Genomic DNA, 138,017 nt, shown 5'->3' on the forward strand with positions numbered 1-138,017 from the left:
TGCTCGGTAGGTGTCAGGCGTCATGAAATCTTATTGTAGCAGCGCGTGTCGCACGGAAATCGAATCTGTGCCGGAGCGCACCGCGGCTTCTATCGGCTGCACCATTAGGAGCGACGCAAAAGGTCCACACGAGATAAAGTGACTTACTTGTAACTATGGCAACGGCTATCAGTACTGTTGTGTCCACGCACGTATTCAATTGTTTATTCATTTGTTTCTATGACGTAACTATAACGGTAACAATTATAAAAATTGCATCCAAGGGACAAACCTTCTGTATTTTACACACTATTGTACATAATATGCAACAATGCGCGGCATTTTTCATATCAAGAGGTACAGCTCACGGATATGACTGAAATATTGTACGTGGTGACTGTCTTTTGTCTCGGTTGTAAGCTCAGAAACCGACGTAACTAATTTAACTTATCAGCAACATCCTCTAGTGTGGATTATCCTGAAAAACTAACTACTAACAGTAGGTATTTAATTGCTAGAAGCAATTCTACGACAAACCATATTCTCGTAAAACCTAAAAAAATATTTCCACTGTTATACAAAGTAGACATTGAATAACTACTAACTAACTTAAAAACAAAAAAAAACAGTTCACATAAACGCGAAACGTTCTTTGTAAAATAATTAGTACACCTTTACGTGGAAATGTGTGACACAGTGTACTGTGAAGCTGAAGTAGCCTCAGCATAGGCACGGGTGATATCGGTCAAGTGCCTCGCACCGCGTGACGCGCAATTGCGACAATTTGGACACCAGCGATGGCAAGCCAAAACCAATACCAGATCGTATGGTGAGAGTGCATCACGCAACAGTATTACGTCCTTATATGTACCATTGAGTATATAGGGGTAGTATATAAAAGAAATAATTAGGAAATATGTAGAGTTAGTACTGGAGTATATAGAGAAGTACATAAGGGAGTAACACAGCTCAGATGGCTACGATGGCTATAAGCTAATGGAGCTCGTGGCTAAGTGACAGTCCGACGCATAATTATAAGGCTATGTGTGACATGGCAATGATGCCAGCTCGCAACGGGCTACATAGTTTTTATTATTGTTTACAGTTTGGCCAAAAATCTGTTAACTAGTATTCTTCTAAGACATAAGTGATTGTAAAGAAACTGAAAGTAGAGCGAGCCAATTAAAAGTTTTTTAGACAAGTCGACGTGTTTCAGTCTATAGAATTAGTGTTAGACTTGTTAAGTCTGCTCCCGCGAGGATTTTTAAGATTTTATCTTTTGCGAGAAGTTTATCAAATTATTTAACTAGATTCTTTTGTCTTAATAGTTAAAACAAATTCATTGTTGCTGAAATAAAATGTAATTGTCTTTGTAAGTTTTCATGTTAATTTATTTTATAACGAAAAAAACATTCTGAGACTTTATGTTAGGTACAAAGTGCTAACATTAAGATGATAATAAAGTTTAGCAGAATAATATAAGTTTTATCTGTAGGTATTACATAGTGTAGACTTGCCATACGCATTGGAGTTCATTTCCGATAATAGTGAGCATTTAAGCGCGCTCGTCAGTCGCCCGGATGATGTAAATGAACGTTGATTTCCACATTTAAATGAGAACTCTTTTCTGTACGCGCGCCGAGCGCGGAGAGTTGTATGAGAGGCCGATGACCTCGGGGAAATACAAACTTTTTATAATTTTCTTCCCGAAAATATACGATTTGATATCTGTAACGCAGCGCCTAAAACAAACTCCCATCTAAATAAAATACAAAGTTAGATACAATCAATATTCGGTTACCGATACGGAACCTCTTCCTCGGCAATATTTCTCTCCCCCGCTCGTCCGCTACGCCACTCGGTCGCTCGGCCGCTCGACCGCGCGACTTGTCCCGAGGCGGCCGAGGTTTTTCCACGAGTTGTTCCACAAATTAATTAATGCAGAGTTCGCTTCAGTAAAAAGCAATCGTTACCGCTCCATGGTAATCAAATATTAATTATTAACTCGTAACCTTGCGCCGTGAAAATGTAAGTGAAGTTCCATTGAGCATGTTGCGTAATATGATTATAATATGCGAGACAAAGCGATGCCTATACAAATATCACATTTGTGTTTCAATCACTGTTTGATTACTACGCTCGGTAATTGCGTCAACTTTTAATTGAGATATGCAAATGACAGAGTTACTCGTTTTATTGACAAACTAGCTAGCATACAATTTAAAGCATAGTTATTTAAAGTTTAAATCACGTACGGAAAGTCGAACAGTGTTTGTGCATAAAAACTATGCGTTTTCTAGCTACACATGCCTCGTAGTTGACGTCGGTACCTACGCCAGTCACCCTAATGCCTACATTACTGAATTAATATTGCATGTACATTGTAATATCTGACGGAATGCATCATCATTTCCCAAGGTGATGGGGCGAGCCGATATATGAGGGAGCTTCTATAGAAATTGTAAAATTGTTGTCAAAACCTGTCAGTCAGTGTGTATGTCGGTATGACGGAGGCAACTCCCTCTGATTGCAACCTTTTAAGTCGTCAATATTCATCGAGGGTGATCGCACGACCGCATTCACAGCGCGCAGGCAGTCGGAACAAATCTTATAAAATTTGTGTACAAATCGGCTTACCGGCTCTGTTAACTAGGCCCGATGGCTCGCCTTTGAGTCTTTTGTGCACAAATAAGCGGTCAGGGGCCTCCGCTGGTCGCAGTAAATGGATTTGTTCTAAGCCTCCCCAGCCGCGCCCTAATAGATTACACATTTGTCAAAACAGAATCCATTGAATTGATTTTAGTTGACGGGCGGCTTACAGTTATTCGTTATAGGTATATAACAGCAGGTTCGGTTGAATGAAGTCTCAATCAATTTCAATAATGAAGTGCGGCGGAGTTGGAGCGCAGCGTGCATATTGCAGCGAGCGCGTCGCCAGACGACTGACCGGGAACTTGCCAAAGTAAGCTGACCCAGCTAGATTGCAGTAAAACTTTCCTGGATTTTGGGAATTATACATAAACTGAGTGCCTTTTAGTATGCTCGCTCCTGCGATAATTTAGTTATGGCATCTTGTATATGATGTCCTCCTAGCCGATTATCGGCTACGGCGGCTGTTCTCATGTAAGGAGATTAGCCAACTGCGCAGGACATATTATAGTGCACAAGCATTTGCGCAGACACAGGTGCACTCCCTATTCCTTCACTCTCATAGCCCGATGGGACGGGAATCCGACACGACCGGAAAAAGATCAGGCGCAGGACCGACATTTACGTGCTCTCCGATGCACGGGTGAATTAATCACCAACTTCCAGGCTTCGGGCTGCTTTGTGAAAGTCTTCTAAAACCCACAAAGCGATTTCGGCCCGACTCGGGAATCGAACCCGAGACTTCGTGCTCAGCAGCCACACTTGCGACAACTAGACCAACGAGGCAGTTGTATGTAATAAAAATAAATGTAAATCTTGTATTTAAACAAGTATTGAGTTTCAGTTGTTACTAGATTTTTGTTTCGGTCTGTGTGACTTACTCTTAGTGAGTGTACCGATTCAGGTTCTGTAAGTAGGTAGAGGAAGTATTACGATCCCCTCGCGAGGCGCTCGGCGCTGACCGCGGGCAGCACGTGCGAGCGATGGCGCCGCTATACAATATGTATGACACGCAACAAGTGCATCGGAATATTATCGCCATTTGTTCTACAGATTCTCTGCTTCAGCCAGCACGTGTATCTAAGTGGCGATGCATCTTGAAATATCAAAATAGACCTCAGAACGTTAATGCAGTACTGATACAGTAATGGTCATAATTTGTTCGTTATACAATATCTTAGTTACGACTATTACCATTTTGATCAAAGGATTAAAACATCTAAGCACTGTGTTCTAGCTTTACTTGTCTTGAACACCTTGAATATTCGGGCTTAAGATGTGACAGGCAGAGGCACTCAGTCACGCTGGTCACAGCTGTTGACATGTGACGTCACTCGTGCCGCCATTGTCTCGCTGATTGTCTGCGAGTGCCGCTGCTGCCTACTTCACACAACTGTCTTTTGTGATGTAAACGTACACGACTTGTGATAAAAGCCAAAGCACAGTGTTCGGTGCAATGACACCGAACACCTTGCTCAGCATTACGCGACTTACGCAGTTACTTCATTAGTATTAAAATTGTAACAGAGTGTCAGTGCGCATCGGGTAACCGCGATATTCGGGTGCATTCATTGCAACATTTCTAACATTCCATTTAACATAGTTTTACTAACATTTTAACATTTAAGAAGTTATTGTGGATCAGTACAATAAACTTTATTTTAGTGAAACATTCTATCATTCAACAAACTCTGCAACCCCCACCGCATTACACCGCACATAGTTTTTTGGTCCTTCGAGCCGGATATGAACCAGCGACCTATGGCTATTATATGAAAGATTACATTATTTTAAATCTTACTTGCGTAGTTCTCTTTAAGTAAAGCTAGCAGAGATGCAATATAAGTAGGTAACATCAGCGGGTGCTATACCGCCACGCAAGGGCACAGTAAACTGTGTCGTGTAACAGCGTGCCATCACACGTAATGTGACCCGAACAGTTTTTATTGTGACGTCACAATGTCCCAGTGATCAGTGCGACGCGGTGCAACAAAGCCGCTCGTTAGCCGGTTCTATTCCGTCACCGCCGACCGACGGAAACGGAAAAATGTATTTGAGTGCAATCTCCGGGACGCGCTTTGTTCTGATATTGGGCGAGGGGTGCGGGGTGCGGGATGCGAGGTGACGGCGCGAGGGGCAGGGTACAGGGGCAGGGAACATGACTTGAACTAAAGGCTGTCGAGGTCCAATAGTTTTGCAGCAAACTATTATTTGCATCGGACTCGCATTTTGGGAAATAATAAAAAACTTCTAATTCTCATTAGTTATTCAATAACGAATAGATAACATTAAATAGGTCAACATCCGTTCCTATAACAGTATAAAAATAAATCAATACAATAAAGTAGGTAAGAGGTACCATAGTGAAAAAAAATAATTAAATTAATATCTGAACTTCCTGGACCAAATAAGAATTAAAACTGAAAGTAATGTAAAGTTGTTCTCGCGGCTTTTCTTACAATATCCCGATCTAACTTGACCAACTGCACCTTCTATTATAACTAGTTGAAAATGATATTTAAAAATCTCTCTCTGAGCAAGTTTCCGTGAGTAAAAAGTTCAAGCTGGGTAAGGCCCCGCCTAGCCGAGAGAGGAACGAGATCACAGCGAGCGACTCAAATGTGAGAGCCAGCCATAGGTGAGGTCGCACAGCTAGCGTGGCGGAGCACGCGCACTGTGGGCACGGCCGGCGCCGTGCCAGCGTCCGGTTCACACTTTTCAGCACTATTTTATACTTCTCACTTCCTTCAGAATTTTTTAAGTGAAATCATAAAAGCTTGACTTTCTGACTATTAAATGTAACGAGGCAAGTTCCGGCGGCCGCTGCTGAAGTTGTGCGCCACTTTGTACAGATGTAATGTACGGCGGGCGAGTGAATATTGAGAGCTCCGCTTTCATAGCAAACGTCCTGCTGTGCTGGGGCCATCTTTACTTTAACAGCCACTTGCCACAGTTACCCGAGTGTGCAATTTGTGTAACTTTCTGCAAGCTTTTTTCTTCTACTATCAGACGGTACGAGCTCTAACGATGTTCAAAATAAAAATGTTCTCTTTGACAGTCTGATGTAATTCCCTCAATTCGACGTGAAACTTTAAACGGAATATTTAATGGTCACATTTCATTATAAATCCGATACACGAATCAAATATTCATACTCGTCGCTCGACAATCAGACTGAACACTTCATACCCGACAGAATTCCCGCAGAATGTGAAATCATAATGAGCGTAGGGATGGGCGTAACAATTTTAAAAGTATTAAAGCCCGCAGTCGTCCCCGCGGAATTGCACTCGCGCGCTTTGTCCGCGTTCGCGGCGCCGCGCATTGTGCGCTAATGTAATGGACTTACTGAATAAAAACGGAAAGTACGCCCATTCCTATTATGTGCCGCAACTCGTACACAAATGACAGCTGTTTGTTGTCGTAACCCACATCTTTTGTTCCGCTCTCATCTCGACAGCCGCCGCTATAGCCTAGATATTACATTTTTTACTCGACAGGTTTTTGTGGCATATTGTTGCCTGTTTAATGAAAATCTATTTTCTTCCTAGTAATGAATACTGATATTATCGGCTTGCTGCTACATGATTCATCACCCATTAACATGGATGAGTACTTTATTTTATTTTTGCTTAGTTATCAAAAATTGAACTTTATCATCAATCTATCACCCTTTTCGTATAAATTGTTTTCTAAATAAATATGTTTTTTCAAACGTTATTACGTAATGAGACATCTTTCAACTTGTATCGTCAGGTATCTTCATTTTCACTATTAAGTAAACATTGCTTGTTCCCAAGTTTCTGTAAAATGAACATCATAATTTGATATAATATGAATTACACCTTCTGCACATATTCACGTTGTGAGGTATTGTTGCACACGTGCCCCGGGACCGCCCCGGAACATCCCGCGGGCGTTAATCGATGCGAGATGCTTCCCGGGATTATTAATAAGAGATATATTATGCTAATGGAACTGCGCCATATTGTTTGTTATAAGTTTTTGTTCGCTACTTCCATCTTCCACATATTTAACGCGAGCTCATCAAATATGCAGATGCGTCGGAGTAGACCTGTTTGTGCTCTGCTGGCGGGGCGCCGTGTCTGCTGCACTAACCTACTTACAGCTTATGAAGTAATACTTCACGTGTATATGTACACATAATTACATCATTTCATTAATAATATATCAATTTGTAAGAGTCTCTACGGTCTTATAGGTATATATTGTCTATTGATACTGATGAGTCATGTAAATAAAACAACTGGTTACGGCGAACACTTGTAAATGACTAAAGAATAATTATTTATTATATTTCATCATACATAATATATATTTGACATACTTAAAGTTTATTGCCTACCTATGCTCCACAAATTCGTCCGGAGAGGACTATTTTGCACTTGGGTATGTAATTCTCATTTCTCCCGACTTTTATTATCATTCGTGATGTTTGTTTTTTAACCCCCGACGCAAAAACGACGGGATGTTATAAGTTTGACGTGTCTGTGTGTGTGTGTGTGTGTGTGTATGTGGCACCGTAGCTCCCAAACGGATGATCCGATTGTAATGCGGTTTTTTTTTGTTTAAAAGGTATGTCAGTCGGGAGTGTTCTTAGCTATGTTTGGTGGAAATCGGTTCAGGTCTTCAAGGTCATCAGCTCGTTTGTTAGGTGTGATAAGAATGTTACACGCTCAGTTTACTTGCGAGCATATGTGGGATCTGAAATTTGAAACACGAATGTCTTCTGGAACCACTGAGCTGGTCTGCTGTTAGGGCACGAAGATAGGAGACGTAACCCTGAACTGCCTTTTAGTAAACCCATCGAGTTTGGGCTCGTTGAATTTGTCTTGACGAGTTCTCTTCATGTTTCTGATTGACGAGAACCTGATGCTGGAAATGGGATGTGGCGGATGAAACCCTGGAATGCCGGAATGAAACGGATAAACCGATTTATATTTTTGCTGAAAATCTAGAATGACCAAAGGTTAATCTTTATTGTTTCTCAATCTGTGCAATTCTCCCAGAGCCAGTTTGTCATGAGGATTATTAAACAGCTTCCTTTGGCCGAGATCGCATATAGCGACCCCATCTTAAAATAAAAGAAATTAAATGAAAGAAGGAAAAATTAAGGAGCTCCTTCAAAAAGCATGAAATAAAATTAAATTATAAATTAAAAAAAACCCCCGACCCAAAAAAAGTACACAATTATTATGACAAAAGGTTAAAAACGCTAAACCCTATAAAAAGCAAAAAATAACTTTTAACACTACGTAAGTACCAACTAAAGCATGTCAGACTAAACTAAAATCGACTGAAAGTCTTCCTTTCAATCAAATAATCATAAAGACTTACCTACTACCATGTTAAAACATAGTTTGGAATAAAAATAAGCAAAGCGCCAAAATGATTGTCTCGGAGTAAGGCAACTCCGAGGAAGCTCACAAAAGGCTTTCACCATCCCGGGACTCGCATCCCGCGACACACTTCCTTTGCGAATATTCCCGCGACTTTCACAAAAGCCTACTTAGTTGCAGAACTACTAGTGATGGAGTTTTAAGTTCTCGCGCACACTTTGCGTTATAATGAGTTATTAGCATAAGCTCCTTCGACGCCGGCATTCTTTGCTGTTTGTGCTGAATCAATTTAAAACGGTTTCACACTAAAAGATCTGGATTTGAAATGTAAATGTTGATAGATGTGCTGTATACCCAGATGTTATATTTAAACGGTGGAGCTGTTCCTGCAGCCGAGTGACAAACTTCGCGTTCCCGAACACAGTGGAGAGGAAAAATGCAAGTTGAGTAATGATGACAGTTTTTGAAACTCAATTTGGCCGGTTTCCATGGACATTCATTTCATTTAAACAGAAAATATAAAATTATGATACCTAAACAGTCTTTAATTTGTGTAAAAGGATGAATTTGCATACCCTTCACAGACCATTGTAATGTTTTATTTTGTTTACCCTTTCGACACCTATTGGAGTTCACTTTAGAACCTTCAGGTAACAGAAACGAGGAGCAACAGGAAAAAATGCAAATAAGCAGCTCCCGTGCACAAAGAGAACAAATGAACAACGTCCCGTAGGAGAGGACATTATTTGGGCACTCGTAAAAATCGCTATTATTAGCGAATTACGTGAACAAAGAGTTGCGCGGTAATTACGCGCGTGCGGCATCAAACGCTCGTTTGTGCGGCACGCGGTCGCGCTTCACCTCACCGGCGGAGTATGAATATGAATGTGAGCAAATTGTCTGTCTCGGTGTAATTGTGGAAGAATGCGCGGAGGGAGGCGGCTGTTGTTGTTAAACACCAAACGATTACCGCCCGTTCACACGCGCGCGCATTACTTATGTACAAACGTTATCGTCTCACTAATGGTGCCTATGAACAATGTTATGTACATTGGCATATAAATGCTACTATTTACCAATTAAAAACATCTTTGACAAATGGATGTTACTGGAATTGAGCAAACCATCTAAGCAATTTTATTTTTTATCACTAACGCATTTAACATATTTTACATAGGTAAGTATTCTAGCAGAGAGCTGAGCTGAGCTTTATTCAGTGCGTGTAAGGCCACTGTATACAGCGGCAGGCCGGTGGGACTTGCCGGGAGCTCGCCTGGTCTCCGGCGACGCGGCGGGAACCGAACACACGCACACGATGGACTCGGTGATGACAACTTACACTCAACCACGGGGTACTTTAGTGCTACTCACTATGTGTTCAAAATTGAACCGTAACAAAATATTATCCAGATATAAAGAATATCTAAACCACAACTTACCTATTTTGAACCAGAAAACTGCTATCATTGTGATTGACTAATTAAGGATGAAGACTAATTTATTTAGCAGACCCGATAGTTTTCGAGAAAATCTGTAAGAATCCATGTAAGTGATCCCATGCAAACAGAGGAACATTGTATAAAATAAAAGAAGCGCCAACACAGCGCGTTTGTTCACAATGTTAACGTTGTTCCGAACTCAAATATGAAGAACAAATAACGTAATACGGTTTTGTAAGAGCCCGCACGCCGAACAGATATGTTTGCTCAACCAGCTGGGGTGCTAGCCCACCGCGGTGTAACGACACGCTACCAAGCCAAAAGTAACACTTGCGAAGAACCTTTAAATAAATTACTTATGAAATCGTGAAATGATATCTGCCAGTATTTAGGCTCGCTGGTTGAATGATTGTTTATGCGAAATGCTGTGAGTGGTCACAATGCAGCACTTGCAATGATTGTTTATGGAACCACAAATACAATAAATAAATTCGCTGAATGAAATAATTTGAAATCGATTATTAGACTCCACTAGCATCACAATCACGTACAGTTCCCTATGTGCATATATTCAGATTTGTCAGGAAGATTTGGTGATTATTGTTCAGATAACAGGAGTCTTGTATGATGGCCTAGTACCCCGTGATAACATGCCCGTGTCGTGCATTACAGCTGATTGGACAGCAGCCCTCGGGTCACGTGTCCGTGCGCGGACTCGCTCGCGTAACATTGACTTTTACAACTTCCTAGTATTGTGTCCGCTCTCTGTCTCCTTCACTCTTGCAGCAGGCGGGTATAGGCGTCTCTGTCGTATCAGTGATATTGGCGTCGTCATCGGAACGGCTCGCGGTTCGTTGCGGTCTGTTTGCGAGATGTGCTGAGCTGAGCGCAAACACTTAGTTTACTTTAGGACATTGTTTTGGGCCGAAATTCATACTAAATAGCTGCATGCACAATGTAACACAATCTTTATGTTATACCTCATTTAGAAAAATTAACTGCACGAGGTTAATAAGTATGTATTTTTAACCTTAATTCAAGAGATTTCATGTCCCAGAATATGTATAAGAACTACATTATCTACAAAAATACTTCGCTAGCCTTTATGTATCCATTTATGATAAACAACTTGTTGGAAAATTAATGATAATTCGCGAACATCAAACTTTTGTGTCGTCCTTACAACAAACTGTACAAAGTATTAGAAATACTTTGAGCTACGTCGTCGTTGTTCCGAGATTTAGCTCTCAAGATAAGAATAGACTATTTTTTTTAATTAGGTCAGCTATCTATTATAACGTTCCTAAGATTATTGTAAACTTGATTATTATATATTTTGTGCGTGTTAGAAATAAAAATCTACTTTCGAAACATAAAACGTGGTTCTATTTTTTTATCGGTCGTAGCTTATAGGTATAAATAATTTGTTATGATAGTATCGGTAATTATAAATCGTTTTAAATAAAGTGCTCAGTGACATGCTTTTAACCATATAATTGCGTTTAAACGGGTAATCAAACGAAAATAATTACGATAATTTTAATGAGCTCACTTATTGAATTATAATATTTACTGCGGTAATATTGTAATAACCAAATATTCAATTATATACTATGTGTTCATATTCCATAACAAAGAATCATAATATTAACATTAATTTAAGAGAAAACTTCTGTCACAAGCGATTCCGTAGCGCCGTAGCAGCGTAGCAGAAGAGGCGTAGCGCGTAGCAACGTAGCGCGTGATTTATTAATATAAAATAATTTGACTTAGATTAATAGCACCGTCGCGGAACGCAGCGCGGGACGCACTCGCGGTAATCACAAACAGACGCTAAATATCTCACATGTACTAAATATGCAACAATACATACAAACAACTCATATTTTATTTCATTTTACCTAAGTGCTCGTATTTACTAAGGACGATACGGACGCCTTTTCACTAGTTAATAATGACGAATAATAAATCATTAAATGTGCAATGCTTTGAAAATTAAATCACCCAAATATACAAAAATATTGCACTGGGGGAGAGAATGCACGCGATTATGCATCCGGCCACGTCCGCCGGTGACCGGTGACGTCATTATTATAATGACATGCATTGGTAAATAACAAATACAAAATGTTGTAGGCAATTTGATTAGTTCTCAATAAGACACAATGAGGCTATTAATAATAATTCAGTGTCAAAACGAGCGTCTCTACCCGGAATTCTTAAAATTGTTGTCAGAAATACAATATTGGTGGGTTCAATCAGAGAAAATGAAACAATCGTTCCTCACCTCCCCCCCCCACCCCCGCCCCGCCTCATACCCCGGTGATATCGCGCCTAAAGAAGCGAATTTTCCGTTTTATTTAGTAGTAACAAACGGCGCGCATAAACAGAAGCGATGTCTGTTTGACTCATCTCACCGAAATCATTCGGATGCAATTACGTTAAACAGAACAAAGACATTCTCAAGCGAGCCTTCCATAGATCCCGTTACAAGTGTCGGAACAAATACCGCCTTTATGTACCTCCCAGTGGCGATATCACGCCCTTTGTTTACATTATAATGTCGTTCAGATTTTTATAAACATACTTATATTTATCAGGCAGTGATTACGTTGGTAGCATTTTACCGTCATTTTACTGTGGATCTATTTCTCGCGGTTCCTTCCCGAGTGCTAGCGTGAGTGACAACAGCAGTGAGTTGTGTTTGAGAGTGCGTCAGATTACAGGTTCAGTATGAATCACCTGTCCCGCACGTGCCGCGGACGTGTCGCGCCGCCGCCGCACGTGACGCCTCTAACGAAGCAAGCTGTATGTATATCTACAGCAGTCTGTACAACTTCTTCTATGTTGTTGTTACAACTACATGAAAGAAGAAACTCTTATCATAATTACTATGCGTCTGTTACAAAGTTTCCAAACTGTAGTAATCGGTAACTAGTCAAGATAAAGTCTTTCTTATTTTTTGGAAGATTGCCAGTAAGCAAAAATATTACCTTCATTTCTTTGAAAGTGATGTGTCAGGGAAGGAATAAAAATTGTTGTAAATCATAATTGTTTCTGTTAGGTTACGGAACGTTGAGTTTGGTAGAGAATTGAAAACGAGCCTTCTGTGAGTATGTCTGTGGTGTCGTTAGTGACTTGCAGCGTGTGATGGAGTGGGGTACTTAGTGCGTGCGAACAATGGCGTCATCGCTCAGATAATTATCGCACAAAAAAGCGACAGCGCGCGTCGATGAGCCGTGACTCAGCTGTTCCGAGCGACGCGACGCACAGACACGGACCAACACGATGTACGATATCATAGTAAACAAAACCATAAAATAACCTGATACTTTTGTTATTATTTCGGATTTAGTTACTATTTATTTTTAATCAAAAATGTCACCCCTTAGTAGTACAGGATTAAAGCTAGACAATCTCTAATGCAATACAATTGCATTCCCCTTGTTTAGTTATAGATATTGTATGAGATGTTCCGCAGCTGATAGTGAGATACTGTGACATGTTTGTATTTCATTCAAGCGATTTATTTGCAAATCTATTGTGTAAAAACAAGTGTTCTTTATTATGAGATGAAATGCACTGTATTTGCAAATACAAATGATGAAATAATGAACAGTTTTTGTTAGTTGGCCAGTGTTAGCAATGTTGTGTAGTGTCAGCATGAGACAATGCTAGTGCGATATCGTCTCCCGCGCCGCGCACCCGAGCGGCACTAATGCGGCTAATGACGCGCCAGTGTGGGACACGCCTACAGTGGCTCCTTGTCTTCATTACACCTAATATAATATTAAATTAGTGTCATTGGGAATTATTCAGTCAAAAGCAAAGTAGTTGATGGATGACGGATGTTGTCTCTTAAGATACAAAAACTACAAAAGAGTGGAAAACTTTTAAAATACATACTTATTACTACGAACAGTTTTAAATACATACTTATTAAAAAAAATATGGTTCATATTCGAATATTTATTTTTATCATGACCGACTATAATAGATTGTTATTCTTCAAAAAGAAATGTAATAAATAATATGTGTTGCACATGTTCTGCTTCTATGATGACGCGACAGCCGAGGGTGAGAGGGATTGTTTCGGCGCGATCGCATTACCGCTAACGACGACGCGACAACCTAACGACTGTCGCTACATACTACATACTTTTAAAAGCGAAACGAGAATACTGAACATTCGATAACTTTTTGCAGACATTACAGGTTTCACGATATCAGCAATGTACAGTAACACACGGTTTCCAAGGAGTGCTGCGTGCTCATAATTCCACCCAAATGTTTCCAGATAACATTTAATAACGCAAATAAAAAAGTATTTCAGCAATATTGTATCGGAATCAAATAAAACCCGGCGTCAGATCGTCGCGGAGAGGCGCCGCGATAATTTCGATTTATATGAAAATGTCCCCGCGGACGAGTATTGAGCTCTCACCTCCCTGCAGGTAATAATGATGCTTCTATTGAGGTTAATTATTTGAACGGCGAGAGTAATGGTTGATCGGAGCTTTACTACGACAAAAAAGCCAATTAGCAGTTCATGAACAATAACATTATTGATGGCGGCACTTTCAAACGACAATAAATGTAAAATGAACTTCTAATAAAGCGTCACTTGCGATGGAAGTAATTAAACAATTTCGGAGCCAAATCGTTCCCTGAACTGCGCTCTCGTTGGACATTTTGTGAAGTAAACGATTCGAAACGGTCATTTAAGCGACCAATAACAATTTTTGATTCAGTCATAGACCCTACAATAATACAAATAGTCAGTGATTATTTTAACTTTTAAATGGCTTATAGTGTACGATTTCTAGGATGTTACAATTTTAAATGTTATTGAACCCGATTCTACGACGTGACGGTCGCGGGAGAACCCTCGCGGTATTAATTACTTTAATGCAGTAATGCATTACTCTATGTTAACGTGTCAGCTGCAACTGCTACTGACTATTATGCTGACTATAATGTCAACTGATGTTTTACTCACGAAAAACCTTTGAAACTTTCTGAATTGCACCCTTTTCTGCTGTGGGTGCTAATTTCACATTTAAAATTATTAGAATGAAAAATTTTAAAATTTTATTCCCCTCATCGCTGCCACTGTGGTGAGGCTGTCACGACATCACGGCCTGTCGTGCAGCCGTAGTGCGGGCCGTATTACGCGGCATGCAAACATCAATGACATTATACGTCGAGCTCTTGTTGCCGTCGGGGTACCAGCTGTATTAGAACCAAACGGCTTGGCACGCGACGACGGTAAGAGACCAGACGGCATGTCGTTATTCCCTTGGAAGATGGGTAGGCCTTTAGTATGGGACGCAACCTGTGTCGATACTCTTGCGCCATCACACCTTCCAAGTTCTGCGTGCTGTGCTGCTGCTGCCGCTGCGGCTGCGGAGAACCTCAAGCGGCGGAAATATAGTGGCCTTGTCGGAAACTATATTTTCGAACCGTTTGGGGTTGAAACCCTCGGGTCGTGGGGTCCGAATGCCCACATTCTATTTAAAGATCTCTCTAGGCGGCTGGTTGACGCTTCTCGTGACCAGAAGGCTGGCTATTACCTCGGACAAAGAATCAGCATGGCGATACAACGAGGTAATGCTGCCAGCCTCTTGAGCACGCTCCCAGTTGACAGCGATGGGGACGAATTTTTTGACGCTTTTTAGTTGTTTGTTTTATTAGGATAGTTTTTGATTTTTATTGTAAATATGTCTTGTAAATATCTATGAAAAATAAATACATGATAAAATAAGTGTATTTATTTAAAAATATATCACGTATGAAACTTCTCTTAGACATTTATTTTTTTTTTTTTATCTTTTTCTATAGCACACTTGTAACAATCGGTGCTCACTGAGTCGTATCCTATAACAATGCGACATTAAAACAGGGTTATCGGCACCACCATTGATTTTCTGTCTCAACGAATCCGAGGGGAAACGCGTCGGGGGACATAGTTCTGCCTACTACGTAATGAGTTAAGTTACACCACTCTAAGGACGCACTCGACGACTGCGATTGTAAACCTTATTGTACATCAATAGAATTGAATGCGCATGTAAATGCAATATTGGCGAGTCAAGTTGAGAATGTCCCGGCGACAGTGAACGCTTGAAAGCGCTTTAAAGCAGAGTTCGGCGTGACCGACCGGCGGCGGGCGCAGCGCTGCACCGCAAGCGACTGATGAATCTGTGACGTCACGACTTACGACAACCTTACCGTAATAACTTGGCGGCGACGTGCTTGCCATTCCCGAGCACCGAGCACCGAGCCCCGAGCCCCGAGCCCCGGCACCGGTACACTATCGCATACTTCCACCTGTTATAAGTTGTGTGTCTCATCTAAGTGATCCACAGCTAGTTACCAACTTCCGCTGTGATTAAGTCCGTGTCAAATTAACGTAATCTTACTTAGTGTCGGTAGTTAGACAATCACCTCTTGAGCAGCCTTTGTGCTACCTGATACTTAGCGAGCACTTTGTGTCACACACGACAATGTTTTGGATTTGGCGTAAAGACGAGGTTACACTGTTATTCAAGTTCAAAGACGTAGACTTTAACTTTATATTATTAAAAATAAAAAAAGGATGGTAAGATTTTTATGTTTTGCAAGAAAATAGAGAACATTACAAAGCATAATTTATAGTACCTAGTGAAATAAAAAATACATATTTACTCTAAAAAAATTTGTTCGTTAAGGACCGTAGGTAGGGTATTTAATCAAAGTACTTGTTTTAGAAAAAATAAAGTTGTTTAAATTAAATTAAATTTAAACAGAGGCGCTGATAGGCAGGTCCTCACAGCTGAACAGGTAAACAGGCGTGTTAGTGTAAAGTGTTGCGCGGTATCCGCGTGTTTGCGCGTGTTGTTTGCCGCGGACATGCGGGCGCCGCGCGCTCAAACTTTACCAGGCATTAGGCAAGCCTCATCGCGTTATTGTGCAGCCCGCTGGAATCATTCGCAACGCTTTGTGAAACTGTTACAACACTAACATAAAGGTCTAAAGCTAGCACGTCACTGATTACCAATCAATCTTCACCATGAGTTGTAAATGGTATGTATTCAATTCTTACTGGCTATTGCCTTTCTAATATATTCTTAAGTTGCAGATATATGTTGCAATGCCAACGTAAAGTGCCTTATTTTCAAAACGAATAACGTCGAACGAAGATGACGGTCGAGTGTAGGTACTAGATTTTTTGCCGCAGTTTGCAACTTGCGTACTTTTTATGCAAGACTTATTTTAACTTACTTTACAAAGTCCAAAAGATTTTTACTTTACGAAGAAAATATTCAGTACGAGAACATATAACTCAGTGATATGTAACCGCGACAATCACCATAGTCTTAAATGAATTATCAACATGATAAAGCTAGTAATTGAATGTTCAATAGCACGGAGACGCATGATTACGTGACGTCTAAGCGATATGTTACACACAAACAGTTTTCCTTTGTCCGCCATTAATCAAATAACCGTGACGAGTGTGCGGTGGCCGTGTGTACCGTAATCTGTACCGTGTCTATACTGTCCCTGTCTATATATACCTACTGTACTGGTATAGTTACTGTACTTGTGTAGGTACGCGTCTACTTAGATTTAGACGCTGTCAAGATGAGAGCTTTGATCTAGGCTTACAGGACGAGTAGGCAGTTTCAGAAGTATCAGTTCTCTCGCTAAAGTCTGCCTTTACACCAGTGGAAGGATGTCTTGAAAAACATTCAATATACAGGTGCTCAATACAAATCATTTTAGACTAGACCTTCCATTTAAACAGTTATTATTATTTTGATAACGTTTTATAGTAAATATTTTATAAACATTATCATGTAGGCACTAAATGTTTGGAAAAAGGAGTCACCGGGGAAATGTGCTGCGGCCAGATTTCTACGTAATGATAATCGATGATCGCAGTTTGTAAATAATTAGCGGAACATGTAATAGGCGGTAGATCACGGTCTACGGAGCACGATAACAAGCTAAATAATTTGAATATGCATTCAACAAAAACAACGAAAACGCACCGACTAGCGTGGCAGACTAATATTTTAATGTTAACGTTTAGATTGGTATCAATTTATGATCCAAAAATTATTCGGATACATACCAACAGCGATATATTCATCAGCATTGTACGTTTCATAGCACTTTATTATCTGAAATGCTGTAAAATTGTTGATCTTCTGCAACACGTTACAGTGAAGGCGGGCAGTGAAGAAGACGCGCAGTCGAGACGTCGCAAAGGCGCGGTAAGGAAAATATTAAGCTGAGTGGACGCTCTCGTGAGCCCGCAGCCAGTGTGCGCTCGGCTTTACAACATTCACGAATTACTGCGCGGGACTTTAGCGACGGAATTGCATTGTAACACTGGTTACTCTGCTTTTATTCAAACACAGTTACGACACACCTGTCTACTTGAGCTACTAATTCAGAAGAAAAACCCTAGCTACCTACATTATTGCAAACCAAGCGATAAGATTACATTTCCTTCAAATCCAATTTTCTTGTCTTTACATAGTCAGCGAACGACTAGGCAGTAAAAACGAAACTGACTAAATTACGAGCCAGTTTGAACAATTTCATTTGCGATATAGCTCGTACATTGTAATACCCATTCCCGAAGCTGACGTCACAACAAGTGTCCCGGGAACGACGCTGATATCTCGATATTTCTCAAACAATTGAAGCATACGTTTGCGGTCCCGGGAACAAACACAATCTGCTTAACCTGAAACGATTGGAACTTTTGTTACCGAAGTATTACTGGGAATAAGGTACGCATGCAGATACATTTCAATGTGAGTATACTTAATATAATACGCCTAACGGAACGCGCATTTTTGATCAAGTAATATTACAGGTGTACAATGGGTCTTCTACCTAGGTGATTTTTTGCGTTTATTGTTCACCACGAGCGATAAACACGAGACATAGCGGACAAGCATGGTATATCTTATTATACATACTATGTGAGACAAGTAGAGATAAGGTTAGGTTGACCGTTTAAATAGGACTGGAGTCATTACTTTGTACCGAACTTATTTCTTACCGATCTGGAATTCAAAGGACTTGTGTGTGGACTTTAGGTTGCTTAATATTTTTTTTACTAAAAGTAGACGCAGAATGTTACAATTGAATATTATGTAGGCACATAGTAGTTCTATAATTTGAATCTCATCGTAAAATTTAAACTATCGTTCTCGCGAAAGAGAACGTAATTTAAATTAAAAATCTACAGACTCATTCGTCACATTTGGTGTTATTTTTTTATTGAACAAAAATACCATTGAACCATAAAATGATGTGTCATAACATAACAGTAATAATTTGATATATTAGTGGAATGCACTATAACTCGCCAGTGAACTCGTTGAGTGCGGCGCCCGCGCCGACGCGTCATCTCATAACGTTAACTTTAGTACGTCGAATATCAACTGAGAGAATATAATTTATTATAGTCTGTTAGCGATTTATAGTCGGCATAGGTGTGAGTACTCGCTGGTACATAATACTTACCTGTCTGTTGAGATTCCGATTGATTCGTGTTATTGCCTTAGTCTAGTGTTGAGGCTTTCGTCAAGCTCCACTCCATACAACTTAATGAATACTCCGCGATAACTCCATTCATACGAATATGACTGTTTGTCTTGGAAGTTTTAAACACCTGGGAAGAGCGACAATGTCAGCTCATACGGAGCTCGTAAAAAACAACTTTTAAGTACATTTTGGCTTATGTGACTTCTCTTTTAATTTGTACCTTACAAGGATTTGACTTTATGAGCTGTTGGTATTGAATTTTTAATTGACAAACATAAGAATTTTACGGGTAGTAGTAGAATTTAATTTCTCATAGTGTTTCCCTTTTAGTTGAGACGTAATTATGGCATTAAAGAACGAGTGCATTAGTGTAATACCAACATTCTATTGTTAATCCAGTTGCTTCCTGAGACCTTGACTAAGGTTGAGCAGTTAGTGGAATATCCAGCGGCTATCGCAACGACTGTATGTTCCGATAACTATCTCTGCAGCCCTTCAGCTGACAGCGATACGTGTAAGTAATTCCCAGTACAGGCACTTTAAGTACTATATTTCATTGTTTCGGTCTAGGTTACTGACAAGGAAACTAAGAGAAGTTATTATTTAAGCGTGAGTGTTAACGTTTTAGGTATACGTATTTTAGACTTAGTTTCCATATCTGCAGTGATATGACGACGCATAATCCGTCAGTTCATCACTGCGATAGGTAACCGATAGTGCTTGATATTCACGTCGCTCGTAAACTTACAGTACATACATAGCGCTGTGTGTGTGTGTGTGTATATGTATGTGTGTCACCTGTATATCTAGCTGTTGCAACACTGCTCAATGTGGGAACTTAATAAAGTGTGTTTGTGTGTGAGTTATGTGATGTTACTGCACTTGGTTTATTGGCTAGTTGCATAGCTATACCTGTGCAAGTCTCCGAAACCCTTTAGACTGTAATGTGTTGGTGGTTCAGGTGGTTGAAAATCAAACAGGTCTTACTCGTTCGGCGTCATTTATTAGAATCCCCCAAAAACGTATTAATACAAAACCAATAATAAATCAATATTGCGTAGCACTTAATTATAGGTTGCAAGCGATGCAAAATTCGTACACGTGAGTTTTAACTTATTACTAAAGGAAATACATAATATCAGATTACATTATGTTACAACTCCCCCGAAAAAGGTCTGCTACCCTTCCCCTTTTACAGAAAAAAAAACAAAATATATAGGTCTATGTATGAACTATTATAAACTTTGACATTTATAAATAAACATTTTTTTTTTTTTAAAAAGATCCAAAACTACTTAAAATTATTTAAGGATACAATAAAACTTAATATTAACTAAAATATCTCTTAGTGTTATTCTTATGTATAAGATATTCTTTATTATCTTTTAAAATCTTAACATTAGGTGAAACTTCCTCGATAACTTCATAGGGACCGTTGTAGATGTTTTGAAGTTTATTTCCAGTTTGGTTTTTTATAAGAATTAGGTCTCCTTTTTTGTAAGTTACGGAGTAAGTTTTCTTGTCATACAACAGCTTTCTTTTTAATTTATTTTGTAACAAATTCTGCTTGGCATCATATTGTGCTCGCTGTAGACGATATTTCATTTCTTTTGGGTAATCATTGTAATTATACAAAGGTTCAACTGAGATTCCAAAATCTGAGGGCAGTTTACAACATTTGCCAAACACTAACTCAAATGGCGTGTATTTTGTCTCTGAATGCACTGTAGTATTGTAAGAAAATGACCAAAAAGGTAACCAATCACTCCAATCAACAGTATTTCTATCACACTGAATTCGAAGATATGAGCCTAAATGCTTATGACTATTTTCTAACGATCCTATCGTTTCATGGTGGTAAGGGGTGGAATTTAAACGTTTAATTTTTAATATCTTACACACATTTTCCATAATATTGGATAAAAACTCTGTACCTTTATCTGTTATGATTTCTTTAGGCACTCCATATCTCAAGATGAAATTAGAAACAAATACTCTGGCTACTGATTCGGAATCCTTACTCTGCATAGCATAAGCCTCTACGAATTTAGATAAGTCACACTGCAATGTTAAAATGTATTTATTATTGTTTATATCAGTCGGTAATGGACCCATGATATCTAACGCTACACGTTCAAATGCTGAATTTGCAGTATCAGTTACAACCATTGGCTCTCTTACGAGGCGATTAGAATGTTTATTATATTGACATTGTTGACACTTTTTAACGTAGTCAACAACGTCATTCGTCATACCTGGCCAGAAGTAATATTTTTTTAAATTACCTATCATTCTGTTTATCCCTGCGTGTCCGCTAGTGGGTAACAAATGAAAGTCATTTAATATTATTCTCTTATCCTCGTGATCACAAATTCTAATTACGTCTGTTGTTATTAAAATTTTGGGTACCCGTATTTGCAATTTTTTCATATGACTTGCAAGTATTTTTATATTTGTGGCATTTTCTTTATTTTTTATTATTAAGATTTCATTTATATATTCTCTTTCGCACAACGATCCTAAATCTCTCGCTAACTCCGTCGGGGTAGATAACGATCGAGTATTTAGGTATATAGTACAACGTGAAGGTACATACGTGCAGTATTCTATTCCGGAATAATGAGAAAACAAATTCTTAAAATCTCTTTCATTTATAAAAACTAATTCTATCACATCTCTTGGTTTTTTAAGAATTTCTACAGTGTCAGGTTGATCAGGCCTGCTGCTGCTAGAAGATTCTTTTGTCAAATTATTGTTATTAGCAGTAATCTGAGACGTTAGCTTTTTTGTTTGTGCTCTCGTCAATACAGAAACAACTTGTTCTCCAATAGATTTTAAATCATCGCAGGTTATTGTTTTCGGTAGTCGACTTAATGCGTCTGCAGCTGCATTATTTCGACCCGGAATATGCACAATTTCAAAGTCGTATTCTTCAAGATATAGCCTAAACTTAGTTAGTCTACTGGAAGGATCCTTTAAACTAAATAAATATACTAGTGGCTTATGATCGGTAAATATTTTAAACCTTCTGCCATACAGATATGGTCTAAAATGCCTTACTGCCCACACGATAGCTAGGAGTTCTAGATCTATTATCGGGTATCTACTTTCTGCGGGCGATAAGTTACGACTCGCATAAGCAACTACGTGACCATTACTATTTGACAAAACCGCGCCTAATCCAGTCTTACAAGCATCTGTTCGTAACTGAAAAATATTCGATTCTGAAAAATCTGGATACTGCAATATAGGCGGCGACATTAAAGCAGATTTTAATTTGTGAAAAGATTGGTCACATTCGCATGTCCATTTAAACTCTGCATTATTTTTACATAATTTATTTAATGGATGCGCAATATTGGAAAAGTTAGGTATAAAACGTCTATAATAATTAGCAAATGCTAAGTATCGCTTGACATCATCCGAGTTCACTGGCACAGGGTATTTACGCAACGCCTCGATTTTGCTGTCGTCAGGAAGAATGCCATGTGATGTTATTTTATGACCTAAATATACTATTTCAGTGCGCAAAAACTCACATTTCATTGGATTTAATTTTAAATTGACCTTTCGCAATCTTTCCAAGACTGTAATTAAGTTTTTGTTATGATTTTCCATCGATTTTCCTATTACAACACAATCGTCTAAATAAATAAATGCTTTTTTATAATTAATTCCTGACATAGCAATAGTCATTAGTCTTGAGAACACACTGGGAGATGTTTTCAAACCCATAGGCGAACGCTTCATCTGATACATCTTATCAGTAGTGAAGGCCGTGTATTTACGGGATTCTGGATCTAGCTCTAACTGGTACATTTTATCTACACTAAATGCTGTATACTTTCTCGAATTTTCTTCTAATGATAATTGGTAATAGCTTTGTGAAAGATCTAGTTTTGAAAAATAAATGCTACCTGCGAGAGAATCTAAAATATCTGTTATATTTGGTAACGGAAATTTATCATCTTTAATTTTATTATTTAACTGTCGGTAATCAATGACTAATCTCCACTTTTTTTCGTTAGATCTATCAGACTTTTTAGGTACTAATAAGACTGGGCTCGACCATTCTGATGTTGTTTCTTCTATGATATCGTTCGCTAGCATTTCCTCAATTTGTTTTTGTACTTCCTGTTTCAGGGAGTGGGGAATCCTATAAGGCTTAATATAACTAGGTGTAACATTGTCTTTTAAGGATATAGTGTGTGTCATGATGTTTGTAGTTGATAGCTTATCACCGGGAAGATGAAAAACGTCGGCATATTTTGCACAAATGTGTTCGATACTACGTTTTTCCTCTGTGTTCATGTTCGATAGATTCAATAACTCAAATAATGTTTTAACGCGATTTACACTATTTGTATTTTCCGTAAAATTACAGACAGCAAAGCAATTTATGTCGTAAATAGTAAGATCTTGAAAATCACATTCTACTTCGTTATCCGTTGTATTTAATATTCTTAAGGGAATGCGACCATTATTTGGCTTCGCAATAAGGCCGGCTACGAATACTCCTTGCTGGACTTCTTTTGATAAAACTACACAATCGCTACTCGATGACGTTGGTATGAACCTTATTACCTCGCACCGAGGCGGTATCAAATGTCTATATCTAGCATTATAATGTATTTCAATAGGAATATTTCTATTGTTTTTATAAAGTTGTAATATACTATCTCTATAGTTAATAACTGCTCCATAACGCTTTAAAAAATTATCTCCTAAAATTCCGTTTGCGGTGCAAGACATATTCTTAAATACATAAAATTTTTCACTAAATATTTCATTATCAAAAACTAAATTCAAATAGATATAGCCTTCCGATTCTAACCTACCACTTACACCTCTAATAGTTATTTTATCATGACGCAATTGTTGCATTAACCGAGGATAATTACTAAGCCATTCGTACTTTAGTACACAAAGACTGGCTCCGCTATCAACTAAGAGGTTAATTACTTCATTATCAACTAAAAATCTTACTGTACTACTATTGTTAAAATTAAAAATGAAATTATTTGAATTAACGAAAAAAATCATTTGATGCGCTGTTGGAAGTCACGACTTGGCTCGGAATATTAGTGATACCACTAGTCGATGGTTCCTGGATACTATGCTGAACTGGAACAGAGGGCCTACTGTACTTATTGCCAAACTCTCTATTACTTCGACCTCTCTGAAAAGTTCTACCGCGACCGCGAGTATATTGTCCGCGATGAGGCGATAGGTTACCTGATGCCGGTGGCTTCGTATTACCGTGATTGTAATTAGACAAATGATAGTAATTATTATTGCGAGATCGGCCATTATATTGTCCACGAAAACTGTTATTAAAATTCCTATTACCACGATTTGCGTAATTATGACGCCTGATGTTCATAATTTCGAATGATGAAGACAAGGATTGTTCGTCCATGGCAGTCCTAATAGCTTCCGGTAAAGATTGAAAGTTTCTTGCTGCTATAACAGTACTCAATCTGGGGTCACTCAAACCGTCAGCAAAACGTTTTAAGGCAATTTTTTCATTTGTTTTTTTAAAAACATCGTAGGAATTGGGACTATCTTTTGTTTGGGCGATCGTTAAATCAACAAACAATTTTTCTAATTCATTGCCAAATGACTCGATAGAACGATTTCCTTGTTTACACTGATGTAATTTCCATTGCAATGCTACTTGGGATTTATCTTGAATAAGATACTTGCGCATGTCAGCTAACAGGTTATCAACGGTATCGTAAGTTGGTTTCATACGTAATTTTGCACTTTGAGAAAGTCTGGTTTTAAGAACAAAATCAATTAACTCTTGAGTGGATGACTCCAAGATCATCTTGCCATACAAGTCAATACAGTCAATGAGAGACTTAGTAACAGATTCCTGTCCAGTCATTATTGGCAATAAGGAAATAGCAGTTTTTAAGTCAAATTCCCTTTTTGTAGACATTTTTACTGGCTCAGATAAACTCACTCGCTCTTTAGGATCAGATAAACTAATTATTTTATTGTATAAAATATGTATGTCACTTATTATTTTATGTACAGCAGTGATATCGCTTGTACTAATTTCCTCGCGTTCAATTTCTACGTGCAACAGAGGCAAAATACTTTCTAATGAAGAATACAAGTTTTTTGCTTCTTCTATCTTTTTCTGCCCAAGATTTTGCTGCCTTTTTTCAGGTCCTAACTTAACTAAGTACTCTCAAAGATAATTTAACGTATTATGAAGTTCATGTAACTCTACAATCAAGCTTGTCATAATATTTAACTAAATTTAATAACCCTAATTATGCAACATAAGTAAAAATAACTGAAAATTACATACGTATCCGATTAAACAAATCTTGTCGTTGAGGTGCGCGTAGACCGATGCTGGCACGTGGCTGATGACGAGCGGCCTGGCGCTGACGTGGAGTTGTGCGCGCGGCGTCGCTGCTGATGACTCAGGCTGCAGTTGCTTGTGTTGTGGGGATGGGCCGGGCTATACCCTGGACACCTCCAAACCTTCTTTCTTCTTCTTCTTAGACGGCGCTGGTGGTCAGGTCAGCACGAGAGATAGTGGCCAAGTTGTGTCTGTTCAGTTCTCGTTGCATGGTGCGCACATGGTGTTTGTTACATTTCTTGAGAACATAGTATGTTATAGCAATTGCCAATATAACGACGGCTATGGTAATCAAGAATTCTATAGCCTCCAAACGTTCGGTATGGTATTGCGTAGTTGTTGCCGAAGCTGCTCCGTTAGCATTCTGTGCGATCACAACTTGTTCTTTTGACGCAGATTTTCCCATGGTATATCTCCAAAATATTTTCTTATGAGGTCTAAAAATCTTCTGTCTTGAAATCTTCTTTCTTCAGTCTTGCAATCTTCTTTCTTCAGTCTTGCAATCTTCTTTCTTGTAATCGGGTTTAATAGTCTTCGTTCTTCAATCTTGATGTGTATGTTCTACAAGCGGTTCCAATAGCAGGGTCGCCATGTAATGTGTTGGTGGTTCAGGTGGTTGAAAATCAAACAGGTCTTACTCGTTCGGCGTCATTTATTAGAATCCCCCAAAAACGTATTAATACAAAACCAATAATAAATCAATATTGCGTAGCACTTAATTATAGGTTGCAAGCGATGCAAAATTCGTACACGTGAGTTTTAACTTATTACTAAAGGAAATACATAATATCAGATTACATTATGTTACAAGACTGTTGGAATGCCGATCCACATCAGTGCGTTTAATAAACAATGTAAGATACATACCTATAGGAAACATATACATAGGAACCTATCAACCAACATAACTATCTCTGGTATTATTTACCTAAACTATGGAAACGGAAGTACTTCAAGCACCCGCACAGTATAAAGTAACCTGCCTATAGCAATTCTCCATAATTTGGCTATCTGGCTCTGAATTTCGTTTTTCGAATTCGACCACTAAGAACCTTGTCGCACAATCTCGTTAGTTTTATAATATTAGTGCAGGAGATAGGCGTGACGTCACGTTAACATTACAACACACCGCGAGTGAACATCTACATGCTGTTGTTTGTGACCGACGCTCAATTACGTGTGACACGTCTACACGCAGCACTGGCACACTATCATAATGCTCCTCCACAGCCACGCCACGGCAACATTAGTCGCAGTATATCAGTCTTCGGTAGAAGCAGAATAAGACATAATATTTTTAATTCAATTTTCAGATAAATGCTCCCTAACCTTATGCAAAAGTTGACGAAAAAAATGTGTTATTTGCAAAAATAAATAACAAAAAATGTGTAACTTGAACCCACCCACCTCTAACAGTGGAGTTTAGCGCTAAACAGCGATATAAATAAGTAATAGAATAGAGGGTAGTTGTCCGCGAGCGAGGGTCACTAATACAATATTCATGTCGTATACTTCATTATCCAATTACTGTTGTTATCGCGTCGCGGCGCGGCCCGCCTTCAGCGCCGGTAATGTACGCTACACATGTGACACTCACGCAAACACACAACAAGGTAGAAGTATCACTGTATGTATTTCACGTCCACATTTTAACTACAAATAATACTTACAATTAGCTACATAACACTTAGTGAATTATTCAATGTGAAAAAGTTTCTGAGAATAGCTTTTTCAAATAAACCAATTTCATTGATTCTTCTTACAAGACACGAATAGCCTTCTCACTTGTATCTGTATAGTGCGCTGTGGTTGGTGCTTCCTCTTATTATTGTCGTGGTCATTAAGACGTTGCAGATGGAGGCAGAATAACTAACACCCAACTAAACTGTTTGCCTGTTCGTGTAACATTTTTAATGGTTAACTTGATTAGCAAAAGCAGCTTCCGGGCATTGTATTGTAACGAATACGACACGACTACCAGAAAAAAACAAGAATGCCTACGTAGTTTATTCAGTAGGTACTCCACCAGTAGTTGAAATGTATATTTTAGTTTCTGCTAACTATCTCCATTTTTCTTAAAAAGATCCTATCCTTTAAATTGCATTGTTGGTACGATAATAAATAATAATTTCTATTTCGTCTTTGCATAACTTTTACTTGCCTGCATAAAGTATATAGTGTTTTTGATCACTTTTCGTTTTTCAATAAAGTTAAAACCCTTTCCACTTCAATGATACGAATTAGACAAAATAAGAGCATTTAGTTACTCAATAAATTAACAGTAAGTAAACAAAGTTAGTACAAAAACACAGTTCCAGTCTAGAGAGCGATTAAAAGTAGTCCTAAATCGCAAATCCCAAGTTCCAGAAAACACAATTGGAACAAAGTTTAGTAATAGTCGTGAAGTGAGGCTCATCGCGTCTGCGTCATACAGGAGGAGTTCACTCTGCTGCTGTACTGCAGCTCAGCACTTGTCACTGCTCATGTTATAGCTTCATTGTAGGCGATACTTCGCATCATTAACATTGAAAACCTGTAAATTCAGTATCGCACGCGGTCATGTATCACTATGTACGCGATGTACATGAGCGCGCACGTGGACTGATTATGTTGTTCAAATGGAATAAACTATAACATTCTATGAGTGACCTAATTTCAGTGTTCATAATTAATGCTGGTGAATGTGGCGCAAACCTGGCAATTTGCTAGATTAATTCCTAACGTATTCGTCACGGCTAGTGGAGTAAACAGGCGAATTAGCGATGCCGTGTGTGGCGTGACGTAACGCTGACGTGGACGTAATCCCCGACATTCATAATTCATCGCCGCCTTCAACCTGTGCCAAAACCGCTCGCCGTTTATGACCAGCAATGAACATTTTATTAATGTGTTGGCACGCCACATAACTAAGTAGTTGTGAATTGTGCCGAGTTATTTATGTGCCCGCTCCGGAACGTTTTTTGTTTCCATTTCTGCTCAAGTTGTTGAGAAATTGTGTTCTGCTTTATGAAGTATAAATGAATGACAAAGAGAATACATTTTCTTATGGAAATATCAAGTTTTTGCAGCGGAGAGAGCTCGAGTCGCTCCTTTAATTGTTATGTGTATTTAAAGTAAGCTGGAGTAGGACAAAGGATTGCAGCTCCTTGAGGTAGTGTTGACCTACATAATTATTCAACAGCCGAACATTCATTTAAAGAAAAATAAAATATTATATCCTTTCTTTCTTCATCAAGCATACATCAAAGTTGACATCGAGGTAATTGTTAAATTATAAAAAGTCATACCAGCTAAAGATGGGTTCACTTCTACTTGAAGTAGCGTCAGCTACGAATATAAATGACGTAAGAGATGTTAACAAGCCGCTGTGCACACAAGTCACAGTTTTTCAGTCGCTTTACTCAGTCCAGATAGGTAGCGGACAGCTCTCAGCTAATTGGACGTTTCAAAGCGCTTTTGATCATCAAACTAACTTATTTAGGTAAACAGCTGAGTTTTTGCCGTTATTCCGCGTCGCGTTTAGTTGTCGCAGTCGCAAATTGAAAATAAATATATCCGCGTCTCCGCTTTGACGGATTAAATAAATTTGGTGTTGAGAGGCTCAGGTGACGTCACTGCGGGCCCGGGATAGCTACGTGTTCCACGCCTCTGTCTCTCTACACCGACAAGTTTCTGTATGCACAGACCTGTATGGATTATAGTTATGGTATACTGAAATTTATGTAAGGTTATGTGTGAGTTGCTATTTATGTGACCAGAGGAGAAACCAGGAGATTGCCAGATAAAGGAAGATTCATCACAGCGGAATCAAAGCTTGAAATAAAATTCTAGAAACTGTGTTTGACCACAAGGCTCCAAATCTCCCAAGCTCGTTGTACAAAAACGTGAGTAGTTGTCGCTACATAACAACAGTTTGCGAACAAATCGCGGCGCTGCTCTGCGACTCGCAATAAAACTGTGTTTTTGTTCCGCTCTCGAGGAAAAGATTCGTCCACGTCACTTTTATGAGTTTCTTACTTACAAGCTCGAGTGTGGCCGATATAAGAACTGCTATGAACTGGCGCACTACTCGATAACTTACACTCTACTACATCTTCACGTTTTTATTATTGCTTTGTGTAACAAAGCTTTAACTTATTGGGAAAGAGCAAGTGCCAGTCAGGAAGAAGTAATATTCATCAATTATGTATCACTATTGCAACACGCGGTTAGTTACCAGACATTTTACATTATACTTATTTACTTAATAAAAACTGAAAAGACTTTATTAATTTTGGTGCCAGTTTATCAGGGGCCATTACGACAAACATCAAGTCGATATTGTCTCCGCGTGATCTGCATCTAAAGGCGTGGTGGCCTAGTGGGTAAAGAACCAACCTCTCGAGTATGAGGGCGTGAGTTCGATTCCAGGTCAGGCAAGTACCAATGCAACTTTTCTAAGTTTGTATGTACTTTCTAAGTATATCTTAGACACCAATGGCTGATATAAAGGTGAAGGAAAACATCTTGAGGAAACCTGGACTATAAAGTCTGTAATCACCAACCCGCATTGAGCAAGCGTGGTGATTAATGCTCAATCCTTCTCCGTGTGAGAGGAGGCCTATGCCCAGCAGTGGGACGATAAAAAGGCTGTAACAGTGATCTGCAGCGAGCGCAGAGAGCGCAGCGGGCGCGAGCCGCGAGCCGCGAGCGACTGCACTCGATATTATTCCTTCATCTCAGATCGACGGAAATAAACGTTCAAAGCGCAGCCGAATGTCTCGACGCAACAAAATGTTACGCTCAAATAAACTTGTGCATATTCCAGCGCCGCACCGACTCTGTTACACGCAGAAGGCTCACACACTGAGCAAATTATTTCTCAATCAGTATAATGTTTAAAATATACCTACCTATGTGGCGGATAAGTGTGGTTTTAGCAATAGTAGTAATACCGGTAAATTTTTATCTCAATTTTAACCTTTTATTATTTTACTGTAAAATTAGTAAACTTTCTCATTTTTTTTCTTCATGCTGCAGAAATTTCAGACCGAAAATAGTGGAAGAGGAAGACCAAAGAAATGATGGATGGATTGCGTGAAAGTAGATATGGTAAGAAATATGCTACTTGTGATATGACGGCAGATTGCTGCGGGTTATTCGAAAGAGTTATCGCGGCCCTGGTACATAGAAGGCCTATGACGGAACACGAAGGTTTTTAGTCAGTAAGAGTCCGACACTCCCTCACCGCTGCTAACACACAGCGGGACGGGTCATTTGATGATTTTTGACGTCGTTAAAAAAAAAGATGTCGGCAGATAGAAGAGTATGGAAGGAGAAAACATGCTGCGCCAACCTCAAATAGGATTGGGATAAGGACAGGAGGATGATGATGATGATGATTTCTCAAAGTAAGTAGGCTAAACAATTAACAAGCGTTGTTCTGGCAATATATTATTTATAAACAATCTCACTTCTCGGTTCCCTCGTTCAAACCTGAATTGACTGCATTGCAAATAAATCTTCGCAGGTATACGAGTACAGCTACCTATGATTGTAGAGGTAGGTATATGTATTTTGTGTAGAGTGTCGTTAACAAGATTTTATCTCGACTGGAAGTTCTGCAGCAGTTTCTATGTAATGTAACAAAGACTTGGATGTTGCGAAAACAGTTGTCGGCGAGTCATTATGTGTGAGTGTGTCGGAAGTCGGGCGGAGCCGCGCGGCGCACATTACTCACCGCGGCTGGCAAAAACATCGCGTCGACTTGGCAGGGCTGCCGACGTGCTGCGCCGATCTTGCCGAGTGCTCCATGTCTCTGCAAATGCACGAATTACGTTTTTTTTTACGTTAAACACTACCGTCTGATGTAATATATACCTAGTAGAATTTATTTCGAATTGTTTCCCTTTCAGTTATGCATAAAAAATCCAACAACCAAGTTGACTTAGCGTTAAAAAGTCAGCAAAGACACAAGTCAGACATACACACGTGACATATAGGTGAACAAATACGGCCCCATTCGCGTGCAGTCATCGTGTGAATATGAAACACCAAGCAAAAAAGCTTGCAAATAAAACGTCGCCTCGGTTGTCGCCTCAGCGCAGTGGCGAGCTAACCGCCGCCGCCCGGCGCCGCCCGCCAGCCCTGGCGTGTTTATCGAGAGACTCGGGGACATTTCAATACATCGCATTAGACGCCGGGTGACGCTCGACGCCTTGTTTTTATGTTCTACTGCAAGTGCGACTCGGTCACACTGCGAGCGACATTTAAGTCAAGAGTTTTTTTTGTACACAGATTTTCTTTGAACAGCTTAAGGAAATCTTTAGATATTTAGTCACTATAATACATCAACGATAACGTTTTGTGGACTTTTTACTGACATTTACAACGATGATTTGACAACGAATCGTGGTAGGTACTTGTAATGGGATGAATTATATTTTTATCCAAACTCAGTAATTTCAAAAAAATTTTAGTACAATAAATGAGAAGTGAAGTGGGCGCCTCTGTCAGTGGGAGCTAGCCGAGGCAGGCACCGACGCGGAACAGACAGCGGGCAACTTGCACAATAAAACTGTTCCGCATCGAACCGCACAACGTACGCCACGCACCGCGCGATGCGCCTCTCACTGCGAGGAGACTCATGTCTGGGCATCACTCACATGAGCATGATGATTGTCCTTATTAGTCATGTTTCAAGCGGCAACAGTACACTACGCCGTGATTGCTTTCAGGTGTATTTTTATGTATCGACGCAGGTGACAAGGAACAACTCGCCAATCTCATTGTATGAATGTAAGGATAATACCTTATGTATTATTTGAAAATGTACGTCTTGGGGCTCTCTGCTGCAATGTGTTTTTTTACTTAACGCATATACAAGAGTAGTTTAAGCACACAACTATAAAATCATCCTCTAAAAGCTAGCTTCCAACGCAACGCAAGCGGGTTAGCAGTTCAAATTGAAATCTCTCAGATAAGGGCGTAATATAATGATTTCCTTTGAAATATTCGCGTTGGGAGCGCACAATGGTTCCGATACGATTGAAGAGCTTTTTTTGGCGGCGCCTCCGAGAATTGAAAAATGACAATGAACCGACAGCCGGCACTCGGCACAGCTGCGGCGCGGCGCGGCACAGTATGGGCACGGTGCGGCACGGTGCGGTCAGATATCAGGCACTTGCACGCACAGAAGGTCAGTGATTGACTCGCAGTACTGCCGACCACAAAGCGACGAGTCGATGCCGACTGATGAAACATTCTCGACACACTATTGCGCCACAAAAAAGACAAGACGCCTGATAGCCGCACTCGTAGGAATTTTTAGCCAACGAGTGACGTATGGCGTAGCGTAGTTACAGCTACAGATGTACTACAGCCGATATAATATATATAAATACTTAAAAAATCAAACTAATTTACATTTGTTTGAAATACTGTTATCGGTATTGTAACGTTGTCAGTGGACGCTATTAGCGAGTGCAGTGGGGCGGCGCAATAAGTCGACTCGCCTCAATCAACTAAAAGGAGACTGCGGATAGACTTCACCACTACTTGAATAACTCATTTATTACTTGCGCTAGCCGGTTGGAACACTTCTAGTTTTGCGAATATAAAGACGTTTTAAGTAAATTGTTTTGTGAAAAGTCAAGTCACAATTGAATTATTTAAAAACATGAACAAAAACTACAACACTTTGTAACGTTGTACGTTAATGTCAACGTTTTAAAATACTTGCCTTTTGTTTTTAATCAAAATATTAATATAAGGTGGGTAGAAAAATAAATAAATTAATGTAATGTCTACCTACGGTTGCGTTTAGAAACGCGTACAATTATTTGTTTCGTTAATTAAGTATTATTTATTTCTTTTACTAAACTGATTAACGTATTTTCAAATTCATATTTATTATAACAACTTGGGTCTAGAAATAAAAAATTGTAACTTAGTTAAAACTTAAAAAACAAACAGTACGTAGTCATTATCTGTATCGGTGCAACGGCAAGTTGAGCCAAATTCGACTTCACGTCATTGTGATATGGTTTCGATTCTTTTACCTGGACTGCTGTACCAATGCAAATCGGATTCGTTCGCTACTCATTCACGGGCGTGTTCCGCGAGTTTCGTTAGCTGCATTAGCGAACCGACCATTTTTAAAATATCATCACGGAAGACACACGTTCACGCGCTCCTTACAAGTACTCACTTTTGCCAGTCCTTAGTGCGTGACGTTAATCGTGGTCTTAACGGTTTTATTTTATAATTTTGAAAACATATTTTTTATCTTCATATAACATAACTTCGTTTAACTTATTCTCTATATTGTAGAATCAGTGCATCTCCCCGTATTGGGTAAGTGTTGAACAATTCGTGTAATTGCTACCACCCACCTATTGGGTGACCGTTGGCAAATGACTTGCAGATTTCATCTTTTCTTGCTTTGCACATTGTAGCATCATTTGTAGCCTTTTTTCATCATCATAAGCAGTCAGGGTTATTCTTTTCATTTGCTTATCCCTGCATCTTATTTTTTTTTATATGTTTTATACATTTTATATAAAATTACATTTCAGCTGTTTTCTGTAAACTCCGATTCTGACTGTGAATTTGCACACATTCGCCTTAAGCGCACTGAGCTTCTGCTTCCTGCTTCCGCGGCAAACACAGTCAGAGGAGGACAATCAGAAATGGACATTTATTTGAATGGACGTGAATTCCAGGGTCCAAAGTTCGGGTTCAAAGTTCGGCTTAAATTCCGGGCCACGGCTGATCCGTTGGCCGAACGTCGACAGGCACCGAGAGGCACCGTGCACCGATTACCCTCTACCATACTGCATCACCATCTGCGGGTCGTCCACCCTGAAGCGCCTCCTCGGCTGAGCGTCATCACCGGACATCTCTCCACGTGAAGCCAGGACAGTGCTAGCGCGCTTTACCTCCATATAACGAAATTAATTTTTGCTGACGGGCATTCGAATCGCGACCTTGAAATAAATTTTTATGTTCACTATGTGGGGTTTAATTTGAAATCTAAACCGTCCACACGCTAAACGTGACAACTTACTAGATTCACTTACTTTCGTCAAGCGTGGTTAGTTTAACAAACATAATAATGTGACGAAACGAATTTCAATTTTAGCCGAATATGATGGAACAACGGCAGATACATAATATGTCATTGACAACAGATAGATTCACAGAGTAGTACAGTGAAATAAATAAGTAGTTTATTTAGTATAACTCTCTTCGACGCTTCGTGTGCATTAGTTTTAAATTATTTTTATAAAATACATAACTTATTATCTTGTATCGATGTGAAACGTGATCGAGTAATAATGTACTCCTGTCATAATATCACAATTCACATCACTCGGTGAATACGACTTATTACCAATAAAATGAATTGACGAATGTACCCAAGCACATATTATTGAAGGTAATGAAAATCGAAGGTATCTTCGGCGGCGCGTGACTTCTTACAAAATATCAGCGAGTTGGCTCCGCGGCTATATCCTACCTCATGAATATTGTGTCGACTGTAGTCAGGGAAACTTCTACCTATAACAAGTGATTACTCTACATAATACAGTCACACAAAAAATCATAATATCATCCTTTTCTGGATACCATTTCTTTACAACAATAATAATTTGCTGCGCCCTAACAGGGTAATGTAAACCTAGAATAATGATGCATTTCTGTAAAATACATTTGCAATAAATAAATAAATTAAAAAGTAATAGTTAGGTACCTATATATAAACTATGCTTTGATCAGGAAATTATAAAACTCAGACACGCTTTGAATTGACAAAACATTCTTTATAAATATTTCAATTTCACTTTGATAAAAAGCATTTTCCTGCAAACGGATTTCAAGTTTTGTAAGAATAGTTAAGACCCTCGCCTGAAATAGATGTAATCTGTAAAATGTAGTCGACTTGGACACCAAAAAAATGGACAACAAAAACCGAAATTATAATGTAATAACGTCTTGTTTTTCAGAATGAACCTGTCACATGTAGCTGTCACAACTGCTGTAAAGCTTCCTTTTATTTCCACATCCGAGATGACGTCATACAGTAACAGAAACAATTCTCGTATGCACCCTGTCAGTGTCGTGATCAATCTGACGCGGAATTCATTTCACGCGCCGCTCTGCCACCGTGCCGTGCCGCACCGCCCGCCGCGTCGTCCCGCGGGCTCAGCGCGTGAGACTGGCACGTCACAAGACACCTATTGAGCTATGGCGTGGCGAACGCGCTCGGACATTTATATCAATTTGAGCACGTCGCCTTCAATACCCACAGGGTTAGAGCAGGTATACAGCGAGAGCTATTGCCTTTCCACGAATAAGGGTTACTCAATGATAACAAAAATCCTATACCTACATATATGTATACACTGAAAAGACGTACAGTTTCTAGAAAGGCAATATGTCATTATACGATGTGAAGTAAAATACATTTATATCGGGTGTGTCGTTCATAATCACATCAAATGAAATGCGTTAATATACTGGTTAAAATATGTCGATTAACACAAAGAAAAAAGAAAAATACGTAATAATAAAAAATGCATTTTTCAAACAAAGTAAATAGAATAAAAATGTGCGAAAATTAGAACACCATGTAAATGTCAGTCACTACAAACAACTGAAATCCTCCCTTGAAAACTGACAGCTGTCAATTGATCAAAACATTCGATACTCCTAACTTTATCTCTGCTTTACACATGATGTTGTAAATTATAAAAACGAAAAATGACTCCTGTGGTTAAACCACTGCATGGATTAGGTTATTTTTTTTACAATTCGCCATAGAATATCATAAAGTATATGCGATAGGATTTAATGTGATTGTGAAAGACACACCCTGTATACGAGTACTGTAGGTTAACATTAACAACATGGTTATAAGAAGCATATGGTGAGCGCGACCCCCGTCGCTCTCGTACGTGTGACAGGACTATGCATGCGTGACGTACCGCCGGCAGTTTTCCTCGTCCATTCGTCACGGCCGCGTTATCAGTTAGTTGTTACGCGAACATTTTCATTTAAATTACAAGCAGACCACAAACACGGCGCGTGTTGCATTTAACTGACAGATGCACATCGTTATTCATACCGCGCTAAACATTCCGCGTAATGACTGACGCTCTATTAAATAACTACGGGACGTTGTGAGCTTATACTAATTCACGCAATAATAACAGAATTGACTCAAATAGAGCTCTTATTTTCCAAAAACATACTTCTTATGGAACGGTTTACTTTATGAAAACAGATAAGATCCTTTTGTGTAACAAAAACCCTATGTAGCAGCATTACTACTATGTAATAAGATGTCTTATATACTGATTCAACAAACTACTGTCATAGAACTCCATTTGCTTTTCATTAGAACACAATAAAGGGCGCGTTGAGGAGTGACAGGACGCGGCGCTCGTGTGCACTACTTCAATAAGCCTGACAAAGGGACGGCTCACACGAAATGACTTCCGAATTCTGCCCGCTCCATAAAGAGACAGAAAATTGCTACATGTCGAGTGAAGGGGTGCTTGTCAAGAAATATGTCCTGGAGGCACGAGGAATTGATTCAATTTCCCCGTAATGGCGGCGGAGGTAGTTAGGAGCACTTCACGACGCGCCCCCGGGTGGTAAGCAGCGAATTTGTGGCCATCCACGTCCAACGCATTTGAATAAACACTTTGTAAGTGGACGTTACACACTCGATTGAACATCGGCGACGCGATACGAGGGAACTTGCAGCACATTTATTTTATACCAGTTATTTAAGACTCCCATTGCGCTTTGATATGTACGAAGGAAGCCAAATACCATTCCCCCATTGAGGAAGATGTAATAACGAGTAATGTATCGTTTGTGGGCGCTAGCCGAACAGATGCGTGACCACATTAACTGAGAGCATTACGGTCGGCCACCGCGGCCGCTTTCAATCAGCCAATAAATCCGACGCGAGCAGAGTGCGTCGGCTGATAGCCGTCACACAGTGACCCACTGTTACTTGTGCCACACACCGCGACCAAGCCGATTGGAAATTGAAAACATTCCAGCACTTTATTAAAGTTCATGAGTTCCAGGAATATGACTAAAAAAAAGAGGAAAATTGTGCATGATCAAACAGTTAACATTAACAACATTTAATTTTAGTGAGTTGAATAGCGTAATTTGTGGATTTGCCGAACTGACGGAGCGTTTAGTTTGAGTAGCGAGTCACCAATAATTTAGTCACGAGGTGATGTCTGACAGTAATGTACAATGTCTACTGTAGTAACAAGACGCAACCGCGCGATGCGTGCGACACGATGACGTCTAGCGTGACACGTGACGTCACACTGTGTCATATGACCCAGTTCAACATTCGCATTACTAAGTACATACGCCAACAATTACATTGGAACAGAAGTACAGCTATGTAAATACTAAGCCTTATGATTGCGAGAATGTTTTTCCATTAAAATCCCTTGACACTAAAACTCAACTAAGTAAATATTTGTGCTGATTGGTGAAACAGTCAATTGAACTTTTATTTTTCGTCGTTAGTACATAAGTATATGTAGAATGTATAACAGAATGAATGTGTCCTCGGCGTAGGTTGCGTAGTGCGTGCATATTACAGCAGTAGGCCGGCGTTTGTTCGGCAAACATTCATTTGGAGGGATTACGGCGTCCACTCGCCCCTAATGTTAAGATCTCTCATAAACCCTCTCCAGCGGTGCACGTCTATAAATATGTACATATTTATATTAATTAACTGATTCACAGATATTTGCTGGGCTCTGTGTTAATAGGATCGGTCAAACAGGCTTAGCTGGTTCATTGTTGAAAGTTGAAAGCTTCAAGAAGAATGTAGCACTATATTGTCTTTTTAACACGCTTTTATAAGCTTGGGCTGTATGTACATATGTAACGGAATCTTTGAGCTTGATTTTCACCGGTTTCTAAACGTCTGATCAATTTGAAACTTTACATACGTCTCAAGAACCGGTGACAATGCATGACTAGCTAAAAAACGGCATCGCAAATTCAATATGGCGGCCTCCACAAGATGGTGGACTGGCTGTTTGGAATCCACCCCCATGATATGGGTATCAAATGAAAGGGTTTGCTGCCAGGAATACGAAAAAATTAGTCACGTGACTTAATTCCAATATGGCAGACGTCCAAGATGGCGGACGGGCTATTCAAAATGCACCCCCATGATATGGGTATCAAATGAAACGGTTTGCTGTCTAGAATACGAAAATAATAGTCACGTAACCAAAATCCAACATGGCGGTCATGCAAGATGACGGATTAACTATTCAAAATGAACCCCCATCATATAGGTATCGCATTAAAGGGTTTGCTGCCAGGAATACGAAAAAAATAGTCAGGTGACTGAAATCCAATATGGCGGACGTCCAAGATGGCGGACGGGCTATTAAAAACAAGCTATTATAAATAATCCAAACTAAAAAGTAGAAAATAAATAATAGTTTAAAAAAACTTAAAAACACGCTGTTTATAGAAAACCGAACTAAATAATAGAAAATAAATTTCAATGAATATAAATTAATAATAGTGTGAATAAAAAAAAATATTTTATGTAAAAAAAAGCGTGGGGTTTTTAAGATATTATCGAAAATGATAATCACTCTACTCATATCTGTCAATAAAATATTTATAACTATTGACACCATGCACCCCCCGCTTTTTTTTACATAAAATATTTTTTTTTATTCACACTATTATTAATTTATATTCATTGAAATTTATTTTCTATTTTTTAGTTCGGTTTTCTATAAAAAGCGTGTTTTTTAGTTTTTTTAATTATAGTTATACTGTTACAAAGTAGGTAATCAGGTTTTGTGGTTCTGGTCATAAAATAATCCAGTAACTGTGACAAATACCTTTTTTTTTTTTTGGTATGGCATCTCGCAGTTCAGCCTAGGAGGCCGTGTACTGCTTAACCGGACTTTTGTGACAAATACCTAAGGGTCACCCCAATAAAAACTGAGATGATGTGATGCGTGTCGCGGCGTGTGGCGTGTTTGCGCGACGCAAACTCGGCGCGGCAACACGCGACATCGTGCGACGTGACGCGCCGCGCGCCGCACTGCATCACAATGAGCCTCCCTACTAAACTGTTTATATACTAGCTACTGATTTTTACATAAGTTTTGCTTATTTCAACTGTTCCTACATTCTTAGATCTTCAAATATACATGTACTCCACAAAACTTACTTAATAGGTACTGCAATTTTGGAGTACACACTCAACCTAACGCAGCTTTATGACTGCTCCACATTTATAGTAGCAATTACAAAATGTTGGCCATACATCGCAGTGTCACATTGACAAGTACGGCTCGTGTTCAACATCAGATTTATAGTATTTTCGCTAAGAACTCATCCGAAGTTCGCGAGACGCTCGTGCCTTCAAAAACAGCAGCAGTAGAATTCCAAAATAAAGACATAAAGTACCTACATGGAGGACATCACACACTGCAGTACATCTTGTCGTAACTAAGTTGTTCTACTTGGTGATTCCGCACGCATCCGCGAGGCGGCGCGGCCCGACAATCAGACTCGCGCGCCTTTTATTTCTTGTATTCATTACTTGCGCCGCTCCGAGCCGAAGCTCTCCGACTACATGGCCGCATTCAATACAAAAGAAATGTTTCAGTTGGCTGCAGCGGCATTGTGCTAACATTCAATGAGATTGTTCAGAGCACACTGTTTATTATGTATCGATAGCACTCGCGCAGTGGTCGCCACTCACACAAGTTCCGCCTCGGAGCCGCTCCACTCGCCACTTACAGCATTATGTTTACATTTTATTTCATACAATCTCACTGACGATAAAATTACTAAAGATTTCCTGGAAACACATGTTGAAAGAGAATTCATTATAACTTTAACTGAATCAGTAATTGTAACAGCTATAAAGAGAACAGTAATTCTCGGCAAGTAAATATTCACGGAAGTTTCAGCTCCTACAGGCCCCCACTAGAGGAACGGATAACTCGGACAATCCAGCCAAGGTTGCAAGCAGTGGATGTGGGTTGCTGAAAACTGAACAACTACAAATTCTTCACGTTTGCTTGATAACCTTACAATTACACAAACTGACATAGAATAGTATTAACCATCACGACTGAGTGGAGGGTGTTCAATCCCAGGAGCTTGTAGTCAGTTAAACAAACATGTTCATTGATTCATTGACAAATTATAACTACTTAATGCATTCGATGTATCCTCGGGAGCTAACTCAGTGGGTCGCGGCGAGCGCTCGTTATTAATGAGCCACAAGTCGAGGCTTTTTATTACCCGTACCTACTTCTTAATACCGCACCGCACCGCACCGCGCCGCACCGCACCGCACCGCACCGCACCGTGCCGCACCGCACCGCACCGCGGGATTTATGTAGAGTGAGTAGTTGTGCGTTTGTTTATTTTGAGCGGCGGCGGTACGCGACCGGCGAGGGTTAAGTGATTCAGATACCGCAGTTATTTGTGCTGCCCGACGATTTCTCTGTTGAGAGTTTTACACATTTTTTGTGAAACTACTTCCTTTCTGTGCATACAAAGCGAGTAGGTACTTAATTGTTTCTTGTTTTGTGTTGGCTCCTTAAAACTAACAGTTTTAACTTCAACTACGAAGGCGTTTATTACAAATTCGTATTTTAGAGCTCAACAAAGATTGCATAGACTTGATGTCAGCCATTATTCATTGATAATATTTCCAAATGTTCGGCTGTATCAATATCATACTGGTGCAAATTATAGCGCTACTGACCGGAAAACGAGCGCTGTGTCTGAAGTCAACTAAGTACCTACACATTAACACGTTTCAACTATCAAAAAACCTGATCTTTGTTACTTGTTTACTTACATTCATCTTATAATGATTTATGAGCCCAAATCAACTATCAGCCGACTAAAAGTTGGTAGAGTAAGCGCACACTGCGCTTACTCTTACGTTCATCATACACGTAACATTACCGTTTGCCGTACCGTTTACTTTCACCTTATTTTATAGTAGGTATCTAAATACATATATCTTCAGTACATAACACGCGAGGCAGCGCACACAAGCCATCAACTATAATTTCCTTCATCTAAAACGCGACATGGTGAATTACCCAATATATTTTCGCTCCATAATATTTTCCTTGACGCTGATCGGAAAATGAAAAGAAAATGTTTAGCCGCTCTTCGGCTCGTTCCGTCCCGCGCTCAGATTCAATTAAAGCGATCGGGTTAACTCCATCGTGCACATGTGTGCGCGTGTGTGTGTGTGCGCGTGTGTGTGTGTGTGTGTGTGTGTGTGTGTGTGTGTGTGTGTGTGTAACAAGTGCACAACACGGACTGTGTTTATTTGATTGTAATTGGTATGATGAGGGAGCGCAGTGGACGCGATAACATTATGTTCGAACATACAAACGTAACGCATTCATAAGCATCGTTTATGACATAATGTTATGTCATAATGTAGTGTCAGATGCTATTTGTTCTAATAGAAAGGACATTAGTAGTAAACTGCTTCGTTGGTCTAGTTGCCGATAGCGCGACTGCTGCAATATTTAGTTTATTAACCACATCATCTAATAGTTAGATTCAAACGTGAATAAGACATGGAAATCAAAAATAGTTAGAGAAACCCGAGTATGTGTGCGGTGTGTGTAATGTATTTGTGTATCTCGCCTCGGGTTGACTGTGAAGCCGCGCTGTGCTTGTGTCACACTTGTCATGCGATATGTCGTCACACTCAGCGAGCGATGTTCATTTGTTTGCTGCGTGGAGCGGGGCGGGGCGGTGAGGGGGGGGGGGGGGGCGTAGTTGTTAGACATGTCGTGGTCTTGAAGACCAGCTTCGTAAATGATTTCAACGTCAACTGCGTTGTTGGTTGAGCTATCGCACGCGCGCGGCTGCAGAGTGAAGGAATAGTGAGTGCACCTGTGTCTGCGTAAATGCTTGTGCACTAAAATATGTTTAGTGCAGTTGGCTACTCTCCTAACATGAGAACAGCCGCCGTAGCCGATCGGCTAGGAGGACATCATCATCAAATTATTTCAGCAATCGTCTGTATGATTTTAAACATATCAACTTGTTATCTGCGTCAAGACAATCACACATTAAGACGAGGCTGCTAATCTATCTGAAAGCCACAGAACCGAGCCACAAGATCTGTCAAGTCCGCGAACATTAATAAACGTCTACTTTTAATATAAACGTAAACCTGTGAGTAATGTTTAGAATTATTTGCAATAATTTTCATGAGAGAAGCAATAAGAAATCGTTTAAGCCCGGGGCGGCTGTTTGTGCAATAAATCGCGCGAGTTGCGTGCGCCGCGCTAATGTGCGTCTTGTGATAGCCGCACTGTAGCTGTGTGGGTAACTGCTGCTAAGGGCGTATTAACTCGCTAGCATCCTATAACAGTTCACTTGTAACCAGTCAGTGGCAATGCGAAGATTTGGGAGAAAACATTTTTCGTAACCCGAAGCTACATAAAAGTGCCGTTTAAATCCCAATCAACGTCGTACCCTCATTTCGGCACAAGTAGTTCTCTCTCATAATACCCTTAAATAGAAAACGCGACATCTAAAGGCGCCCCGTAGCGAACACTCCAGTTAATTTGTGTCACCCACTAATCATGACGTAAGCGACGCTACGTAATCCAGCGCTACGCAATCTACGACACTACGAGCTACGAGCTACGACGCCTACGAGCGCTACGTCGCTGACCTTCTCGAGGCCTTTTTGCTGATACTGAGACTAAATTGAGTTGGTCGATTGGAAAATTGGATACCTTCGTTTTTACGCAGGTATTTTCAGTACGAGGGTTGTGTGATACATAGTAGGTAGAGATTAGAAAAGATTCGTTTGCAAGAAAAAAATCGTAGCAATATGGAATAAACAGAAGTGCCTGTAGCAACAGTTTGAAGTGAAGTGTCTATTTAACATGAAGTTAGAAATAGGCTTATAAATTAGCATCTATTACAGTAAATGCGCGCAGACTGGACATTAGATTAGTTCCTCCGTTAAGTGCGTCAAAGGGTCTTGTGAATATATTGCAGCGGTGGCTACTTAAGTACGTTTCATCATTCTCAACAATCCATCTGCCGAACCGTTTTTCACACTTCCAGTACAACCTGCTGCAGGTGAGAACTAGTATTTTACATGGAGCGACTATCTGACCTTGTCAAAAGATGTTCAAGGCCTACATTTTTTAAACTCCTGTAAGTATTACATGTGTAATGCGATAAGGTAGACGCAGTAAGAAGTCAGGTGTCGGTCACTGTCCGGTGAGTCATTGTGTCACGCGTACACACTATGTGTTCCTAGTTTTCTTCTCGCGTATGAGATGACAAAGTTTTTGTCGAAGAAGTAGAATTTATTTATTTGTTTGATATCGCTCTCACGATGTTCCGCGCGGAACGTAGTATGGTGACGCGTGACGAGACATTGTCGCCTGATTGCCCGTGCACTGTGACGTCACACACACACACACTCACACCCACACTTCCGCCTCGCTTCAAGGGGAACATGTTAAGAATGCAATTTTGCTACAAACGAGGACATCTGAAGGTTGTGTTAGGAACGTTTCCTTGTGGCCGGACCTGAGGATTACGATTTGATTATATTGCGAAGGGTTTCAGCATGAATGACCCTCCTCTGCTTGCGGTCACTTGGTTTTAATTAATACTTTTATTTGTAATATATATTATACTTGTGGATTCTGGAGACGTGAAATGTGTATACCACGGAGGATATGTCCTTTCGTTTCAACTATTAATTTATTTTAAGGACCTTCTCGGCAAATAACATAACTATTGATAAAATTCTTGGAGACTAGGTGTTATACTGATATGTATCACTACATAGTATAAAATAATGTCGCTTTCTCTGTCCATAAGTATGCGTAAATATTTAGAACTACGCAACAGATTTTGATGCGGTTTTTTCTAACAGATAGAGTGATTGAAGAGGAAGGCTTACATGCATTGCATGCAAGCACGAGTGGCACCGTGCGGTGCCATGCGACATCGTGTATGACCGTGCAGTACCGTGCAGTACCGAGCGGCACCGTGCAGCACCGGCGCCGTGCGGGCTGCGACACACTAATAAACCTCTCTGGGCCGCATGCAGTAGTTAAAAATTTTCTGTTGCCGAGCAATGAACATCAAACATTTTTATGCAAAAGGTTTATACAGTCCGATTGATATGTTTAGATAGTGAACAAGTATATCGCTATCGTTACCTGATAGCCACGCTTAAGTTTCATGTTGCACATGTAAGAAAGTCTAGTTCCCTGAATGTGCGAGCCCGCACCGCTGACGTCACAGAGTGAACCTTCTGTCATCGCTAGACACGTCCCGTCGTGTCGCGCGCCGCGATTTAGCAACACACCAAACTTTTTTAATGAACTCTTTTGGCAAAGTTTGATATGAATAGGGCATGCCGCAATACGTACCGCGGGACGGATTGAGACCTGGATTTTCATAATCCTTGCAAATTCATCAAGTTGCGCGCCCTTGTGCGTGGGATTTATTCACGATCGGCAGTTTCAATTTGTATGATCCGCTGTTACACGAGATGCTAAAACTTTCTTTGTTATAACTTCGTAGCGTGTGTTCGGTTCGTCTTACATTCTTAACAAATTGTTCTTTAAACTTACCTGTGACGTTGGCATACGCAAGGAACTGATTGCAGCACAAAGAAAATGTATTAAATTAATTTGTGACATGCTTGTCACAAATTAATTGATTCCAGGTCAGGCAAATACCAATGCAACTTTTCTAAGTTTGTATGTACTTTCTAAGTATATCTTGGACACCAATGGCTGATAAAAAGGTGAAGGAAAATATCTTGAGGAAACCTGGACTATAGTCTGAAATCACCAACCCGCATTCTCCATGTGAGAGGAGGCCTGTGCCCAGCAGTGGGACGATAAAAAGGCTGTAACAATGCTTGTGTTTCTTGGGAAGTACATTGAAAAATTCTCAGTCTATGGGTAGTTAAAAATAACTTAAAATTGAAGTCAGGATTTAGTCTGTTTGTCGTGAAGGTAACGCGATTAGACGACGCTTTATTTGATTACGAGGAGCGTCAAAGAAACGTAGCCGCGGGCCCTCACCGGCGCCCTCAGTCACCGGCCGGTGTTGATGTTCCTCTGTCCTCGGGTACTGCTAACTAGGTCAGCTGTTACTTTGTCCAGCAGGATGGAGGCTACATTATGCAGTTTTACAATATGAGTGCTTTGCAGATCGTAAGGAATGTGGAAACTGATACAGCAATAGGAGTGCGTGGCACATATTATTTTACTTATGCGAAACAATGAGCTAACTGATGCTAACACGATTGTGAACCAACAGAGAACGTGCAAACAGGTAGAGAGGAGCACGTCATCTGCATTGTGCAACAATTAGACGAACAAACAGATCGTGTGAGACAAATGTCTTGTCGCTCAGAGTGCAGCGAGCGAGTCGCAGTGACCCTCGCGTGCAGTCCCGGGGGCCGCTACACGAGCCCGCCCGCCGGGCGCCCGCGGGGGTGAGGCGCGCCCCGCGGAGGGGGGGCGTCCTCAGGACACAGAGAATTATTTAGAAGCGTCTCACGAGTGTCTTACGGGCCGGAGTCGGCCGGAGACGCCGCCGGATTCCGTGCGTTATTGAAACCGAATTGAATCATGAATAATATTTATGCGATCGTATCTAGGCTGTAACGAGGTCTTAGTACACGACGCGCTCTAATACATCTTACATTTATATTGTACGTTTGGTCGCCAAGCTTACAGCCAATTTATGATTTATTTTGTTAAAACTATGTTATTTGTATATAGGTTTTTCGGTCACTTGTAGTAATTGCAAACATAGTCTTAGCGAATCGATAACACCCAACTTTCCCCACACTCACGTCCTCGTTAATTGCTGCAGTTGTCAATTTGGTCAGTTAGTACAAAAACAACGCTATTTTCCCTTGAAAATGGACAACTGTCAACTGCCAAAACATTCGGTACTTATTAGGGCTCCCTGGGCAGAGAAGATGCTGAAATGTTTTGGTATGTTTATCTACACACTACACTCATATCGCCACACTGCGTACTGAGGGCCACTTTTATATACTTTCACTATTCTTTCATACAAATGAATATTTCAATATTTATTCAACAAAGCTAAATAACATTGATGTTATTTAAGGGAATTAGAGTACTACCCCAGATTACTATAATAGTTACTTACGAGTATTTCAGAAATCAGTATCAGCGATATTAGAGTGACGATATGAAGCTAATCATTGTGTGACGTATAAAGAATCACGAGATATATTATTATGTGTCCCGAATAGTCCCGATAGCTAACAGACAATTCGATATTACATTTTGCTATATAACAGATAATATAACTAATAATATCTGGGAAAGAAAAGGAAACGTAATCTCAGTTGATAATAGATGATTGAAAGATCGCAGGAAAAGATTGCGTATTACGTAGTGAGCAGCGAAACAATAAATAATTTCCTTCAGATTGGAATATTATATTGGAATGGGCCTGTTTCACTCAAGATGCTGCTCAATACTTCTCGACTGCAGAACTTCAATAGTAATTATTGCTTACAATACAAGTCTAGTAGATCCACATGCTGCCAACACTTGTGCGAGCCTATTACCATTGACTGAGCTCACATCGGCACTTCAGTCGAACAGACTAGGCACTATAACCTACAGCCCTATATTGTGTGCTAAGCTACACAGTACTACTACACTTAAATGAACAGTTATTTGATGACATAGTCAAGGTACTTACAGTTCTCGCCAAACCCAGTGTCGGCTCAGAACACTAGAGAACTACTAGGCATCAGCGGCAGCGGTCATGGGCTTTGCGTGCGCGTGGAAGCCGCCATTGAGCTCGGTGAGTACTGTGCCTCTAGCGGCCTGTCAGATATACTTTAACTCTAATAGTGGGAATATGACGAGCTTTGAGAGCTGTTACTTGTAGTAATAAATTACTTATTTATTATAGTTTGTAAACAGCATATTGTGTACTTAATACATGTACTGCATATGGAAGCTGTGGCGACGTTTGATTCTATTTGTGTTTTCCGTTAGCAGGCAATTGTTCGAATACATTCGTGTATCACTAACACAACGTACGACACGCGCGTGTCCGCTGTGTCGCATGTGTCAGCGCTGTGTCGCGAGTCTGTACATCACGTGACTGACACCTTCACTTGTATGTCGGCTAAGGCTTAATCATTTTGATCCATTTGACCTTTACGCCGTGTACCTGAGCCACTTATGTTGTTGCAATAGTTGAGTATCTTGCTGAAACCTATTTGTATTGTTGATAATTTTACAAGATTATTATTTATATTAAAATGAACTTCGGAATACTTAGTAAAAAGTACTAGAAGTATAGTGTTAAATGAGTGATCTGGTACATCGGCCACATCGGTGGTCAGTGAGTATCGAGAGACGAGCTCGGCGCCGACTGATCACCTGCATAATGTAGCGCTAACAACAAACAGACCTCATCTATTATTTACTTCATATTAAGCGAGATTACGACCGCCCCCCCCCCCCTCACCCCGCACCCCGCGCCCCGCTCCCCGCGCCCGCCGGGAACAGTCAAACTGTTCCGCTGAATGTAAATGTAAATCGGGCTCATTTCCTGTACTTTGCGAACAGGCGTCACTTTCAATTGTTGATTTTTGACCCATTTCTGTTGGGTTGTGTCTCGTATTGTTGTTGTTATTATATCATCTTTGGACAAATATTATAGGTTATCAGGTAGATATTGATGGTTTTAACAAAAGTATGCGAGTAGACTTTTGGCGTAGGTAAAGTCGTAGTGGTTCAAAGTCGTTTATTATTTGTAAAATAGATAGGTAAATAGATTTAGATCTAAAGTGCTATGTATGTTTGGGTAAAGGACCATCTAAGTGTCCACGTTAGAGCAAGGTAGTTGCTGAGGTTTACATTGTGAGCTAGAAGTGACAAAACTGATAGTCAGTGAGCTGCTTCATCAATTATGAACCGTTAACCATTTCCAGCCGTCGGGTAAGTAGTTGCGAAGTTCCCGCGCGGCGCAAACTCTCCGTGAAATTAGTCCATTACCTGTATCTGTAGAATTATTCAATTAGCAAGAGTTTATCCGCGAGAGAAACATCAAACACTGCCTAAATGTAAAACGCTTGTGCTCGGGAAACTTTTCTTAGTGGTTATTTAATTTCGCAACAAGAGCGGTATTGTGAAGCTGGGGAAGCTTATGATTTATGCAAAAAACTGGGCAAAGTAGTTGTAAAAGTGGTCTAGCGACCATCGCTTGAGGTTTTAGTGTGGATATTACTTGTCTATACTAAACTGTAAGAGACGTGCTTGTGTATCTGTAGTTTAGTAGTACTATAATCAAATATAAATGTTCTCAACACCAAAGCAATAATGCTTAAACGATAATATAATAATTAGATGTTTAGAAATAGACGTGGCACCTACATTACGATAATTACTGGCAGTGGCGAAGCGTCCTTATAAGCCGATTCCCATCGGCTTCCCTTTCGAATTTCAAGAAAGAAGCATAGGTATAAGTTATAATATAGGTATAGGTATAATTAATATAATCATTTAAACCACACAATTTAAATATGTAGGTATAACAAAACGCCTACCACCGTAAAAAAATTGTCTATAAATTACTTGAAACATTTTGCTCCTACTAAACAAGCCGCGGCTTCCTCCTTCATACAAAACTACGCTTGCGTGACGTCATCCACGCCGCGCCGCGCGATGTTCGCGGCATAAGGGCGAGCGGTAAGCCGGCTCACGGAGCGGGTTCCAGCCAATCAAAACTCGCGAGTGAACGAGAAAGAACGGGTCAAGAGTAGAGTAGCTATATCTGTCTACGCGCGAGTGACAGCGCTTAGAGCTCTCAAATATGTAAACAAACAAATCAGACAAATTCACTCTCATTGTTCTTATTTTGTTTTAGATAATACCATTAACAATTTTATTTGTTCTTTGTATTACTTCATTGAATTTATTAGTGTGTGTATCATTTAGAAATAACATAGTTCGTGTGTGTACAATATTTTATGTTAGTTTAAGTGTTTTAGTTACATTATGTCAACATAGATGGCGTTGTGCATTTTTATGCAAATCCTGAATCGCGGTGTTAAGATTCTCCGCGATTTAATCACCCTACTTAGGAATTTATATTTTTTTGTGTTCACCAAGTATATAGTTTTGATTAAGTTGTTGGCGGTATCATTACTCTCTACTAATCCCCGCGATCGCACTGTGACCTAGTACTCAGTACAAGTACAGTGTGTGTAGTGAAATTAGAGAGACCTACGTTGAAATGAGTAATTTTGAAACGTAGACAGTTTGCATCGGGTTTCTATTTAGTGTACCTACTTTTAAAACTTAACTAGGATAGCATATATCGCATTAGACGTTTTCCGACAGATTATTTACTTTAGGAAGGAACTTATATTATGTAAAGATAATAAAGTTTTATAGATATTAATAATCTGCCGAATTCCTCGAGAAAACGTGTTCAAACTATCAGTCTCTCAGTCAGTGCTAAAAGGTGGACTGAGAAATTACCTCCATTACCTCTCCCCCCTATCCCTGAGTACTCCCCCCCCCAGTTTTTTTTGCTGCGGCTTCCCTATTTCATTAAACCACCCTTCGCCACTGATTACTGGTACGTGTGATTCTGTCCCGCGACGTCGTCTTCTGAATAGTTAATACTACTGGTACCCGTTCCACACGCCTGACACAGTGGTCCTCATAAAGACTAACAATCCTATCAAAAATTCATGTCTGGTGGCTTATTGTAATAATTACACATTTTTAGATGACACAACACCTTGACACTGCTGAACGTAGGCTTCCCCCAACTAACGCCTTCCATCCCGAACATGTGCAGCCCGCATCCACTTCCCAGTTAAAATATAAAATGCCATTTATTTCTCTGCGGTAATGAGCGATGCTCTAGTTAAATGTAGGAATAAGATCATCCTCAATGTCCGCATGGACAAGAGCGTCTTTGACATCTCACGCTTCCGAGCAAAACGCAGGATCTCCACGGTTCCTGTTGCGGAGATTCAATATGCTGATGATGTCTGCCTTATGGCCAGCAGTGTCCAGGATCTTCAAGAATATCTTGACTATTTGGACGAATCGTGTCACAAATTTGGCTAGGTAATCAGCGCATCAAAGACTCAGATTCTTAAACAGCCTGCAAGGAAAACATCTGCAGACGACACGCCTGTTTACCTAAGCGGGAAACCTTTGGAGGAAGTGGGATCCTTTCGATACCTTGGCAGTCTCGTACGCAGCGACAACCGCCTCGAGTCTGAGATATCTGCAAGGATCGCTAAGGCTTCGTCGATCGTCTATGTCAGGAGTAGAGAGTTTCCTGATGAAGGGACAATTGCGCTGGTGCGGTCACCTTGTACGTATGGAGTCCTCCAGATTGCCTAAGACCGTTTTTTACTCTGAGCTCAGTAGTGGCAAACGCCAATCTGGAGGGCAATATATGCGATACAGGGACGTACTAAAGCGCCACCTAAGATCAGTTGGCTTATCGCCAACTTCATGGGTACAACTAGCGACCCAAAGACCTGAGTGGCGCAGAACTTTTCATAAGAGCGTACAGGATTTTGAACAGCGGCGTCTTGAAGCCCTAGACGCTAAACGCCAGCTCTAAAAATCCCGCCCTAAGCCCTCCTATAACTACACCTACAATGCGCAAGGGCAACTCTACTGCGCTATTTGTGACCGCGTGTTCAAGGCAAAGTTTGGTTTCGCTAGTCATGTACGAGCCCATGAACGAAACCAAACTGCCGATATATGCCAGGGTGTCGCCGTCGACGGAAACGTCTAGGAGGACATCATCATCAAAATATAAATTCAGTTTAATCAAGCCAGATTACAAATGTACATAATCTATGTACAGATTTCTAAGCATATCTTGCTTGATATTATTACTAGGATTTATCCCAGAGCATTAATTGTCACTTACAGTTAAAACAATGCTGATTGAGAGCGACACTTGTGGCATCACGGCGTGTTCAGACAATCAGTGTGCGATCAGACGCGACTGTCAACTATCGCCGTAACGATTATTAAACCTCCACCTTCATTGTTATTAAGTTAATTTCGCGAAAGTCAAACAGCGGGGGCCCGGGGCTGCGGGGGATGCGGACGTGGGCGGGGAGGGAGGGGGGTAGGTTGTTAAATATTAACAACAGGTTAGTTACATTAGAGGCGCGAACAATGCGCAGCCACCACGTGGAACCCTATTAAAACGTGTGCCTAATAAACCAGTGATCAGCGCTTTTCAGTCGGCAGGTGAAACATTATCAGCGGCGAGGTAATGAAACAAATACATTGCAAGACGTGACCGAGGTCGGCGGCTACCTGCATCGACGATGCATCAGTCAATATTGACTGCGACACGTGCCGATAACAAGATGCCCTCACTAATTAGGCACATTTAACTGTTCACGTACAGGTATACGAAGTAAACCCTATATACGTACTTAGCTGGTACCAATGATGTACCTACCTTATTACTCTTGTTTGTGAAACCTTTTTAACTTCAGGTCACGAAAACAGCAAACAACAAACAGTACTCGAGTGCATAACATAATCGGTAATAATATTATGTGTAATGTGTATGTTCTGTTCATAGAGTGAGGTAGTTAGAGCTACAAGGTGTGTTTCCTCGGCGCGGTAATTGCAATAACACGTGCTTGTCGTCTGTCTGAACACACAGCCGGACATCGGCCGCGCCACTTCACATCCACACGCTGTGACGTCACTCGGTCGTGTCGTGCTGCAGGCGCGCCTGGTTTACTTTTTCCTAAATTCCGGAGTGCAGCACTCGGCCACTCGCCCATTTAAGTACAAAATTTAGTTTTTCAGTCGGCGACCAAACTTTTGTTGCATGTCTATTCGGCCGTGGAATGTGCTCGTAGTTCGAGATTAAACTTTGTAACAGTCAGCGAGTTGCGTGAACTGAGTGGAGTTGATCTTTTGTTTCGGTAACGTTGTTACAGCAAACACAATAGCTGCACGGCGTGTGACGCAAACCTCTCGTGTAGCAGCACCGTGGCGGTAGCTCCGGCGAGGAGTGAGACGCTCCATCACTAGGGCTTACGACAGCAGCTACCTGCGAGTACCTGCGCACTAATAACATCAGCGGCCGGCGGCTGGTGATTACGCCAAGTCCCGGCATTATGAGCTTAACGCACTGCTGCTGGACGTCTGCCCGCACTAGCAAGATAACACACTAAGCCCCTGAATTATCTATACGTTTATACCATAGCTATACCAAACTATACTTTAAAGTGACCTTAAATGTCTACACTAAAACTATTAAAGTTAAACAAACTATGAAAATTGTGAATGAAGTCTCACAGGCACAGTCGTGTTCATAGACTGCCAGTACTAAATACGAGGGCGCTAGGAGTACATAGGTAGGTAGATGTCGCCGTAGGCCGCACTAAGCCGAGGCTGTCCTCCGCCGGGATGTAGCGGCGCTTGAATTGCTGCCAAAATTCTAATATCGAGGGATCACGTTGTCATATTGTTGTCATACAGTAAACGTTTCGTAATAACTCCTGTTTACTGTAAGCGTACGCGACCCACTAGCGACAAATATCACGGCAATCATAAAACGTTCCTTCTTTCTGTGTGTTTGCACATAACGTGACTCATTATTATTAAGATACAGCTATGTGCCTGCTTCTCTTGTTCTATGTCCAGCTCGGCGGGCAATTATACTTGGCATGAACCTCTAAGCTAAGTTATTCAGCAGTTTTGTTCAGACGTGTTCATCATTTGTCGCTGACTGCACCGTGTCCTCCTGCGGATCTATATTTTTACAACAGAATATATCTAAACTAATACGGAGGAGTACTTCGATGCCTAAAACTCAGATATTTTTTGATTCGTTTTATTATTTATATGCTAGTTTGTCGATCTTTAGTTGTCGATAATAATTATAAGTTTGTAAATATATTTAAGATAGTTTTAATTTGTATTGCGAATATTTCAACGTATAAATAAAAATATATCTAGACTGTGTTTGTAATACCATAGTTATCAAGAAATATAGGTATGTAGGAATAAGCGAGACGTGCTTATCCCTAATTTTTACGGGAATCGAACCCGCGCCTAGCGTACGGTGAAGCTACAAGCTGTGCGATCTAGCAGCGAAGCGGCAGCAAGAAATGAAATCGATGAAGGCGAAATGAATAATATGACCTCGCTCCGAACAAAGGATCTCCTGAGGTGGCGTGACTTTGAGGTGCGGTCACACTGTCATCAAGCGGAGCGATTCCGCTCGTGTTTTGAGGTGGGGTCCGAGCGTTCTGGACCGCCACAGGTACATTGTTGAAAACGTGACGTACATTTGCTAGTGGAATCATCGCAACTCAAAAGAGTACTAGTTAAGTTATAGTTCATTGGAACACCAACAGGAAAACCATTAAATACGTTTTATGCAGCCGACAATTTTGCTTCAAAAGCGGTTGAACTTCTATTGAAAGTTTTTTAATCAATATCACTTTATAGTTGTACAAGTGTACTGAGAGTTTATTTAGTAAAGTTGTAAAGTAGTAAAGTTGTAGGATGATGATGTAGAGTTCGTTCCTCACACAGCGGCGAGCAGCCCGCAGTGACGAGGCTCACTCACGCGGCGTCAGCGTGGGAGTCGCCACGCGCTGACACAAGAGTCTCCGCAGATTAAGTAAATGCCTAAGAGGCGATATTTATCAATTAGGTCATAGTAATCCATCAGACATGGCAGTGACGGTGCCGGGTCGGCGGCAGGTGCAGCCGGCGACGCACTCGCCTCGCTGTGCATCACTCAGTGATGTCAGCGTGTGTATGATACCCCCCCCGCACCCGCCCCGCCCCGCCTCGCCTGCCCGCACCCCCGCGCTGCCACCAACAGATTTATCGCATCGCAATGCAGATGCCCGACAATTGATTCCAATTGATACGTAGTGCGTTGTTCCACCACACAGTAGCCACCCACAGAAAACCCACTTTCGAGTAATTAAAGAAATCTGAAAAGTGATGTCGGTTCATTAAAGCATATAAACACATAAAAACTGATGTAAGCTGTTTGTTTAATTTGATCACGGTGCCATGTAAGATTTGCCACTAAAAATATATAGCAATACTTAAACTACATACCCTTCACTCTACCTACAGTTACCCTTCTGCGCGTGCCTGTTGTGTGGCGCTGTGCGCGTCTACATTTTTCGGTCGTCTGTAATCGCCGCATGAAAAACGCAATGGGAACGTCCGTTTTATTAACGGATTGGATGCATACTTTAACGTTTCAATAATGAAAACCATGTCAATATTTATGTTGCGAATAAAAGAAATATATGTCCTCAGCGCAATTTAAGCAATTTCTGTTTATTCCAGCGAATGGCTGAAAATTACCATAATACAAGTGTTAACGAGTCTCGTAAACATGTCGGTTGCTATGGAAACTGTTCAGCAGTATAAATGTCAACATACATTACATTACGCAGGAACATCAGAGTAGCAGGACATGTTATGTCGTGGCTCTGTCAGTTTCAGTATTTCCTTCGATTACATTAATACTTATTTATACAAGTAATAAATAAGTATGTCCGTTTAGTATTCCCACAGTTAAAATATATTCTGTTGTAAACAGTTGCGAAGCTGTCAACTCCCTAACGTTCGTAACAATGTCAATGTGTTTTTGTCCCGGTGCTATCAGAACTGAACGAAGCCCAAGGTAAGTCTTCCCTTAGTAAGACTATTGATCAGACTTACACTGGCTTCTGATTACCCGTAACGACTGCCAAAAATATTTAAAGACAGCCGGTACCTACAGTTTAACGTGCTCTTCGAAACACTGTCATTGGTATCCAAGATATACTCAAAAATTACATACATACTTGGAAATATTGCATTGGTACTTGCCTGCCCTGGAATCGATCCCACATACTCATTCTTGAGAGGTTCGTTATTTATTCAATAGACCATCACGATAGGTTGTATTATAATAATAAGATGTGTGGCGAGATGTTCACATTGACAGGTTATTACCGAAGTGTTGGAACGACGGCCGTCGCATCTGTCGCGCGACATCTGCTTGCGATGCCTTCTGTCTGCGCCGCGCTCACTTGCTATGTGCACACCCTAAATGTAGCATTATTCGTTTATTGCTAACTACAATAGTAGATCGCAGCGTAGTGACCATTATTTACAACATTAATTACAATGATTGGCTTCGTGGAAGTCTTCAATCTCGTTTAATGGAAAGCGATTAGCATCACATATTATGTGAGCGGAACATTTGTCCAGCTAATATGTCTAAATTGAAATTTGGTGCGAGTACAATTACACTGGCTAATTACTTTTGCGGCGCGACAGCACTGGGGCGGCCGGGGCGGGGGCGGGGAGAGGGGCCGGGAGGGGAAGCTGATCGGTGTTTAATTGAACAAGAATGTCAGCAACACATAAGGACAAAATCAGTCAATGTCTATTTTATTGGCTCACTCTGAAACTGACCTAGAAAAGTAACATATGATTCGATGATGATGTCGGCGAGTCTAGTTACAATGTGACAGAGTGACGACATGACAATACCATTTTAACGTTTACTTATTGCTACGCGAAGGTCGTTCGGTCATTCGTAGCACTCGTAGCACTCGTAGCACTCGTAGTCGAGGCTACAAGCGGATTCATTATTTAATTTTGTCCGAGTGCAGTGAGAGCTCGTGCACGGCCGCAACTTATCGGTCAGTGGATGCACTTTGTGAGGCGGCGCAGTATCACATCGATCACTGTATACTTATACTCACTTACTGTGACAAGGTCACACCGCTTCGACGTAAGGTACGAACTTTCAGCGATTCCTGCCTTTACAGCGCTCATAATATTGTAATTCCAACGGAGCCGGCTGACGTTACATGTTCCTGGCGGAGACGCAATTAAGAGGTTAACTAACTGACACCTCGGCGCTGACCAGTGCTGTTACTATTTACTAAAGTATACAAAGTAAGCATTTATTTCAGAAGCAGGTTTAAGTCTTCAGCATCACTAAGAGATGTCCATGAATTTCACAATATCCACAAATTCAAATATGTTGAGTATCTCCAGAGCACGTGGTCTTGCAGATGAAAAACTGTGTTTACATCAAACGTGCACTTATAATATGTTTTATCACAAGAAATCACGCAATTTATAAAAAAAAACTTGAGAGATGTCAAGGGACACCTACAACTTCATTCCAAAAATCGTAAATTAGTAGGTGAAATGTATAACTTTATAAGCATTACTAAATATATAATGTTTATCACTCTTGAGCTCAAAATACACAAAAGCATTTTAATTACTAATTAAATGTAAAATCAGATTATTTTTTTCTCAAGTAAGCAAATGATAACAAAATCAATCGAGCAACATCGCACAACAATTAAAAACTCTGCGAAAGTGTTCACTTTTTGAAGATAAAAGCGTCCGAATTCCTACTGACAGTAATCGCGGACCCGCAGGGGGGCGCGGGGCGCGGGGCGGGGGGGGGGGGAGGTGCGGAAGTTTGTGCTTCAGATCAAAGGCTTTTGTCTGTGGATTAACAAGTCGGTGTACAAATTATTTGGGTCGCGGGTCGCGTCGCCCTCGTCGCGTCGTCGTGTCGTCGCCATGTCCATGTCGGCGACACACTACAACAATAACACCTTTGTGTCGAGATTATGATGATGCTGTTAAGCGGCTTATTGCATGTATTTGCTGGAGGCTTCACAGTAGGCCTGCAGTCTGCGCTCGGTGCAGCCAACGCGCCACTCATCGACGACTCCAATAATAACACCGAAGTGATCCCTCGCTTTGAATACTTCGCTCCAGACGCGACAATAATTTGTCTGATGTTACTCCATTAGCGGCGCTCATTAATTTAACTAATTGATCGAACATCTGTACTGAACTTTTATATTCTGTGAATCACTGTAGGTAATCATTCATGCTACCTTCTTACTACCTTAATTTAAAATACACATAACAAACAATTTATTTTCGAAACATAATTTTTATTGTTGGCTTTAAAAGGGTAAAAGAACCAATTACTCATGTATACGCTGATGAAAATTTGGGTAAACTGTAAGTTCGTATATGTAGATATAGAGGTAGGACGGACGTGAGCTGCAATCACGGCGGGTCGGCGCCGGCTGCGCTTCACCAAACACTTATGGGCTCCACCTGGAGATTGGCTTTATATAAACGTGTGGCGAGCGCCGAGAGCGCAGAGATCGACGAGAACGATGAGAGCAAGCGAGCGGCCGAGTGTGTCGAGTGTCAGCACAAACACTGGCGGTTCGCGACACCTCGCTGCCACTGGACAGTCTCTATGATTGGATGCCGTCGTTTATAGTTCTATAATACATAAAGAATTCTGTATTATCCACAGTCTACAATAGTATAAGACATTCATATAGCACTATACCCAGACAACTCAGGAACTGTGCAGGAATAAAAATCATATGTTGGAAGTCGTTTTCCTGCGTGCGTATAGCCGGTACCAGACGATGATCGGTGATTACACAGGCAGTACGAAGGAATACAACAAAGAGTGAATAATGTTAGTATAAGTTATAGCAACGTAAGCAGCGCGGCGCGGGAGCCACAACTTTGTCAATTATTCAGGTTAAATATTAACCCGCAGTTAATCTATTCATTGGTCTTTACATTTATTTGTTGTCTGATCCCGCTGCTCACTCTGTCCCTCCGAACGATTTACATTTGATGGAGTTCTGCGGAGTATAACCTTTCTCTCCGTTGAGCGGCACGACTTCTACTTACTTCAAATTGTTTAGAACGCCCCAAATCTACTTAAAATTGGGGAATTGGGATTTTCTTATTTTAAGATTTAATATATAACTAAGGCAGACGGCATTGTTCCACCAGTGAGCGTGCGGCGCCGACAACCAATAGTTTTCCTAGGAAAATAAACTTACGCATCTTGTTATTTTGTGGTGACATGTATAATAGTAAGCCGACCCCATCATAGTTTGGGAAAAAGGCTCGGAGGAAGAACATGTATAAAAGTAGCAGACACTGACATGACTGCGTCGTTGGTGTTGCCTATTTTAAACTATCACAAAGCAGCCCGGAGCCTGGAAGTTGGTGATGGATTCACCCGTGCATCGGAGAGCACGTAAATGTCAGTCCGGCGCTTGAACTCTTTCCGGTCGTGTCGGGTTGCCGTCCCATCGGGCTATGAGAGTAAAGGAATACTGAGTGCACCTGTGTCTGCGCAAATGCTCGTGCACTATAACATGTCTTGCGCAGTTGTCTAATGTAGGGACAACCCTAAATCTAATCGCCTTACATGAGAACAGCCGCCGTAGCCGATAATCGGCTAGGAGGACATCATCATCATCATCATCAGTAGCGGACATCAATCATATCGACCAATTATTCAGATTATCACCAATAAATATAAATTAAATGTATTATAGTCATTGTTATGATCATAACATTGATTATGACAATGACTTTTGTTAATTTTATCTTCAAAAACATTACAGAGTGGTAATATCTGCTTTATTTTTATTGCACATAATTCAATAGGTGGTTTTTACAACTACCTCATAAATCTCAGTAAAATTAAAGTCATTTAACTACTTGTTGTAGGTACTGACTCGAAGCCGGTACATAAGGAACAGTTCTTGTAATAAGATTATGGCTCACAAAAGATATAACACTATCAAATCACCACTATTACAAAAGATTTCACAATAATAATGACTGTCAGGCGTAGGTAACTACAAGTACGCAATGTTATCTAACTGCTGAGAGCGAGGACAAGCGCCGACAAGTGCTCACCAGACCTGGAGCCAGCCCTTAAATAGCTCGTGCTCATTCAAGAACAAGAGAATATATGTGGTAGAACACAAGGGACTATAGCCACGTCCAATAATCACTTAACAAAATACCAAATCTTCAATGTCGATGTATCAGTGGCGGTGCCGTGCGGTCGTTATGTCGCTGCACATAGACAATTGCGACAATTAGAAAACATTTGATTGAAACTCTGCTTAGTAAACGACTTGCTAGAATCAGAGCGGAGTCAGATCTGATTCGACAAATTTTCACCCGGATGATCACCTGATAATGAATAAGTACCTACGGAGAGAAACAAGACGATATGTTAGACAATAAACTCATAATATTGCTTTCCTCTGAACGAATTTGTGTTCCTATCTATTTAATATTTGTAACTTGCTCATGAAGCGATCTGTTAATCTCAAGTGATTATTAATCCGCATTGTATATGCGTAGTGAGTACACAGGCTGCTGTTAGTTTGATGAATATTAATTGGATGCTGACAGGCGAGCTCAGCGGCCTGTATCCGTGTATCGGTGTAATTGCGAGTCGTTAACTAGATGGAGTCGCACATTTATAAGAAGGCCCCGGTCCGCGTCTGTCTCCGGCCGGAGCCCGGGGGGGGGGGGGGGTCTCGCGGCGCTCGTTGCCTAAATTGTCACCAGTTGAAACTTGCGACCACACACGCACACGTGCGCACGCGAATACTCTAACAAATGTAGTGGCGGGAAGCGTCCGAATAGTTTGCGATATGGATAATAAGCGCTTGGTGTTACTACAGCTCTGTTTGAAGTGTGCCAGCGTATATTTAATTAACAGTTTCGCCGGATCTGTTGTATTATTAGTTTTGTCGCGGCTCGTCTCACCTCACGTGAAAAACAATAGGTCGCGTTTTTATTTGAACTCGATTGTTATCCCCGACGTGTGCTGGGGCTGCCCCGCGGCCACACAATCTCTCGCTTTGTAGCGCGATAAGCTGCGGGGCGCGGGGGGGGGGCACGGGGGAGCTGGAGAGGGATGATTACACCCGATAGGGATACCCTTCTGCTCGAAGGGATTGCCGCCGACTGAACGAGCCAAAGAATGCTTCAAAAGAAACGGCCGCTTTGATAACATTAAAAATAGTTGTGTTTTCGACATCAACATGTAGGTTATTATTCCTTTGTGCAACTGAGACAGAGTACCCGCAGCGCGTTGTTTTCATTAGTTCCAAAACAATATCAATCCGATATGTTTATGTTACGGCGCAGCTACACGTAACACAGTATTGCCATTTTAGTACATACTATCAGGTACTCAACAAGTATGTTTTCTCGTTGATTTAACTAAAAGCAAGCACTATTTATTACGGGTAAAAATAAAGTATATAGCTGGTAGGTAAGGCGATCTAAATAGTCAGATGTGTGGTAGGCGGGGCCACGTCCCGCGGTCGTGGCTGACTTGCTAGCTGTGTGACTGTCCGACACGATCGCTTACGTTTTTACCGCACTGTTTGTATTCAATCACGTATTGTTTTGATTAGATCACCCCTCCCCTCCCCCGCCGCTCAGGCATGCCCCGCCCCCCCTCGGGCCGTGGCGTTTGAATAACAAAATTGTTTCGTTGCTCGGTGTAATTTCAATTTTCGTATTCATGGAGGAAAGTTGTCGCGTCACTCGCAAGCTGCATAAATATTCAGTGCCCCCCCCCCCCCGCGGCGGCTCACACGCGACAGGTTCGAGACCGGGACGGATTTTTGTTTAGAGATTTAGGTGTGGATTAGGACAGCAGAGGGGTCGCGCGTGCTTAAAAAAGCCCTTCAAATTGATATCTCAATTCATTCAAATTTATATTTGACTAGTTAGTGGATGGATGATTACATTTGTTCGACACGATTGTTCTTGCACTACCTATCACGCTATACATACGCTATCCCAACACACAAACTCCAGCGCGAGTGCACGCACACATGCACAGTGGAGTGACGTCATGAGAGCGTCATTGTTCGTTATAACATTGGAAAGGAACGTAATAAAAACACTCGTATTTCACAAAGTAAAGTCATAATTCCGACTTTCATTCCGACATGGCCATTCAGCGGAGTGGCTACGCTCGTAGCAGCGCTACGCCGCCCGTAGCGCGTGCCGCGTAGCGGTGTCCGCCGCTGCCGGAAGCGGAAGTCGTTAGCCGCCGCCCGCCGTGCGCCCTCTGCAGCGGCCGAATGTTTAATATATGCTGCCGACTGTACTGCCCACTGCCGCCGACTGTACTCGTTACTACATACAAACCAGGCAATGTCAGTAAGTGCATCGAATCGTTTGTTGTTCACGCGTAAAAAAATATCAACAATCTACAAGAAATCGAATTTAAAAGAGGCTATTGAGCAAAACAGACTTGAAATAAACTCAGATATGACTAGTGATGAGACTTACCCACCTAGTTTACGTAGGTAACCCGCCTAGTTTGTAAATTTTGTTTGAATTTTGAGTCGTGTAGCGACTGGGCAAGTTATAGATTTTGTGGTTATAGCCCAATTCCGTCACGACACAAATAGCGATATGTTTGTACCTCGTTTAATCGCAGGTAAGGCTTCAACTGATAGGGTTGCGAGCTACGAGGGCGCTACGTCGCGCTACGGAGCACTACGAAGTGCTACGGAGCTACGCGTAGCGAATGTTAAAAGGAGTTTAAGCGGTGCAGCAGAGGGCGCGTGTAATTAATGCGGCTAAATGAGCCCCCCCCCCCCCTCCCCGCCCCGCTCGCCCCACCCGCCGGACCCACGTTGATGAATATTTAGATTTATTGACACCCCACACATACAGATTGGACGAGGAATTAATTCAGGACGAATGTGCTCTTTGAATAAATTACCTGTTTTTATCTTAACGTGGAACACGCGAGGCGCGTGCGTCTACCCAATTATGTTGCGTCGGAGGAAAGCCTATCCAATTACGCTTGATTGTTTTTTTTTTTCGTCGCTGCTGATCAAATTTATGAAGGATCGGTTCTTGGCAATTTTGTTTTCCACTAAATAAAATCAGTTGTTCCGCTTAATTATTATCATTGGAACAAAAACACGCTCCATGCTACATGATGTGTATAGTAACAATTCTCCCTAATACATTAAATCTTATTACAGTAATGTGACGTCACAGTGGTGTGACGTCACAGTGATGTGACGTCACATTACCCAACTCCTGCACTGTGACAGTCGCACGGCGAGTCACTCCAGCTACTCTCGTCATCACTCGCTCCTCTCTCCTATTAAAAAGTTAAAGTATGAGTAATTAGACAAACACTAATGCATACTGATAGTGAAATACTTTTCGTAAAGAAGTAGCACTCGTAGTGGACACTTCTTAACAGAACGTAGATTGGTATATAAATATACACAAATTCAAGTTTTTAATGTGTTTCGAGTAAGTTAATGTCTTTGTGAGATAAAGAAATTAGGTGGCAGCTCATGTACGCTGCCACCAGCCTAAACAGTACTCTGCGCTCGCACCGCTCACAGCGCTCACAATGCTCGCACCGCTCACTTCGCTAATTTATTGTGTGCGCTTCGTGGTACACACGCCGCTTTAAATTCATTTACGGAACGGAACATCGCGACGTTATCATTTCACAAATAATGTATACGTAATGTAACGTGTGAGCGCGGCTTCCGTGTGCAACTGCATGCAGGCGCTTCGAACCGAACAGATTTCATATCACTTGTGCAGCGCTGTGAGCGGGCGTCAGCGCTCGCTGGAAGTGCACGCAGCGTCACCGCACGCACTCAGGAGGGTGTTTGTACGTTTCAAATAAACTTTTCATTCTAACCATTCACGTGCTGAGCCGGTGTCCTCAGTATTTCACGAAGTATTTCAGAAGGTTCAGATTATCAAAGATCCCGACTACAGTCGATAGTCGGCTTCAGACTGCTGCAGCTTGCTTGTACTGTCTGACAGTTCCAGATAACCAGTCTATGTGTACTGCGTTGTTGAGGTCACATACGCTCACCAAGTGAATTATTATATTCTATATAAATAAAATATATTCTAATCTATTATATTACCTATAATGTATCTAGATGTAAAATACTAGTAGGTACTAAGTTTCCAATTAGCCTAGATGGTGAACCCAAGGAAAAAGCTACATTCTTCAAGGGTGCGACGATTATGTCATGTTATGTAGATAAGGCCAAGTATTGAACTTGCCTTTGAAATATTAAAGAAAATAGTTTAACATATATTATTGAGGACACGGCACCCTGTTGTCATAGTATATGAACATTTGATATTGAACTCGATACTCATCGCCTCGAACTGAATTGTGTAGTCATCAATCTTGGACACTCAATAAATTGCTACTTATCGGATTAATCGTAATTACTGTAATGATATCCATAGATCGCGAGGTAATTGTCGTTGTTCCACTCGTCGATAATTTTAACAGCTGTAGGGCGGTGTATATTGAAATACGATTACCGATAGCGTGTGATAAGGCGATTTGTATCAGCGGCGACATGTGCTGCCGACTACTGCACACCTGGTCGTACCGGCCGCGAGTGGAGACCTCGCTGAGTCTCACTCTTGAATGACGGCCTCAGCAGTCAAAAACATTAAACGGTTCTCTACTCTATTTACTTACAAAATTCTAAAACGCGACGTTACGAAAGCAAGAAACCAGACTAGATCCATAAAGTCTAGGATGATGAGAAGTCTTTGGCGTGGGACGTAACACGCCGACTCCCTAGCGCCCAGTACTGTGCGCTGGGTCGGTGCATCTGTGTTATCATTCAATTGAAAAGTCTAGAAACATGAACATGAGTTTCTCCTAGCAAGGGACCGCGATAACGTCATTTGTATGAGAGTCACTTGATGCCCGTTCTCGGTTGTGGGACGGATAACTCGTACAGGTAGCATGATGCATCTCCATCCACACGACATCACATGCGTCGTGTATTGAGTCATAACTAGGTAGTATTTATATATCCCAAGTTAAAGACGACTTGTTATCATCGGTAGGTCGGTCACCTGCGCGTGAGTCAGTGCGCCGTGATGCACGGAGGATGACGTCATGCTGTTAGAACATCTCGATACGCGATGTATCTCAAACTGCTCATTGTCAACAGGGTGACGGATTATGTTTTATGTAAAATTTATCGCATACGATAAGTTTTGGAAAATCCTAAAACATAACTGATCTGCATTCAAAATTCGACCAAGTGCGAAAATATCACCTGCACGGTTCGATATTTTCAAATTGTATAAATCGACATTATTCTCTTCGTTTCTAATTACTATTCATCATGACTGTCCTTGTAATAGTTTTCTGAGCAGTTTCTTTAGTTTCTGATCGATTAAGATCTGTCTTATCGCTTTACGAAGTATTTGCGCACCCTGCGTGACCTTTACTTTAACCCACCATCTGACAAATTATGTCATATGTAGATAAGTATATAAGTGTTACGCAAGCGGCTAAATAACTAACAGGATTTGAAAGATTAGAGGCAGATAATGTTGTAAGTGTATTGTTAAGATAGTTGTCGATATCGGTCTCAGTGACGCACATCTATATGGACTTGGACTCCGGACTGAAGTACCTAAAATATGCCAAGCACTATGAAACCGTGATAATCACCTAGTATTACTCGAAAATGCCTAAAGAATAATATGTGTACCGAACAATGTACTTTACTGATATAGGTTTTTTAGAATTTGGGTCTAATTAATTCTTATGGGTTACACCTTTTAATTATAACGAGAACTAAACCATAGGCAGCCGTCAAATCAGCGATTTGACATTTGGCAACGATCTTAGATTTAAATGGCTACATTTTGGTAGTAACAAAAGGTGGTTGTTGTGGACATATCCTCCTCAGAGTCCCGGCAGGCGGCGCTAGCGTCGCGACAGGTGCGCGCGCCAGGTGTCGCCACTTCTGCCGTATCTTATCTTTGCGCAACGCACTCAAGATTAAGGTTTATTGTGGACGCATTAAACACGATTGTCACATGATTGATTACTGGATTACATTCTTACTCATCTTGTTATATTTACATAAAGCACATGTATGGGCACACATAAACTTATAGTCTCATATGAAAATGATGTCTCTCAAACCATCACTAGCTCAAAACTTACTATCACCATTTGCAACCTCCAATTACTTAGTTGCGGTGCCTAATGAGTTTCCCACGTCATTACTTAAAAGTAATAAAACAAACTTTATTATTCAGTTTTTATTCAGAAATTCCAAGTTTATTAACATTAGTTTTTAGTAATATAAATTCATTGCTAGCGTAATATCTAAACAACCTGCTTACAATTCCAGTCTTCGGGCCAACAACGCCCGCCCGCGCGCTGGCCCCGCGTCGCCACGCGGCGTCTCGGCTCTGCTCGGCTCCGCTCGGCTCCGGTCGGCTCCGGCCCGACGCGGGGCCAGCGCGCCGCCATACAGACGAACCGCGCTTTCGCCAATAACGTATCTAGTAGACATTAGTCTAGTTTAGATGTACTATACAATACAAGGATCACCTCTGGTTGCTCTGCTTATTGCTTAGTGAGACAAGCGCTCGCGCTGCGCCATACACGCTCAGATAAACTCCGAATATCAAAATATTACATCGTCGTAACAAAGTAGAGACAAGATAGTCGTTGTAGAGATTAAATTTATATATCAATAATTACTTTAGTAATAATATTTAATATATAATTTACATCGTTCTAAACAAGTCGACGAGAAGTACTATTACAGTATATACAAAGTAGTCGGCGGACAAGCGCCCGCGCCACGCCTGGCCGCACTGCCTCCTAGCCTACGTGTTCCATATGCAATCAATTTTTTTTATTAATAATAGTAATTTTATTTCACCTGTCTTGTAATTCGTTCAGTTTCCCACTAAAGGTAACTAACATTATAAGTATCTAACGCTGTGTTGCTCAGACACGTAACATTTGGCACTCTGCAATTTGCGCAAGACTGCGACATCGCAGCCGGGCTTATGAGTCAGTCATTTAAATATAAGGAAACATATTAAAACAACAATAGTCCCGAATACTAAAATTCTTAAACTGAGAGCAGAGCACAAACAAACCGACGCATCGGGGACAGACCATGGACGGATCACATTTAACTTGTCACACGTAAAATAATGTCACTTGCTCGGAATTATTACAGCAACAATACAAAACTACACTTGTTTAACAATAGTTTTAACGAAACACAGCAATTAAGAAAGCCAGGGCTCTCGCGATACGTGGACATCCTCGCAGACGACTCTTTAAGGTGCAGTGTCCGGATGGGTTCGGATCGCAGTCGGCTGGCAGCCCTACGGCAGGTTGGAGTAGAGGCGCGGCGGGTGCGCGGGGGGGGTGCGGTAGGCGGACGCGAGCCGCGGGTCCAGGTTGCCGTACTCCTTGCCCGAGCGCGGCCGCAGCGTGCTCGTCGTCTGCCGCATCACCCTGCGAGCCAAACGTTCTCACATCAGACTACTGCACTACAGTTTTGGGCTTATTGTTCATTTACAGCTCGGACTACTTACCTCATGGTGACAGGTGTGTCTGTGGACGAATGCGAAGAACATATTGATAACGTCTCGATGTAGTCTGACATGTCCGACGTTCCGCTCGAAGTGCTGTGCGTGTCCATAACACCTGCGACAACGATCCAGAGTCAATAATATGGCAAAATAATATGGCTTTGATAAGCAGAGTAGCATCTCTGCCACCAAGCTACAGACAGCTAGTTACTGAATACGAAAGAATGTACCTCTGAGAGGTTTGGCGGTCAGCACAGGGACCTCCGCCTCTGCGGATGAGGACTTGGGCGGCACGCGCTCCTGGTGCGCGCAGTCGCACAGCGGGTCGGTGGAGCGCGAGCGGCGCGGCGGCGCGGCGCCGGCGCCGGCCGCGGCACGCCGCGCGCTGCGGTAGTGCCGCCGCGCCGCCGCAGTCGTCAGCGGCAGCTCGAACAGCTCGCCGCGCCGCAGCGAGCAGCTCGACACGCCGGAGTCATTAGAGCTCGACGAGTCTCTGTTGCCACCGGCTTTGCCAGGTACGGAAGAGGAGCGCTTGGCTGGCGGTAGCCTACTCCGTGCGCCCTTCGATGCTTCAGAACTATCCGCGTCGGAATGTTTATTATCCACTGCGCAATTACATGGCGTAGAAGTCCGCTCACCATCGAGTGCAATATTACGCAGCGTTTCTATAGAAGATGTCGAACCGTGACTATCAACACTGCCGTCGAATTCTTTTACATCTTCGAGGAATCGTGACGAGTCGGCTGAACTAGACCGTTTCCTGTATTCAATTCTATCGGGGCGGTCAGGTGCGGCGCGCGGTGCGCACTTGGACTCGCTACCACTCGTGTCCGTCCGTCGGCTTTCCTCGGGGCCACACAGCGTCGGGTTGCTTGCTGATTTCTCTTCGAGTAACCTGTTGATAGGACTTCTGGATGGATGTTTTAGAGTGTTGAATGCGAAACCACTTATTGGAGACATTGGCGTGTAACCAGCTGGTAACGGTTTGCTTTGCTCTAATTTGTTGCTAACATTCGGCGCCATCATTAAATAGTCATCATTTGTGTTAACAGCTAGCGCCTCCATCGAACAATCTGTGTTCCGCTGTTTTTGTGGATGCCCACATTTGGTACAAATGCCTTTGCACTCTAAGTGTTCAAACGATGTGGGCTTTAAATTAGCACTAATCGCGTCGAGTTCTGATTGCGTGACACCAACTTTCCGCAATAAATCTTTAGCATTCTCGTAATGCTCTAGCGACAGAGCGAAGCTAAGGTTCTCGTAGTTGGCGAGCGGGCCGTCGTCGATGTCGACGGAGCGGCTGCGGCTCAGCGCGCCGTGCGGAGCGTCGGCGTCATGCTCGCCGGGCCTTTGTTTTCTTCTGGTCTTCCGAGACAGGTCAATAGTGGCGTACAGGGCGCTCCGGTCGCTACTAATGGGCATTACATTTTCTTTATTTGGAACTAGATTGTCACTTGAAACAGTATTTTTCCTACAATAGGGAAGCTTAATCCAGTTATTTGCCCAGTCAGTGACGCGCTGACAAGGACAGTTCGCAGGCTGGAAGTTGTCCTCGGAGTCAATGATTGTCGGCTCTCTCCGTCTTTTACCAAATTTTAGTAAACATCCACAGGGTTTTTTTAGAATAACAGCATTCGACGTTGAACTCTTAGTAACCTTAAATAATTCGCTATCGAGACACTCTTTGAGTCTTTTAGGTGTATCGTAATACTCTCCATCAACCTTAAAAAATAAATAAAAATTAATGTATTAATATGCAAAGTTAATGAAAACTAAAGTGAAACAAAACTCCCTTTAGATAACCCTAAAAATAATGGACATTCTATATTTTCTTTTCTCTCCCAAACAAATAAGAACGAAGATACAAGACAACTGAATTTTGTGTTACGTCACTTTTGAGTACAAGCCTTACTTAAACGTGACGTGACGAACCCACACTTTCAAATGTTGCGTTATATCTTTCTAATGTTTTGTTAAAATTACAATCCCTACTAATATTATAAATGCGAAAGTTACTCTGTCTGTCTGTCTGTTAAGCTTTCACGTCTAAACCACTGAACTGATTTTAATAAAATTTGATACATTGATGACAGAGATAGAGTTGTCCTTGAGAAAGAACATATGTTAGCTTTTATCCCGGACTTTTGAAGAGTTCTTTTGGAAACGCGATATAAACCAACTTGACGCGGGCGGAAGCTACTATTATAATATGCCTAACCAGGATGCGGTGACAGTTATAAACTATACAAAATAACATTGAATTACATATACCTAATTAAACTTTTCTATAGCTATGTAATAGAAGGACATACCTCTTGGTAGGAAAGTTTGGGCACATCGTAGTTTTCATAGGGCCCAACTCTGCTGGGTTTGTCATCGGGAACACTGTGTGAGCAGCGACACGGCGGCACTGGCTTGCGGCTCAGGTTGAGCTCTAGGCGGGTGGGCTTGGGGGGTCTCTCCGGCGGCCGGTCCCCTCGGCCGGGGCAGCGGCATACGTCCTCAGTCTTATCAGTTGCACTAGGTACAATATCACAATGTTGAGTGAGCTCTTTGGATTCGGTGGGGAGGGTTTCGTGTACAGGTTCCATGGTCCACGCAGGGTTGAAGTGTTTCGCGCCAGGGGTAAGCGCGGCAGTGGAAGATCGCGACAGAGCCCCAAGTTTTGAGATACAGCTCATGCACCTCTCGAGCGTGACGTTGCTGACGCCGCCCCACGCGGCCGTCTCTTCCACGGTCTCGTTGACGGACGCCGTGTCACCGTGGCCCATGTCCTGGAAGTGCATCCTCTCAGCAGACGGCCAGTACGGGGAGATGGCGCCTGCCTCCTCACCGCTCTCCTCGTAGCTGTGCAGCTCGCCAGGAGGCAGCGACTGGTCGATCGTGTTCAATTCGGAGAGCCGCGTGTCCGGTCGGTATGCTTTGTGGGAATTTGGACTATCCGTACCTAAACAATTTGAAATAAAAGGTCTTTCATTGAATGTAAATGTTATCAAACAAGTATTCAGAGAAAGTTTGTATTTAATTTAACTCTCATACCCTCGTTCTTCTTGAAAGTGTTGGGTCTCCTCCGTGGTGAGAGTCGTCCTTGTGAAGCAAGGTCGAAATCTCGCGCAATGTCTTTCGCCTGGTCGGTGATGAGTACGTGCAGGCCCTCGCCTTTGCCACAGTGAGAGCCTCCCTCGAAGCAAAATCGACCTTCTACTACGCCATAACGCCTGCCATGTGTACATACGAAATATTACTGTACCGACGAAAATTGAAAACTAAAACAGAACATAACATAATAACTTGCTTGGTTGCCACTTTTTTGATCGATTATGCTGTAAAATAAGTACCTGAGATGTGGCAGCTCCCATATTCCAAGAAGCCGGGGTGGCACTCCGGCGGTGAGCGCAAAGCGGCGGTCGTGCAGGTGCAGGCGCGCCGGGCCCGCCGGCAGCCGCTTGTTGCCCGTGGCGCCGCCCGCGCCCGTCGCGCTCCCCGCGCCTCCCACCAGCACCAGGTAGTGGCGCGGCTCGCCCAGGTGGGCGCTCACCTTCACCTGCGCCAGAACATGCCGCGTCAGGCCTCGGGGGCAGTGGGTGGAGCGTGGGGCGAGTGGGAGTGCAGGCGAGGGCGTACCTGCCACTGGATGAGGCGCTCGCGCGTCTCGAAGGCGAGGATGGCGACCAGGTCGCGGCACACGAGCGCCAGCGTGTTGGAGTGCTTGTCGAGCGTGAAGGCCGCCTCGCTGCCCAGGTAATGCTGCAGCGACAGTGACGCCTTGCTGGCGGCGCCCGCGCACCGCGCCTTCGAGTCGCGGTACAGCTGCAGGTGCACGCAGTCTGCACACAACGCATGCGAGTTCACCTTTAATGTGTATGACTAAGGCCCAAGTTCACTGACAACATAAACGTCCGTTTTCTAAAAACGTTCAGTTCACGATGAATAAAATTGTCACGTACACGTTACAAAGTGAACAGTATTTTTAATAAAAAAATAATTAAATTCAATGTATTTATTTTTGAGCATAGGTATACAGAAAGGTCTTAAAAAAACGAAGGGTTATGTTGTCGGTGGACTCGGGCCTGAGTCATACACATTAAATAGTAGTAGGTAGTTTTTGTATGTGGCTTAGTATGTATAACATACAACTTAAATACTTTACAACACTGTCTGGCATTTTAGAACACATATGTAAGTACATGTATAGAGCGATTGTCAAAGCCGTATATAGATGTTACAAACAGGTGAACACACGTTTATTTATTAACATAGTTGGGAGACAGCAGGCAAAAGATGAATTTAAGACTAGCTTCTGGCCCGCAACTTCGTGCGCGGATCCTATTCCTAATGCCAGCTATAACGGAGTCGAAGAAATCGTTTTGTTGGGTAGTTTGTTCCACCACTTCTTCCCAGCAAAAACACATATTATGAAGTGGTGAAGTGCGGGCGTCCTGGGGGCTGTCTTCTGTAAACTTGACTTTCGAAAAGTCCTGATTTTCAACCTACTTTTAATAAATGTCTTTTTATCCTTTATCTTTATCAAAAAGCTGAAAAATCTGGATTTTAAGCGAGCGGAGACGGGAACACAACGACGTTTCGAGACTTTTCAGTTTTCCAGATCTTTCATTTTTAAAATCAACAGGAAATGCTCATCAATTTAAACAATAAACTGAGAACTCAAGTGCAATTGATGACATATTCTTGAGTTGAGAGGTTCTCTAGAGTTCTGGATGTAAAACCCTTGGAACGCAAGCTTGCTTCACGATATGCAGAGATTTTCTGATAGCTAATTGCAGACTGATGTTCTGGAACACCATCAAGTTTCTCCTAACGCTCTTCAGTAGATTTTTTGGATCTCATGATCCTCAATATTTTAGCTCCTTTGGAAAATTGGGAAGATTTGACCTGTTCCTAAGCATGGCTAGAGTTTATTATGAGGAAGATACCTGATCAATTGCGATCTAAGTGACTGCTTCCCTGTCTTAACTGAAATCTAATTAATCAATATTTTTTATTATGCGTAGATGATTTTGTTTGTGAATTTTCTGTCAACATAGTTCAACTTTTTTTAAGTAAACACAGCCTAGAATATGATATTTCAAGTCAAATGTCACTAAGGGGCTCTAATATTGTTTAAATTCCCGAACGTATTGCACTTTAAGCCGGCAGAAAGCGCACGGATCGTAACATTTCAACTTATCGATTGCGGGCAATAAAGGGGCGCTCGCGACCGATCTACTTACATTCTTCGTATTTTATGGAGTCGAAAATAAGCATGGAATCCTTTGTAGTCGGCGCGGAGCAGCGTGTGCCCCTGACTCCCTACGCCTGCCAGCGTGACGGCAGCCACACAGTACTGTGAAACCGGCCGCCCTGGTAGTGAACTCGCACACGAACCGATCTCATGCAAGTATGTATCAAGACTTTTTAAACACTACTAATAGGAGGTAATAACCTTATGTAGCATTTTAGTTCTTTAAAATATTGATAGGAACTTAGTCTTGTCAGTTTATTTACATTGTGGGCACACGCTTTCATCAATGTTCAATCAGATTTATGGGCTATAAGACGCCGGAAGTGCACACGAGGCGCGAGACTAACTGCGCAGTCGTAAAGCGAGACGCGCCACACGCATCGCGACACAGCGTGACACACATCGCGACACGCTCTCACTAGCATAACGTGTATGTGTAGTATCTACTGCAAGCATTAAACCACTCATATCCTTTCATCAGTTCATTCAATAACTCAGGGTGCCCTCTTATATTTTCGTATACTTTTCAGAAATTAAGTGAAAGTAGTCACTTGTTGTAGTAGTTAGTAGTAGCTGAATTAAAGGTTTGGTCCTCCCAAGGCAGTGACATTTCGTCAGTTCCGTGAGAACGGTTCTCGAGTCTAGTCAATTTCATTGGTTGGAAGTCTAATTAAATTAGCACTTTTTCACGTCAAATAATATCTGACAGCACCCACAAAAAGTCCCCCTTTCACCACCTCCTAGTGTTATGACCGGGAAGAGGAACCGTGAAGAGTGAGGGGCTCACCTGCGACCGGCGACAGCTTGCGCATGACGCACCACCGCGACTTCCACTGCGGACAACATACGAGTGCTATAGTACTTGTGACAGTGAGCCCGCCGCGTGCCACTGCGCCCCACAAGCTTACCTTCTTCCCATCACGGAACTTGACAGTTCCCTCGATGATAGTGTTGTCGTCCGCCATGTCACGCTGCAGTCGCGCCGTAGTCGCGCCACTGTCGCGCCACAGTAGCGCCGCGCCACGCTCAGTGCCGCGCGCTCATCGCTGCGGCGGCTCACATCGCCGACACCTGAGCGGCACAAGCCAACGCGAGAGGGTTTACTGACCACAGTTTTGAACATTGTTATGTTAATTGCAATACAACTTAGTTTTCCTCTAATATATAAATTTATGTATTTCGATAGTCTTGCTAGGATTATTGTCGCTATAAGTTGGCGCCAAAATGTGTAGTTCACAATACATTAGCTAGCTTGCCAAAACTCACGGTAACAGTAATCACACACTGCAGACAGTCAGCAGACAGTTGACCCAATGATTGGCGTTTTTTTTTTAAAGAAAATCATGATTTCAATGACCCGTTTTCAGTCGGTCGGATACCGGCTCAATATCTAGTCTTTGTAATAGATAAGGATAGATAGTAATGTGTATACTATGATTCATCTTCATACTGACTTATGAGCCCAAACCAACTATCAGCCTACTTAAAGATTGTGTTAACCGAGGTTTTTACACCTCTTTCCGGCTTTTCAGTTATACCTTAACTGAGATCTCAAGATTTTGAGAGCAAAAATACAAAAATATAAAAAACCCCGATAACTTGCTTACATTAAAGTATTTTATTAAATACGTGGTATCTGTTTGGTCGCGGTATAATCCGCGTCCCCAGAGAACTATTTCTGGTGAGTATGAAACATATCGGTAACCTTCTACTTAAAAACATTTCAATAGGTTCAGGCATTTTATTAGCAAAAACAAATAGTTTAAAAAGCGTTTATGCAATCTTTACTCTTTTTAGACAAAATGTCCAAATTATTTTGTAATTTTTAGTGCGTGCTTAAAGCGTGTTTTTTTATATATTTTTTAACTATTATTTTATACGTTTTAGACTTATTCAAACTTAATGTAGGCCGCCATTTCGGATTTATTCATTCAATACCCATATCATGGGGGTGCATTTCAAATAGCCTGTCCACCATCTTGGACGTCCGCCATATTGGATTTAAGACACGTGAATATTTTTATCGTATTCCTGAGAGCAAACCCTTTCATTTGATGCCCATATCATGGGGGTGGATACCAAACAGCAAGTACGTCAAGTTAATCATGCATTGTCATCAGAACTCAGAACGTGTGCAAAATTTCATTCTAATCGAAGACCGGGAAGTGGTCAAATTATTCCAAAATTTTCTTACATAGTTACATACAGGTCCACCTAATAAAAGCGTGTTAAAAAGCTTAACATTAACGCTTTCAACATGCATTAACATGAGCAGCACGACTACTGAGCCGATGTGCGGAGTGCGCCCGAGTGCACCGCGCGCACTGACGCCGACTGTGAGTATCACAGGTGCACGGCGTTATCGACGCCTCGCTGTTGTTGCATAAACATACACTCAGCACTTACTAATCACAAAACGTAATGTTATGATACCAAACTTATCTACGGTCAGATACCAATGTGCCAATACAATAATGATTTTATCGATCTTATCTTAGCATTGCCCCTAAACATCAAATCATAGTTATTGATGTGTCGATATCAGCTCAGTAGATAATTTATTGCAAGTTACGTGATTAATGTGTAGATACCCACGTCCCGGAGGAACTACTTCCAGTACAAAATATAACTCAAGGATACTGCAGCACCACAAAGAAACAAAAACCCTTAACCTTAAGGCTCCGAAACCACTCAACCAATTTGACATTATCCCAGTACGGGCAGTAGTTCCCACGGGACGTGGGTGAAACCACGGGCAAACGGCTAGTATAGCACGTACAGATAACACTGCAGTAACTGTAAATGCAGGAAAACACTCGTTAAATCGTCTTATATTAAGTTATCCTCAACAAAGAAAATTAAGATGCAACATTACCTCTGTAGGGTCATGGTAAGTATCTATGTGTATAATGTTATGCGCGTCAGCGAGTGTGCCGTAATAAACAGTGCCTATCTTAAATTGACCGTCGTTTGATTTACAAGTCCCAGGAAGGATCAGGTATATTCAGGAAGTATGGAAGCGAGATGCAAAGCAAAAGCATCTCGCCTTTTGCCCAGCAGTGGGACATTATAGCCTAGTAAGAATATTATGAAAGTGTCATGGTGGCACACGAGATCAAGTGAAAGAACCCGCGACCACCAACAGCTCCGAACGAAACGGTTCATTACAATAACGGACATCACATTAAAAGACAAAATTAACAAAATCGTACTCAAAAACGTAATCGTATCGTATATTATAGACGTTGCAGTTCCACACACACAACGTACAAAACAACACAGCAGAAAAACTTCCAAGTACATAATAGTTGACCATAAAATTGGTATAAGTCAAATGTGGTGATTAGGCATTATCAACAACAAGTGAGATAACTAAAACAATTATATTAGTCTCTAAAAACTACGACGACGACGACTTAAGACCCTTAGGCTTAACATCGAAAACCTATCAGCGCCTACAGAAAGCTATGTTAAGTAATCGATGATCATTTATATAAAGAATTGGGAACTCACTGTGTGTCTTATCGCTTGAGTCGCGCGCATCGAGTGCCACTCGAGCGCCACTTCAACTGATTTACAACCATTAGCACTAAGCAGATGCGGGAAAACGTTTGCAGCTCCAGCGAGTGATCATCCTCCGCCACCGACACCGGGCTGGCTTGTGTGCGTTGGATGTTCACTGTACTAACTTGTACAACAATAGTATGTACTAACTTGTATAACTCATAATAATAAGAATACCTCTCAGACATGTGAAAGTGTAAAATAACTATACAGTTTGCTTAGCTTGCCTTTGCCTGCCCTTAACCTTTGGAAAGCTCAACAAGACGTCTGTCGACTTGTTTTCTCTTAGCTATTGATCCGTTGTAACTAATTCTAATCGTGAAATCACCATAAAACACCAAACACATTACTACCTCAAAAATATTAATTAGTGTAATATGGTTAGGAAAGCTCATAACGCATGTAAATAAAAGCTGCTTGTGTCACAATGTTCCACAGGTCTCAGTGTGAAGCATGTTATCGGCTCGTGTGCTCCCAAGCCGATACTACCGACAGACACAAGAGTACATCATGTCGGTACGTATCGTCCAATATTTATCGATAAGCTGGTTAACAAAGTGATATCTTCCGATGTGATACAGAACAGCGCGCAGCGTGTGCGTACGGAGTGCGCGCCGCGTGCTCGCCGGCGTCTCACCGTCTGTGTGCGTGGGACTGGATCACTTGCTCCGTGCCTCGGAGAAAACCATGCTTAGCTTTAGGTTCCGGTTGTAATTTGTACAATCTTGTCCACTTATATTTATCGGTAACGTTTACTGAATTTAATGTGTAATGGTCAAAAGGTTCCAAATTAATTTGTTCCGTGGCAAATCCTCACAAAGCATCACAATATCTGAGAAATTACTAGTCGTTTTAGACAGACACCGTATTTTCGAAGCTAAATATTATCTATACTAATATTATAAAGCTGAAGAGTTTGTTTGTTTGTTTGAACGCGCTAATCTCAGGAACTACTGGTCCGATTTGAAAATTTCTTTTAGTGTTAGATAGCCCATTTATCGAGGAAGGCTATAGGCTACTTTTTATCCCGGTACGGGAAGTAGTTCCCACGGAATGCAGGTGAAACCGCTGGCAGAAGCTAGTTTATACATAATTCAATGCGTCGTTACAGTAATCACTTCTGTCTCAACGTAGATTGCTGATTACGGATTATGAATTTCAGATTTTTTGCCGTATTCTCCAGTCTTTGTGAAGACCTATAAAAAACTTTGAGAAGTTCTCGATAGTCTATACTTACATATAATATTTTTTTTCGTGATAAGTGAAGATCTACCAAACACATCTGAAGTGGAAAAGCTTGAAGTTGGCATTAAATGTTCCCACGTGTGACCCAAAGATGAAACGCAAGACTGCTACTTAAGTAGGTATTATGTGCGAAGAGACAATTTTTTTGGAGTGTGTGGAAAAATATAAGTTAGTACTGCAAATACTACGAAACATTGTGCATCTTTGGAGGTTGCAATTTTGTTGAATTTTATAATTATTGTTTATTTTTTTCATTTAATTGTAAAGTCCCCAAATTACGGAAATTAATGCAAACAAATTGTTTTTTTAAGTTCCTTATCTACCATATCTCATTATGTAAGAAGAGTATATTTTTGTGTGGGAAACTGTCAATATTGAAAGATCATATAAGACTAGCTTCTGCCCGCGATTTCACCCGCGTCCTGGATGACGACCCAGATGGTGATAAAAACTAGCATATTATATCCTTCTCCCGGGTCCAAACTACCTTCCCTCTTATTTTTAACTTAAACGGTTCAGCCACTCTTGAGTTATAAAATGTGTACTAACACGACTTTCTTTTATACAATATATAAATAGATATTTTGAGATTTCAGTATAGTTTGAGTTATTTGAAAGTCTAAAATAAAAGTCTAGAGTATAAAGAAGTATTTTACTCATGTAAATCCTTTGTAAATGCTATAGAACCCAAATTCAGCGAGGTTATTCAGGAGTAAGTACCATATTTGTATGCCCCATGTGGCAGATCACGGCATGAACAATTGTATATTTTTAAGATCTTTGTACCATACCCGTGTTTCACAAATAAACCATTAGATTTGATTTGAGTAGTGTCCAGGACGTGCGTGATTAACTTACAAAAATAGGTGGTAGGTGTCATTCATTTCAGTTAGAGCTGGGGCCCGATTCTCCTAATTTTACTTAAGTGGCATACGATTCAAGTTCGACTGAGATCCAATCACGACTCAATTACGATTGAAGCGTATGTGGCGTTCCGCATATTTTTTTTTCGCTATTTTTTCTTTGATATAAACGTTTTTATCCTTTTCTGTCATTTAATAATGAATCATCTTGTCTGCAAATGATTTACAATTGCAATTTGATTATAGAACAAACTACCGTATAGACCAAAATCACCTAAATGGCACACCAATTGCAAACCAATCGAATGTCGTTGGAGTACGATTGGTCTTATATTAGTAACACAAAGCTCGATATAGTTAAAACTGCTATTGCGATTCAATTTCTATTCAATTTTGACATTATTAACTTAGGAGAATCAGGCCCCAGGTGAATATGCATTAAAATGATACATTGATAAGTTATCACTAAGTATAATTGCATTATTAGTTATATCGAAAACTTATAAAAACATCGACGAACTTTCTACGAAGAGTTAGTCCAACTCAATGTTAAACCTTTTTCTTAACAATAGTTCATGAGGACTGGAAAAAAGTAATTGGTCCGTCTTTTATTTTTTCTTTTCTCCCACAAACAAATAACAGCGAGATACAACACGATTGAATTTTGAGTTACGTCACTTGTAAGTACAAATACATGGACGTGACGTCACGGGCCTTAGCTCTCAGTATTTGTTGCGTTAATTCTTACTAAATATTTAATGTACTGTCAAAATAAACCAAATCATATTGTCCAATATTTTTGGCCTACCTAAACTGCGGACTAATTAGAATCATCTTTTTTTAGCATCACACCTTACGCAAGCTACTCTCATCCTTTAGACGCTAGTAATATATTCCAGTCTTTAAAAACCCATTAAAACAAATACAAAGTCCTTAAAACCAAGTATTTGCAAAGTGTTTTATTTTTTGTACACGTTTTACCTCTTCTAAGATACCTACACGAATGATAACATACCCTTATAGAGTGCGAATACGATATCTACTAACGTTTCAACTTCTTGCATCTGTGCCACTCAATCTACACATGAGTAGTATTATTAATATTGGTGATTAATATTATTTCAGTTGCCCTGTGTTCTGCGGGTTGTTCGAAAGACATACCGCAGCCCTGGTACATAAAAGGCCAATGACGGAACACGACGGTTTTTAGTCAGTAAGAGTCCGACACTCCCTCACCGCTGCTAACCAAAAAAAAAAGTTGCCCTGTGTTAGGGGTTCAATAGTCCCGCCAAATATAACGAGCTACGTACGTGTAAGGCACCTCGTCAACCATCTACCTAAAACAGGCCAGATTCCTTCCCACTGATTAATGACTAGAACATTGTTGATGCCGCTGCGTCGGTGAACAGACAGCACACGACCACCGGCGCCAGAGCAGCGCGCGCCGCCGGGCCCACGGTGGGCGCCAATAAGGCACACTTTATCGTACCACGGCATTAGCGTGTGGAGCTCAACTCGCACCAGCTCAAAACGACGAGCCGAAAATTCGAGTTCATATTAACAATATTAACTTCATAATTTTGTATAATGTAATATGTATGTAAGTCTTTCAATTAATAATAATATGTATGAAAGTATTATCTGTGGGCCAATGCAGCCTGAAAATAAGTAAAAAAAAAACTTCATAATATAATTTTTTACAGGTTTGCCCCAAATTTTTAAGAACATCGGTCCTTATTACCTGTTACCACTATTCTAGTAGAATATAACCAAGTACACTATTACGCACGTACACCACCACTGATTACAGTTACACTTCTTCCAATTAGTTCGAATGAGACACGAGTTTCGTTCGTTTCCCAGCACTTCACTAGTCGCGGCGAAAGTTTGTCGCGAGTGCGGCGCGGAGCGTCGGGAGGCGGCGCGAGGCGCGCGAGCTGCGAGGGCGGACGCTCGCCACTGCCGGAGTGCAACCCTCGCCCCCGCACGCGCCCGGGCCCGGGGGGGGGGAGAGCACCGCCCGGCCGCTAGCTCGCCCGGACCCAACAGTCTTCGGGGAAATTTTGACGAATGACATTTTCGTAATGTTTCACTTTGAGAGGAGCGGCGCGCCTTCGCGAGGGGCTATGCACTCCGCTAATTGCGCTTTTAATGAATACTGATGCGACACGGACGAGCGGGGCAGAGGGACGAGGGTGACGGGGCAGGGGTGCTGCCCGCGGGCTCCACGGTAATGAGCGACGAGCAATTTGTGTAATTGGCAAAGTTTATGTACTTTCGGCGGTCGTCGATTGTGGCTTTTATTTGATTCCAGTGTGTCACTGACAGCACATCCCCACCTCGCTTTCCTGCACCTGTGTCTACGCAAATGCTTGTACACTGTAATGTGTCCTGTGTATTTGAATAATCTATTTGAGAACAGCCGCTGTAGCTGAAATTTGTCCTGAACGCTATTACCATTATCTCAGAAACCTAAACTTAATTATAAGCTTAAATGGACATGTAATACGTGGTTGACTTGAGAACCTTCTTTTTCTGGAAAGTTGGTAAAACAAAACTCGTTTAGGATAAAGTATGTATTTTTATGAGGTAAGTTAATAATCACAGAAATTGGAAATCAGTTTTGGCAGGCGTGCCGGCCGGGGCCGATGCAGGCGGCGTAGGCCATGAGGTGCGGCAGCTGGCTCTGCTCGTACAGCCCCGTGAACATGGAGTGGTGCGGCCCGCGCGCGAACACGGCCACGTCGTCGCCGCCGTGCGTCTCGTCCTCCAGCGGCACGCTCGTCGGGTACGCGAACTCTACGTCGTCTGCAAACCGTATCGATACATTAATATTGCACAAACCTCGAACTGCGTCCCAATTTGCCTGTTTATGAACTTCTAGCTTCACACGCATCCCGAGGAAACTTCATCAATCATCCCCTTTAAAATGTACCCTATAGCCTTTCTCATTAAATGGGCTAACGAACACTGGAGGTTTTTTTAAATCGGGCTAGTAGTTACTGAGCTTACTTATGCTTTTAACCCCGAAACGAAAACTTTAAACATTCTCGGCAACAGTGTTTGAAGTCATTGGTTGTGTCAAAGGTCATTGGACAAAATATAAGACCGTTGTGTCCAAAAGTGGTATGTGTTATGTTGTAACAAGTATTATAGGTATAATGGAGTGTTAAGCGAACGTTATTGTCGCTGTGTACTCACGGTAGTCGGAGCCGGAGACGTCCTCGCGTGCGCCGTCGGCGGTGGGCGCGCGGTAGCCGGGCCCGTTGGTGTACGAGAGCGTCATGTAGGGCAGGCCATCGTCGCCGCGATCGCCCGCGGGGCCCAGGATGTCGCTGCCGCGCGCCGAGTACCCGTTGAGCGCCATCACGTGCGCGTGGTCGGCCGTCACCAGCAGCAGCGAGTCGTCCTCCGACAGCAGCTCGGCGGCGCGCGCCACGGCCGCGCTCAGCTCCACGGTCTCGTCCAGCGACATCTGCGCTAGGTTCTTGTGGTGCGCGTGGTCGATGCGGCCTCCCTCCACGAACAGGAAGAAGCCCTTCTCGTTGCGGCTCAGCGACCGAATCGCGACCTCAGTGAGCTCAGCGAGAGTCGGCTCTGTGTCGGCATTGGCTTGCATGTGGTATTGCATATGACTGCTTTCAAATAAACCGAGCAAATAATCGGGCAGTTCTTTCGAGGTGTCCATTAACTGCTTCCGGTTCCATACGTACTGATAGGTGGCGTTTCGTGCTTGTTTGTCTTCCTGCCATTCCTCTATTAAATTTCTAAAATCAAGTCTCCTGCCCTTGGATCCTTCTTCGTCGATAGTAGTGTTCGGTAAAAACTCGCGACGTCCACCTCCCAAAATAACCTGCAGTAAAACATTTGGACGTGACACATACACATGATGACAGCAGCCGTTGTGTGACAGGCGGCGGCGGGTACCTTGAACTGTCGGCCGGGGTGGTCGCGCACGAGCTGCAGCGCGATGTCGGGCTGGCGCGGCGCGGCGCAGGCGCAGTCGGCCGCCACGTCCGCGTCGCTCTCCCAGTCGCGCTCCGCCGTGTGTGCGAACGCGCCCGCGGGCGACGCGTGCGTCACGCGCGTCGTCGTCACGATGCCTGCCGAGTCACTCTCACCACTTCAATCATTCACACGCTTGCTTCATTTACTTACGAGTTAGCTGGCAGACTCGTTTGCAAATTATCAAACTGCCTCAATGAGCTCTGTTTGATTTAGGTCTTCTCAAATTGCTAGCAATCTTTTTTCCTCAATGATAGTCTAATTTGAATACTTATTTCTTGAAAATTTAGTTTATGTACGCTTTTACAAAGTAACCTTTTGAACTCCTGCCCTTTATTCATTAAGGATATGTACTATCAAAACTTTGAAGATATACAGGGTTATTGATAAAACACTAGCAACCTTGCAGGACTGTATTACTAACATCATAAACTACAACTATTGTTCTATGACTTTTTATAAAACATAATACATTTGCCAAAAACAAACCCACAAGATTTCATTGTTCTATCTAACACATTTCAACTCTATTTTGCTATAGTGATAAAATTTGCACGCCCCCACCATTTCTTCACTAACTAATGGCCCGATCGAGACCAGGGGCACGATTCTCCTAATTTTACTTAAGCAACGTACGATTCACGTTCGACTCCGATCCAATCCCGACTCGATTACGATTGAAGCGTATGTGGCATTCCGCTATTTTTTCTTTGAAATAAACGTTTTTATCTTTTTCTGTCATTCAATAATGAATCATTTTATCTGCAAATGATTTACGATTGCAAAATGATTGTACAGCAAACTACCGTATAGACCAAAATCACCAAAATAGCAGACCAATCGCACACCAATCAAATGTCAATCGAATACGATTGGTCTTTTATTAGTAGCAGAATGCCCGATATGGTTAAAACTGCTATTGCGATTCGATTTCTATTCGATTTTGACATTATTAACTTAGGAGAATCGGGCCCCAGTCGAGCGATTAGTCGACCTTAGAGTGTGTGGACGAGTCGAGATTATCACACATTATTCGTTTGGTGTAGAGGGTTTGCACTTTTAGAATGAATGCAAGATCTTTACCTACCCACGCCTCCCGCGCACTAGTCTCGTACCTAGTCATACTTTTGAATTGGTAACAAGTCAAATAAAAAAAAATATCGTCTTCTTCACGTACTGTGTGCCTCGGTGGACGACCACTATCCCTGATGGCATGCCGGAATTGCCCGTAATCTCGTAACCGCTGTTTGGCGGCTAGCATTGTTACTCAGCGAGGTGTAGGGATGTTTGGGAATCGTATGGCGTATTGGCGACAGGCTTCCGAAACATTGTCATCACACCTAGCAAGCATTCGCACCATTTCCGAGTACTCGACATTTGAATATCGACACGCCATACTGTAAAGATAATTACGTTCGCACAACCGAATTTCGCTACAAGGACACGTATGACGCGACGCGGGCGCATAAAAACGACTGACGGCCGCTCGTAAATAGGTCAAGTTCAAACGCTCCCCCGCCGCCGCCCGAGCCCCGCTCCCCACCGCTGTCTTTTGTACTGCTGTTTACCTAACTAGCGCTTTCTTTTGCTTCCCATAGACTTCGTAAATTTTAGAGCGTACACTTGAAATATTTTAATTTTTGTGTGAAAATGTTGATGAACTAAAATCTGAGAATTATTAAAAGTCGTAGAACAAAAGTTTTAGTTTATGATATTAGTGATATGGTCCTAAGAGGTTGTTAGTGTGTTAATAAACCTATAACCCTGTATATCAACTACATATCGGGTGTGTCGTAGCTAATCACATTAAATGAAATACGTTAGTATACTGGTTAATACATGTCGATTAGCACAAAGAAAAAAATAAAAAACGTAAAAAAAACAAACAAAGTATATAAAATAAAAAAGCTTGTAAAAATGAGCGAGAATTAGAACACCATATACGAGTCAGTCAGTACAAACAACTGAAATTCTCCCTTGAAAACTGACAGCTGTCAACTGATCAAAACATTCGATACTCCTAACTTTATCTCTGCTTTACACCTGATTTAGTAAATTATGAAAACGAAAAATGACTCCTGTGGCTAAACCACTGAATGGATTAGGTTATTTTTTTACAGTTTGCCTTAGAATATCATAAAGTATATGTGATAGGATTGAATGTGATTACGTAGGACACAGCCGATATAAGTGGTTATATCTGGGGAGTGGTACCGGCGTCGCGGCCGTCGGCGAGCGCCCAGGCGGCGATGGACGTCAGCTGGTGCTGCGGGTCGGCGGCGCGCGAGCAGTGCGCGCGCGGCACGTGAGCGCTCACGCCGATGGTGCCGTAGTTGGCCTTCACGCCGCTCAGGTACGCCGTCGCCGAGCACGCCGAGTCCGCCACCTGCGCGTCCACGCAGTACGTCTGCCAACACACTCACCATCCTCACCATCACAATGCCTTACACGTCATATTTTACTTATATCTAAACAATATAGGGTAGCTCATTTTAAAATTACTGGCGAATGTGGTTTCAAAGCATAACTTTTTACCAACTCGTACATATTGTCTACTATGTGATAAATAAAGAGAAGTTCAATATAAAATACCTTTGCAAGTCCAACAGTAGGGAATTTTTCGAAAGCTAGCTGCGTCTCCTCTCCCGTTTTCCCTTGGCGCTGCCCGAGCAGCGTGCGCGCGGCGGCGAGCGTGGGCACCGACATGCCGTCGCCCAGGAACATGATGACGTTACGCGCTTTCTTCACGCTTTCAACTCGTTCCAGGCGAGCGTTGATGGCGGCCTGCGCCTCTGACATCCAATACTCGGGCTCAAGCTCCATCTCCGTAACATGGGACCTAGTGCTGGCCGCCGAGCCACGTAACGACTTGTGGTACGCATCTCGTTCTGGTGACAAAACATTGTATTTATTTAGTGGACGGGCGACGGGTTCACACAGCACAGCAGAGCGGCGCAGTACCGTGAGACGGCGGCAACAGCGCGAGCGCGAGCAGCAGCGCGCAGGCTCGCGTGGCACCCGCCATGTCTGCTGCGGCAATGTGGCGCAGCCTCTCCCGCCTGTCGCACATCTCATGGACTGATAACGAACGATCATGCGCCACTCTGCTATCTGCTTTTATCAATATTGTTGACAAACAAATGAGTCTCAGAGCAAAGTCAGCCCCTGACACTCAGTCCCATACGCGTGTGCATCCATAACCGCAAACAGCGTTGTATTGTGGCACTCCAGCGCGCACCTGATGACACTTCTTACTCATACTCGCTTTGTGTATGTCTTAAATGTGCCATTTAAAACTATAACTCGTATAAGAGCATTGTTAACCAAGGACTATGCTTGCCAAGTAGGTAACAACATCTTACAGCACTAGCACCATTTTAGATCATCATACAAAATATTTACAAACGATTATTAACTTATGAATAAAAGGGAAAGATTTTTATTTATATTAACTGAAACATTTACATAAATTTTTAAAATAGTAAAATTATTCATATACACCCATAAGCTAACTTATTACCTACTATGTTCACTTACTATAAATATTATATTACAGGTAAGTATTTATTTATCTGAATATGGCATTTTCATAAAAAAAATATTACTATACTCTCATAATTAATGAGGATAACAGGTTTCATACCTCAAAGTTACATTCGGACCTCAGCATTTCAGCTTTTGGTGAGATTTTTTCATCTTTTATTCTAAAACAAAACTATTGTTATGCCACTTTTTCAGTATTCTACAAACGAGTATAGTGAAATTACTTAGAGAAGCGAATGAATTACGCTTTCTTAGGGGCATTGTCTGAGTTTGTGATGTAGCAGTGCTAGAACTGTAGGTCACCGCGCCGTGCCCACGAGGTGAGGCCGTGCGCGCCGCCTGCCCGCCGCCTGACGCTCGCAGTAGTCACAAGCGCCAGACCTCTTGTACAAATACAGTAACGGTAACGAAGCCTTTTAACTTCATGTTTAATTGTGCTGTATTTTCTTTTTTTTACGCGAACTAATATTATATCTTAACATGAACAAATCATGGAGTCTAGTAGTGCTTTTTTAATGATCATGGATTTGTAATATGTACAACGCCGAAGATTAGATAAGCAGCTGTCAGCAGATAAAAACGGAACCTTAGGGGCAGCAGCGGTACTCGATGAGTCGGACGCCTCATGATGTTGCTGATGCACTTGCTGATGGGCGCGCTCGTGGTGAGCGCGGTGGCGGGCGCGGTGACGGGCGCGGGTAGAGACGAGAGCAGCGCCGTGTACTGGCACGCCGAGGCGCAGGCCGGCATCGCCGCGCGGCTGGCGCGCCGCCCCGCCGAACGAGCGCGTAACGTCATCATGTTCCTGGGCGACGGCATGTCCGTGCCGACGCTCGCGGCCGCGCGCACGCTGCTCGGACAGCGCCAAGGTGCCACTGGCGAAGAGGCCAAGTTAACTTTTGAAACTTTCCCTACTGCTGGTTTAGTCAAGGTTTGTGGTTTTTATGTAGAACGATGAAACGGTTCGCCAAGCTAACATGGCGCACATTTGATATATGTAATGATAATTTGCCATTATTTTCTGCAGACATATTGTGTGAATGCACAAGTGGCGGACTCGGCATGTACAGCAACCGCGTACCTGTGCGGCTCCAAGGCCAACCAGGGCACGCTGGGCTTGAGCGCTGCGGTGCCGCGCTGGGACTGCGACGCCTCCACTGACACCTCGCAACACGTCGAATCCATCGCTGAGTGGGCGCTTGCAGACGGTCGAGATGCGGGTAAGCGTCATGCTAGTTTCAATTCATCACTTAAAACCTTGCAAAAAAAGTAGGTACGATGTATAAAAGTGAACAGGTATCGTGACAACGACGCGCATCACGCACGCGTCGCCGGCCGGCACGTTCGCCAAGGCGGCCAACCGGCACTGGGAGAACGACGCCGAGGTGCGCCAGGCGGGCCACGACCCGCAGCGCTGCCCCGACATCGCGCACCAGCTCGTGCACAACTACCCCGGCAACCAGTTCAAGGTATCGTACTCTGTATCTACCACTATTACTAATATAATAGTTATTTGTCATACAAGAGTGCAAAGTTGCTTTTTCATCCCACCACCTCGGAAAGAGTAGTTTTACCCTTTGATATCTGAGCGCAAAAGCCGTTTTTATCCCCAAGAGCGGCAAAGTGATTTGAATTTAGAACATCGTGTGCAATACTCCATTTGTGACAATCTTGATAAGACTTTTCAAACAAATACATATTAAACAAACTAGCTTCTGCCAGCGACTTCGTCCGCGTTAGAGTCGGACTTTGTGCAAAGAGAGGAAGAAATAATAAACACCAGCCCCTCCAATTATCTAAATCTATGCGTACTTACTGCTTCTTTAAGTAATAAAATGTAAACTATTAATAATTTGTAATTTGAACGAATATTTAAACACAAAAATAACTAATAGATACCAACCTATTTTATAAAATAACAACAAAAGAAAGTTAAAAATAAATTATTTAAAACCTAAAAATCGCGCAATAAGGTTGAACGCTCTGAACGTCTATTCGCATCAATCGCACCAACAGCCAAATATTGTATGAAGCTCGCGCAGCCACCGCGCCGCGAGTCGCGTCGAGCGCGGCGACCGTTGCACAAAAATGATCCTTATAGCGTGCGTGATTCAGTATTCACGCGCGGAGGCTTATTACCGTTTTTCATGTATAACTTTGGTGTTTCTTTACCGATTTAAATAATCCTTTTTTTAATTAATAGATAATACTGTTAACTATGTTTAATTAGTGTGAGTAAGAGTGTTATAAACGAAATAGTAGACAAATATAATCAGAAAGCTCCGAGCTGCTAAGTTACCGAGAGTTTTACGTGTTATTGTGAGTCAACCATAAAAGATAGACATATGCTCCCATGGGATATTTTTTACATAATTTTATGAAGAATATTTCCGTCGTACATGGTTTCTGTGTAGCTGTAACCATTAAGGCTGCACACGCGATGAAAGCTTAAAAAATGGAGTAACTTCTCCCGTTTTCCCAACATTTACCTTCACTGCTCTGCTCCTATTGATCGTAGCGTGATGGAAAGTATCCTATAACCTGCCCAGGAGTATGAAGAATATTTGTGCCAAGTTTCATTAAAATCCGTCCAGTAGTTTTTGTTTCCATAACGAACATACAGACAGACAGACAGACAGACAGACAGACAGACAGACAGACAGACAAAAATTTTACTGATTGCATTTTTGGCATCAGTATCGATCACTAATCACCCCCTAATAGTTATTTTGGAAATATATTCTATGTACAGAATTGACCTCTCTACAGATTTATTATAAGTATAGATAAAATACTGCTTAAAATAATTATTCAATTAATTAAGTATTTTTTATTTTTGTTTTTACATAGATTTTTAACCTTGTTTCATTTTTAAACTGAGTTTTCAAATAAATTAACTTTAATAGGTTCTTCTTTTTAATTTGATACTCTTAAGTGTGCGCCATTTTGTTTTTTTGAATTTAGTAATTTCCTCGATGAGGTGGGATGAAAAGTTACGTGTTGCACTCGAGTGCAAAGATTTTTCACCTTGTGCTCTTTTGATTCTCTCGCTATCGCTCAGGATTCTAATTATTGAAACACTCGCTACGCTCGTGTTTCAATTTTAGAATCCTTCGCTTGCTCGGTCATCAAAATTGAGCCCGCGGTTAAAAAGCAACTTTGCACTCTTGTATAACAAATAACTATTTCATCCCACCATCTCGGAAAGAGTAGTCTTACCCTTTGATATCTGAGCGTAAAAGCCGTTTTTATCCTCTAGAGCGGCAAAGTGATTTGAATTTAGAATATCGTGTGCAATACTCCATTTGTGACAATCTTGATAAGACTTTTCAAACAAATACAATATTCAACAAATAAAATACTGCTTAAAATAATTATTCAAATAATTAAGTATTTTTTATTATTGTTTTTACATAGATTTTTGACCTCGTTTAATTTAAAACTGAGTTTTCAAATAAATGAACTTTAATAGGTACTTCTCTTTAATTTGATACTCATATGTGCGCGCCATTTTGTTTTTAAATTTCCTCGATGAGGTGGGATGAAAAGTTACGTGTTGCACTCGAGTGCAAAGATTTTTCACCTTGTGCTCTTTTGATTCCCTCGCTATCGCTCAGGATTCTAATTATTGAAACACTCGCTACGCTCGTGTTTCAATTTTAGAATCCTTCGCTTCCTCGGTCATCAAAACCGAGCCCGCGGTTAAAAACCAACTTTGCACTCTTGTATAACAAATAACTATTTAACCGCGGGCTCAATTTTGATGACCGAGCAAGCGAAGGATTCTAAAATTGAAACACGAGCGTAGCGAGTGTTTCAATAATTAGAATCCTGAGCGATAGCGAGGTTATCGAAAGAACACAAGATGAAAAATCTTTGTAATCGAGTGCAACACGTATCTTTTCATCCCACCTCATCGAGGAAATTTCAAATCTCAAAAAAAGAAAATGGCACGCACGTCACACATGGACAATTAAAAAGATGTACCTATTAAAATTTATGTATGCAAAAACTCAGTTTAAAAATGTAATGAGGTTTAAAATCGATCTCAAAACAATAAAAAAATATAATTTCATCCCACTTCATCGAGGAAATTACTAAATGCAAAAAGAAACAAAATGGCGCGCACATATGGGTATCAAATTAAAAAGATGTGGATATTAAAGTTAATTTATTTGAAAACTCAGTTTTAAAACGAAACGATTTTAAAAATCTTTGTAAAAACAATAATAAAAATTACTTATTTATTTATTTATTTATTTAAAATACTTCTTGCACACATAGTACAATGGCGGACTTAACGCCTTAGGCGTTCTCTACCAGTCTACCTTTGGGTGGCGGAGAGAAAGCGTTGGTAGGTGCAAACAAATCTGAAAAACTAGTGTGAAACATATACCTACATATATTACAATACACAAATAAATTAATAATAATATATATGTATATATATAACTATATAAATATGTACACTACAAACAATACTACTAACATATTAAGAAAGTTAATTTGAAACTGACTATTTATGTTTCTGCCAATTTCCCAAGATAGTGGTCACGAACTTTGAGTTTGAAGGTGTGACGGGTATTTACCATCCTGATCTCCAGAGGTAACTCATTCCAGAGAAGAATAGATTTTACAAAGAAGGAAGAGTGTATGATATCAGAACGATGTGTAGGACATTGTAGAAGGCGATTGTTGAAAGAGCGTAAATTTTTGTCATGATGTGAGCCAAGATATTTGAAATGAGAAGTTAAATAAGAAGGTGAAGTAGGAGGGAACGATATTTAAAGCCATTTTTCTACAGACACTATTTTTTTTCCTATTTTCTAACTAAAGAATCATTTAGTACTGCTCTTCTCAATTCAAATCCAGTTACTTTACATCATTACGAGTTTTCTTTCTCAAGATATACCATTTGCATTTACGGTGTATTTTGTCCATACTAAAATGTCTATTAGTAATGTAAGAAAAATCGTACGACGTAGCTGAAAAAAAATATCACGAGAATGGAAACTCGTACTGATGTAAAGTAAACTGGATTTAAATTGAGAAGAGCAGTGCTAAATGATTCTTTACTTAGAAAATACGAAAAAAAAATAGTGTCTGTAAAAAATGGCTTTAAATATCGTTAAATAAGCGTTTTAAGGCATTTTCAGATTGGTTTTTCTCCAAAACTAGACGTGCTAGAGCAGTCCTGTGTTCTAGACTTCGATTCTGTGATAGATAATCTGCAAAAATTTATGTTTCACCTTGGATATAACAAAAAAGGAAAATTTTGTTGAGTAGTGTTATTTTAAACAGTATTTTATTTGTTTAAATATAAAATGGAGTATTGCACACGATGTACTTCAAATCACTTTGCGGCTCTAGAGGATAAAAACGGCTTTTGCGCTCAGATATCTAAGGGTAAATACTACTCTCTCCGAGATGGTGGGATGAAATAGTTATTCATCTGTAAGTTTTACACATTACTACACTCACATCACATTACATTCACTTGTGTATTGATATTTACAGTTTGATCTTACTTCACTTTGTGCTCATTTTCACATCGATTTCTTTCCTGTTAAAGGTCATTTTAGGTGGAGGAAGGCGCGAATTCATTCCCACTTCATCCATAGACGAAGAGGGACGATCCGGTAGGAGGACAGATGGCCGCAATTTAATCGAAGAATGGCAACGCGATAAGGTTTCACGAAACGTCAGTCACCGATATATCTGGAACCGCGATCAGTTGATGGACTCATACTCATCACCACCTCAATATTTGCTGGGATTGTTCGAGAATAATCACCTGCAGTACCATTTGCAAGCTAACTCTTCAACTGAACCCACTCTCGCTGAACTGACAGAGGTGGCGATTCGATCATTAAGACGCAATGAGAAGGGATTCTTCCTGTTCGTGGAGGGGGGGCGCATCGACCACGCGCACCACGACAACCTGGTGGAGCTCGCACTCGACGAGACGCTGGAGATGGACAAGGCCGTGGCCACCGCCACGAAGATGCTCTCAGAGGACGACTCGCTCATCGTGGTCACTGCCGACCACGCACACGTCATGACCATCAATGGCTACTCCGGCCGCGGTAACGACATCCTCGGACCCTCCAGGGAGGTGGGACGTGACGGAGTACCCTACATGACACTATCCTACGCCAATGGACCCGGATTCCGTCCGCACGTGAATGGAACAAGACAAAATGTTACAGCTGAACCAAACTACCGTGAGTTTATTATAATTAATTATAAACTTGAAGAATCTAGACACACGGCAGTGTGTCCGCCAAGTTCGAGCAAAAAAAGCGACACACCGGCCGTGGGTTATATTACACGAACCATTTCGGGCCAAATTCGACCCCCCTGTAACTCAAAATCTATTTTATTTATGCATATCAAATTTCTAGTATCTGTTGAGACCCCCTCACTTATCTAAAATACAAAATTTCATTGATATACCTATTGTAGGTCTTGAGATATTGACGTCAGAAAATAGCTATTTTTACTATACACTCACTGACTGACTGATTCACTGACTCACTCATCAAAAACCTAGACCACTTCCAATGGTCGTATTGACTTGAAATTTGGCATGGAGGTAGGTCTTTATGTCAAGGTAAAGGGAAAAATCTGAAAATGGCCAAGTGTGAGTCGGTTTCAAAATAATGAAGGTGTTTTATACCCGGTGTATACCCCTAAGAAACTAAAACGAACTAAATTTATCTATATTTATATAATATATCTTCGAATGGTACAAAGGTTTGTATTTAGTCAAAGTAAAGTAAAAATCTGAAAACGGCCAAGTGTGAATCACTTTCGAAAATAACGAATGTGTAACTTTGATCCACGAACATAATATATGATAACATGTCATGTCAGTCAGTTGGTAAATCTAGTCCATTTATTTAATCTAGTTCATTTCTTTGTAAGAAACATAGTGCATATAAAAAAATCTAAAAGATAGTATAAATGAGACATTTCTTTAACTAACTTCATCATAAGAAAAAATAAAAATAAACAACCTTACAAAAATAAATGAAATCCCACCCAAAACAAAAATGTGAACGACTGCCAAGTTCGATAATATGGGAATGCTTCGCCTATAAAAGAAGTGAGATCTGAATAAGTACCAAGTTCCATACACATACCTCAGTTAAAAATAGTTGCTTTTTAATGATGTTACTTGGCAAGTTTTAATAGAAAATTAAATACTTGATTCATTGCGTTTAGTAGGTTTATAACGGTGTATGAAAACTTGCCAAGTAACATCATTAAAAAGTAACTATTTTTAACTGAGGTATGTGTATGGAACTTGGTACTTATTCAGATCTCACTTCTTTTATAGGCGAAGCATTCCCATATTATCGAACTTGGCAGTCTTTCACATTTTTGTTTTGGGTTTTATATTTCTAAACTGCTCTAATCTCAGGACCGACCGGTCCAACTTGGTATTGACGTGATTTTTTATGCGATGTCAAAAGAAAAGAGGTTGTCAATACAATTTTTTTAAATGTAGGCAGTGGAAGTGATGTAGAATGACGTAGGCTATTTTCTGTCACTTTCTAGCCCCCACTTCCTTAAAATAGAAGGTGGAAGTTTGTATGGAGCATTCCGCAATTTTCAAGACAGAAAGCTAAAAAGCTTGGTATGCAGATTATATAATATGAAACTAACTAAAAGTTCGTGATCTACTGCCTTCAAATGGCTTGTTTGTTATATGGGACTTTTTGGAGTAACAATTAGGTAGTAGCAAGGTAGAAAGCTAAAAATCGGTACACAGACTCTTTGCTACCGTGTTACCCCGAATTTTACGTGAGCTAAGCCGAGGGTAGTTAAAAAAACTTAAACAAATGGAGTATTTTGTTTATATCAAATAAGTGTGCAAACATTATATTATCACAACATTATGTAATGACAAACTAGTTTTGTTTAGATAGCATTAAGTATAAACTGGTTCCGCAGGCAATCTGGACTGGAAGACGCACGTGGACGTGCCGCTGGTGGACGAGACGCACGGCGGCGACGACGTGGCCGTGTTCGCGCGCGGGCCGCACCACTCCATGTTCACGGGGCTGTACGAGCAGAGCCAGCTGCCGCACCTCATGGCCTACGCCGCCTGCATCGGCCCCGGCCGGCACGCCTGCGCCAGCGTCAGTGCAGCGCAACTCACCACTTCACCGCGCACATTCGCCGTTACTGTAACAATCTTCCTTGTGATTGCTTTAAGACGGCCTAAAGACTTATAAATAAATAAAGATCTGATTAAGCACGATGTGTAATTAATTATTCCTGAATTTAAATAACATAATTATTATCCATAATATTGGCCGTTTTCCCCCAGTTTCATCCACGTGTCAAAATATAGCCCAGATGTTACTTGGGAAGAGTGTAGCTTTCCAACAGTGAAAGAAATACAAACGCAATCAGCATACGCAAAGAAATACAAACGCAATCAGCATACGCAAAGATCATTCATACACATTTATAAAATACAAACGCAATCAGCATACGCAAAGATCATTCATACACATTTATAAAATACAAACGCAATCAGCATACGCAAAGATCATTCATAAACATTTATGAAATTGGGTTACTCTGACATGCTATGACACAATGACAAACAAAGCAGCGCATATTAGCCACTTTCCCGTCTACCGTAATTCCAATCAATTATTTACGTATGTTATGTCAACCTCTTGAAATATTGCACAAATGCAAATCAACAGCTTGTATCACTGAGGCTCGTCAAGATCCTAAGATAGATAGGAAAGCACAACACGTAAAGAAAGTACAATAGGCGGTCTTATCGCTTAACAGCAATTTCTTCGAGACAACCTTTGAATGGAGTTTAGGTATCTTTTGAAAATATTGAAAACGGGCAGTTTAGGGCGCACATATCGCTGTCCCCACCGAATAATATCGTAACCAAAAACTTAAAATTTTACAGGAAAAATAAAAAACCGTTTTTTGGTTATAACTTCTTAACAGGTTTACATAGCAACATCGTTGGTATATCAAAAAATGACATTTTTTTTCTTAAATATTTATTTGCCATATGAATAAATATTGGATTTGTTCTCATTAAGTTATAGCTAAAAATGTATATTACCAGAAATGGAACACAATTTTGAACCATAATGCACAATACGATTTTATTCATGTAAATTGTTGACAATGACCTACACAGCAATAGTCCATTGCGATTGTCTTGACTGTAAAGTAGCGATGTTCATTATAATGGTAACTTATTATTACCATAGTATTCACTGCTCAAAACAATCTATTATGGTAACAGTAAATTGAGTTACGTTAATATTCCATAGCAAAAAGAACACGTGTCGCTATTGTAAAAATCTATTGCACACGCGACGGAAGCTTAAAAAATGGAGTAACTTCTCCCGTTTTCCCAACATTTCCCTTCACTGCTCTGCTCCTATTGATCGTAGCGTGATGAAAAGTATGCTATAACCTGCCCAGGAGTATGAAGAATAATTGTACCTAGTTTCATTAAAATCCGTCAAGTAGTTTTTGTTTCCATAATGAACATACAGACAGACAGACAAAAATTTTACTGATTGCATTTTTGGCATCAGTATCGATCACTAATCACTCCCTGATAGTTATTTTGACCTCTCTACAGATTTATTATAAGCATAGATTAATTATATTTCGTTATCAGTTTGGTCGGATTCAGCGACCTCATCTAAGTTTTGCGGTTCTGGGTTCCCACAGCTTACAAGAGATTTGTAAAAATCAGCAAATGTTTGGGTATAGCTTATAACTTATAACTCGAAGTTGTTGACTCATATATCTACCTAGGACAAGTAGTCCAATCAGGCAGGTCCAACTTCGAGAAAGAGGTCAACCGCCGAATCCAACTGGGCTGGGCAGCGTTCGGGAAACTACACTACAAACTACTAAACAATATCTTTTCGTCCGACATACCTCAGTGCCTCAAGACGAAAGTCTACAACCAATGTGTGTTACCAGTGATGACTTATGGCACCGAAACGTGGTCTCTCACTATCAGCCTCATCTCAAAGCTCAAAGTTGCTCAACGAGCTATGGAGAGGGCTATGCTCGGCGTTTCTCTACGTGATCGAATCCGAAACGAGGAGATCCGTAGACGAACCAAAGTCACCGATACAGCCCACCGGATTAGCAAGTTGAAGTGGCAATGGGCAGGCCATATTGCTCGCAGAGCAGATGGCCGATGGGGCCGAAAAGTGCTGGAGTGGAGACCGCGGACTAGCAAGCGCAGCGTAGGACGTCCACCAACAAGGTGGACAGACGACCTTATAAAGGTCGCCGGAAGACGCTGGATGCAGGTTGCCTCCAACAGGTATCTGTGGAGATCTAAAGGGGAGGCCTATGCTCAGCATTGGACGTCCTATGGCTGAGATGATGATGATGATGATTTTTACGCTCAAGGTGTGCTCTATAGCTTTCTTCTAAATCATTTTTTTTGTATCATCATATAAGGAACTTTTATTGTTTGATTGTATTAGTGTAGTATTGATTGTTTGTTTGTAACTTTGTACAAAAATATAAACATTTGTAAATGTGAATACCATGTAGCATTTTAACCTTTTTTTAAATCTTATATTCTTCGTCTCTTGTGATTGTACATGATCTTCGCATGTTATTATAGTATGTATCAATACATACATACTGTAATACCTATTATTTTTAAAAGAGTAACCATGGAGTTTCTTGCCCGTTCTTCTCCATAGGAAGCTACTTTTGGAATGGGCAACTAGAATCAACTTTATTTATATTTTTTGACGTTCATAAGTGCTTGTGAAGGCCTAAATGAAATAAATGATTTGACTTTGACTTTGAACAAATTGGGCATAAATCCTTTTTAGGTTTAAAAAAAGAAAAGTTGAACTCTGTATTGAAAATTGTTTCATACTGCCGCTTTGTACCTAAGTTTTCTGCTGAATAGTTTTGGTTTTTAAACCAGTTTTACGCGAATAATATGGTAATATACTTTACCGAAATCAGTTTTATTTTTTCTACTTGAATAAGTTTGTAATTACGGTTTACTGGGAAAATTAAGTTTTTGAAGAGGCAGTATTAATCCATTGTGATGATATTCGTCACGTTAAAAACAATGTATGTAGAGTAGAATACTATTGGTAAATTCATTACAAAATGTCTAACTCAAAAAGTAATAGCACGAATCACGTGAAAAAAATTCACAAGGTGTAGTCGCACCTCTAGAACAATAATTCCCCATAAAAGCACTTCTATCGTAATAATCGATTACGATATTATTCGGTGGGGACAGCGATATATGTACAAGTACACGTATAAATAACAGTCAACAGTAAATAACAGTAATAAGTTGTATTGGAAACCTTGATTGATTGGTGAATTTATTTAAAAAATAGTGGGCGGGCTAAAGAAAGCGTATGAGGGCGAAACTAGTTCCTCGTCCCTTGAACACCCGCATTTTGACGTTCTATTTTCTTAGGAGATATGGCGTAATGATATCTCCGTGTCTACAACCAGTAATTCTAAAATCAAATCATCTACAAAAGTGACATCGAAAGTACAGAATATCGGAGAAAAGAATATCGAATGGCCTTAATATTGATATTTTTATGTTTAGTGTTTAAAAGCTGATCGGAATGGTACCTAAGGTATTTTACCACCAAATCATTCTGAATGATTGCCAGTTGCATCGGATACACTAACCTCAGGAAAAGAACTTACAACAGAATAAAAGGTATTGAAATTGCCTATTAACGTAAAAGTATCCAAAATAACTCTTCATACTCTTTTTAAAAAAAATATTCTGCAATCATCATCATATCAGCCAATTGCTGTCCATTTGATTGCTGAACGTAGGCAACTTATTCTGCCAAAGTATAAAAATAAAGCGAATAACGCGGCTCTAATTAAGTTACTAGCTAATGTAATGTCATCTGTAGACATCATTCAGTCTGAGCAATCTATACCGAGATGACCAAAGCTCAAAGCATTTGATTATGTGCATCATAACATTTTACTACAGAAATTACAGTAATGGTATAAGAGGAAACAACAAATATTTTTAAGTTAATAGGATCATACTTAAGAAATGACTAAAGAATTTGACAAAAACTAAAATGGAAACCGGTTATGCATAAAAACCAACAAAGTTAAAGTACGGTGTCCCACAAGGTACAGTACTGGGCCGCTCCTTTTCCTCATTTACATAGACGATCATCCAAGAGTAACTGCTAATAACAAAATGATTTGTTTTGCAGATGACATTATATCTGTAATACAAACAATTAAAATAATACATAGTTTAAAAACTAAAAAGAAAAACGTTTTCAAAAACTACTTTACTTTGATGAAAAAAGCGTGGAGCGTATTAATGAACCTATTGGTAAGCATTTCATTGCTGTCGATTCTGGGTTTTTTTACTATGAAAATTTGGCCATCTCCTTTCATTCATAAAATTGGATTACTTCGGAAATACCACGACATTACAATGACAAAAAACGCAGTGCATATTAGTTATTTCTCATCTTCTGTAATTCCAATCGATTATTTACGTATTGTATGTTCTGCTCCTGAACTATGGCACAAATGGAAATCAACACCTTGTATTTGTTTTAGATACCCATATCATGGGGGTGGATTATAAATAGCCAGTCCGCCATCTTGGGGAGGCTGCCATATTGGATTTAAAGACGCTTCTTAGCTAGTTATTGTATAAAAATGTATCCTTATCAAATACCGGGATTTCCAAGATTCTTGGAAGATTCCAAGATTTTCTAAGATACACAGTCACAAGTGAAGCTAATTTAATCGTGTTAACATTAATAGTTAGGAGCATGACATGAATCGAATTATTAACATGACATTATAAACTTATAGAATAATAACTTATTATCAACTTGAGTACGACAAAATTTATGTACTGTCACCGACCTTCACCTCACAATCCTCAGACGTAAATCATGCCCACCAACGTTGCTCTATTGAAGAAGCAAGTTCTTACGTATATTGATCGATAATATAATATTATAGACTCTAATGTTCCCCAGTACTCAGTCCGGTTTCCCATTACTCAATACTCAATAATAAAGAATTGAGTATTGAGTAATGGGAAACTCATATTGAGGAATAATGAAGGAGACTAGGGATTCGGGTTTGTTGTAAAATCCCTAATTGAGTTCTGCCTCTTCTGTTTACGGGTTCAGGGGTTGTATGAAGCACGGCGTTCGGATACCGGATATATTTCGCGTAAAGCCTAAAGAGAATTGTTCTCTCGGACATATCGGATCATATTTAAGTTAAGTTATTTTTAAGTTATAGCTATTTCCCTGGGTATATGCCGTAAGAATACTACGTAAAGAAATAAATGGAAACTTTGTAAATTACTACATAGCTTCGCGTTACCAAGAGAACTCTTCAAAAGTCCGGGCTGAAAACTATCCTATGTTCTTTCTCAAAGTCAATAATCGATCTTTGTACCAAATTTTATTAAAATCAGTTCAGTGGTTTAGACGTGAAAGTGTAACAGACAGACAGAGTTGCTTTCGCATTGATAACACTAGTTTACACGGTTTTTATACCCCAGCTGAAAGTTGTTGAATTTTATTTATCTATCTATAGGTAGTCTAGGAAAAATATTTTAAAAAATCTATCACGTCCACATTTGGAATTATATTTAATTTAAACAACACGAAAAAACGGACCATAAACAACTAAAAATTATTAATTTTGGACTTCTTTTTGTAGGTTTCGGAATCGGTTTCTCTTAATATAGACCAGGAGTAGTCTCCCATCATATTTTCGTCCCAATAGCCTTGATAACGATCTTCAAAAGCCTTTAAATTCTGGTAAAAATGCTCTCTTTGTGCGTCGCTCATGCTTCCTAAGTTTTCCGGAAAAAAATCCAAGTGGGAATGTAGAAAAGGAATCTATTGACATGTTAACACCCATCTTATGATAATTTTGTAATGAATCACTAACTATCTCTTTATTGTTTTCACTTTTATTAATGCTGAAAAAGTCTCTAACAACAGTTTTGAATGAATTCCAAGCAACTCTTTCAGTCGTAGATAAAAGAGTATCAAACTTAAAATCACTTATGATTTTGCGTACTTGTGGGACGCCAAACACCCCCTCTTTAAGTGACATATGCATATACAATACCCGACTTAGTTTTCCTATTAAAACCCGAAGTCTTAATAACACAAAAGTAACAGTAATTTTCGTGATTAGTTGGTTCCCTGCACAACATTTGTGTACCAAATGGCAGGTGTACGTTTTCTCCTTATGACCATCACAGTAAAGTGATTCTACAGCATGTCGATTCTATAAAATATCACAACTCACTTCGACATCACTCTCACTTCGACTTCGATCTAAAGGTAGAATTCCGTGGACGCGACAATAGTCAACCTTTGAAAATGTATGGCACCGTTGTCGAGGCCCGTGACAGTCGCGCGCGGCCGACGAATTTCGTAAGCTGCTCGCGGCATTGTCAAAAATTTAATTCTGGTTTTACTAAAATTCTATAGATGTTATTAAGCGCTAGACCATGTTGAGAAGCGTACGGCCGCGAGCGGCTCACGAAATTCGTCGTCCGCGCGCGACTGTCGCAGCCCTCGGCAGCGGTGCCATACATTTTCATAGGTTGACTTTTGTCGCGCGCGGCTGCGACAATCGCGACCCACGGAATTCTACCTTAAAGTTTCGTGATTGACATTGTCAAACTACACTAGCGCTTCACTATCGAGCGTGTTGACAAGTTGAACTAAATCAAAGTCGAGATTTTGACAGATTTGTCAAAATCTGTCTATCTATAGGGGAGGTAGGGGAGAGATGGGCAGTTGGGAGACATGATCAAATCAGAATAAAAGGGGGGTCCTTTTATTCTGATTTCTGATCATAGTTTTGTTTTTTTTTAATTGGGTAGTTTACGTTACCGACTGGTAACGGTGTTCATCCATAGACTATCTGTCATTTCTGTGAGTTGTCAAGAACAAACACTCGTAAAAGTACTTAAATATTTTGTTGCGGTTTCGGATCGTTATAAAGAGAAAACTAATGAAAGGTATGTGTATTTTCTATTATTAATTATTGATTGTCAAAATCTCCAGTTACAATTATAGTAAGTCGATGCAATCCACACCTATTATACCTTTAGAAGAGAGTACTACAGCAATAGTTAATGGGCCCCACGTTTTTATTTTAGTCTAATATGACCGGGACCACCTACGTAGGTTGACAGGTAAGTAACTATTTTTTATTTTCTAGTTTTCAGTGCACATAAGATAAAACCGTTTAACTTAAAAGTTTTTTTACCGATTTTTTTTCATAAACTAAGTCAAAAGTGTCCAATGCTCTCTATGGTAGGGAGGCTTTTCTTCGTCAGTGAAAATTTGTGAGGTTATAAATCTGCGCGAAAAATCCTTTATAGAATCTTGTTTCAGGTACCGTTGCCAACTTGATCTAGAGACTATTATATTTAAAATAGTGTTTAAATAAAGTTCTAGGTGTTTTAAAGTGATTAAGTGCCTACATTTAACGATGGCTAGAATGTTGTTGTTCCTCCCACTGGCTTCGACTTCGCTCTCTGGCATTTTGCGTTCTCACGAAACCCTTCGCCAGGCCAGGGTTTTGCTCCATAAACTCAACCAGAGTTTCAACCTGAGCCGACGAAGGGTGAGACGACCTGTCATTTGGACTGAAATTATTGTTGGATTAATAAAATAAACACTTCTTTAATTAATATTATTTTTAACTTTATAACAAGAAATATAAAATTACTTCATGATTTTATCACAATTACGGCGAAAACCGGCGAAAACAAACAAGCTTAAATACAATATGAAGACAGAAGATACCCGATATATTACTTTCCTCTATGACAGAAGAGAAGAAAATATTGTCCACAGATTAATAATGGTATTGGCGCTGTCAGTATTTTTTTTCGTAGGGTAAGCATAGATTATATTCACAGCACGAATTTAGAGATTTCTGTTTATTTTATACTTAAAAGCTGCCTCAAATTCCTTACAATAACAAATTATAACTAAAACATCATATTTAGCTAAAATTCTGTGTCAAAACTGATAAAATTAAAAACTGATTAATCTCGGTTGACATTTTGTCGAGTGGGGAAGTCACTAGCACAGCATTGGTCGATGTCGAGCTCACTTCACTTCGCAAGTGATTAGGTGATGTTTACAGAATGCAAAATCAAGGTCGTTCTGAATCGAATGCGAAGTGAGAGTGAATAGCGAAGTGAAATGCGAGTTGTTGTTCGAATTTTATAGAATCGACGTGCAGGCAGGCCTTGGCCCTGTTGCGCCCCGCTGGGGTTGCTGACAGTATTCTACTTGTGTAGCCCTTTCATTTGATACCCATATTGAGGGGGCTGTGCCATTTTGTGCCGGCGGCCATATTGGATTTAATTAAAGGTGTATACAAAATTTCAGACCAATCGGTTGACAGGAAGAGGGTGAAATTTGAATTACTAAATTTGATCCAAGAATAAATAATAAAACAAACGGGGTGAGCTAAATAAAACCGTTTAAATATCTCGTAATGTTGAAACTGATTGTAATTTTTAGGAAAGCTCTTTCATTATATCTAGCCGAATATAAGAAATGGCAATAAAAGTTGATAATGATCTGTAAAATCTGATTTTTTATGCAATAAATTGTGAAAAAGTGCCCATCCCTCCCCTACCTCCCCTAAAGTATGAAATGACATTACGAATCGAAGTGAAATGCGAGTTGTTGATCGAGTTTTATAGAATCCCAGTACAGCTCTCACAAAACACATAGTGAGCCCAGTTTTTTCTTGAATGGCCACAGGAAATCCGAAATAAAGAAGATATGCAATTTTCAACGATTCTGTCATATGTGTTTTCTTTTTAGGGTTCCGTAGCCAAAATGGCAAAAACGGAACCCTTATAGTTTCGTCATGTCCGTCTGTCCGTCTGTCCGTCTGTCCGTCTGTCACAGCCGATTTACTCGGAAACTATAAGTACTACAGTGATGAAATTTGATGGGAATATGTGTTGTATGAACCGCTACAAAAATATGACACTAAATAGTAAAAAAAAGAATTGGGGGTGGGGCCCCCCATACATGTAACTGAGGGATGAAATTTTTTTTTTCGATGTACATACCCGTGTGGGGTATCAATGGAAAGGTCTTTTAAAATGATATAAAGTTTTCTAAAAAACATTTTTCTTAAAGTGAACGGTTTTTGAGATATCAGCTCTCAAAGTCGTAAAAAGTATGTCCCCCCCCCCTCTATTTTTATAACTACGGGGTATAAAATTCTAAAAAAAATAGAGGTGATGCATGCTAATTAACTCTTTCAACGATTTTTGGTTTGATCAAAGTATTTTATAAATATATTGTCCACAAACATTACAAAAGCGATCACAACTTTATTTACAGTGTCTAGGAGACATTTTATTTGAATTAAACAAAAAATATCTCTTAAACTAAACAAGTAATGCAACACCAAAGATCGGTAGTTAAGAATGATTCCTAAAAACAAATATTTGAGGGCAGAAAAAAAATGTGACGTGATAGAATTTTTATGTTGTTAATTTTATAATGTACAAAGGTGGCGAAGAGTACTGGTATAGATTTTGTGAGGGGTATATGAAAAAAATAAAAATTTGTAAACTAGTGTAATATTTGAGGGATTTGGAACTGAAACTCATGCTACTGGTAGATATAAAATAATCTGATGCCATAAATGCAAAACAACTGAAGCTTGGCTTTTACTTCTCAGCATACTTAGCAAATGGTGACATGTGAGGATTTTGTCAAGTTAATCAAATTTCAAATTGTAGAAGAACAATTTATTATATTTTGCATTTTTATAAGTATTATCATTAACCTATAACTAAATAATATACACACAGTGATAAGATAATGTTAAGTAAGTAATACACTGACAAAACTGTTGAATAGACTACTATTAGGATTTTGAAGAAAATAATACTTTTAGAGTTAATGAGCACCTACCCAACGTCAAATGTTGGGTAGCGAATAAAAATATTGTAAAATAAGAAAGACTTTGGTGAAAATCTTGAATTACATAATACGAAATAGCTGTCCAGGGTTCGACTAACACTAACAATTTAAAAAGACCTTCATGTTACCGCTAGCTAACACACTTTTCTCGTTACCTGAAATCTGTTTCAGTTGTTATTGGTTGACGTTTCACTCCCTCATTTGTCATTTCATTGTCTGATGCAAGGGATTGACGTATACCTACTCTCGCCGTACGCGCACAACTACTAATTTCACCACCCGTTGTTTCTTATTAATAAGGACCTATATCAAGTTTCCTATGTAACTGTTATTATTACTCACAAACACAGCACAGATCTGTTTATCTAAATAAATATCAAATAGGTTTAAAACATACATTATTATAATTTTAATATTATTATCGTAGTAAAATGGAAGTGAATAGAGCGAGCAGAGCTACGAAGAAGTGCGCGCTAGGCAAGTGCGCGGCACTGGCGCAGGCGTGCCGGCCGGGGCCGATGCAGGCGGCGTAGGCCATGAGGTGCGGCAGCTGGCTCTGCTCGTACAGCCCCGTGAACATGGAGTGGTGCGGCCCGCGCGCGAACACGGCCACGTCATCGCCGCCGTGCGTCTCGTCCACCAGCGGCACGTCCACGTGCGACTCCCAGTCCAGAGTGCCTGCCAATGAAATTGTCATCAAAAATTGTCGTCGTAAATAGTAAATAATCAGATTGTATACTATAAATAAAGTTTAGCTTTATAATATCGCCTCACTTATAAACCTTTGATACAACGTATAAATGGTGACTAAGTAGATTGTACTTCTTATTTTACTATGAGAAAGAAACCAAGACTTGGCCAAGTTATTTTTTTTACTATTTAAAAAAAATATTTATACTTTTTTCCATACTGATTTAAGAGTCCGAACAAACTGGCCGACTAAAAGTTTGCAGAGTGCGGGTTCTCTAACTCTACCTACTATCAATCTAATATATTATACTCTACTTTACTATTATTATCCATAGCATCTGTTACACTTTTAAAAGCAAATTGATATTGCCAGTTTGAGTTTTTAAAATGACGGAAAATTTTAATTGAATAAAAAAATACTTAGAAATGATAAACGTAGACATATAGTCATTTTCACTTACGATAGTTTGGTTCTGCAGTAACATTTTGCCGGATGTCATTCACGTGTGGACGGAATCCGGGTCCATTAGTGTAGGATAGCGTCATGTAAGGCATTCTGTCACGTCCCACATCCCTGGAGGGTCCAAGGATGTCGTTACCGCGGCCGGAGTAGCCATTGATGGTCATGACGTGTGCGTGGTCAGCAGTGACCACGATGAGCGAGTCGTCCTCTGAGAGCATCTTCGTGGCGGTGGCCACGGCCTTGTCCATCTCCAGCGTCTCGTCGAGTGCGAGCTCCACCAGGTTGTCGTGGTGCGCGTGGTCGATGCGCCCCCCCTCCACGAACAGGAAGAATCCCTTCTCATTGCGTCTTAATGATCGAATCGCCACCTCTGTTAGTTCAGCGAGAGTGGGTTCAGTCTGAGGATCTGATTTCAAGTGATATTCCATATGACTGCTCTCGAACAGACCTAACATGTACTCAGGCAGGTCATCATTCAGGTTCATTAATTGCTCACGTTGCCAAAGGTATTGATGGCTGACATTACGAGAATCCTTATCATTCTTCCACTCCTGGATAAGGTCGCGGTTGTCTATCCTCCTACCATAAGACCCTTCGTCGTCCTGAACTGTGTTTGGCAAAAAGGCGCGCCTGCCACCACCGAATATAACCTGCAAGGAATATTTCGCATTATTTAAAGGAAACCAAATAATACACAAAATAGAGATGAGAAGTAGATAATGTATTAATGATTTTTGTAAATACATATAATTGTATAAATATGTATTTGATTGTTATCATACTATGAAACTGCCCAAATTGTATATATTACGTACGGTTTTATCACTTAGCAAAATCGTTTACATCGTACTTATTTTTTTACATCGTACTTTTGTCCTGTCACCGGAAAATAACAAGAACTTATATATTTCCTAGTTTGAAAACTTTCTAAAGATTCTAAACGAGTTGTAAACTGATCAATTTTAATTAAGAACAAAACCATGCTTTACCTTCATGCTTTGTAAGGCCAATATTATTTCTGATATGTAAAGCCGATCAACAGGTCTCTCCTCAATATTTTCCTACACAATTAGTTAGTCATAATTACGCCTAATTAATAGTGATTTAAAACAAACAACTATCTAAGTCATGGGATTTGTTTGGGAAGTGATATTAGTAACAAAAGGTAGTTACAAACACAGTTACACTTAGTAACAAAGTTAAATTCTTTGATGTCCACAAATGATCTCACCTTGAACTTGTTACCGGGATGATGGTGTACCAACTGATGCGCGATGTCAGGGCAGTCCTTGGCGTCCAAGCCCATCTGCGACACTTCACCGTCGTTCTCCCAGGTGCGGTTCGCCGTCTTCGCGAACGTGCCCGCCGGAGACGCGTGAGTGATACGAGTCGTCGTCACAATACCTACAAATCAAAATTTAATTGTTTCATACCTAGTACCGATTAGATTTTGAAAGACGGTTGTACCCTTAATCATTCATTGAGAAAAGCCAGTATTAACCTGAAAACGGACTCAATAAAATGTTTATTCAAATTAGGCTGATAAATCAGCACTTTTCGAAGTTCAAAAACAAAAGACAGCCCCCAAAACGCCCGCCCTCTACCACGTCCTATGTGTTAGTAAAAATATTTGAAATCATAAATATTGCTTTTGAAACATTTGAGCGAGTTTGTGGACTAAATTTATAATGCTCATTACCTACAACGAGCAGTAATGTAATCATCATTGACTATCGTCATCAGCCTTTTTATCGTCCCACGGTTTGTTGGGCACAGGCGTAGTACTCTCACAAAGAGAAGGATTGAACATATAACTTAATGTGGTTTGGTGGTTTTAGACATAATTGTCGAGCTAACCAAGAAATGTTTTCCTTCACCTTCAGTCAGTCATTGGTGTCCAATACTTGTACAAACTCAGTTGCAGAAAATGTGAAATTATTTATGTAGGTATACACTCCCATTATAAGGCTGAAGTGTTTGTTTGTTTGCTTGAACACGTTAATTTTAGGAAACACTTGTTTAATTTTATATTTTTTCGACTTTGGATAGTCATCGATTTTAATCGGGTATGCAAAGTACTACTTTCCTTTTGCAAGGAAGTGATGTCGCAGAAGGAATCTACGGAACGGGAGAAGGAGATTTTGACTCCCTTCCCCGGTCGCAGAAGGCGCACCGGGCGCAGGAGAAGGGCGGACAACGCCCTCTTCCGCCCCCCATGAATGGGTTCAAGGGCGAGGGACTTGGGGAAGTTGCCGCCCCTACTCAGTGAACCCGAGGCGGTGGAACGCGCGGGATTCGGCGCGTGCCCCTGAGGCGATGCACGGGGTAGGCGAACACCTCACTACCCCGTGCAAGAGACGAGGCCCATGCGAGGGCCAGCACTAATGTGGGGCAGTGGAAGAATCTGAATTCCCGCGGCCTCGCGCACACGTGCAAGGAGGACACAAGGGGGTTTTAGCCGGTAGGAGTCCAGCATACCCCTCCGCCTCTCCCCAGGCAGAGGAAGTCCATGATTTCCCCCTCCCAAAAAAAAAAAAAAAAAGGGACGTGGGTGAAACCGCTGGCAGGAATGAGTACAAAAATTGAACTTCTTTATCAATTAACAGATAAATAAAAGTCGTGGTGGCCTAGTGGGCAAAGAACCAAACTCTCGAGTACGCGGGTTCGATTCCAGGTCAGGCAAGTACCAATGCAACTTTTCTAAGTTTGTATGTACTTTCTTAGTATATTTTAGACACCAATTACTGTGTTTCGGATGGCACGTTAAACAGTAGGGCCCGGCTGTCATTGAACATCCTTGGCAGTCGTTACGGGTAGTCAGAAGCCAGTAAGTCTGACACCAGTCTAACCAAGGGGTATTGGGTTGCCCGGGTAACTGGGTTGAGGAGGTCAAATAGGGCAGTCGCTCCTTGTAAAGTGCTGGTACTCAGCTACATCCGGTTAGAGTCAGGAGGATGAACAGATGAATAAAAGAAAGTCATGATCATTCGGGCAAAGATAAACTTTGATTTCATCACTCACCGACATCTCGTCCGTCAGCGAGCGCCCACTCCGCGATGGACTCGACGTGTGTCGCAGTGTTTGAAGCGGCTTGACAGTCTCCTCGGCGTACCGTACCGTCTACGCCTATGGCGCCATAGTTATTTTTTACACCACACAAATACGCTGTGGCAGTACATGCGGAGTCTGCAATCTGGGCGTCCACACAGTACGTCTAAAACATAAGCGTAACTACCGTTTAACATTTTGATTCGCTTCAAAACAACCATCAAATAGCTGATTACTCCAAGCTAACCTTCACTAATCCGATTGTGGGGAAAGTCTCGAAATGCAACTTTGTCTCCTCTCCCGTTTTCCCTTGGCGCTGTCCGAGCAGCGTGCGCGCGGCGGCGAGCGTGGGCACCGACATGCCGTCGCCCAGGAACATGATGACGTTACGCGCTTTCTTCACGCTTTCAACTCGTTCCAGGCGAGCGTTGATGGCGGCCTGCGCGTCTTGCGCCCAGTAGTTGGCAGAGGTCTCGGCGCGGCTGGCGGCGGCCGGCGCCGCGGGATGCAGCCAGTGGGCGCGCGCGCTCGTCGCGCCGCACAGCACCGCCACTACGTACGGGAACAGTGTCACCATCGCGATTCTAACTGAACCAGTAAAGTCGCTCAACAGTTTTATATAATTGTCTCCAATATCTAATCTTCCAAATGATTTAATCAGAAAACACAGATGATATTACCGTAATTACCCAATTTGTTGATTATGACGTCCCACTATATTCACTTCAGTGTTCGGTTAAAGATTATGAAGTTGTTTATTGTTATTGCCTTGTAATATAACTGTGATTTAATGAATTACTTTTGTAAGCAAGTCACAGTCCAGATAAAAATAACCTTTGTCATTCCATCAGAAGTAAATCACTAGGTAGCTCGGTATTGCGGTGGTGTGTGTTTCTGATAATCTTTTTTCCCAGATTAAGACGCGACAAGCCGTGTGATCACGGTTAAACTGGCATCCCGAAGAAACTGCTGCCCGTACTACCGGGACGAAATATAGCTTATGTTACTCGATAAGGGTGTAGCTTTGAACGTGTACTTACAAACAAAAAATGATTCCTTTCTATTAAACTACTAGTATATGTAGATAATTAACAAGATATTTTTTAATGTAGGAACTAAGTTGTCCAGATGTACTTGTGTTTAATTTGTAAGGTTGGTTACAGGTTGTTTACCTGTTTCAACTTACCTGTTTCTTTATAAGTGAGTGAATAGGATTGTATTGAAATATTATACCTGCACTGATCGGTACCTACCCGTACAGGTTTGTCTGTACCGGAAACCTGTTTCTTTATGTAAGCACCCTAGCTTCTGGCCGCGACCTCGTACGGATCCTATTCATTATGCCATCGACAGCGGGGTCGTCAAACATCTGAAACGTCTGATGTCGAATTCTTAGAGCCCGGGGACAGGTAAACAACGGGATGCGCGAAACAATTCGACACTTTTCCAATCTTTCACTTTTGTAAGTCAACAGGAAATGCACATCAGACTAGATAACACGCTGAAAACTCAAGCGCTATTCAATCAGGGAACGTCTCGAAATTGAACTGAAGACTAAGCGTGAATCACGATTAGAACCCGACCGATTAAAACTCAAAAGCATATTTATTTGATAAAGTTTTGGTCAGTAAAGTCAAATTAACAATGATCATCGAAAATACTATCGTCATCGAAAATCATTCCTAAACTGTTGCCACCTTCACCACGTGGATGTATTCCCAGCTTATGTTATTTTATAATCATACACTGAGATCATACAGTGAAATAAGTGATAGCTTTGATTTTCACATCAGACCCTTCTAATATTCGGTTTTCATAAGTCAACATTAAATGCCCGACGTCATTTCTATATACGCAATGGTCTAGATAGGCTCTGTTTGTTCCACAACAGATGTTTCAGATCTTCTTTATTCTCACAACAGACAATGCTAATCAGGTGGAATAATTTTTGCTACAGTACCATGTCTGTATTTCTTAAGTTTAGTTAGTCTGACGCGGTTATGCATCCTGAGTTCAAGTGTTCAGGACAGTTTATAGACAAAAATATTTTCCAGATTCAATACCAACTGTAGTTTGTTGGTACTCTTTCAGATTAAACTTTCAGAAGAATTAGAATAAATATTAAGATTTAATATTCAGCTCTTTCTTTGTCTAACGACATCACATTATGTTGCTTTTCTTACAACAAGAATTATATGCTTTAATGTTATTTTATTGTAATCGCCAAAACGCCTGGTAATACTGTGAATGCTCTAAACTCAGTTTAGCAACAATGCACCAACATTGCTATTAATGTGTGACTATTGATTTAGGAGAATGCAGAACTACAGTCAAATATGTAGGATGAACCTTATTGAAATACATGCCTTACTTATAGTGAGCCGTATTATGGGGAAATATGTAGGTATTAGCGTAGTAACTATTATAGTAATCTGTGGTATTATATAGTCTGTCATCACTAAGAATGTCCAATGTAGCTTTTGTAGATAATTACATACTATTGTTTGAATATTGTTATAAGTTAGTGCTCATAGAATATGGAAGGCCTTTTGGCCATAGCTTGTGGACAAAGACGGGTGTGGAGTACTGCCATGACGCCATGACACATGACGCGAGTCAGCGGAGCACGAGCCGGCGCTTGGTGTGCACACTTCAAATGTAATAGTTTCATAGTTTTATATGTTGTTATTTTTATTCATATATAAGTAAAAAGTCGTTTATATACAATATTCGTTAAGCAGCACAACTGACAAAACAATCAAATGATTGTTTGCCCATCGAAATACGATCAAAGATACGAAAAGTAGCCTCGTCTTATGACCCTATTAAGAATTAAAAATAATCAGAACAAGTACAGAAATACATATAAAAGAAACTTTTACTTTGGTAGTAAAGTTACATGTGGCTGATGCAGATAAACTTGAAAACATGCTTACAAATGCTCACCGCACACAACCACAGCGGCAAACGCTGCTGAGTGGTGACGAAACCAAATGCTGATTTCATGTTGTTGGCGCTGTAAAAAGTGCTAAAAATTATAAAGCGCGATCGACTTCTTATCTTAGCCCTTTTTCTATGTTGTCAAACCTCACTCATTTCAGTGCAGTGCCAAGCAATGAGGCGTTTCATTTTAAAACGGGCTCAACAAGTTCAGTTGTTTGTCTTTTTTGCTCTGTTTTCTTTAGTTCATTTCCTTTTTTATTCAATCCATAATTAGGTAATTGGTATTTTGTATTGTCTAGTGTCGTTTCACTCCTTTCATACTCTCTATCTAAACTATGACACTATTAGAATAACAAGCAAACCACATAACATTTGAAGAGAGAAAAAAAATGAAAAATCGTTTAAAAAAATGAAAAATCGTTTATTGCCAGTATTAATACAATAACAGCTTCCTTATTCTGCTGCCCAGGTAATTCAGATGCATCAGCCAGTTCAGTCTGTTGTCCAGATGAACTCCGAGGTATTTGAGCCATACGAGATAGAGATACAGAGATACGGTATTATTGAATGCTGACTTCTGCCAGCGACTTGGTCCGCGTTAAATTTGGTTTTTGTATAAAGAGAGGAAGAAAAAATTAACTCCAGCAGTTACCCGGGCAATTCGATACCCGTTGGTTAGACTGCTGTCAGACTTACTGGCTTCTGACTACCCGTAACGACTGCCAAAGATGTTCACTGACAGCAGGGACCTACAGTTTAACGTGCCATCCGAAACACAGCCAATGGTGTCTAAGATATACTTAGAAAGTACATACAAACTTAGAAAAGTTGCATTGGTACTTGCCTGACCTGGGATCGAACCCGCGCCCTCATACTTGAGAGGTTGTCCTTTACCCACTAGGCCACCACCACCTTTTATTATACAGATTTTATTATATGTACTTATAGAAAAATGCTTGTGAAAATTATGGATGTTGTATTCCGTGCAAGATATGACAAGATAAGAAAAAAATAAAAAGAAAACACTAACACAAAAAGTTTACAGTTCATATTGTTTAATAATGAAAAAGGTTCAATATTTTAAGTATTGTAAACAACATGATACGCAATGAATGGCAACAACTGCAGTGCTTCAAGACCTAGAAGATGTGTTCAAACAATGTAGATATGCAGCATGTGGCCAATGAAACTCGCAATATTAACAACATGGTTATTTATTAGCTCAACTCCAAAATCGATTACATTTAATTTCTTTCCTTTCGTATTTACTATGTACAGAAATCGTAAATAAATAACGTCTATCAATCTTGTATTGTTTACAAATGTCTATGTGAACTTTATTTTTCGTACGTTAAATGATAACTTTTACTTTTATTTCAACACATTACAGATCTGCTTGTCAACGTAATGATGACTATTAAGTATTAAACTTTAGTAAAGCTATTTCAATTAATAAATATTATCGCAGTAAAATGGAAGTGAATAGAGCGAGCAGAGCTACGACGAAGTGCGCGCTAGGCAAGTGCGCGGCACTGGCGCAGGCGTGCCGGCCGGGGCCGATGCAGGCGGCGTAGGCCATGAGGTGCGGCAGCTGGCTCTGCTCGTACAGCCCCGTGAACATGGAGTGGTGCGGCCCGCGCGCGAACACGGCCACGTCGTCGCCGCCGTGCGTCTCGTCCACCAGCGGCACGTCCACGTGCGACTCCCAGTCCAGAGTGCCTGACAATGCAATTGATGTTACATTATGCAACACGACTTACAAAAAACTTCCGACTAGAAAAAATATGACAATAGATATATGCCGACGACTAAATTATATAGGTAATTAATGTAGGTAAGTACTACTTAACCGCACTCTGTCTGAAACAATATATTTTTTAAGATTTTAGTCGGTCTGATACCGGCCAAATGATCTTTGTTCTGTGCGTTCATCATTCATTTCCATACTGATTTAAGAGTCCGAACAAACTGGCGACTAAAAGTTTGCAAAGTGCGGGTTCTCTAACTCTACTATCAATCTAATATACATATTATATTCTACTTTACTATCTGTTACACTTTTAAAAGCAAATAGATATTGCCAGTTTGAGTTTTTAAAATGACGGAAAATTTTAATTGAATCCAATACTTAGAAATGATAAACGTAGACATATAGTCATTTTCACTTACGATAGTTTGGCTCAAGGGTAACATCTGGTCTAATGTCGTTTACGTGTGGACGGAATCCGGGTCCATTGGCATACGTTAGCGTCATGTAAGGCACATTGTCTAGTCCGACATCCCTGGAGGGCCCGAGGATGTTATGACCACGGTTAGAGTAGCCATTGAAAGTCATGACGTGTGCGTGGTCGGCAGTGACCACGATGAGCGAGTCGTCCTCTGAGAGCATCTCCGTGGCGGTGGCCACGGCCTTGTCCATCTCCAGCGTCTCGTCGAGTGCGAGCTCCACCAGGTTGTCGTGGTGCGCGTGGTCGATGCGCCCCCCCTCCACGAACAGGAAGAATCCCTTCTCATTGCGTCTTAATGACCGAATTGCCACCTCTGTTAGTTCAGCGAGAGTGGGTTCAGACTGAGGGTCTGATTTCAAGTGATAGGTCATATGACTGCTCTCGAACAGTCCCAACATGTATTCAGGCAGGTCCTCCTTTAGACGCATTAGCTGCTCGCGGTGCCAAACATATTGATGGCTGACATTACGAGAAACCTTATCATCCTCCCACTCTTTGATAAGATTCCGGTTATCTATCCTTCTACCATAAGATCGTTTTTCGTCCTGTTCAGTATTTGGCAAAAAGGCACGCTTGCCACCACCAAAAATAACCTGTAAGGAACATACATGCATTATTGATAATTATCATTTTCATGAATTATAAATGGAATACAACAACAAATGCATAATACAAAAACATACAACAGTAAATGGAATAAAACAACTACTTAGAACTAGTAATAAAAAATCTGTGAAATTTTATCCAAATAAAATTAGCATCCACTACTCTTCTAGGTTGCCCTGCCCTAGAGGGTACATGTAACAAAGTATTGAGCAAAGTAAACTTTCATTTTCATTTTATTTTTCACCAGTTTATTTATTTTAATTTATTTACCTAAGAGAAACATTTAAAAATGAGTCATCTAGGTATCAATTATTTTTAAGGATCATAATGCTATGGCTTTACTCACCTTGAACTTGTTACCGGGATGATGGTGTACCAACTGATGCGCGATGTCAGGGCAGTCCTTGGCGTCCAAGCCCATCTGCGACACTTCACCGTCGTTCTCCCAGGTGCGGTTCGCCGTCTTCGCGAACGTGCCCGCCGGAGACGCGTGAGTGATACGAGTCGTCGTCACAATACCTACAAATTATCGTCCCGATTATTTAGTATCCCGAGCGAACGAAAGATTCTGTTTGAATCACGGGCTCCACGAGTAATTCTTGAGTAAAATCCTGAGAGAGTCGCTGGTGTGACGCACAAAAGTTTTTATTTCAGCAGCGAGAACAACTAGTGAGACAAAATCATCCATGGCCGAGATTAATCGGGATGACCTTGCTTTGTCTCACTAGCACTGACCTATATATATTTACTATTTACACACTGGACAGGCTGTTGTCAACGTGCTTTTGTGCCCGTTTGATAATCGCAATTTTGGCGCTGTTAGACGTAGCGAGTGTTCGTGGTACTAAAATTATTTTACAGTGAACCAATGAACAAACACGTCTCTCACAGCCATTTAAAATTATACGTCAAAATTAGTTCTGTGGTCACTCGCTTAGACGATATTAGCGCTTCAAATGGGCACAAAAAAATTGCTGTCAAACGTACGGAACAGCCTATCCAGTGTGTAAATATAGAGGTCAGTGCTCACTAGTGAGTAAAGATTTTTCTCACTGTTTATAGGCAGCAAAATTTATGTTTAACATACTGAAGTCTAAAAATATTTATTTGTCGACACGTGCCAATATTGCTGGCTGGTTGTTTGTTAGTGGTCGTCATGGTAACGTCTGGTGACATAGCCGATGGTGCGAGTCTATTGAGAGAATGTTGATGAGAAAGCACGTTCAGGCTGTGTGATCTCGTTAAATGTATCCGTTCCACCCTTCTTAGTTAACATAATGCTTCAAACTTCAGGTTGGACTGAACGGTATTGAATGTTAAAAAAAAAACAATTTCCAAGAAAAATGTGCTGAAACACAAACATGCTCATCAATGTTAACGTACCGGGAATCGAACCCAGGACCATCTTTTAGGCAGTCCGGTACGGTAACAACGGTGTGCAGGAGTATCGCGCATTTGAGCGAATCGCGGCTCTTCGCCATTCACCAGGCGTTAAGAATCAACGTCTACTACATGTGGATATGCCCTAGACACAAAATGGTATATATGTACTATTTATTTTATTTAAATTCTTAATTATATCGATCGCTGGCTAAATACGCTAAATAAGGATACTACATACTTCCCACAGTAAGTACATTAGACACACCGACAATATTTTCTTCCATTCATCAAAAATATCACAATATACATATACAGCCAAGAGAGCGTTGAGTGCAGTAAGAGATCTCTGTACAGGTGAATCAGTTGGGACTCGCTAATTCGCAATAAGCGGGAACGGCAAAAAGTTTGTGTTTCCACCTCGGCAGTAATTATTCGGGACGAATATCGGAGTAATTATACCTATTATATTTTTCACCGACATGACTACAATTCACATCAGCATCGTAACATGAAAACATTACCATTAAAATGACGAGCAGCTTGAGCATAATTCACATCAGCATAATTGAGCGTAATTAATTGAACACAAAACAATATCTACATCGATAAAGCTATTATCACTCACCGACATCTCGTCCGTCAGCGAGCGCCCACTCCGCGATGGACTCGACGTGTGTCGCAGTGTTTGAAGCGGCTTGACAGTCTCCTCGGCGTACCGTGCCGTCTACGCCTATGGCGCCATAGTTATTTTTTACACCACACAAATACGCTGTGGCAGTACATGCGGAGTCTGCAATCTGGGCGTCCACACAGTACGTCTAAAACATAAGCGTAACTACCGTTTAACATTTTGATTCGCTTCAAAACAACCATCAAATAGCTGATTACTCCAAGCTAACCTTCACTAATCCGATTGTGGGGAAAGTCTCGAAATGCAACTTTGTCTCCTCTCCCGTTTTCCCTTGGCGCTGTCCGAGCAGCGTGCGCGCGGCGGCGAGCGTGGGCACCGACATGCCGTCGCCCAGGAACATGATGACGTTACGCGCTTTCTTCACGCTTTCAACTCGTTCCAGGCGAGCGTTGATGGCGGCCTGCGCGTCTTGCGCCCAGTAGTTGGCAGAGGTCTCGGCGCGGCTGGCGGCGGCCGGCGCCGCGGGATGCAGCCAGTGGGCGCGCGCGCTCGTCGCGCCGCACAGCACCGCCACTACGTACGGGAACAGTGTCACCATCGCGATCGTGACCACTGAAGAATGACGCCGCTCAACAAGTTTTTTTTATTGTCTTGAATATCTAATCTTGTGGTAGTTTTAATCAGAACAGGGATGATATTCAAAAATTGTGGAGATAATCTATTCATAAAATTAAATATGCTTGTTAATTCTTCGAATTTAAAATTTTTGTAGGCGTCAAGTAAACTCATGACTGTAGTCATCATCTTCCGAGCCTTTTCCCAACTATGTTGGGATCAGCTTCCAGTCTAACCGGATGTAGAACTGTCACGTTTGGATGTAGTGGTAGGTAGACTAGTAAGGTGTAGAGAAAAAAGAATAGTAATTTGATATAAGTTATATATTACAAAAAGATCCTACTACAATGTTCTACAAAAAGATCGGCAGAGCCGGGAGTGAATTCAGAATATCGAGCCCACGTTAAGTTCTAGCCCGCTATAGAACACCACTATCCTGTATAGTCAGGCAGCTCGGCAGCGGTCAGGAGGGTAGGTGTGCAGCGCGCCAGTAGAGCCGTAAGTACCAGTATTTTATAAGGAGCGACTGCTCTGTCCCCTCAACCCAGTTACAAGGGCAACCCCTTGTTTAGACTGGTGTCAGACTTACTGGCTTCTGACTACCCGTAAGGACTGCCAAGGATGTTCAATGACAGCCGGGCCCTACTGTTTTACGTGCCATCCGAAACACAGTCAGTGGTGTCCAAGATATACTCAAAAAGTATACACTAACTTAGAAAGGTTACATTGGTACTTACCTGACCTGGAATCGAACCCACGCCCTCATACTTGAGAGGTTAGTCCTTTACCCACTAGGCCACCGCGACTCATCCACGACGGTAGGCTTTACGGCCGTGTCTGCTAGAGAGCTTGACAGGACGGAAAGTGGTCGGAGGTCAACGCTCGCACCAGTCTAGAAGCGACTTGCGAATCTCACTCCGGCGCTGCGCTCGCGCCGCTGCGTCGATCGAAATGATTCGTTCGGTTCATTCCGCGCTTTCCTAACCCGCGCACAAACAAAGACCAACGCATTGAAAAGTGTTACAATCATGTAACGTTCCGTTACAAGTACATAAGGCAGTTCATAAGGGGAGTACTTAAGGAAGTATATAAGGAAATCCATGAAGTGAGTACACGTCGAACGCTCGACAACAGGACTGTTGCCGCACCGTGATTTTTGTATGAAAAAAGACGATCGTCCGTACGCCATACGTCTAAAGGTCATGGCACATTATACCGGCACCGCAATAGCACAGCTGCAGCGCGGCGTCGCCTCGAATTTAGACTACGGCTAGCTGCCAGCACGCTAACTACGCGTTATCCGCAAGGTGCAAGCTCGCGGTCCGCGCGCTGGCCGCGACGTGTAAGCTCACAGTCCGCGCAGTGGCCGCGAGGTGTAAGCTTGCTGTCACCGCAAAATCAATATTGTTTTAAGACAGTTATGATAGAACACGCCTAGGACTTGCGACCAAGCAATGACATTGTTTCGCTGCCGACTCGGAGTCGGCGCGTAATGAGCCTGCCGTCGGCGCACTGTACGCATAAGGTCCGCTCGCTTGCAGCACGCGGGCTGCGAGCCGAGTTGTGTGGTAGCGGCAAGCGCGCTGACTGCCGGCCGTTGCCTTTTGACATTATAAAATATATTATACTACACACGATTTAATGCTCTAAATTGAATGAGAAGCTGAAAAATAATTCAAAACGCGGTAATCACAATATGACCTTGAGGCAAAGTTTACCTGCCCTGTACACACCGGGTGGGTGGGCGGGGCATTTTTTGACTTTTCGTATAAGGTATCGCAACGTGAGTGGTGTCAAAAAAAGCGTCTCGGCGAGAGCTATGCAGTGGTATATGTATTATAGGAAGGTATAGCAAAATTTTAAAGTTTTGGTCGAAAAACTGAAATACGCACAGAATAACGTTTGGTTTGTCGATTAGAAAGCACATGTTTTGTCACATATATCTATCACAAATTAACTATCAGGGTGAAAATAACTCAATTTTATGACACGTCTTCCTCCGAGCCTTTTTCCCGAACTATGTTGAGGTCGGCTTCCAGTCTAACCGGATGCAGCTGAGTACCAATGCTTAACAAGGAGCGACTGCCCTATCTGACCCCCTCAACACTCAACTCAATTTTATGACACATAAGCTTTCAAAATTTAGATGAAGTTAAACATAATGTTAAATACATAAACGCAATATGCGGTTATGTACAGTGGTCTTACCTTCTTACAAACAAACTAATGACATCAAAAACCTGACCTTCTCCTACTGGAACCTCAAGACGTAAGACCTAATGTCCTGAAACCAAACATAATTCAAAGTAATGGACTTCCAGCAATCTAATTTTGTGCAACGTATAATATTCGAACACAACTTTGAGCAACCTAAAGTAGCGAAACCTAACTTTCAGCAACCCAACGTAGCAAAACCTAACTCTAAGTAACCTAAACTTTTTTTTGGGAGAGGAAAATCCTCATGGACTTCTGCCGCCTAGAGAGAAGTGAACCCTAGCTTTGAGCAACCCAACCTATCTAACCTAATTTTCAGCAATCTAACGTAGTCAAAACAAACTTTGTGTAACCCAACATTGTAAAACCTACCTTTGAGCAAGCCAACGAAGCGAAACCAAACTTTCAGCCACCCAACGTAACAAAACGTAACCTAGTGAAACCTACCTTCGAGCAACCCAACCAAACTTCCGAACTATCGAAACACTATCGAAACCAAACTTCCAGCAATCTAACGTAGTCAAACCAAACTTAGTGTAACCCAACATTGTAAAACCTAACTTTGAGCAACCCAACGAAGTGAAAACTAACTTTGAGCAACCTAAAGTAGTGAAAACTTTGAACAAGGAGACGTAGCGTCAAACCTAACTTTGTGTGTTGCTGGAAGTTAGGTTAGGTTAGGTTAGGTTAGGCGCGCGCGGGTGTCGACGCGCGCCTCTGAGGCGTTGCACGGGGGAGTTTAACACCTCACTCCCCCGTGCCCGAGGCGAGGCCCGCAAGGCGGGCCAGCACCAGTGCGGGGCTGCGGAAGAATTTGGATTCCCGCGGCCCCGCGCCCACGTGTAAGGAGGACACAGGGGGGTTTTAGCCGGTAAGAGTCCGGCACACCCCTCCGCCTCTCCCCAGGCGGAGGAAGTCCATGAGGATTTCCCCCCGAGAAAAAAAAAAAAAAAAAAGGTTAGGTTAGGTTAGGTTGCAGATAGCGCAGCGCCGAGCAGAGCTCCGTCAGGTCTTGGTGGCGGAATGGCGGCAGAGGCTTCTGCGCCCTACCGCCGGCCTCGCCACCGTCGAGGCGATCCGGCCAGTGCTCGACGACTGGCTCGGGAGAAGGCACGGCTCCCTGTCGTTCAGGGTGACGCAGGTGCTGTCGGGGCACGGCTGCTTCGGCAAGTACCTGTGTCGCATAGGCAGGGAGCCGGACGCTCGGTGCCACCACTGCGTCCATGGCGGGGAGGACACGGCGCAACACACGTTCGTTCAGTGTGTTGCTTGGGAGGAGCAGCGCCGTGTCCTCACAAATGAAGTAGGAGGCGATCTGTCGCTGCCGGCCGTGGTACGGAAGATGGTCGGCAGCGCAGAGTCGTGGGACGCAGTGGTGTCCTTCTGCGAGGACGTGATGTCGCAGAAGGAAGCTGCGGAACGGGAGAGGGAGATTTCAACTGCCGATCCCGCCCGCAGCAGGCGCTCCGGGCGCCGGAGGAGGGCAGACAACGCCCTCTTCCGCCCCCCATGAACGGGTCCAGGGGCGAAGGACTTGGGGAAGTCCCCGCCCCCTATTCAACGGACCCGAGGCGGAGGCGCGCGCGGGTGTCGACGCGCGCCTCTGAGGCGTTGCACGGGGGAGTTTAACACCTCACTCCCCCGTGCCCGAGGCGAGGCCCGCAAGGCGGGCCAGCACCAGTGCGGGGCTGCGGAAGAATTTGGATTCCCGCGGCCCCGCGCCCACGTGTAAGGAGGACACAGGGGGGTTTTAGCCGGTAAGAGTCCGGCACACCCCTCCGCCTCTCCCCAGGCGGAGGAAGTCCATGAGGATTTCCCCCCGGGAAAAAAAAAAAAAAAAAAAAAAAAAGGTTAGGTTAGGTTTTTTTTTTTTTTTTTTTTTTTTTTTTTTTTTTTGTGGCAGGAGTGGGAAATCCTCATGGACACCCCGAGGGGTAGTGCCGGACTCTTACCGGCTAAAACCCACTCCTGCCGTCCCTTGTTCCCCTGACGTGGTCAGAGACCTGTTTAGACTTGTTTGTTTTGTTATAACTTGATTAATTTTTTGATGATACGTGGAATCTTAGATCGTTTTAAAATATATATTTGTATATAATAAATATTCGTATATATTTAAATGGTTGTATATATTTTATATTTTTCAGAGTAGTTCATGTGTTTTCTATATCATATAATCTCAGTAATTATACCTAATAAGATCTGTTTTGTATATAATACATTGTCATTTTTGTGTATAGTTTTATATGGTACAGTATTATTATTTGTATATATTTAATTATAAATATTTGTATATAGTTGTATAAATTAAATTATAGGTATTTGTGTATAATTGTAAAAATTTAATATTTGTGTATAATTGTAAAAATTGAATTATAAATATTTGTGTATAGTTGTAAAAATTTAAATTATAAATATTTGTGTATAATTGTATAAAATAAATGTTAAATATTTTTGTGTATATATATATGTAATAAATTGACGATCTTTTGTGTATACCCCATGCTTACCAGGCCATATTATTTCTAATAAGGTGGAAGCATGGGTCAGGCTTCTTTATTCCTACGTATTATTTTATTTGCAACTGTTTCGGCATACTCTAGGAATTTTTCTCTTGCTTTTCGTTTGTGCATTATGTGGCTAATGTTTTGCAGGCTCAGCTCTATGTCTAACTCCTGTTCTAGTGTCCACCGTTCTCGCGAGAAGATAGGGCATTCTAGGATGATATGGGGGACAGACTCGATCGCACTGGGGTCGCAGATGCACGATGGGTTCTCCTTACACTTAAAGCGGTGCAAGTATTCGGAGAACCCGCCGTGCCCCGTCAGCACTTGTGTTATTACCCCACGTGGTAGAATTTTTCTGACGATCCTGTACGCGTCCGCAGCGTCGGGCAGAAAGATCTTCGTGACCCCTGCTGTCGCTCCGTTCCCGTATCTCCGATTCCATTCGCCCAGCGACTCCAATCGGATCTGCCGCTTGACGAATGAAACCGGGCAGAGGTCGTAATCTGGCCTGGTTTTGTTCTTCAAAGCCGCTTCCTTGGCCAGGTGGTCGGCGCGCTCATTTCCCTCCAGTCCAGCGTGTGCCTTTATCCAGAACAAGGATGTAACTTTGCCCTGGGATAAAGCCACACTGAGGTTCGCTCTTGCTTCCACTGCCAGGGCGTGGAGGGCACTCTGGTTGGTGACCGTTTGCAGGGCTGCCTTCGAGTCACTGTATATGCCAAAAGTGCCCTCCCGGCGCCGCAGTATTTGCCTAGTGGCTACGCATATGGCCAGGAGTTCTGCCTGGTAGACAGTACAGCAGGACGGCAGACTGAGTTTCGAGGACTTGATCTCGGCCTCTCTATCCCAAAGGGAGAGTGCTGCTCCGACCTTGCCCTCGATCTTGCTGCCGTCTGTAAAGAACCGTATGTCCTGGCTGTTGTGGGACTCCACATGAGACTGATCTACCAAGCTCACGAACCCCATGGCCGTATGTTTCGCCGGGTGTGGCGTGTCTGCGAACGCCACCACCCGTTCCACCTCACGACCGGCCAGCGAAGTTACTCCCTTTTTCTTTTCATAGAGCGCGGCTGCTTCTTGAATCCTAAGGTCGAGCGGGAGCAACCCCGCCAGCACAAGTGCCGAATGCAGTGAAACGGTGCGGTACGCTCCGCACAGCTTCTGAGCGAACCCTCGCTGGACCGAATTAAGGAGTTTCTGCACACCGACTTTCCTGGCTGCTGGCGCCCAGGCGCTGGCCGCGTACAGAATCACCGGTTCCACCGCCGCCGTGTAGATGCTGCGGATCACCTCGGGGTGTAGACCCCAGCTCACCTTTGCCGCCCTGGCCAACTGTTTGTAGATATTAATAGCCTTCTTACAAACATTTGCGACGTGCGTGTTGAAGGTGAGCTTGTGATCCACAGTGAGCCCCAGTATCTTTATTTCCTCTGACATGCCAATGGCGACCCCGCCCATGCTCAGGAGGGGGACATCGTACTTTAGCTTCCTGGTTACGACCATGGCGCATGTTTTGTGTGGCGCAAACTTCAGCTTATTTCTGATGCCCCACCCCCGAACATACTCGAGGGCGGCATTGGCACGTCTTTGGATTTCGAGTGCTGTATCCCCGCTGAAAATGAGGACGACGTCGTCAGCGAAAGCCTGACAGTAGTCGCCTCGCTGCTCAAGACCTTTTAGCAGGGGATCCAGCACCAGGTTCCAAAGGATTGGGCCTCCAATGGACCCCTGCACACATCCCTTGTTCGTATCCCGGCGGCACTCCGCTCCGGCGTACCTGACCCGGACACACCTGTCGTTGAGGTAGCTGTCTATCATTCTTCTTATGTTCACCGGGCACTTTTCCTCAGCCAGTCTGGTCCTGATGGCCGGCCACCATGCGCTGTCGAAGGCTCCCTCTATATCAAGAGAGACAACAGTGATCAGCTTTTTGTCGTTTAATTTTTCCTTGATGTGTTGAATCATGGTGTAGAGGGAGTCTTCGGTGCTTTTTTGTGGCATGAAGCCAAACTGGCGAGTACTAAGCCGCGGGACTAGGTGCCATTTGAGACGAGCTACCATCAACTTTTCCAGGATTTTGCCCAGGACAGGTAATAGGCCGATGGGTCGGTAAGACTTAGGGGCGGTGTAGGTGTCTTTCCCTGGCTTCCGGAGGATCACCACTGTGGCCTCCTTCCAGGCTCCGGGGAAGTGTCCCTGCTCCAGACATTTATTGGCCAGGGCGAGGAAGATCCCCGGATCGCGGAAGATGGCTTGAGCGCAGATATCGGCGGTGAGACCATCCGCCCCGGGTGCCTTTTTTGGGTTGAAGCTATCCACCGCCGTTTTCAGTTCCAGTAGCGTGAACGGTGGGTCATGGTGCTCATCATGCGACCACACGTTCGAACGATCGGCATCTTCACGAGTACGGCGGTGGTCCTCGGTTTCACCCTCTTCCGAGTCCACGGGGTAGAAGGTCTCCGCCAGGAGCCGCGCTGAGTTTTCTGGGCTCAATGGCAGTCCGTCCTTGACCAGGGGCACATCCTCACATCTTTTTGCGGTGCGACCGATAACCCTATAGATCCCCTCCCATACGCCCTCCCTATCCTGTTTCTCGCAGAACCCCTTCCAACTTTGCACTTGTGCTTTCATTGCCTCGTGTTCATATTTTTCTTTTGCTTGCAGGTACTCATCAACGACCTTTTGTCTCCGGATCTTTGCAGCACAACGTATACGGCGTCTCCTAGTGTTGACCTCGTTCTTCATCTCGACGAGCTCGGGTTAGGTTAGGTTAGGTTAGGTTAGGTTAGGTTAGGTTAGGTTAGGTTAGGTTAGGTTAGGTTAGGTTAGGTTAGGTTAGGTTAGGTTAGGTTAGGTTAGGTTAGGTTAGGTTAGGTTAGGTTAGGTTAGGTTAGGTTAGGTTAGGTTAGGTTAGGTTAGGTTAGGTTAGGTTAGGTTAGGTTAGGTTAGGTTAGGTTAGGTTAGGTTAGGTTAGGTTAGGTTAGGTTAGGTTAGGTTAGGTTAGGTTAGGTTAGGTTAGGTTAGGTTAGGTTAGGTTAGGTTAGGTTAGGTTAGGTTAGGTTAGGTTAGGTTAGGTTAGGTTAGGTTTTTTTTTTTTTTTTTTAAATTTGCACCCGCCATCATGGGTACTGCTTAAGTTCCTCTGACGGAATCAGAGACTTTGTTTGTCTTTTTGATTTTTTATTTGTTTGCTGTGGACAAAGACGCTCCGGTTTAATCCGAAGCGTTTCTGTCCACGACAAATTTGCAAATTTGTTCAGCAAACGTAAGAAAATCGCCTCTTAATTTTTTATTTGCGATGAGCTCGTAGGCTCTACTGGCTGCCACATCTGTCTCGAGTCTTTGGGCGAGGTCAAAACGTTTTCTCTCGAATATAGGGCACTGAAATAGAATGTGCTGAACGGATTCCTCAACCGCAGGGTCGCAGACGCATGACGGGCTCTCCCGACACTTGAAGCGGTGCAGGTATTGGGAGAACCCCCCATGGCCTGTAAAGATGTTAGTTAAGATTCCCTGCGGTTGTATTTTTCGCACCAGACGATATGCCTCCCTCGCGTCCGGGAAGAACACTCTCGTGACGGAGGCCGTCTCGCCCGTTTTGTATCTCCGGTTCCATTCGTCAAGAGAGTCTCCACGAAGTTCACTCCTGACGAATGAGACCGGGCACCGGTCATAGTCAGGCTTCCTCCGGCTCGAGAGTGCTGCTTCCTTTGCTAGCTCGTCGGCGCGCTCGTTGCCATCGATGCCAGCATGGGCCTTGATCCAGAACAAGGTCACAGCTTTGCCACGGGTCAAGGCCACGCTGAGGTTTCGGCGCGCCTCGATTGCGAGGGAGTGCATGGACCCGGGGTTGGTCACAGTCTGCAAGGCCGCCCGTGAGTCACTATAAATGCCGCAGCTCTCCGCTCCGCTGTTCAGGGCTTCGCTAGTGGCCCTGCATATGGCCAGAAGTTCAGCCTGGTAGACTGTGCAGTACGCTGGCAAGCTCAGTTTTCGGCTTCGCAGTTCGGTCTGGTTGTCCCATATGGACAACGCAGCACCGACTTTGCCCTGGAACTTGCTGCCGTCTGTGAAAATTCTGAGCGACTGCACGTTGTGTTGGTCCACCAGGCTTCGGTCATCAAGACTCCTGAAGTTCAGGTCCATACGCAAGGCGGGGTGTGGTAGCTCTGCAAATCCAACCACCCGCTCGACCTCCCGGTCTCCTAGCACTAGCCGGGTTGACCCTTTGCGAGCCTCATATAGGCCGGCTGCTTCCTTGATGCGTAGGTCCAGAGGTAGTAACCCGGCGAGTAGTAGGGCCGAGTTTAGGGAGACGGTGCGGTAGGATTTGCAGATCTTCTGTGCGAAGCCCCGCTGGACGGTGTTTAGGAGCTTGCGGACACAAATTTTTTGAGCGGCGGGCGACCATGCGGCCGCAGCATAAAGAATGACGGGCTCCACTGTTGCCGTATAGATTGTGCGGATGACGTCGGGGTGCAGTCCCCAGCTTATTTTTGCAGCTCGTTGGAGTTGCTTCGCGATATTTAGGGCCTTCCTACAGACGTTGGCGACGTGGGTGTTAAAGGTCAGCTTATCGTCTATAGTCAGGCCCAAGATCTTTATTTCGCGAGACATGCCAATGTCGACCCCGCCCATGCGCAGAAGTGGGGTGTCATGCTTAAGCTTGTTTGTCAGCAGCATTGCGCAGGTCTTGTGTGGCGCAAACTTGAGTTTGTTCCTGACACCCCACTCCTGAACAAACTCGAGGGCGGCATTGGCATGTCGCTGCACCTCCAGCGCAGTATCCCCGGCAAACAGCAGAACCACGTCATCGGCGAACGCCTGGCACACAACCCCGCGGTCATGTAAATTCTTGAGGAGGGGATCTAGGAGGACGTTCCAGAGTATCGGCCCGCTGATCGAGCCTTGGACGCAACCTTTTTGCGTGTTTCTACAATGTTCGACTCCGGCATACCTTAGTCGCACACATCTGTCGCCAAGGTAGCTGTCGAGTAGCCGCCTAATGTTGACCGGACACTTTTCCTCCGCCAGTCTGACCTTTATGGCTGGCCACCAGGCGCTGTCGAAGGCGCCCTCTATATCCAGCGAGACAATGGTGACCAACTTTTTGTTCTTGATTTCAACCTTTATTTGGTTCACCAGATTATAGAGGGCGTCCTCGGTGCTCCTCTGGGGCATGAAGCCGTACTGGCGGGTACTCAGCCTCGGCACTAGGTGCCACTGGAGCCTCGAGACAACCATCTTCTCCAGGACCTTTCCTAACACGGGCAGGAGCCCGATCGGCCTATATGACTTGGCGTTTGTGTAGTTGTCCTTGCCCGGCTTCCTCAGTACCACAACTGTGGCTTCCTTCCACTTCTTGGGGAAGTGGCCCAGACTGAGGCATTTGTTGGCCAGGGCAAGGAACGCCTCGGGGTCCTGGAGAATTGCCTGGCGACAGATGTCCGCGGTGAGACCGTCCGCGCCTGGCGCCTTTTTAGGGTTAAAAGAGGACACTGCTGTTATGAGCTCATGCGGAGTAAAAGGCGGGTCATGTTCTTCATCATTAACCCGGTCGTTTACCCGCATGGCCAAACGCCGGATGTCCTTTTGTTCTTCAGTGTCCTCTTCTCCCAGGTCGTGCGGATAAAATGTCTCAGCCAGGTGCGATGCGGATTCTGCCGGGGTCAAATATACACCGCTTTTAATTAGGGTTGCGTCCTCGTGCCGTGTTGCGGTACGCCCTATCACCCTGTAAATGCCCTCCCACATCCCCTCCCTGTCCTGCTTGGTGCAGAACTCCGTCCAGCTCCTCGTTTGGGCTATCATGGCTTTAATTTCATAGTTTGTTTTGTGTTGCAGGTACTCTTCGACGACGGACTGCCTTCGGATTGGAGCGGCGCAGCGGACTCTTCTCTTCCTGGTGGCGACCTCCTTCTTCAGGCTTTCGAGCTCCTGGGACCACCACGGCAAGGTAATTTTTTCCGAGTTTTTCTTCTTCGGTATAGTTTCTTGACATGAATTTTGTATTACTTCTAAATATTTGTTTATGATTATTTCTAAATTTTGACTATTTTCAATTTCTTCGAATTTTGACTTATTTATGTTTTCTTCTATTTTAAACTGGGCCAGTTTCTCACGAAACTGGACCCAGTTTGCTTTTTTGGTGTTGAACATCCTAGTAGTAGATTTTACTGCTATGCCTAAAGATTTTTGCAAATTCATCCTAAATTTTATGCCGTTATGGTCCGAGCTCGTCAGTCCCTCGTCTACCTCCCAGCCTTCGACCAGGCAGAGAAGATCCGCCGAGCATGCCGTCACATCGACGTGACTGCAGTATCTCCTGCCCCCTCGGATGGTGTCAAAAGTGGGCAGGGTGCCGCTGTTGAGTACCTGCAACTCCAGCTCGTCCAATGTGGAGCATAGCTCCTCCCCCCTGCTGTCCTCCGTAAGGCTCCCCCACCATGGGCTCTTTGCGTTAAAGTCGCCTCCGATGAGAAGGTGGCGACTTCCCAGCTTCCGCCTGACCGCTCTGAGGTGCTCCAGGTACGAGTCCATGGGCTTGTCCGGTTCGAAGTACACCGATACTGCTGCGATTTCCCAGGCTTGGGTCCGGATCCTCACCACGACGATGTTATGGGTGGTGAGTTCTGGGCACTGTATGACGTCGAGGTCGTGGTCGAGCACTACAATGGCAGCTTTTACAGTGCCCTCTCCCTCCTCCGAAGCCTGGTAGATCCGCGCCCCCCGGTAGCTCCGCATTCTCCGGACAGAGCCCACGTAGGGCTCTTGGATGAGAGCGAAGGACGCCTTCGACCGTGAAGCGGCCTCAAGCAGCTCGGCGGTCGCCAGCTGCTTTCTCTGAAGGTTGGCCTGCAGAACTTTGTATGACCTGGTGTCCACTGCGGCGCCCTCAGCAGTACCCGATTTTTGACCTGGCCAATGCGTCCCATCTGCGTCTCACCGGGCAGTCCGGGCTGAACGCATTATGCGTCGTTCCCTCCAGCCCGGCTCTAGTGCAGTTACAACAGGATGGGGGCGCATTGGCTTTCGATTCTGGGCAAGAATTGCGTAAGTGAGGGCCACCGCAGTGGCTGCAGGCTTCTTCTTTTTCAGTGCAAAGGCGTCTGCCGTGCCCATATCCTAAGCATAGGGAGCATTGAACCAGGGGAGATTGGTCTTCCACCCTGATCCGCTGCATGTCTATATACACGGCAGACGCCCCCGTCAGTCTGCTCCAGAGGGTGGGGGAGACTCTCGCTACAATGTGGCACATCAGCTGGTTCCGAGCCCTTTTTCTATATTTTATTATGACGCGGTCATCCTCAGCCGCAAGGTCGGCGAAGAGCTTGGTGTTCTGCGTCCTCAGGGCTTTCGTGACGTCCTCGTCGGTGTTGTAGCTGAGGACGTCCCTGAGGATAATGAGCGGGTCTAGGTTTGCTGCGTCCTGGACGGTCAGGTGTTGACCGGCCGACCTAAGCTTTTCCCGGACCCTGCTCCGCTCCTCCTCGTCCCTGCAGCTGATGACGACCTTGCTGTCCTTTGCCTTCCTGACCCTGTCAATGCGGTAACCACCTTCTTTGGCGTTAATAGCAGTGCGGATTTTATCCAGCACCTGCTCGCCAGTTTCTTGTTTATCGTTGGAGGCGACCACAACCGAGTGTAGTGTTGGTCGCGGCGATGCTGCGAGCGGCTTTGGTGCCGCCAACACTCCCGCGTATGTGGTCGCGTCCAACGCTGTCGTGTGTTTGGACAGACTTTGTTGGAGTTCCTCCATTTTTTCGGCGCTCTCCTTCACGAGCCTACTGTGGTCCGCCAGTGAGGAGAGCAGCTGGGAGTACTCTTGACTGCAACGTTCCGGTGGCACCGCATCGACAGTGGCTGGCTGCTCCTTTTTTGAGGATATAAGGCCCCTCCCCTTGTCCGCTTCCCCATCCCTCACCATGCGATAGAGGGTGTCAATAGCCAGCGTGACATCCTCCTTGATGTCGGTCCGGAGGTTCCGGCTTTGGCCAAGAGCAATCTTGGCCTTAGTCACCAAGTTTCTGGCTTCTTGCACCCTGCTGACGGAGGCCGGGGGTTTTGGGGCCTCCGCCGCCCCAGCGGGCTTCTCTGGAGCTGGTGACACGCTCTTTAGTGTTGTGATCTTTTTAGGTTTCACTGGGGCGGCAGGTGCCGAGCTGGGCAAGGGGGTTTGGCTGGACTCCAACACCTCGATGCTCCTCCTGACGTTTGTGTTTGTCGGCTGAGCCGGGCTCACATTTGAAGAACTGCCAGGAGAAGCATCTTGGGCTGGAAGAGCAGTCTTCCTGTTAACGGGCGTTCGGATTCCAAACATTATTCGAGTTTTGTTTGCTGGCGAAGGACAAAAAGACAATTTTTTGAGATGGATGGCGGCGTCCGAGCAGCTAGCTGTGTGGGCACCTTAGCAGGGCTACTCTTCTTGCTAGGAAGAAGGGTCCAAAGGGCCCTGGTTAGCCTGTGGATACTTCACGAAGCTAATTGCCGTCGCGTGCTCGTCCTTGTGCAATGCACCGTCCAGTGTATAGGGCTGGAAGGTGCTGTCAACAGTTTCAAGTAAAATCAGAACGGATCAAAAGATCTAATAATGTTTTGTGATGATTGTATAGATTTTAAAATAGTTTAGTGAAACAGTCAAATATAATAGTAAAAAATAAAATAATTAAATAAATAGGCGTAGATAAAAAGTACGAATTAAAATTTCGGTCACAGTTGACTAGAGTAGATAAGGGCAGCCAAAAAAAAAGCTGTGGGTTCAAATTTTTAGAATAAAATCTAAGTGCAGCGGTCAATAGACACGTTACACTGCGTGAGAAAAGATAACTTATGTTGGGGACTGCGCCCCAGTCAACTGATTAGTCAAAAATGTTTTGATAACTTTTCTTGGATAAAGCAGTACTTCAACCTACGCTAAAAACCGCTTAATTTGAGTAAAAGAGCCCAGGTTAAAGCCAATTTTTATGTAATCCAAGTCAGGAGACTACTGGGATGCAAAATCCGTCAAAAAATAATTTTCGAAAATTTGGTCCAAAAGTCATACCCTTTCCTATAGTAAATTTTTCATGCTCTTGATTGCGACTAAAGGGCGGGTGGGTGGGGCATTTTTTGACGTTTGGTGCGGCGTAGAGGGACGTGCGATACGTCAAAAGACGCGTCTCGGCGAGCCCTAGCCAGCTGTCCAGAAACTAGAATAGGCTTTCCTAGAAATTTTGAAAATTTTGGTCGAAAAACTGTAAAATTTAGTGTTTTTTAATAGAAAATATTTAATTTCGACGTCCAAACCTACCCAAAATCGTGCAAAATGCAGTCAGGAAGACAGGTCGGAGTGGTAAGTATTTAATAAAATTTTTACAATGAAAAAATCTAGTCAGAATTTTGATAAATAATTAATTTTGTGTTTTTTACAGGTCGAGAAGGGTGGGGGTGTCAAAAAATCGGGTCACACCGCTTCGATGTCGCGTTTGAAGGGTTATCGCGTGCTTACAAGCCTGTTGTAGCTATTATACGCAAAAAACCGCATCAAAATCGGTCTCCTTTTGAAAAAGTTATCAGGAGTACTAGTGTTTTTATAGGGCCTTAGGTGGATTTTGGGCGTCTACTATTTGTATGGAAACGGATAAAGTCGCGAATTTTTTGACGTTTGGTGCGGCGTAGAGGGACGTGCGATACGTCAAAAGACGCGTCTCGGCGAGCCCTAGCCAGCTGTCCAGAAACTAGAATAGGCTTTCCTAGAAATTTTGAAAATTTTGGTCGAAAAACTGTAAAATTTAGTGTTTTTTAATAGAAAATATTTAATTTCGACGTCCAAACCTACCCAAAATCGTGCAAAATGCAGTCAGGAAGACAGGTCGGAGTGGTAAGTATTTAATAAAATTTTTACAATGAAAAAATCTAGTCAGAATTTTGATAAATAATTAATTTTGTGTTTTTTACAGGTCGAGAAGGGTGGGGGTGTCAAAAAATCGGGTCACACCGCTTCGATGTCGCGTTTGAAGGGTTATCGCGTGCTTACAAGCCTGTTGTAGCTATTATACGCAAAAAACCGCATCAAAATCGGTCTCCTTTTGAAAAAGTTATCAGGAGTACTAGTGTTTTTATAGGGGCTTAGGTGGATTTGGGCCGTCTACTGTTTGTATGGAAACGGGTAAAGTGCGAATTTTTTGACGTTTGGTGCGGCGTAGAGGGACGTGCGATACGTCAAAAGACGCGTCTCGGCGAGCCCTAGCCAGCTGTCCAGAAACTAGAATAGGCTTTCCTAGAAATTTTGAAAATTTTGGTCGAAAAACTGTAAAATTTAGTGTTTTTTAATAGAAAATATTTAATTTCGACGTCCAAACCTACCCAAAATCGTGCAAAATGCAGTCAGGAAGACAGGTCGGAGTGGTAAGTATTTAATAAAATTTTTACAATGAAAAAATCTAGTCAGAATTTTGATAAATAATTAATTTTGTGTTTTTTACAGGTCGAGAAGGGTGGGGGTGTCAAAAAATCGGGTCACACCGCTTCGATGTCGCGTTTGAAGGGTTATCGCGTGCTTACAAGCCTGTTGTAGCTATTATACGCAAAAAACCGCATCAAAATCGGTCTCCTTTTGAAAAAGTTATCAGGAGTACTAGTGTTTTTATAGGGGCTTAGGTGGATTTTGGCCGTCTACTGTTTGTATGGAAACGGGTAAAGTGCGAATTTTTTGACGTTTGGTGCGGCGTAGAGGGACGTGCGATACGTCAAAAGACGCGTCTCGGCGAGCCCTAGCCAGCTGTCCAGAAACTAGAATAGGCTTTCCTAGAAATTTTGAAAATTTTGGTCGAAAAACTGTAAAATTTAGTGTTTTTTAATAGAAAATATTTAATTTCGACGTCCAAACCTACCCAAAATCGTGCAAAATGCAGTCAGGAAGACAGGTCGGAGTGGTAAGTATTTAATAAAATTTTTACAATGAAAAAATCTAGTCAGAATTTTGATAAATAATTAATTTTGTGTTTTTTACAGGTCGAGAAGGGTGGGGGTGTCAAAAAATCGGGTCACACCGCTTCGATGTCGCGTTTGAAGGGTTATCGCGTGCTTACAAGCCTGTTGTAGCTATTATACGCAAAAAACCGCATCAAAATCGGTCTCCTTTTGAAAAAGTTATCAGGAGTACTAGTGTTTTTATAGGGGCTTAGGTGGATTTTGGCCGTCTACTGTTTGTATGGAAACGGGTAAAGTGCGAATTTTTTGACGTTTGGTGCGGCGTAGAGGGACGTGCGATACGTCAAAAGACGCGTCTCGGCGAGCCCTAGCCAGCTGTCCAGAAACTAGAATAGGCTTTCCTAGAAATTTTGAAAATTTTGGTCGAAAAACTGTAAAATTTAGTGTTTTTTAATAGAAAATATTTAATTTCGACGTCCAAACCTACCCAAAATCGTGCAAAATGCAGTCAGGAAGACAGGTCGGAGTGGTAAGTATTTAATAAAATTTTTACAATGAAAAAATCTAGTCAGAATTTTGATAAATAATTAATTTTGTGTTTTTTACAGGTCGAGAAGGGTGGGGGTGTCAAAAAATCGGGTCACACCGCTTCGATGTCGCGTTTGAAGGGTTATCGCGTGCTTACAAGCCTGTTGTAGCTATTATACGCAAAAAACCGCATCAAAATCGGTCTCCTTTTGAAAAAGTTATCAGGAGTACTAGTGTTTTTATAGGGGCTTAGGTGGATTTTGGCCGTCTACTGTTTGTATGGAAACGGGTAAAGTGCGAATTTTTTGACGTTTGGTGCGGCGTAGAGGGACGTGCGATACGTCAAAAGACGCGTCTCGGCGAGCCCTAGCCAGCTGTCCAGAAACTAGAATAGGCTTTCCTAGAAATTTTGAAAATTTTGGTCGAAAAACTGTAAAATTTAGTGTTTTTTAATAGAAAATATTTAATTTCGACGTCCAAACCTACCCAAAATCGTGCAAAATGCAGTCAGGAAGACAGGTCGGAGTGGTAAGTATTTAATAAAATTTTTACAATGAAAAAATCTAGTCAGAATTTTGATAAATAATTAATTTTGTGTTTTTTACAGGTCGAGAAGGGTGGGGGTGTCAAAAAATCGGGTCACACCGCTTCGATGTCGCGTTTGAAGGGTTATCGCGTGCTTACAAGCCTGTTGTAGCTATTATACGCAAAAAACCGCATCAAAATCGGTCTCCTTTTGAAAAAGTTATCAGGAGTACTAGTGTTTTTATAGGGGCTTAGGTGGATTTTGGCCGTCTACTGTTTGTATGGAAACGGGTAAAGTGCGAATTTTTTGACGTTTGGTGCGGCGTAGAGGGACGTGCGATACGTCAAAAGACGCGTCTCGGCGAGCCCTAGCCAGCTGTCCAGAAACTAGAATAGGCTTTCCTAGAAATTTTGAAAATTTTGGTCGAAAAACTGTAAAATTTAGTGTTTTTTAATAGAAAATATTTAATTTCGACGTCCAAACCTACCCAAAATCGTGCAAAATGCAGTCAGGAAGACAGGTCGGAGTGGTAAGTATTTAATAAAATTTTTACAATGAAAAAATCTAGTCAGAATTTTGATAAATAATTAATTTTGTGTTTTTTACAGGTCGAGAAGGGTGGGGGTGTCAAAAAATCGGGTCACACCGCTTCGATGTCGCGTTTGAAGGGTTATCGCGTGCTTACAAGCCTGTTGTAGCTATTATACGCAAAAAACCGCATCAAAATCGGTCTCCTTTTGAAAAAGTTATCAGGAGTACTAGTGTTTTTATAGGGGCTTAGGTGGATTTTGGCCGTCTACTGTTTGTATGGAAACGGGTAAAGTGCGAATTTTTTGACGTTTGGTGCGGCGTAGAGGGACGTGCGATACGTCAAAAGACGCGTCTCGGCGAGCCCTAGCCAGCTGTCCAGAAACTAGAATAGGCTTTCCTAGAAATTTTGAAAATTTTGGTCGAAAAACTGTAAAATTTAGTGTTTTTTAATAGAAAATATTTAATTTCGACGTCCAAACCTACCCAAAATCGTGCAAAATGCAGTCAGGAAGACAGGTCGGAGTGGTAAGTATTTAATAAAATTTTTACAATGAAAAAATCTAGTCAGAATTTTGATAAATAATTAATTTTGTGTTTTTTACAGGTCGAGAAGGGTGGGGGTGTCAAAAAATCGGGTCACACCGCTTCGATGTCGCGTTTGAAGGGTTATCGCGTGCTTACAAGCCTGTTGTAGCTATTATACGCAAAAAACCGCATCAAAATCGGTCTCCTTTTGAAAAAGTTATCAGGAGTACTAGTGTTTTTATAGGGGCTTAGGTGGATTTTGGCCGTCTACTGTTTGTATGGAAACGGGTAAAGTGCGAATTTTTTGACGTTTGGTGCGGCGTAGAGGGACGTGCGATACGTCAAAAGACGCGTCTCGGCGAGCCCTAGCCAGCTGTCCAGAAACTAGAATAGGCTTTCCTAGAAATTTTGAAAATTTTGGTCGAAAAACTGTAAAATTTAGTGTTTTTTAATAGAAAATATTTAATTTCGACGTCCAAACCTACCCAAAATCGTGCAAAATGCAGTCAGGAAGACAGGTCGGAGTGGTAAGTATTTAATAAAATTTTTACAATGAAAAAATCTAGTCAGAATTTTGATAAATAATTAATTTTGTGTTTTTTACAGGTCGAGAAGGGTGGGGGTGTCAAAAAATCGGGTCACACCGCTTCGATGTCGCGTTTGAAGGGTTATCGCGTGCTTACAAGCCTGTTGTAGCTATTATACGCAAAAAACCGCATCAAAATCGGTCTCCTTTTGAAAAAGTTATCAGGAGTACTAGTGTTTTTATAGGGGCTTAGGTGGATTTTGGCCGTCTACTGTTTGTATGGAAACGGGTAAAGTGCGAATTTTTTGACGTTTGGTGCGGCGTAGAGGGACGTGCGATACGTCAAAAGACGCGTCTCGGCGAGCCCTAGCCAGCTGTCCAGAAACTAGAATAGGCTTTCCTAGAAATTTTGAAAATTTTGGTCGAAAAACTGTAAAATTTAGTGTTTTTTAATAGAAAATATTTAATTTCGACGTCCAAACCTACCCAAAATCGTGCAAAATGCAGTCAGGAAGACAGGTCGGAGTGGTAAGTATTTAATAAAATTTTTACAATGAAAAAATCTAGTCAGATTTTTGATAAATAATTAATTTTGTGTTTTTTACAGGTCGAGAAGGGTGGGGGTGTCAAAAAATCGGGTCACACCGCTTCGATGTCGCGTTTGAAGGGTTATCGCGTGCTTACAAGCCTGTTGTAGCTATTATACGCAAAAAACCGCATCAAAATCGGTCTCCTTTTGAAAAAGTTATCAGGAGTACTAGTGTTTTTATAGGGGCTTAGGTGGATTTTGGCCGTCTACTGTTTGTATGGAAACGGGTAAAGTGCGAATTTTTTGACGTTTGGTGCGGCGTAGAGGGACGTGCGATACGTCAAAAGACGCGTCTCGGCGAGCCCTAGCCAGCTGTCCAGAAACTAGAATAGGCTTTCCTAGAAATTTTGAAAATTTTGGTCGAAAAACTGTAAAATTTAGTGTTTTTTAATAGAAAATATTTAATTTCGACGTCCAAACCTACCCAAAATCGTGCAAAATGCAGTCAGGAAGACAGGTCGGAGTGGTAAGTATTTAATAAAATTTTTACAATGAAAAAATCTAGTCAGAATTTTGATAAATAATTAATTTTGTGTTTTTTACAGGTCGAGAAGGGTGGGGGTGTCAAAAAATCGGGTCACACCGCTTCGATGTCGCGTTTGAAGGGTTATCGCGTGCTTACAAGCCTGTTGTAGCTATTATACGCAAAAAACCGCATCAAAATCGGTCTCCTTTTGAAAAAGTTATCAGGAGTACTAGTGTTTTTATAGGGGCTTAGGTGGATTTGGGCCGTCTACTGTTTGTATGGAAACGGGTAAAGTGCGAATTTTTTGACGTTTGGTGCGGCGTAGAGGGACGTGCGATACGTCAAAAGACGCGTCTCGGCGAGCCCTAGCCAGCTGTCCAGAAACTAGAATAGGCTTTCCTAGAAATTTTGAAAATTTTGGTCGAAAAACTGTAAAATTTAGTGTTTTTAATAGAAAATATTTAATTTCGACGTCCAAACCTACCCAAAATCGTGCAAAAATGCAGTCAGGAAGACAGGTCGGAGTGGTAAGTATTTAATAAAATTTTTACAATGAAAAAATCTAGTCAGAATTTTGATAAATAATTAATTTTGTGTTTTTTACAGGTCGAGAAGGGTGGGGGTGTCAAAAAATCGGGTCACACCGCTTCGATGTCGCGTTTGAAGGGTTATCGCGTGCTTACAAGCCTGTTGTAGCTATTATACGCAAAAAAACCGCATCAAAATCGGTCTCCTTTTGAAAAAGTTATCAAGAGTACTAGTGTTTTTATAGGGGCTTAGGTGGATTTTGGCCGTCTACTGTTTGTATGGAAACGGGTAATGTTCGAATTTTTTGACGTTTGGTGCGGCGTAGAGGGACGTGCGATACGTCAAAAGACGCGTCTCGGCGAGCCCTAGCCAGCTGTCCAGAAACTAGCATCGGCTTTCCTAGAAATTTTGAAAATTTTGGTCGAAAAACTGTAAAATTTAGTGTTTTTTAATAGAAAATATTTAATTTCGACGTCCAAACCTACCAAAATCGTGCAAAATGCAGTCAGGAAGACAGGTCGGAGTGGTAAGTATTTAATAAATTTTTACAATGAAAAAATCTAGTCAGAATTTTGATAATGAATTAATTTTGTGTTTTTTACAGGTCGAGAAGGGTGGGGGTGTCAAAAAATCGGGTCACACCGCTTCGATGTCGCGTTTGAAGGGTTATCGCGTGCTTACAAGCCTGTTGTAGCTATTATACGCAAAAAACCGCATCAAAATCGGTCTCCTTTTGAAAAAGTTATCAGGAGTACTAGTGTTTTTATAGGGCCTTAGGTGGATTTTTGGCGTCTACTATTTGTATGGAAACGGGTGTGCGAATTTTTTGACGTTTGGTGCGGCGTAGAGGGACGTGCGATACGTCAAAAGACGCGTCTCGGCGAGCCCTAGCCAGCTGTCCAGAAACTAGAATAGGCTTTCCTAGAAATTTTGAAAATTTTGGTCGAAAAACTGTAAAATTTAGTGTTTTTTAATAGAAAATTTAATTTCGACGTCCAAACCTACCCAAAATCGTGCAAAATGCAGTCAGGAAGACAGGTCGGAGTGGTAAGTATTTAATAAAATTTTTACAATGAAAAAATCTAGTCAGAATTTTGATAAATAATTAATTTTGTGTTTTTTACAGGTCGAGAAGGGTGGGGGTGTCAAAAAATCGGGTCACACCGCTTCGATGTCGCGTTTGAAGGGTTATCGCGTGCTTACAAGCCTGTTGTAGCTATTATACGCAAAAAACCGCATCAAAATCGGTCTCCTTTTGAAAAAGTTATCAGGAGTACTAGTGTTTTTATAGGGGCTTAGGTGGATTTTGGCCGTCTACTGTTTGTATGGAAACGGGTAAAGTGCGAATTTTTTGACGTTTGGTGCGGCGTAGAGGGACGTGCGATACGTCAAAAGACGCGTCTCGGCGAGCCCTAGCCAGCTGTCCAGAAACTAGAATAGGCTTTCCTAGAAATTTTGAAAATTTTGGTCGAAAAACTGTAAAATTTAGTGTTTTTTAATAGAAATATTTAATTTCGACGTCCAAACCTACCCAAAATCGTGCAAAATGCAGTCAGGAAGACAGGTCGGAGTGGTAAGTATTTAATAAAATTTTTACAATGAAAAAATCTAGTCAGAATTTTGATAAATAATTAATTTTGTGTTTTTTACAGGTCGAGAAGGGTGGGGGTGTCAAAAAATCGGGTCACACCGCTTCGATGTCGCGTTTGAAGGGTTATCGCGTGCTTACAAGCCTGTTGTAGCTATTATACGCAAAAAACCGCATCAAAATCGGTCTCCTTTTGAAAAAGTTATCAGGAGTACTAGTGTTTTTATAGGGCTTAGGTGGATTTTGGCGTCTACTATTTGTATGGAAACGGGTGTGCGAATTTTTTGACGTTTGGTGCGGCGTAGAGGGACGTGCGATACGTCAAAAGACGCGTCTCGGCGAGCCCTAGCCAGCTGTCCAGAAACTAGAATAGGCTTTCCTAGAAATTTTGAAAATTTTGGTCGAAAAACTGTAAAATTTAGTGTTTTTTAATAGAAAATATTTAATTTCGACGTCCAAACCTACCCAAAATCGTGCAAAATGCAGTCAGGAAGACAGGTCGGAGTGGTAAGTATTTAATAAAATTTTTACAATGAAAAAATCTAGTCAGAATTTTGATAAATAATTAATTTTGTGTTTTTTACAGGTCGAGAAGGGTGGGGGTGTCAAAAAATCGGGTCACACCGCTTCGATGTCGCGTTTGAAGGGTTATCGCGTGCTTACAAGCCTGTTGTAGCTATTATACGCAAAAAACCGCATCAAAATCGGTCTCCTTTTGAAAAAGTTATCAGGAGTACTAGTGTTTTTATAGGGGCTTAGGTGGATTTTGGC

At 41.9% G+C, this 138,017-nt stretch overlaps 4 protein-coding genes and 1 pseudogene across 6 annotated transcripts; 1 reads left to right on the forward strand and 4 right to left on the reverse strand.

Moving 5' to 3' along the window:
- Positions 1–65,413: 65,413 nt before the first annotated feature.
- LOC124639156 lies at positions 65,414–72,934 on the reverse strand. Its single transcript, XM_047176393.1, has 9 exons — positions 72,878–72,934; positions 72,757–72,802; positions 70,352–70,554; positions 70,066–70,271; positions 69,767–69,945; positions 69,040–69,674; positions 66,958–68,449; positions 66,731–66,842; positions 65,414–66,650 (listed from the first exon to the last, which is right to left on the reverse strand). Exons 1-9 carry the CDS (start codon positions 72,932–72,934, stop codon positions 66,518–66,520), a joined length of 3,063 nt encoding a protein of 1,020 aa, XP_047032349.1. The 3' UTR covers positions 65,414–66,517.
- A 7,268-nt stretch (positions 72,935–80,202) lies between these two features.
- On the reverse strand, positions 80,203–84,844 carry LOC124639027 (annotated as a pseudogene).
- A 934-nt stretch (positions 84,845–85,778) lies between these two features.
- LOC124639029 (membrane-bound alkaline phosphatase-like) lies at positions 85,779–93,455 on the forward strand. Of its 2 annotated transcripts, XR_006985431.1 has the most exons (7): positions 85,779–86,120; positions 86,217–86,409; positions 86,486–86,658; positions 90,762–91,448; positions 92,587–92,675; positions 92,713–92,831; positions 93,149–93,361. XR_006985431.1 is itself a non-coding variant. In XM_047176242.1 (5 exons), exons 1-5 carry the CDS (start codon positions 85,815–85,817, stop codon positions 93,430–93,432), a joined length of 1,608 nt encoding a protein of 535 aa, XP_047032198.1. In that variant the 5' UTR covers positions 85,785–85,814; the 3' UTR covers positions 93,433–93,455. The 2 variants fall into 2 exon arrangements, 1 of the variants encoding a protein (XP_047032198.1); XM_047176242.1 differs by lacking the exons at positions 92,587–92,675; positions 92,713–92,831 and having other exon boundaries at positions 85,785–86,120; positions 90,762–91,413; positions 93,149–93,455.
- Positions 93,456–103,013: 9,558 nt separating this feature from the next.
- Positions 103,014–108,006, reverse strand: LOC124639028 (membrane-bound alkaline phosphatase-like). The gene is made up of 5 exons (XM_047176241.1): positions 107,652–108,006; positions 107,378–107,570; positions 105,588–105,760; positions 104,355–105,006; positions 103,014–103,881 (listed from the first exon to the last, which is right to left on the reverse strand). Exons 1-5 carry the CDS (start codon positions 107,979–107,981, stop codon positions 103,622–103,624), a joined length of 1,608 nt encoding a protein of 535 aa, XP_047032197.1. The 5' UTR covers positions 107,982–108,006; the 3' UTR covers positions 103,014–103,621.
- On the reverse strand, positions 104,010–115,821 carry LOC124639030 (membrane-bound alkaline phosphatase-like). Of its 2 annotated transcripts, none has more exons than XR_006985432.1 (5): positions 115,464–115,821; positions 115,190–115,382; positions 113,528–113,700; positions 112,397–113,168; positions 104,010–104,231 (listed from the first exon to the last, which is right to left on the reverse strand). XR_006985432.1 is itself a non-coding variant. In XM_047176243.1 (5 exons), exons 1-5 carry the CDS (start codon positions 115,791–115,793, stop codon positions 111,807–111,809), a joined length of 1,608 nt encoding a protein of 535 aa, XP_047032199.1. In that variant the 5' UTR covers positions 115,794–115,821; the 3' UTR covers positions 111,386–111,806. The 2 variants fall into 2 exon arrangements, 1 of the variants encoding a protein (XP_047032199.1); XM_047176243.1 differs by lacking the exon at positions 104,010–104,231 and adding an exon at positions 111,386–112,066 and having other exon boundaries at positions 112,517–113,168.
- Between the last annotated feature and the right edge of the window lie 22,196 nt (positions 115,822–138,017).

The sequence above is a fragment of the Helicoverpa zea genome, chromosome 18 (genome assembly GCF_022581195.2).
Source record: "Helicoverpa zea isolate HzStark_Cry1AcR chromosome 18, ilHelZeax1.1, whole genome shotgun sequence".
NCBI lineage: Eukaryota > Metazoa > Arthropoda > Insecta > Lepidoptera > Noctuidae > Helicoverpa > Helicoverpa zea.

What these genes read in the sequence shown, in the direction of transcription:
- LOC124639028 (XM_047176241.1), bottom strand. Translation starts at nt 107,981, where the DNA reads ATGGTGACACTGTTCCCGTACGTAGTGGCGGTGCTGTGCGGCGCGACG. An exon ending in CCACAATCGGATTAGTGAAG is followed by an intron (nt 107,571 to 107,651) that starts GTTAGCTTGGAG and finishes CTTATGTTTTAG; the next exon opens with ACGTACTGTGTGGACGCCCA. An exon ending in TACTGCAGAACCAAACTATC is followed by an intron (nt 103,882 to 104,354) that starts GTAAGTGAAAAT and finishes TTTCATTGGCAG; the next exon opens with GCACTCTGGACTGGGAGTCG.
- LOC124639156 (XM_047176393.1), bottom strand. Translation starts at nt 72,934, where the DNA reads ATGGCGGACGACAACACTATCATCGAGGGAACTGTCAAGTTCCGTGAT. An exon ending in TGGGAGCTGCCACATCTCAG is followed by an intron (nt 69,946 to 70,065) that starts GTACTTATTTTA and finishes TACACATGGCAG; the next exon opens with GCGTTATGGCGTAGTAGAAG. An exon ending in CACTTTCAAGAAGAACGAGG is followed by an intron (nt 69,675 to 69,766) that starts GTATGAGAGTTA and finishes CAAATTGTTTAG; the next exon opens with GTACGGATAGTCCAAATTCC.
- LOC124639030 (XM_047176243.1), bottom strand. Translation starts at nt 115,793, where the DNA reads ATGGTGACACTGTTCCCGTACGTAGTGGCGGTGCTGTGCGGCGCGACG. An exon ending in CGCTGACGGACGAGATGTCG is followed by an intron (nt 113,701 to 115,189) that starts GTGAGTGATAAT and finishes GATAATTTGTAG; the next exon opens with GTATTGTGACGACGACTCGT. An exon ending in ATCCCGGTAACAAGTTCAAG is followed by an intron (nt 113,169 to 113,527) that starts GTGAGTAAAGCC and finishes TGTTCCTTACAG; the next exon opens with GTTATTTTTGGTGGTGGCAA.
- LOC124639029 (XM_047176242.1), top strand. Translation starts at nt 85,815, where the DNA reads ATGATGTTGCTGATGCACTTGCTGATGGGCGCGCTCGTGGTGAGCGCG. An exon ending in CTACTGCTGGTTTAGTCAAG is followed by an intron (nt 86,121 to 86,216) that starts GTTTGTGGTTTT and finishes TATTTTCTGCAG; the next exon opens with ACATATTGTGTGAATGCACA. An exon ending in TGCAGACGGTCGAGATGCGG is followed by an intron (nt 86,410 to 86,485) that starts GTAAGCGTCATG and finishes AAAAGTGAACAG; the next exon opens with GTATCGTGACAACGACGCGC.